The sequence below is a fragment of the Capra hircus genome, chromosome 11 (genome assembly GCF_001704415.2).
Source record: "Capra hircus breed San Clemente chromosome 11, ASM170441v1, whole genome shotgun sequence".
In the NCBI taxonomy this organism is placed as follows: domain Eukaryota; kingdom Metazoa; phylum Chordata; class Mammalia; order Artiodactyla; family Bovidae; genus Capra; species Capra hircus.
In genome coordinates, this window is record NC_030818.1 from 56,346,683 (window position 1) to 56,490,861 (window position 144,179).

Genomic DNA, 144,179 nt, shown 5'->3' on the forward strand with positions numbered 1-144,179 from the left:
AGTGAACTGATATCCATCAAGAGGGCTACACATTCTTTTCAAGTGCAAACATATATGTGCCAATGTCAAGTTCTCTGAAAGACACAACTAAAAACTGCCTGAAAATTCCCATGAAGAAAACACTGTGACCAATTTACTTCACTAGTGAGAGCTACCAAATATTTAAGGAAGAATCAATGTCAAAACCATGCAAATATTTTTGTAAACTGGAAGATAAAAGAAGATTTCTCAGTCATTTAATAAGGCTAACATTATCCTGTTATGAAAACCAGAAAAATATACTTAAACAACTAAGCAAAAATAATCCTTGTAAACAAAGATAGCAAACTTCATATCAAAATTTAATAAATTGAATAAAGCAATATATTAAATAATAAAATGTCATGACCAAGGAATATTTACTCAAAATTATCACTATAGTTCCCCATATTACTAGAATATAAAGGAAAAATTGTGATGATATAGCATGTGTATATGACTATTATTTTAAATTATTTTATATATTACATTTATATATATTAGTAATTTTATATATTAAATTACTATTTTAAATATATATGTGTGTATTGGGCTTCCCATGTGGCACTAGCTGTAAAGAACCTCCTGCCAATGTAGGAGACGTAAGAGACATGGGTTCAATTCCTGGGTAGGGAAGATCCCCTGGAGGAGGTCATGGCAACCCACTCCAATATTCTTGGCTGGAGAATCCCCATGGACAGAGAAGCCTGGAAGATTGCAGTCCATAGGGTTGCGCAGAGTTGGACATGACTGAAGCGACCTAGCATGCGTTCATATGTGTATTGTTACTACAGTCAAGATCTACAAGTTTCTCTCAGGGAATAAGCTGTTAAAAAAATACAATATTTTTGAAAACCACCAAGAAATGATGCACATGAAAAATCCAATGTTGAAAAGGTACATATTATGAAATAACCCTGTTATAGGGATAGAGAACAGATTAGTGATACCAACGGTTTAGGGATGGGGGGAAAGGTAGGTGAGTCTCTTCAGAGACAGTGTTGTAATACAGTTAAGTATTTCATTGTAGTGTAGGTTAGAAAAATGGCATGCTTCTGTCTAATTCATTTATGCTTCTCCCAGTGAGAAGCTGCAGACTAAGCTAATCTTAGTCTAAATTTTTCAGAAGATAAAAATCTAGAAAACTTTTACTCATAGCTCTGAATCCAGAGTAAAGCTTTAAACTGAATGGAAAATTCCTGAAGATCTGGGTGATCCCTCCTGGGGAACATGCAGTAATTTTCTTGGGAATCCCCAGAATAAGCCAAGTAGGGAAAATTATAAAGACTTGCCTCTTTGAAGAGTTATGTGAGATGACAGCTCATCTTGGTGAACTGATTTTTACATACTACTGGGAACCTGACAGTCTAGAAGTACAGACAAGGAACTTCTACCTCAGAAACTTAATTCAGCATCAGGTACTGTTTTTGCTGGTGACATCCTTGGTCTGTTCACTGTCTCTATCGGTATTTGGATCCCATACTTCTCTAAGTCTTTGTTACCCATTCCATTGTTATCCTCTGGCTTTCATTGCCTTTCTTAACCAGAATTTAATAGGATGCATTTCTGATTTTAGATCCCTGTTATTCACTCTTGGCCTTTAGCTTTCTCTAACCCATTATCTACTCCATTCCCGTGAGAAGCTCAAAGTAGAATCCATACATACTTGTCCTTTGTGTATTCTCAGGATGCATATTTGAAGGATGCAAGAGGTGAGGTGTTGGAGAGAGAGGTCCTGGGGCATATGCAGGAAAGTCTGGGCATGACAGGTGGTGATGAGCTGCTGATGATAAGCAAATCTCACTTAGAGAAGACTTAAGATTTCACAAAAGAACATAGTAGCTTACCATTAGAACATCAAGAAGTGACAAAGCATATGCTTGTGACTTACAAAACTGCTAATTAAACACAATATGCACATGCTGGCAGCTTACAAAATGTGGCTTGCCACCACTCAGATTTCTGGCACCCTGGACCCCCTTCCACCCCACCCACCAACATTATCTGAGTTCTGCACAGCACACAGTTCATCTGTTTTTCCATCTCAGCAGTGCCAGCTGTCCTCTGAGGACAAACTCAGGAATGTACTCAGGAATGTTCACCAAGAAAGAGAAGTGGGAGATCTTTTTAGTAGATTCTAGACACTCTCTGGATCTTGGTATGAAGTGCAAACAGCTGGTAGCCAAGTCTTGCCAGCTTCAGGTTGACTTCTCCCCACACCCTTGGTCTTCAAATAAGCCGTCCTCCAACAGGGAAGAAGCAACCATTGGAAATATTTCAAATTCAACACAGGCTGATTTTTCTCTCCCAGATCTAAATACATCCACATCCAACTGCCAAGTTTCTAGATCTGTGGAAACCTGTAGATTCTCTTGGACTATAAAACTGGTTCCCCTACTGAACAAAAGTCATTGACTGCTTTGTCCCTTCATGATTCTATAAAGGTTCCATGGTTTTCATGATCTTGTTCTCCTCTCCTTTGCTTGCTATGTTCCTCCCCCAACACAGCCTTCAGCTTAAACTTCCTCTCTTGGAGGAAACTGTAGAAGGCAATGGCAACCCACTCCAGTACCCTTGTCTAGAGAACCCCATGGATGGAGGAGCCTGGTGGGCTACAGCCCATGGGGTCGTGGAAGAGTCGGACATGACTGAGTGACTCCACTTTCACTTTTCACTTTCATGCACTGGAGAAGGAAATGGCAACCCACTCCAGTATTCTTGCGTGGAGAATCCCAGGGATGGAGGAACCTGGTGGGCTGCCCTCTCTGGGGTCGCACAGAGTCGGAAACGACTGAGGTGACTTAGCAGCAGCAGCAGCTTGGAGGAAACGTGTAAAAATCTTATCTCTGGCAACAGGAGTCTAAGCAATAATGAATTCCTGGAAGGAATCAGGGCGTGGGCTGAATTTGGAAAAGCATCCCCCCAAATTTCACTGAATCCAGAGGATTTAAAAGATGAGATCCAAAGATATTACTACAACCCATCTTTTAGGAAAACAGCAACCTTGCTCTGGTTATCGTGAACCAGATAACCCTCCAGTAGAGCCTGCCCTTCAGATGGTGTTTCCCAAACTGCTTTTGATTCACTCTCAGGGGAGAAGTTTTTGGGTTCTTGAGACTCTCTCCTCCAGAAGGTCACCAAATCCTAAGTCAACACTGGCTCAATTTCTCCCCTCAATTCTGTCTTTCAGGACAAGAATTGTTAAATATAGGAGTTTTAAGGACTTGTAATACTGTTATTTTATATTCTCCTCTCCTTTTTATTTTTCCTTCCTTCCTTCCTCAGTGTGTGACTACATTCCCTGAATCAACATGACTAAAGAAAGCCACTCGAGTAATTTATTCACAAAGAGTATGAGGCCTCTCCTATGGACAGAGCACAAACAGTGTAATTTTTAAGTTCTGCCTCAATAGTTGTGTTTTTGCTATGAAGCACTTATCCTCGGGGGCTGGTGGCTCAGATGGTAAAGAATCTGCCTGCAGTGCAAGAGACTGGGGTTTGATCCCTGAGTTGGGAAGATCCCCTGGAGAAGGGAATGGCTACCCGTGTTCCAGTATTCTTGCCTGGAGAACTCCATGGACAGAGGAGCCTGGTAGGCTCCAGTCCTTGGGGTCCCAAAGATTTGGACACAATTGAGTGACTAACACTTTCACCTTTGTTTTCAGTTATCCTCAGAACTGAGTGTCCCTCACATTGCTTTTGACTTTGGACACACTTGACAATAATTTATGAGAAGTGTATTCATTTGAATAATGTTTAAAAATGGATATTCTTATGCAAATAATAATAATCAACATTTATTAGGAGTTTCTCACGTGCCAGACATTTTATATAGCTTCTACTTGTATTAACTTATCATCATTTCCAACTCTGTCAATGAATTGCTGTTGACTATACCAATGTGCACAAAATATGCAAAAGGGGGTTTCTTTAGATAATCTACTGGAACTTGGCCCTGCCAACAGCTTGATTTTGTCCCAGTGATACTAATGTTAGATTTCTGGCTTCCAGAAATGTATGAAAGTAAATTTGTCATACATTAAGGTGCCTGGACTGTGGAAATTTATTACAGCTGTCATAGGACACTATACCATTTTAAAATTCTTTACTAGTGACAGCATTCCTCAGTGTAAACCACACCCAACTTGAGTTGTTTATGCAAAAAGAAAGTGGTTGAATCATAGTAAGGTGAGTCTATCAAGGATTGGTTGCTTATGATTCAGTACATTGATTGTAGCATAAACCCAGATGATACAAACATTTCATTCAAAGATGTCATCCTCCTAAAATCGAGCTAATTTCTTCCAATAGTATAATAGATTGATAGGTTCATTCTACTGTCTGTAAATATGAAGTCCTGTCTGGTGCCAGGCATGGTTAAGGGTGATGAGGAGATGGCCAAAGCCAAATGACTGAGCACCACTTCTGGTGGCTTTAGATGATTCCTGCATTTTGTTTCAGGCTCAGTCACCTCTCAAGACCCACTTCAGGAGCCAAAGGCTAGACTTCCATTCATTTCAACATGCTAAATAAGTAGCTGCATGTATGCTCAGGTGTGTATGACTTTTTGTGACTCCATGAACTGTAGCCCAACAGGCTCCTCTGTCCATGGAATTTTCCAAACAAGAATACTGGAGCAGGTTGCCATTTCCTGACCCCAGGATCAAACCCACGTCTCTTGAGTCTCCTGCATAGGCAGGAAGTTTCTTTACCATTATGCCACTTGGGCTGGCATCACAAAAAACTTCCAAACAGATGGGAACTGTAGGGAGCTTATTTGTTGTTGTTGTCCAGTCTCTCAGTCATGTCCGACTCTTTGCAACCCCATGAACTGGAGCATGCCAGGCTTCCCTGTCCTTCACCCTCTCCTGGAGCTTATTAACTCATATCCATTGAGTCAGTGATGCCATCCCACTATCTCGTCTTCTGTCATCCCCTTCTCCTCCTGCCTTCAATTTTTCTGAGCATCATGGTCTTTTCTAATCAGTCAGCTCTTTGCGTCAGGTGGCCAAATATTGGAGGCTATGCTATGTTAAAATAGTTAGATATGACTCTGGGTTTTTAGGTTCATGGAAGCTGTTGGTTTGATGTCAAATGCCTCTGAGATGGTGCAGTGACATAGAATACTTATAAGAATCACTGAGAAATATCCATTTGGAGTCTAAGAAACACAAGTCATTACTGAATGAAGATTTAGAGAGAAAATAATTCAACTAAATGTGTACAGAAAGAGGTATTTGGATGCTGAGATAAATGGATAAATGAAACAATGGATTACTAAACAAAAAGAAGTTCAATCAAATAAATTAAACCTTAATAATAAAATGCCAGCTGCAGAAAGAGTATAAACTACTTGATAAAATGTATATATGCTTTTATAAAACATAGATTAATACAATGTATTACGTATTGATTGATTCCCATGTAGCTTAAAAAATAATAGAAGAATACACAAAATGTAAGAGTATAAAGGGAAACAATGTTATTTTTGCTTGGAGAATTTATGATGAGTTTTTTTTTTCTTTTTATAGAGACTGAAGACTTAAAACAAGGAATAAAATGAAACTTTTCCCCCTGAATAGTAGATTTATATGTGTTCATTTAGTTAATATATTTATTTCCACATTTAGTAAAAGTAGTTATATTAATACTCTCTAAAGAGCTTATAATCAGAAAAAGAAAACCTTTTCTATTTTCAACAAATAAGAATTCAGTCATATTCTTCAGAGTTATCAGAGGGTGATGTCCAGTACTTGGTACTGTTGGGGTTCAGAATAGGCTATCTCAAAATGTGTGTCAGTGAATACTGATTATTTTCAACTAATGCTGCACAAGGGACACTCTGACCCTCCTTTCTGTTTTGCTGGAAGCAGGAAATAAATCTCATATGAAATGTGCCCTCCCAGTATCTGAAAGCAGAGGGACACACTGATGGCAAAGACAGGGAATTCAGAATGAGAAGCCTGTGTAAATGAATCTTGTTTCTTCTTTAATGTACTCTGTTTTGGTTCTTCACTAATTGGACACTGCTAATATTTTAACTTATATGCAGAGTACATCATGAGAAATGCTGGGCTGGATGAAGCACAAGCTGGAATCAAGATTGCTGAGAGAAATCTCAATAACCTCAGATGCAGATGACACCACACATATGGCAGAGAATGAAGAAGAACTAGAGAGCCTATTGATGAAAGTGAAAGAGGAGAGTGAAAAAGTTGGCTTAAAGCTCAACATTCAGAAAACGAAGATCATGGCATCTGGTCCCATCACTTCATGGGAGATAGATGGGGAAACAGTGGAAACAGTGTCCGACTTTATTTTTTGGGACTCCAAAATCACTGCAGATGATGATAGCAGCCATGAAATTAAAAGTCGCTTACTCCTTGGAAAGAAAGTTATGACCAACCTAGATAGTATATTCAAAAGCAGAGACATTACTTTGCCAACAAAGGTCCGTCTAGTCAAAGCTATGGTTTTTCCAGTAGTCATGTATGGATGTGAGAGTTGGACTGCGAAGAAAGCTGAGCACTGAAGAATTGATACTTTTGTACTGTGGTGTTGGAGAAGACTCTTGGACTGCAAGGAGATCCATCCAGTCCATTCTAAAAGAGATCAGTCCTGTGTGTTCTTTGGAAGGAATGATGCTAAAGCTGAAACTACAGCACTTTGGCCATCTCATGAAAAGAGTTGACTCATTGGGAAAGACTCTGATGCTGGGAGGGATTGGAGGCAGGAGGAGAAGGGGATAACAGAGGATGAGATGGCTGGATGGCATCACCAACTCGATGGACTTGACTTTGAGTGAACTCTGGGAGATGGTGATGGACTTGGAGGCCCGGGGTGCTGCGATTCATGGGGTCACAAAGAGTCGGACACGACTGAGGGACTGAACTGAACTGAACTGAACTGAAGTTTCTTTATTCTGTCAACTCTTCAAAGTTTATTTATTTGTCAAAATGTATAAAAGCTGCCTGCTTCAGCCTCTTTTTATGTCTTTTATCAGATTTCTATATACTTGAATTAAAATTTGTTTCATTTTCTCCTGTTAATCTGTTTTATGTCAATTTTATTACTAGTCCAGGTGCAAGAATTCCAAAGTGGTAAAAGGAAAAATGTGCTCCTCCCAGGTACCTGAACCAGGCAGCAGGCTGGCTGGGCCCTGCTTCCCACCCTCATTCTGCTACAAATGAGAAATCCTGGCACACTTGACAAAGCCCTGCTGCTGCTGCTGCTAAGTCGCTTCAGTCATGCCCTACTCTGTGCAACCCCATAGACAGCAGCCCACCAGGCTCTGCCGTCCCAGGGATTCTCCATGCAAGAGTGCTGGAGTGGGTCGCCATTGTCTTCTCCTGATAAAGCCCTACAGAAGTTGTGATTTCTTATTGTGTCAGCCTCCCAGATCTCTGCCTGCAGGATCTGATGGGAGGGAAGAGGTGAGAATCCATTTTCTCTTGCTCTCAATTTAGACAGACATGAGAAAATTTAAGTGGAGCCAGATCCTTTTATGAGTGACTCTTTTGAATCATCTATCAGAGATGGTCACTGTTTTTCTTTGTCTCTCTCTCTTGAGATGTTTTTCATAAGGAGCAAGAATCATAGGGCAGAACACAGGCAGAGGCCCTCTAAGTCTGCCTTTGGAGCTGATCACACCAACTTTTGAATCAATGGTCTCAACAAACTGGCATCAATTAAACACACTTAACTGTGGGTCCTTTATGAAAAGCCAGATAAAGTTTTTTTCTTCAGTGTTATTTTATGCTCTGAGGGCTTGGCTTTATGTCTAGTGAAAATATTCTCTCTCATCTCTGCATTACAGAAGGTATATTTACTGGGGTGTATGTGTTGGCCAAAGAAATTGACTGGAGTTCCAACACATGAAGTCATAAGCAGCACTCTTTTTGTCTGGCTCTGTCAATTATTAGAGGAGTTTGTCATAAGGGGTTCCAGTTCTTAAGGGGCCTTTGTTATCTCAACATTTGTTGCTTGTTAGTGCTAGAATAGTCCAATTCCTCTTGCACTTCCACGATGCCATTAACTAGCAACTTTATCCCTGGAGGCACCCCATGTTTTTGTTTGACACCAGAGACACTGTGTTCACTGCACCATTCTCACCATCTACATCAATAAATGACTCTTACTTTCTTAGACTAACATTGAAAGTAAACTTTCTAAATCTTGTAAGAGTACTAGCTTGTGAGACTTGTCTTGCTTCTTTGGCTAGGCCATACTAAAATGTTTATTGGTTTGAGTTCCAAGTTGACATTAACATATTAGCCTCCTTATCAATGTCCTAATGATGGACCTTTTAAATTGACAATATTTAAAAGGAAACATGTTTTTTGAAAGCTCTCATCATAAACAGCTGTCCCATTGGTACTTATGAGAGATCAAATCACAAGGGGAAAATATATTATGACTGGTCTTAAAGAACTTTTTATTAAAAGAACAGAAATCTCACTTAAACAAAAGCTAATATATAAGCTCCTCTTCTTAAAAGTTGCCCCAATACCTCAATAATTTACCTGACCCTCCTACAAAAAAGCCAGAAGTAATTCAGCTGGAGGACAATAATCAATGGCTAACAGAAACCCACTCCAGTGTTCTTGCCTGGAGAATCCCAGGGACAGGAAAGCCTGGTGGGCTGCCGTCTATGGGGTCGCACAGAGTTGGACACAACTGAAGCGACTTAGCAGCAGCAGCAGCAGCAACAGAAAAAACTGTCTGTTTTTTACAGATTTCTATAAAACCAGAAGTACACCTCTGGAAACAAATCAAGGCCCATCTATCTTAATAGTCCCAAGGTCTCATCTATTTTCTCAAAGTGCTTTCAGATGTTATAAAAGACCAGGGTATTAGATGAAAACTGTCCTGTATTTAAGAAAAAAATCTTTTAACAATAATTACCCTAAGATTTATAATAGACATATATATTCCAAAACTCTTGAGAAAACTTACATTCTCTATCTCTGTCTCTTAAAGTTATAAATCTTATGTCTTTGAAATGCAAAGTTACCTCACATAGCTTGAGATGAGCCCTTATTAACTCAAAAGGTAGATTATGAAACCAAAAAAAAAAATAAAACAAAAAAAAAACCAGAGAGATAAAGAGGACTTTTTCAACACAAACTTCTAAAAAGACTTGTTACCAAACTCTTTTAAATCACACCCTACTTAAAATTGCATGTCTAGGACACATACAGATATTAAACTGCTTCTCTGAAATAATTAAGGACTTTAGCCATCTAAATGAACAATTAATTTTTATAAATTAGTGAGATTTTTATTGGATCTGTGTAAGGAATAAAATTTTAATTGAAAACTGTTGCTTCTCTTGCTGTGACTATTTATATGTCTATAGTGTATGTTAACTCTAACATAGAGTTAACATAGGGAAAGGATTAGGGATAGGATTGCCAAATTTAATTTGGCAAAGAAATTTACTTAGTTGGCTTTAACAAACAAGTGCCTTTATAAAAATTATCAAAAAGATATTAAAGACTAACTTGAATGTTTTTCACATTCACATCATCTGAGAAAATCTTAGCAAATAAAAGCTAATTTTAAATTTGTTGGTTCAATAAATACAGACATGTCTTCAGAGTTAGCATTAAATATAATGCAAATAACTTTTATTCCATGTAAGTTTATTTATCAAATGGGCCAATGCTGTCTGTGCTGTAAACTTTGTTATAAAAACAAATAAACAAATGAAAAAATAATATCTAACTGCATTAATGTCTCAGGAATTTTTTATAAGTAATCTACATATGATTATTAAGAACAAATAGATTAAATAGATGCAAATAAGAGTTTTTAGATGAACTTAGCAATCGTTTTAAAAACATCTACTTAAATAGTTTCTTAGTCTCTTTGGTAATTTACATCCTTAGATTTTGCTAAGTTAAATTATGGAAATTCATTGAATGTCTAGATTATTTCTATATAAGATAAATACTGAAATTTAACTCTTAAACAAGTATAAAAAACTTTCATAACCTCGTATTATCAAAAGCAGACCAATAGAAAAAAGAAACATTGTATTTTGAACCAAAAAGAAAATCCTATTTTTCTACTAGTTTAATGTTTATATTAAAAATCACCTACCTCATTTAATTCATTCTAGTCTTGTCCAGTCCTGACAAGACATAAAATTTCTTTGCTAAGATTCCTTCATTTATAAACATTTTATAGTTTTCTATGTCCATTTTAGCTTGTCCCTGATTTTCCTTCCTATTTAGAAATAGCCAACTTTGGGACATTTCTTAAACAAAAAACATCTCCATTTCTTATATTTATTCTTACCCCCAAACACATCCATTTTCTATCATTATATCTGGTAGTTTCAACCACTTATCTTAAACCTTTGAAATCTTAATTTCATTAGTGAATATAAAAAAGTAAAAGAAATTGTGAACTATATTAATATTTTGTGTCTTAGAAACACAAATACATTTTATAACTTTCAGAAATATATTCTATTTCATAGTACAATCTTTCAGTAAAGCACAAGATATAATTACTAATGGATTGAAACATATTTATTGTTTCTCTGTACTAAGAGATAAAAAGAGGTATTTAGTTCAGTTCAGTCTCTCAGTTGTGTCCGACTCTTTGTGACCCTGTGAACTGCAGTATGCCAGGCCTCCCTGTCCATCCCCCAATCCTGGAGTCCACCCAAACTCGTGTCCATCAAGTTGGTAATGCCATCCAACTATCTCATCCTCTGTTGTCCCCTTCTTCTCCTGCCTTCAATCTTTCCCAGCAGCAGGGTCTGTTCCAATGTGTCAGTTTTTCTCATTAGGTGGCCAAAGTATTGGAGCTTCAGCTTCAGCATCAGTCCTTCCAATGAACATTTAGGACTGATTTCCTTAAGAATTGACTGGTTGGATCTCCCTGCAGTCCAAGGGACTCTCAAGAGTCTTCTCCAACACCACAGTTCGAAAGCATCAATTCTTTGGTGCTGAGCTTTCTTTATATTTAGACTCTCACATCCATACATGACCACTGGAAAAACCATAGTTTTGACTAGATGAACCTTTGTTGGCAAAGTAATGTCTCTGCTTTTTAATATGCTGTCTAGGTTGGTCATAGCATTTCTTCCAAGGAGTAAGTGTCTTTTAATTTCATGGTTGAAGCCACCATCTGCAGTGATTTTGGAGCCCCCCAAAATAAAGTCTCTCACTGTTTCCATTGTTTCCCCATCTGTTTTCCATGAAGTGGTGGGACCAGATGCCATGATCTTAGTTTTCTGAATGTTAAGTTTTAAGCCAAATTTTTCACTCTCCTCTTTTTCTTTCATCAAGAGGCTCTTTTGTTCTTCGCTTTCTGCCATAAGTGTGGTGCCATCTGCATATCTGAGGTTATTGATATTTCTCCTGGCAATCTTGATTCCAGCTCATGCTTCATCTGTACTGGCATTTTGCATGATGTACTCTGCATATAAGTTAAATAAGTATGGTGAGAATATACAGCCTTGACATATTCCTTTCCCAATTTGGAACCAGTCTGTTGTTCCATGTCCAGTTCTAACTGTTGATTCTTGAACTGCATACAGATTTTTCAAGAGGCAGATCAGGTGGTCTAGTATTCCCATCTCTTTCAGAATTTTCCACAGTTGTTGTGATCCATACAGCCAAAGGCTTTGGCATAGTCAATAAAGCAGAATGTTTTTCTGGAACTCTCTCACTTTTTTGATGATCCAATGGATGTTGGCAATTTTATCTCTGGTTTCTTTACCTTTTCTTAATCCAGCTTGAGCATTTAGAAGTTAACGATTCATATACTGTTGAAGCCTGGCTTGGAGGATTTTGAGCATTACTTTGCTAGCATGTGAGATGAGTGCAATTGTGTGGTAGTTTGAACAATCTTTGGCATCGTCTTTCTTTGGGATTGGAGGAAAACTGACCTTTTCCAGTCCTGTAACCACTGCTGAGTTTTCCAAATTTGCAGGCATACTGACTGCATAATCTTTTATCATTCATAGTATCGTCTTTTCGGATTTGAAATAGCTCAGCTGGAATTTCATCACCTCCTCTAGCTTTGTTCATAGTGATGCTTCTTAAAGTTCACTTGACTTCACATTCCAGGATGTCTGGCTTTTGGTAAGTGATCACACCATCATGGTTATCTGGGTCATGAAGATCTTATAGTTCTTCTGTGTATTCTTGCCACCTCTTCTCCATATCTTCTGCTTCTGTTAGGTCCATACCATTTCTGTCCTTTATCGAGCCCATCTTTGCATGAAATGTTCCCTTGGTATCTCTAATTTTCTTGAAGAGATCTCTAGTCTTTCCCATTCTATTGTTTTCCTCTATTTCATTGCATTGATCACTGAGGGAGTCTTTCTTATCTCTCCTTGCTATTCTTTGGAACTCTGCATTCAAATGGGTATATCTTTCTTTTTTTCTGTTGTCTTTATCTTCTCTTCTTTTCTCAGCTATTTGTAAGACCTCCTCAGACAACCATTTTGCCTTTTTGCATTTCTTTTTCCTGGGGACAATCTTGATCACTGCCTAATGTACAATGTCATAAACCTCCTTCCATAGGTTCTTTGGGCAATCTGTCTATCAGATCTAAGCCCTTGAATCTATTTGTCACTTCCACTTTATAATTACAAGGGATTTTATTTAGGTCATATTTGAATGATCTAGAGGTTTCCCCTGCTTTCTTCAATTTAAGTCTGAGTTTCGTAATAAGAATTTCAAGTCAAATTCAACACAAAGTCTTTTTGAGTTGGAATTAACTTTGAGACATGAAATACTTTAGAAGGTGCCTGAAGTATCTCAAAAATGTGTTTTCTCTTTATGAAAAGAAATATTAAACTAAGTATATTTGACATGTTAAATTACAAAGGCCACATTGTCAAATAAGTAACATCAAATCATGCTGTGTCTGTATAGATATGTATTATGTGTTCCCAGAAATTATGTACAATTCCTGAAAGGCATATATGTCCTGACATAAGGTGTTATCTGTCATTAAAACTGGGCTTAGACAGTAGAGAGTCTGCCTGCAATGCAGGAGACCTGGGTTTGATCTCTGGGTCAGGAAGATCCCCTGTAGAAGGAAATGGCAACCAACTGCAATATTCTTGTCTGGAGAATCCCAGGGACAGAGGAGCCTAGCAGGCTATAGTCTGTATGGGTGCAAAGAGTTGGACATGACTGAGCTAGTAACACTTTCTTTACACTAAAGGGCTTGACCTTGAGTACCAGGAAGATTCAGCAACAATAGAATCTGTAAACTTTGTGGTACATGTGGTTGAAGTCCATTCTGCTCCTGAAAAAAACCAAAACCAAGCCAAACAAACAAACAAAGAATGTTTCTTGGCAGACTTTTGCCTTCCTAAGGTGCTTGTGAAAAGGCAATAGACTGTGCCTGAATGAAAGAAATTAAGATGAATAAACAGTAGCTGTAGATTAAGCAAACAGCCAGGGCAATGGGAAAACAAATGGCCTGGCTTTTCCTGGCTCTCTGGAAATTATTATTATTATTTTTTTTTTGCATTTCTCACCCTCCACAGTGCAGTTAAGATAATGCAAATTGTAAATAGACATTGGCAGGAAGATTTCTATACAATGAAAAAAGCTGTCTACTTGCAATGTCTGACCTGTTGGGTTTATACTCTGGGGGGAAAAAATGTTCTCAGGGCCCTAGACTTTATTTCTCTGGACCTTTGAATTCTTGCAGCTGGACTTCATTCAGCTATCACTTAATGTATGTTATCAAAATGTTCTTATCTTTGTATTTTTTTGCAATAGGTTGAATCCCTCCCCTGATGCAAAGGTGATGCCCCCTTAATTGTAATGAAACTTTTAAAAATGTGTTTTCCATGTGGGGTCTACCTTCCACAAACTCCAGTGGCCAAGACACTTCACTGGGCAAATACTTTACAGAAAACTTGCAAACTTGGGATTATCACTGTCCTTGTCACCTTCAATTATTAGGCAGGATCAACAGAACTAATGGAAAACTGGACTAAAAAGAACAAGAATTAATTACATGGGAACCAATGAACTGATGAATGATTATAATTTCTATAACTTTTGTCTAAAATACTACTGATTTTTTAATGTTTTGTTTTAAAATACGAGGAAAATTTTTAAAAGATTTATAACAATTGAGTAAAACAGACTTTTATAAGCGGAGTTGAAACACTGATCTTTCCTTCCTTAATTTATCCCTCCAGAATTCAGAAATTCTCAGTGAGCATACTTATTTTCTGGGCAATATAGTTATTTGCATAAATTCAATAAGAATTTGTTCTCCTTGTAATAGGATACAATTAGAAACATTGATTATATCACCAAGGCTTTCACTGAAATGTTATATTTGAAAGAGAGATTTATAGGCAAATATGACCAGGGAGTTTGAAGAAACTAAGGTCGACTTCTTGGGCCCAATATATAAAGCCCCTTGGAAAAAACATCCTTGTTCCGTGTAAACAGAATTCTCAGCAGCCTTACCTGGTAAAAAAGGAAAGTTCCTTCCTAGATGGCCCAGGAATTTTAGGATACTTTGGGTACTATAAGAGAAGAGAAATTCACCAAAATCTATAAGTATTACGGGCAACCCTTGTGACAGGTCTCAGATGTGGCTTACTGGCCCTGAGAGGCTATTACAAATTTAATCTTATAACAAGTTTTAGCAAAACATACTTAAAAGAGCCAATATAATCAATTGTCATTCTTTCTGGATTTATGAAAATAACCAGGCCAAGTTTATTAAATTAAAACTTGTTTTGCAAACAGATTGGTGTTAATTTGGCTGTCTTTGATAAAAATGAGGGTGATTTTAGAGTGGAAAAAATATGCTTCAGTTAAATTTTAATATCCACTTATAGATATTAAATTCTAATGCTATTATTTTTCCTTGAGTCTTTTTGTTATTTAGCTGAAAATTAGACTGGATGCTGAATTTTCCTGGTTTTTTCCAGTATCAAACCACAATTCTCTAAACTAATGTTTCCAATTTTTATCCCATCCTTTTGTCTTGGAATCACTGAGAATTAAAAGTGCTATTTTTTAAAGCCCTGAAGATTGAAGTTTGTTGACTTGATATAAACTTCAGAGAAATCACCCCAACAGTTCAACCTTAAATAATCCTTGTGGCTGTCTATGTATGAACCATTCAGAAAGTTTACCTAAACACCCAATTGCTTCACCAGAGATATTTCAAACTGAAAAATGTGCCTTGTCCCAATATCTAAAAATTGGCCAGACTGACTGAACCCTAGGATCAGAAACTGGAATATAATCTCCTGTATCATTAATCTTTGCTTTCATTTTGTTCCCACAGAACTGTCTCTTATTAAATACTTGACTGGAGCCCATCGGCATCAGTCTTCTAAATTAAATACATCTGTTTAACTGATCTGTTCTTAGAAACAAAAAGTTGCTTCAGTGAAATAGAGGATTCTGCTAACCTGTTATCGCTCTCTATAGTCAACAGCTCATCTTTTAATATGAGAAACTTCTATGTTTCAGAGAAAGGAACAGTTGAGTCCAGAGTAGGTTGCCCCTAAATGTGCCTCAGTGGTATACTGATTGCATTGAATTAAAGTTACTTAAGTTGCCAACAGGAGGGAGACAATGACCCTCCTTTCTGTCTCCTTGAAAGCAGGACGTATATCTTTCATGCGAAGGTGCATTCTCTGCTTCTGGAGATAGAAAGCCACTCTTATCACCTAAAGTAGGGAATTTGGGCTGAAAAACCCATGTAAACAAACCTTGTTCCTTCTTATATTTCCTACTCTAAGACCAAACTTTATTTAGATACTTCACTAAGTAAGCACCCAAAGCCTACATTTTTTTTTGTTCTGTCAATTCCTCATAAATTTATTCTTTATTTGTCTAAAAGTATAAAAGCTGCCTGCTTTGACCACTTCTTAGGTTCCATTTCTATGAAAACTTCATGTACATGAATTAAAATTTATCTATTTTCCTCCAGTTAATCAGTTTTGTTTCAGCTTTGTTTCAGCCACAAGAATCAAGAATTGTAGAGGGGGAAATTTCCCCATCCCCAACAGTACCAGGTTGGTATCTCTTGATGAAAGTAAGTTAGAAATTAATTTTTGAACATTAATACTTACAGGATATTTTTTAATGGGATACTATACTTTAAAAGAAGACTTTAAACACACAATGACTTTCAGGTATAGAGGACATAATAATTTAAAACACATGATAAATATATTGTAGCTAATGCGATACTGAGAGGGAGAAGCTGTGAGAAACAAGGAGATTTAAAACAACAGTTAACACAGTTGCCTCATAAAGCCTTTAAAGCCTCAAATAGCTGCATACTTATTGAGATAGTTATCATTGTTGCTTACATATATGGTTGAGGAATTCCACATGCAAGGTAATAAAATAGAAGACTTTTGCTGTGTTCAAAGTGATGGCTTTTTCAGCGAAGCCTTAATCCCATCCCTTCAATATGTCCTTGCCCTCAGGAGCCTCAGTGTTCCACCCTTGGACTAGATATTGAAGACTTTCTATTGGAAGATTGCCTCCAAATTTCCTTAATTCTTGGCAGTCCTGTGAGTAAGAATGTATCTTCAAAAATTAGGCTGAAGAGAAAAGAGGCTAAAAAAGCATACAATGGACTGACCCATTCTTTGTCTGCTTATAATGCAGCTTTTTTTTTACTTCAAAGGTAAAGGCTAGTGTATTTAACACACACTTTAAAGGCATGTTCTATTGGCACTTGCTCTCTTAAGTGCTTTACAAATAGTGGCCTAGCTAATCCCCATCACATCTGATAAATGGGTGCTATGATAAGCATATATAACAGAGGAAGATCACAGAGGCTAATAAACTTAAGTTCAAATAGCTACTAAGTGTTAGAGTTGGATGACATGAATCCAAGATGTTTTTCTTCAGGGTCACTTTTTTATATTAATAAAAATCTTCCCTTTCCCTTCTCTCTAGTAACTTTATAGTCAATATCACCAACTGTCTGAGGGCCAGCTGACTTTAAGAAATATCCACTCACCAATCATGGCTATAGTTACAGACCCCATAAGAAGAGCTTAAAAATTGAATAATTGTGAGGCATCAAATACTCAGTCCTTTGGCGCAGACTTTAATTTGTCTTTTACATATTTCCATATCTGACTCTTTAACACTTTCACACTTGATAGATTTACATATAGCAGATTCACAAGCAAGTGGGGAAAAGGGGGGTATTGTATATTCCTATCCAACATAGGTGTAATGAAGCCCCACCCATGGTCACAAACACATGGGGCCAGATAAATTAAAATCAAGGACAGAGCCCCCAGATTCTCTCATGTCTCTGTGTGTGTCCATGGAAATAAAGGACATGAAAGCATTAGGAAAAGAACCAGGTATTACAGAAAAGCATCCATGGTTTCTCTCTCCTATAAATCATATTACCTTTGAATGATCAGAAACATACTCTCCATCAAACCTCCAATTCTTTATTTTATTAAATTTGAGGATGAAGTATCTAAAAATGTTATAAATTCCTCACATTCAGAAACAGTTCTTTCTTCTAGATTCCTCCTCTATAAAACCTTGAATCTGAGGTACAAGGAGGAGGGAAAAGGTAGAAGATAAGGCCCTACAGAGGCTCTGATAAAAGGGAATCCCAGCATTAAAGTGAAGTTGCTCGGTCGTGTCTGACTCTTTGTGACCCTGTGGACTGTAGCCCACCAAGATCCTCCGTCCATGGGATTCTCCAGGCAAGAATATTGGAGTGGGTTGCCATTTCCATCTCCAGGGGATCTTCCCGACCGAGGGATCAAACCCAGGTCTCCCTGGGTTGCAGACAGGGAGGGTTGCATTGCAGGTAGAAGCTTTAACCTCTGAGCCACCAGGGAAGCCCAGCATTGGGGATAGCCTGTTCCTGGAACACCCTAGGAATTGTCACAGACAAGGTTCCCTTCCTGCCAGGCAGGTCGGCAAACTGTTGAAGTCAAAGGTCGGGTTTGCCATTTCCCAGCAGCGACCAGATGCTCTGTTCCCATGATCCTGAGCACAAGGAGAAGAAAGTGAATTTTTCCAAGAATATTGATGGCTGGTTTGAGAGGAGGGCAGCAGGAGTCAGACAGACAGTGTGAGCTGTAATGGGATAGTCTGAAGGCACAGAGACAGGGAAGCAGTGGGCAACATGTGGAGCAACTCGACTTGGGGCATGTGGGAAAACATATTGAAATCCCAAAACTTAACTGATACGTCCAGTATTGTACTATCAAAGAAAGAGAGGCTAAAATTCACCTCTTCTATCTTCCAGTATTTTTTCCTTCTTTTGCTTTCTTTCAAAATTCATGCTTTTTTTTTTTCTCTTTTGTCTCTGAACACCTCCCATACACACCTCCCATATGTCCTCTGCCTACCTTGCCCTGATATGATTTCAGTGGGTTGACCAAACCACTCCTTTATTTGATGGTAACTGTCTCACCAGTGGACTAAAAGTCCACACTGCACTTCCACCATTCAGCACACTTTAATGTCAATCAGGGTCATACAATATTCCTTAAACAGACTTCCCAGAACCTTTAAACATCTTCCTGATGGGACCCTGATACTGTGGGTTCTCAGACCGTGCTGTCTAGTGAATGTTTTCAGCTCTGGTGTTTTTCATATTTTTTAACTATAAAGTACAACAGGTCCAGACAGAGAATTCAATTTCATAATGTTTTCCTTAAGCATGATCTGATACAGATTTTATTGTTGTTCAATCACTCAGTTGTGTGCAATGCTTTGTGACCCAATGGGCTGCAGCACACCAGGCTTCCCTATCCTTCACCATCTCCTGGAGTTTGCTCAAACTCATTTCCATCGAATTAATGATGCCATCCAACCATCTCATCCTGTGTTGTCCTCTTCTCCTCCTGCCCTCATTCTAGCTCAGCATTAGGGTCTTTTCCAATGAGTCAGCTCCTTGCATCAGGTGGCCAAAGACTGGAGCTTCAGCATCAGTCCTTCCAATGAATATTCAGGGTTGATTTACATTAGGATTGACTGGTTTGATCTCCTTGCTGTCTGAGGGACTCTAAAGTAACTCTCCAGCACCACAGTTTGAAAGCATCAATTTTTCGACTCTCAGGTTTCTTTCTGGTCCAACTCTCACATCCATACATGACTGCTGCTGTTTTCCAAATTTGCTGGCATATTGAGTGTGGCACTTTAATAGCATCATGTTTTAGGATTTAAATAGCTCAACTGGAATCCCATTACCTCCACTAACTTTGTTCATCACTTGGCTCCATACTCCAGGGTGTCTGGCTTTAGGTGAGTCGGTCACATCATTGCGGTTAACTGGGTCATAAAGAGCTCTTTTGCACAGTTCTTCTGTATATTCTTGCCACTTCTTCTTAATATCTTCTGCTTCTGTTAGGGCCATACCATTTCTGTTCTTTATTGTGACCATCTTTGCATATTCCTTTGGTATCTCTAATTTTCTTGAATATATCCCTAATCTTTCCCATTCTATTGTTTTTCTCTATTTCTTTGCATTGTCCACTTAAGAAGGGTTTCTTATCTCTCCTTGCTCTTTTTTGGAACTCTGCATTCAGATGGGTATATCTTTCCTTTCATCCTTTGCCTTTCACTTCTCTTAGCTATTTGTAAGGCCTCCTGAGACAACCATTTTGCCTTCTTTTTCTTGGGAATGGTTTTGGTCACTGCCTCCTGTACCATATTACAAACCTTTGTCCATAATTCTTCAGGCACTCTGTCTATCAGATCTAATCCCTTCAATCTATTTGTCACTTCCACTGTATAATCATAAGGGATTTTATTTAGGTAATATCTGAATGGATTAGTGGTTTTCCCTATGTTCTTCAATTTAAGTCTGAATTTTGCAATAAGAAATTCATGATTTGAGCCACAGTCAGCTTCCAGTCTTGTTTTTGCTGACTGTGTAGAGCTTCTCCATCTTTGGCTGCAAAGAATATAATCTATCTGATTATGTTACTGACCATCTGGTGATGTCCATATGTAGAGTCATCTCTTGTGTTGTTGGAAGAGAGTGTTTGCTATGACTAGTGTGTCCTCTTGGTAAAATTTTGTTAGCTTTTGCTTGCTTCATTTTGTACTTGAAGGTCAAACTTGCCTGTTACTCCAGGTATCTCTTGACTTCCTACTTCTGCATTAGAATCTCCTATGATGAAAAGGATACCTTTTTTTTGGTGATAGTTCTAAAATGTTTTGTAGGTCAGGCTTCTCTAATGGCTCAGCATGTAAGGAATCTGCCTGAGATGCAAGAGTCACAGGAGACTCGGGTTCTATACTTGGGTTGGGAATATCCCCTGGGGGAGGGCATGACAACCTGCTCTAGTATTCCTGCCTGGAGAATCTCATGGACAGAGGAGCCTGATGGGCTGCAGTCTTGTTGTTGTTCAGTTGCCCAGTCATGTCTGACTCTTTGTGACCCATGGACTGCAGCCTGTCAGGCTTCCCCATCACTCATCATCTCCCCAAGTTTGCCCAAATTCATTTCCATTGTTTTGGTGATGTCATCCAGCCATCTCATCCTCTGATGCCCTCTTCTCCTTCTGCCCTTAATCTCTTCCAGCATCACGGACTTTTCCAATGAGTCAGCTCTCTGCATCAATGACCAAAATACTGGAGTTTCAGCTTCAGCATCAGTCCTTGCAATGAGTATTCAGGGTTGATCTCCATTAAGACTGACTGGTTTGATCTACTTGCTCTCTAAGGAACTTTCAGCACCATAGTTCAAATGCATCAATTCTACCATGCTCCACCTTCTTTATGGTCCAGCTCTCACAACTGTAGATGACCACTGGGAAGACCATAACCTTGATTATATGTACCTTTGTTGGCAAAGTAATATCTCTGCTTTTTAATATGCTATGTTGGTCATAACTTTCCCTCCAACAATCATACATCTTTTAATTTTATGGCTTCAGTCACCATCTGGAGTAATTTTGGAGCCCCCCAAAATAAAGTCTGCCACTGTTTCCACTGTTTTCCCATCTATTTGCAGTGAAGTGATGAACTGGATGCCATGATCTTAGTATCCATTCTATTTCAGATTCTTTTCCCATATGATTATTACAGATTATTGAGTAGAGTTCCTCATACTATAAAATAGGCCTTTGTTGATTATCTATTTTATATACAGTAATTTGTATACTTTAAACCCTAACTCCTAATTTATACCTCCTCTCCACCTTTGGTAATCATAAGAGTGTTTTGTCTGTCTGTGAGTCTGTTTCTGTTTTGTAAATAAGTTTATTTGTATCTTTTTTTAAGAGTCCACATGTAAATGATTTCATATGATATTTATCTTTCTCTGACTAATTTCATTTAGTGTGATAATCTCTAGTTCCATGCATGTTGCTTCAAATGGCATTCTTTCTTTCTTTTTCTATGGCTTAGTATGGTGGTACAGTAGTAAAGACTGCCTGGGTCAATGCAGGAAACACAAAAGACATGGATTTGATCCCTGGGTCAGGAAGATCCCCCAGAGGAGGAAATGGCAAACTTCTCCAGTATTCTTGCCTAGAAAGTTCCATGGACAGTGGAGCTTGGCAGGCAATAGTCAGTCCATGGGGTCACAAAGAGTCAGCAGTGACTGAGCAAATAAGTATACAATATACATACAATAAATGTCATTGTCTATATGTACCAAACCCACATAGTTTAAGTGTTCTGGTTGATTTTTTTCCAGATGTGTTTTCTTACAGGATTTCCTAATCTATGACCTCTTGAAGTCCACAGTATTTCATGTTAACAGATATTGCAGTAGAGTCTTTGGCTAAAATTTATTTTTCTGTTAGAGCCTCTTGGAATGCTCAATTTTCCCTAAGGTAAGAATGATGGGACTCTCCCTGGTACAATGTAGATAAACAACATGTCAGGCTGCAGTCTGTGGACCTTTAAGGGCAGGGACAAGGAAAGAGAGACACTGTATGAGATGACGAGAAGGATGGGAGGGCAGGACTTCTAGAGGAAAAGGGCAGGATAGCAAGTCTGACAGGTGTAATTTTGAAAAGACAAAGGAATCTATTTCTTGTAAAGGAAAATAGAATGGAAACAACAATATAAAGAAATCAGCAAATAAGTCTTAAGACCCTTCAGTTAAAGTTATTTTCTTCCAATATGCTACAAAAATTACTTTATTTCATGTCAAAGACCATGAGCTGTGTCAAATTTTCCCTAGTAGCCTTGTTGCCCCCTGTGATTGTATAGAAAGAAGACAAAGAACTTTAGTATAATATTTGAGGCATTATGAGTCTCACAATATTCAGCTCAATTCCCCTTAAACCGTATCCCATGATGTGGATATAGATGGACCCAAACAGGTGTTTTCACACATAATGGGTTATTTTACAGGAGAGGAATATCCTCTATAACTATGCTACAGGAGCACGAACAACCTGAATCTTTCTGATGGGCCGTAAGCTAGCCTACTCCTCACTTCAGAAAGAGACATCTTTTTGTATTGGAGAGTGACCAGGCCTGACTTACTTTGCTCTAGATGGAAGCACTGTCTCCGTTTTTCAAAACTGTAAGCAAACCTGTCATTGCTTTGGAGAGAGATGGGCTTTCTGTTTTTATTTATTTTATTTTATTTTTTTTTTAGAATCATACATTGCATTTATTTATTTATTTATTTTTAGTTCTGAAGACTTTTATTTATTTATTTATTTATTTTAGATACAATTAATGTTCATTTGCTGTTGTATCTTTTTTTTTTTTAATTTTTAAAATCTTTAATTCTTACATGCAGTTCCCAAACATGAACCCCCCTCCCACCTCCCTCCCCACAACATCTCTCTGGGTCATCCCCATGCACCAGCCCCAAGCAAGCTGCACCCTACGTCAGACATGGACTGGCGATTTAATTCTTACATGACAGTATACATGTTAGAATTCCCATTCTCCCAAATCATCCCACCCTCTCCTTCTCCCTCTGAGTCCAAAAGTCCGTTATACACATCTGTGTCTTTTTTCCTGTCTTGCTTACAGGGTCGTCATTGCCATCTTCCTAAATTCCATATATATGTGTTAGTATACTGTATTGGTGTTTTTCTTTCTGGCTTACTTCACTCTGTATAATTGGCTCCAGTTTCATCCATCTCATCAGAACTGATTCAAATGAATTCTTTTTAACGGCTGAGTAATACTCCATTGTGTATATGTACCACAGCTTTCTTATCCATTCGTCTGCTGATGGACATCTAGGTTGTTTCCATGTCCTGGCTATTATAAACAGTGCTGCAGGCTCTTCACTACACAGACTTCCTTGCAATGGTCGTCCAGAAGAAAGGGAAGTGAGTGTTTCTGATTACATGAAGTTCAGAAATGCCAGAGCTCCACATAGAACTGTTTCCCACGTCTGCTCTGAAAAACTCTTTGCTTTCTCAATTAAAAAATAGTGTTCTTTCTACTTGTGGTAGTCAATGACTTTCAGAAAAAGATCATGTGTATGGGTTTAAAAGTCTGGGGAAAGTTCCTTGGGAAATTGGATACAGAGAGATGCTGAGCTTTTCAAAGTCTTTGAAAGGATGGGATTGAGCAATGAATGTGCATAAAGCACTGTATTATACAACGAGCAACATTTTATTATCTTTATAATTTTTTTCTAAATAGTACCTAAGGTATTGCAGGTAAATCCTAAATATTTTGTCTCTGGTTAACATTTTCTTAACAGAATAATTCTTGGGTTTTAATGATCCAATCTCCAGAAGATATGTACATCAATTGGTGCAACATTTTTCAGCCAAATTTTGTATAAGAAATATTGATATATGCATTCCCAAATCTCAATATGAATCCATTAATAAAACTACACATGGGCTAAGTCTAGTGACATACTAAACACGATTGGTAAAAGACGAGAATCGTATATTTTTTCAAAGAGAGCACAGGTCACAGATGTTGCAGGGGTAAAAAGAGGCAGCACTGGGTCGTGTATGTCATACAATAAGAGAAAAAAGTTTTAAACAACACATTCATTGTGCGCTAATCAGAAAATCAAGTTTTAAAGAATTTTCTATTTTAACATTACAGTTTCCTACTTAAACCTGGGTGTTCATGGGTTTTAGAGCATTGTTTGGGGGACTGAGGTAGTACTGTACTATGGGTTTTTTTTTTCTTTTTTTTCATTTAAAATGGTGAGATATAATCTCACAAATTCAACTTTTTTGACTAAAGAACTAAAAAGCCTCTTGATGAAACGGAAAGAGGAGAGTGAAAAAGTTGGCTTAAAGCTCAACATTCAGAAAACTAAGACCATGGTATCTGGTCTCATCACTTCATGGGAAATAGATGGGGAAACAGTGGAAACAGTGTCAGACTTTATTTTTGGGGGTTCCAAAATCACTGCAGATGGTGATTGCAGCCATGAAATTAAAAGACGCTTACTCCTTGGAAGGAAAGTTTTGACCAACCTAGATAGCATATTCAAAAGCAGAGGTATTACTTTGCCAACAAAAGTCCATCTAGTCAAAGTTATGGTTTTTCCTGTGGTCATGTATGGATGTGAGAGTCGGCCTGTGAAGAAAGCTGAGTGCCGAAGAATTGATGCTTTTGAACTGTGGTGTTGGAGAAGACTCTTGAGAGTCCCTTGGACTGCAAGGAGATCCAACCAGTTAGATCCAACCATTAAAGGAGATCAGTCCTGTGTGTTCTTTGGAAGGAATGATTCTAAAGCTGAAACTCCAGTCCTTTGGCCACCTCATGTGAAGAGTTGACTCATTGGAAAAGACCCTGATGCTGGGAGAGATTGAGGGCAGGAGGAGAAGGGGACTACAGGGGATGAGATGTATGGATGGCATCACTGACTCAATGCACGTGAGTCTGGGTGAACTCCGGGAGTTGGTGATGGACAGGGAGGCCTGGTGTGCTGAGATTCATGGGGTCACAAAGAGTCGGACACGACTGAGCAACTGAACTTAGCTCCACATAGAACTGTTTCCCACGTCTGCTCTGAAAAATTCTTTGCTTTCTCAATTAAAAAATAGTGTTCTTTCTACTTGTGGTAGTCAATGACTTTCAGAAAAAGATCGTGAGTATGGTTTTAAAAGTCTGGGGAAAGTTCCCTGGGAAATTGGATACAGAGAGATGAACTGAACTGAACTGAATTTTCAGGGATATTTGCAATTGGATTCAGTTGGAAGGATTAATCAGTTCAGGTGCTACCATCAGACTCTACATATCAAGAGTTGATCATTTTCCTATATTTGAGTCAAAGGACAAAATCAAGAGATAAGGTGGGCTAACAGATCGGGGAACAGTCTCTTCACACTTCCCTGCTTCTCTCTTCCATGAATATTTTTTCAAACATCTTCCCAAATATTCCCAAGAGGCCTGATCTCCTGCATCCCTTCTGGGCTTTCTTTGCTTCCTTTTTGCAGCCTTCCCTGGAACATCTTTTCTTGCTCCCCCTGCCTTTCAGGGACGTGGGAAATGGGCACCTGGGAGCTCTCAGATAATGAAAAAAATTCCATCTTTGCCTGAAGGAAAGTGGGACTGATTGTGGCGAGGATTTCTTACATTGGACAGTTCCAGCCCATGCCAGAAAGGGCCTCTACCCATTCTGGGAATCTCTCTGAGCCTACATCACCTGTGTCCCTTCTCAGGTCCTGGTTTTGTTCTGCTCATTTGGGAGGCTTTGATTTTGCCTCTGTTTTTTCCTCATGTCCTGTTGTAACAAATCTTCCTCATTTACTCTGGTGAGCTTGCCTGGTGGCTTAGATGGTAAAGAATATGCCTGAAATGCAGGAGATGGGAGTTCAATCCCTGGGTAGGGAAGATCCCCTGGAGAAGGAAATGATTACCCACTCCAGTATTCTTGCCTGGGGAATTTCATGGACAGAGGAGTCACTCAAGCTGGATAGTAATTGGGGGAATTAAAAAAGGAGATCCTTCATTGCCTCTACCTTCTTCCACATACACATTTGATAATCTTGTAAAATTAAGCATTTCATTGCAATTTACAATAGTTCATATTCAATTCAATAGTGGTACCACAATTTATTAAACTAATTTCATTTATTGACTGTATTTTTTATTTTCATTTTAGACAAGATAAGAATAAATAATCTCTTAAATCAAGGATTAAAAATGCTCATGTTTATTTTAAATGACTTTTTCCCCTCATTTTAAGAAAAATCAGAAAGTACTTCTTTCTGTAACAGTGGCTGACTACAAAGAACTGGTTATGAATTTCTGGTATATGTAAGGAATCGCTAAGCAGTCACTTGGTTTATAAACCAAGAATATGGATACGCAAGAGGACTTGCTCGAGTTTCAAGTAATCTAGATATCATAATGTTTAACACATCCTAGGGAGAACAGCAATATCCAGTCTAAACTTGGTTTAGAGAGAAACATTTCAAAAGACTGAATAAGCACAACATCACAATTTTTTCCAAGTGTCCTAATTCTCTATTCTTTCATTGCTCTGTGGGGATGGCAATGTTTTGATTTTATCTCAACCAGATGACTTGTTGTCTTTTGAAAATATATGTGATGAAAATAGATTTTAAAAAGTCATGCCATCTAAATTTTAAGGTGTCACTGGACCTGTTTACATTCAAAGGAAAACTGAGAATAACCATGAACTGTTTATGTAATACAGCTTCCCTGGTGGCTCAGAAGGTAAAGAATCTGCCTGCAGTGCAGGAGATTGAGGTTTGATCACCGGGTCAGGAAGATGTCCTGGAGAAGGGAATGGCTATCCTCTCCAGTATTCTTGCCTGAAGAATTCCATGGAAAAGGAGCCTGGCAAGCTACAGTCCATGGGTCACAAACAGTAGGACAACTGAGCGATTATCACGTTCACTTTTACATTTACATAATAATCTGTGCTGAAGTAAACTACAAAGGAACATTTACTACATGAGTTTGCAGAAGAACTAAAAAAATTGGAAGAGTGATATTTCATGATTTGGGCATCAACAGCAAACTGACCATGAGAAAGTGAGTATTCTGTGGCTTGGCATCTGTAAAGTTAGGATGCCCCTCTTTACTGGAGAGACCTGTATTTTTATTCTTTTGATGGTAGCAATATGGCAATTGTTCATTGGTAAGGGAAAAAAAAGAAAATTTAATAATTTTTCACATCCCTAAATCCCAATTGCTTATAACCTTAAGTTTAACCTACTTCCAATACTCTGAATGTGTGTGTAGTGACAATTTCTGGAGACCTGTAAAGTGAAAGTGTTAATCGATCAGTCGCGTCTGACTCTCTCAGTTCTCACAGATGGTAGACAGCCAGACTTTTCTGTCCATGGCATTCTCCCAGGCAAGAATACTGGGGTGAGTTGCCATGGCTTCTTCCAGGGGATCTTCCTGACCCAGGGATCAAGCTTGTGTCTCTTATATCTGGCTGTATTGGCAGACAGGTTCTTTACTACTAGCACCACCTGGGAAGCCCCCTTTTGATACTGAGGAGGAATCAGTAGCCCAAGTTGCTGATGGCAAATTTCCTGTGCTGTAACTAAGGAAGGCAGTTAAAGATAAAGGATAAAGATAAAAGGTGATTCAGACAATAGAATCCCAGAGAAATGACACTTGAGTCCTGGACAAACAGACCTCAAGGTCTTCCTCACTGTTACATTTCAGTTATATGTCCGGAAAATACCTTTATTTTTATGAGCTAAATTGTGTTGAGACTTTTCTTACTTTCCATGACAAATGTCCTATCTAACATAATGAGTCCTCCAACAAGAGGAAGAGGATCTGGCCCCCACAGCTGTGGTGGCTCACCTGCCATTGAAAGGGGAACTCAACTAAAATGAAAACTGGCACAAGACCAATCACTGTGAACTTTTCAAACCCACGTTGTTACTTTAATTAGGGCAGAAAATCAACAGCCCTAACATTGTGCAATCCTCAGTTCATTTAAGCTGATGGAGAAGATTTCGACCAAAATTTCTAAAGGAATATTTAGTTAAGGTAATCTATTTTAGGGCTTCCCAGGTGGTGCTAGTGGTAAAGAACCTGTCTGTGCAGGTGACATAGAGACGTGGGTTCCATCCCTGGGTTGGGAAGATCCCCTGGAGGAGGGCATGGCAATCCCCTCCAGTATTCTTGCCTGGAGAATCCCATGAATAGGGGAGTCTGGTGAGCTACATTACATAGGGTCTCAAAGAATTGGACATGACTGAAGTGGCTTAGCATAAATGCACAGTTTATCATAGAAATAGGAAATGAAATTTAAGAAACATAAAAAAAGACATTGATCATTCATTTTTATCTCTTTATTTGAGAAGCAATACCCTTTCATGACCCTTTCATAGTGTTATTGGTCCATATGGAAAATTTTGTCAGTGGTCACATATGATAAGTGTTTTTTTCCAAATTAGGGAACTGGTCCGAATATTTTTTCCCACAATGGAAGCTTGTGGCAAGGGTGAGGTGATGATAAGGTGAATGTAAGATTAGTGGTTTTAAAATATGCAGATACACAAAGAATCTAGTTCTTGCCTTCAGTTAGGAGCGACATTATTTTCGATTCAAAAGAACATTAAGAAAAATCCTGCTAGACATTAAAGTCATATGAACTCCAGTCATGACTGAGGTCATAGTGTTTTAAGATGGATGGAGGACATGCTGGGTCCTTTCTAATAAAGTGCCCTATAGAAATAAGCCAACATATAGTTAGATGGACCAGAGCTGGCTGAACATGGTGAGGTATAAGTACAGAATTTGATAGGTATTACATCTGCCAAATCCACCAACAATCAAAATAAGTTTTCATTCTGATTATATGTTTTATCTATTTAATTAGATTATTAATTTATTTGCTTACATTTTATGAATATTAATAAAGTCTATTTATTAATGCAGAGTTCCAAAGAATAGCAAGGAGAGATAAGAAAGCCTTCCTCCATGATCAATGCAAAGAAATAAAGGAAAACAACAGAATGGGAAAGACTAGCAATCTCTTCAAGAAAATTAGAGATCTCTTCAAGAAAATTAGAGACAACAAGGGAACATTTCATGCAAAGATGGGCTAGATAAAGGACATAAATGGTATGGACCTAGCAGAAGCAAAAGATATTAAGAAGAGGTGGCAGGAATACACAGAAGAACTGTACAAAACAGATCTTCACGACCAAAATAATCACGATAGTGTGATCACTCACCTAGAGCCAGACATCCTGGAATGTAAAGTCAAGTGGGCCTTAGGAAGCATCACTAAAACAAAGCTAATGGAGGTGGTGGAATTCCAATGGAACTATTTCAAATCCTAAAAGATGATGCTGTGAAAGTGCTGCACTCAATACATCAGCAAATTTGGAGATCTCAGCAGTGGCCACAGGACTGGAAAAGATCAGTATTCATTCCAATCCCAAAGAAAGGCAATGCCAAAGAATGCTCGAACTACTGCACAACTGCGCTCATCTCACACGCTAGCAAAGAAATGCTCAAAATTCTCCAAGCCAGGCTTGAGCAATATGTGAACTGTGAACTTTCAGATGTTCAAGCTGATTTTAGAAAAGGCAGAGGAATCAGAGATCAAATTGCCAACATCCACTGGATCATGGCAAAAGCAAGAGAGTTCCAAATAAACATCTATTTCTGCTTTATTGACTATGCCAAAGCCTTTGACTGTGTGGATCACAATAAACTGTGGAAAATTCTGAAAGAGATGGGAATAGCAGACCATCTGACCTGCCTCTTGAGAAACCTATATGCATGTCAGGAAGCAACAGTTAAAATTGGACATGGAACAGACTGGTTCCAAATAGGAAAAGGAGTACATCAAGGTATTGTCACCCTGCTTATTTAACTTGTATGCAGAGTACATCATGAGAAACACTGGGCTGGAAAAACAAGCTGGACTCAAGATTGTCAGGAGAAATATCAATAACCTCAAATATGCAGATGACACCACTCTTATGGCATAAAGTGAAGAAGAACTAAAGAGTCTCTTGATGAAAGTGAAAGAGGAGAGTGAAAATGTTGGCTTAAAGCTCAACATTAAGAAAACTAAGATCTTGGCATCTGGTCCCATCACTTCATGGGAAATAGATGGGGAAACAGTGGAAACAGTGTCAGACTTTATTTTTTTGTGCTCCAAAATCACTGCAGATGGTGATTGCAGCCATCAAGTTAAAAGACATTTACTTTTTGGAAGGAAAGTTATGACCAACCTAGATAGTATATTCAAAAGCAGAGACATTACTTTGCCAACAAATGTCCATCTAGTCAAAGCTATGGTTTTTTCCAGTGGTCATGTATGGATGTGAGAATTGGACTGTGAAGAAAGCTGAGTGCTGAAGAATCAGTGTTTTTGTTGGAGAAGACTCTTGAGAGTCCCTTGGACTGCAAGAAAATCCAACCAGTCCATTCTGAAGGAGATCAACCCTGGGTGTTCATTGGAAGGACTGATGCTGAAGCTGAAGCTCCAATACTTTGGCCACCTCATTCAAAGAATTGACTCATTGTTAAAGACCCTGAAAAAGATTGAGGGCAAGAGGAGAGGGGGATGACGGAGGATGAGATGGCTGGATAGCATCACCGACTAAATGGACATGAGTTGGGTAAACTTTGGGAGTTGGTGATGGATAGGGAGGCCTGGCTTGCTGTGATTCATGGGGTTGCAGAGTTGGACATGATTGAACGACTGAACTGAACTGATTATGTTTCACACTAACACTTGAGAAAGTACGGTTCTAAACATCATAACATACCTTAAGACTCCTTTCCTTATGCCATCAGAAACCTGTCTTGGGGGAATGTGTGAGCAGTACTCTGAATGGAAGAGCGATGTCTTTATGTGTCTACAGCCCACATACTACAGAAGTAATGGTGATGTACTTAACCACAAATACACAAATATGTATATGTGGTTATTTCCCCAGGAACATGGGTGAAATGAGGCAGAGACTGACCAAAAGTTCTTGAACATCCACTTCATCTTTGTCAATTTGTCTATGAGAATGAGGAAGAGAAGACAGGCAATTGAAGACTAATATTTTTATTGTGAATTTTGCAAAATCAGGTTAGGGAACACACAAAAGAGCCTGAATTGAGTCTAGGGAGGAGGGAAGGTCAGAATGAGGTGGTTGGGTTGGGGGTGTGAGGAGAATATCCCCTTCCATAGTGGATCTGAATCCCTAGTTCCAAGTTCATGATGAGTTGCACGCCAGTTGCACACCAGTCAGGCTGCTGACTTCTCATCTGATCTAGTCCGTGAACTTGCAGACATAGGGTAAGTTCAAATAGCAGTTATGATCTCTCCACTTGAGATATCCTGGAGAGACAGAAGTGCTCAAGTCAATAGGGCTGGTGGAACTTGAGAACCCAATGGAGAGGAATCCAAGATTCTCTCTTTGAAGCCTGGTTTAGGCTTCAAAGGCCCTCCCTCATCTTCACCAGTGTCCCACTCCATGGGAAGAAGATAGAAAGTAAGAAGAGATGAGAGGGAATGGGAGAAGACAAGCCAATATTATAGTTCCAGCCCAGGAGGATTCCCTGAAGATCAGACCCAGAAATGGCAGGTGAGGGGATGGAAAATGCTGGACAAAAATGACCTTCTACGTCTCTTACCTGAGCTTCTTGAGAGACTCCCACAGTAGCCAGGGCTTGAGATGGCAGCAGGATCTGTCTCCCAGGCAACATAATTGAGCACGTCATTGCTACTCCATTCCCATCCACCAGCATTGGGCTCAGAGCCCTGTGGAGCAGAGGATGGAGTTGGGTGAGACAGAAAGGCCTTTAGAATTCTCCTGGTCTGATGCTGTCTGTTGAAATGATTGATTGATTCCCCTCCCCAGCATCACGGAATTAACTCTGCTGTTCAAGATAAGCCCCACAGGTCTCCTCTGGGAAACTCTCCCTAACTCTATTGGCTAATTTCAAAGCCAATAATGTGATAAGCACAGCATGTGCGGACTCAGGGAGGCACAACGAACTGAATTACAAGGTATGCTGTGTGAACTGTATAAAAGCTTGACAAAAGGCAGATTAATTTTAGTTGGGGACTAGTACCTGCCCAGGACTAAAGGCTCTCACTTTCCCCAGTTATCCTGTGAACCCCAGGGATCTCTCAGGTCTTTTTTGGGCTGGCCAAAGGGGACAAAGAGGGACCTGGGTGGCCATAGCACCTTTGGAAGTAACAGATTAGAGAGATGTAAGTGTACCTCTGTGGGGTCATGGAGCCCAATCCAGATGTCTGATTGGGTATTCAAGTTGTTCTTAATCAACGAGGCCACGAAGGATTCCTCAGCCCCACTGAGCACGGACACAAGATGTCCCGAGTGCCTCTTCTGGCAGGCAATCTGTGTGGGGAAGGGAAATACGCAGGAGGAGCTTGAGACACCACTAGGGGAAGGGAAGGGCCAATGCAGGTGAGAAGGGGTATGTTTGTAAAACATGAGTTTCTCATACTCATCCTCAGGAAACTCTTGAGAATGAAGAACCCCTGGTCCCCAAACCCAGTCTCTGATTTGCTTCTGCTTATCTCCCTTAACTGCAGATCCCAACACTTACATCTGCATCCATCCAGGTTTTGGGTGTTGTATACAAGGCATAGCAGTTAGACCTATAGGCCATGGAACCTGAGGGACAGCTGATCCGTGGAGAGGGCAGTTCCTTTTGGGAATTTTCCCCTGGAGAGGAAGAAATAAGGGAGAGGGATGGGGTGAAACGGAGAGAGGGGTTTGGAGGGGGAAGGTGACCTTGGGGAATATTCATGAGGCGAGGGCTTGGGGCAGTGATACCAAACTTCTGACTGCCTCTCACCATTGCCAACACTCCAGGATTTTTTATAAATCATGAACTAGACCTACTAACTGGATGACAATCTCTCTTTTCTTTATTCATTGTTTTTATTCAAAAGTCCAGTCCTTCTCCTCTGAGTTGATATATCCTCCAATCATTTTCCTTCTACTCATTTCATTAATGACACTCTATACTTTTCTACTTCATCTATGCACATAAATTACTGAGAAAATAGAAATCACCTCATCCCACTGTCACTGAAACACTAGGGTGCTTCCCACCACTGGTTACCTGAAGGAAAGAGTGATGACTCAGGAATTCCAGGCCTTTATGTTGTGTGGGGATATTCCATTACCAGGGGAGGCACAGGAGCTTTCCTCCTTGTCTTGGCCCTGAGCAGACACTGGGAACCCAGTGCTAGAGGCAGAGAAATCTCACCTTGGACCTGAGACAGGAGCATCAGGCAGGAGAGCAGCATCCAGGACAGTCTGGGGAGGCCCAGGGAAGGCAGCATTGTGTCCGTGAGGAGTGGAGGAAGCTAGAGAACTAAAGGGAGGGTGGTCAGAGAGAGGGTGTGAGAGACCCCCTGTTGTACCTCTTGTCTTTTCCTTCATCTAGTCCCCTAGGAAAAAATCCTTCTTGGTAGCATCCCTCCCCTTCCATGGTGCTGGAAAAAATTAGAAAATCTATGCATCCTAGCGCTCCTGAGATCTCCCAAGTCTGGCTTCCCCTGGTCTCAGAGCTCCCACATTCTGTGAGGACAAGGATCCTTGTACACCGTCCCTGAAATGTGCAAGGTGAAACCCCTGTCACGGGTCTCATCTAGTCTCGACTCCCACTTACCTCTCTTGCAGGGATCTACACTGGCTTGTCAGGGCAGAAAAGATTGGGCTTTTATAAGAAGATTTGAGGGAGGGGCACTGAAATGAATAACGGGAAAAAGGAGCCAGGACAGGGGTCAGGGGGACGTGTCTGGCTTTGATTTGTGGAGATTTCCACCACAGGCAGGAGATCCTTCCAAGGCTGGGAATTGTCACAGCTGTTGCTTCTTTTTCTTTATCAGACCAGTAATTTCCCAGGAACAGGTGATGTTTGTGCTTTTTTCATCCTTGCACAGTTATCATGGTCAGAAAAACTTACAGGAATGAAGGGAACCTGGTGGCATGAATTCTGATGTTTAATAGTTTAGAAAGTATGTGACATTGGAGAGTTCAATCTGCCAAGAACTGACTCTTGTTGGCATATATATGAGTTTCATTAATCCTTGTTTTTTAAGATTAAAAAAAGAAACTATTAAGTAAAATTTGGGGGAGTATAAGTTTGAAAAAATTATTTGAACTAATGAGTTTTCGTGTGGATCACAACAAACTGGAAAATTCTTAAAGAGATGGGAGTACCAGACCACCTTATCTGTCTCCCAAGAAACTTACATGCAGATCAAGAAGCAATGGTTAGAACCCAACATGGAGCAATGAACTGGTTCAAAACTGGGAAAGGAGTATGTTAAGACTGTATGTTGTCACCCTGCTTATTTAACATCTATGTAGAGTAAGTCCATCATGTGAAATGCCAGACTGGATGAATCACAAGCTGGAATCAAGATTGCCAGGAGAAATACCTATAACCTCAGATATGCAGATAATACCATTCTAATGGCAGAAGTGAAGAACTAAACAGCTTCTTGATGAACGTAAAAGAGGATAGTGAAAAAGCTGACTTAGAGACAATGTTCAGAAAACAAATATGATGGCATCTGGTCCCATTGCTACATGGCAAATAGATGGGGAAAGAATGGAAACAGTAGCAGATTTTATTTTCTTGGGCTCCAAAGTCACTGAGGACAATGATTACAGCTATAAAATTAAAATATGCTTTCTCCTCGAAATGAAAGTTATGACAAATGTAGACAGTATGTTAAAAAGAATAGATACAACTTTGCCAACAAAAGGCTGTCCATCTAGTCAAAGCTATGGTTTTTCCAGTAGTCATGTATGGAGTGTGAGTTGGCCCATAAAGAAGGCTGAGTGCTGAAGAAATGATGCTTCAGGCTGTGGTGCTGGAGAGGACTCTTGAGAGTCCCTTGAACAGTAAGGAGATCAAACAAATCAATCCTAAAGGAAATCAACCCCGAATATTCACTGGAAGGACTGATACTGAAGCTGAAGCTCCAGTCCTTTGGCCAGCTGATGCAAAGAGCCAACTCACTGAAAAGACTGATGCTGGAAAAGATGGAGGGCAGCTGGAGAGGGGGCGGCAGAGGATGAGATGGTTGTATGGCATCACCAACTCAATGGACATGAGTCTGAGGAATCTCAGGGAGATAGTGAAAGACAGGGAAGCTTGGCATGCTGTAGACCATGGGTTTGCAAGGAGTTGGACATGACTTAGTGACTTATAAACAACAACAACGGGGGAATTTAGTAAGCATGAAGAATGTGAGCTCAATACAGAAATTCTTGTAGAATTGTTATATTCAACAAAGGTAATTTTAAGCAAGTTACTATTTTAAATAGGAAGAAAAGTATAAAATATATAAGAATATATCTGATAATGGTAGTCAAGATCTTGTAACAAGTTTTTCAAGCTATAAAGAAGAACTAAATACATGCTGAAATTAATCATGTTTAGAAAGTTTTGATACCCTCAGGATGTACTTTGTTCCTGTATAGATTAATGGAGTGCAATTGGAATACTAACAGAATTTTTCTGATAATCTGATAAACTAAAAATTCATAGGAAAAATAAGAATAGTTAACACATTTCTGAAGAGAAACAATGAAGAATTTTATTTGGCCATGATTCAAAACTTCTTACTATAAAGGAGTACGACTGCAGGGAGAGCAAACTTGAGTAGTGTAATGAAAGAGAGAGCCCAGAAATATACTTATTATATGCGGAAATGGGAAATCTGAAGGGTCATTGCCGATTAGAAAGTATAAACTGAAGGATTTGGTTTTAGTGGTTAGTCATATGGACAAAAATAAATCAGATTCATACCCCTTAAAATATAAAAAATAACAACAACAACCAAAATAAAACAAAATCATTCCAGAAGAACTGATGTGAAATATAAAAACCAGCATTTTAAAATTAGAAGAGAATATTTTAAAAATGTGTTTTTGACTTTGATTTAAGAAAGCATGTATTTAACAAAAAGCACAAATTATAAAATAAAATATTGCTAAGTATGAATAAATAGCAAAGTTAATAAAATAGCAAAGTTAATATGTCAAAAGCTTTATATTATATATAGATATCTGACAAAGAATTTATTTCTAGAATATGTTTATGACAGTAAAAATCAACAAGAAAAAGAACAATATATTCATCAGAAGAGTGAAAAAGCATAAGTATGTATTTCACTAAAGAAGAAGCAAAGTGATCAATACATATATGAAAGTATGGCAACCTCATTAGGAATCAAGTAAATTAAAATCAAAATGAAATATAATTTCACCCCTACCAGATTGCTGCTGGTGGTAGTGTAAAATGATAGAACCCTTTGGGAAAACTGGGATTTTCTTACATGCTTAATTGCTCAGTCATTTTCAACTCTTTGTGATCCCATGGACTGCATCTCACCTGGCTTCTGTCCATGGAGTTTTCCAGGCCAGAATAGTGGCGTTGGTTGCCATTTCCTATTCCAGGGGATTGTCTGGACCCGGGGATGGAGCCAGCTCTCTTGAGTCTCCTGCACTGGCATTTTCTTACACCCAGATTATCCACTTTTAGGAATATACAGCTTGCATATAAATGCCAGGTAGAATGCATGCACAGGATGCTAATAGCATCATTATTTACAACGGCAAAAAAAAAAAAAAAGGCCAAATGTCCATTAACAGGAAGCTGGATGAATACTTTGTGGTTTAAATAAGCACTACATCTGAGTGAGAGTGAACCACAGTTACAGGCATCAGCATGGTTTAATCTCAAAGCTTTATAATAGGTTGAGAAAAGGATATCAAAATATAGACGATTACAAACTGTGTAATTTTGTTGTTTTAAACATCAAAAACAAAAATTAAAAACGGATTATGTATGATTTAGGCATACTTACACATGTACTTCCCTGGTGGCTCAGGTGGTAAAGCATCTGTCTACAATGCGGGAGACCTGGGTTCGATCCCTGGGTTGGGAAAATTCCCCTGGAGAAGGAAATGGCAATCCACTCCAGTACTATTCCCTCGAAAATCCCATGGACAGAGGAGCCTGGTAGGCTACAGTTCATGGGGTCACAGAGTCGGACACGACTGAGTGACTTCACTTTCACTTTCTTTCTTTCACACATGTTAAAATATTTTAAGAGGAGGGAAATGATAAACTCAAAATTCTGAATTGTTACCTCTGAATGTAGGGAGAAGAAAATTGTTGGAACTGGACACAGGAAGCTTTAAGTATATTAGCAGTTTTGTACTTTTAAAATATAGTAGTAGTTTATATGTAACTTTGTTCTGTATTTTTCAAGTCTCCTGTAAATGTGTTACCATACTTTCATAATTCAAAAAAATGAAAAAATAAAGAGAAAAATATAGTAGTTTAAAAACTTTTTAAATTGTTCTTTTAATCACATATATGATATATGATATTTTTATTGTCTTACAATATGTGATATTGGAAATGAAAGAAAAAGGAATTAAGTAATGTAAGAAGATCAGAAATGACTTTAAATGGTTTTTTTTAATTATTGGAGTTAGTCCATAGAAATCAGTCTAAAATGATTGTTGAACTTCAGATATACATTTCATCAACATGTACAAGATGCCAAGTTGTAGTCATCTGCAGGCTTGAGTGGGGATGGACTATCCACTTCCAAGATGGCTCGTTAACTTGCTAAATTTGTGCTGGCTCTTGGCAGAAGGCTTCAGTTCCTCGGCACTTGGATCTTTACATAGAGTTCCTGGAGGGTCCTTGCAATGTGGTGATTAGCTTCCTCCAGCACAAGTGATCCAAGGGAGAGAAATGAAAAAGCTGTAATGTTATTTAAAACATAGCTTCTGATGTTGCATGTGGTCATTTCTGCAGTATCTTGTTGGCTTCATGGGTTAGTCTAGTCCCATATGGTATGGGATTATATAAGGGTATAGATACTAGGAGATCATTAGGTCTTACCATAGTAGGTTGCTAACCGAGTTGGGACCTGGTACTTTATCAGTCAGAAGTCCTATAAAAGAGGTCTGGTCCATTTCTTTTTTTTTTCCTTTAGAAGATACTTCTGAATCTATGTAATAGAGACCATTTTTATCTGGGAGGAGGAACTTCACTCAATTCCATCCAGTATTCCTCAAGCTTCAAATAAACTTGGGTGAGTGTGAGAGTAGGAGTCACGGTATTTATCTGTGCCAGCTACAGAATCTGATGCCCAAGGACCTACCTATTCAAAATATTCAGTTATGAACTGAATTTATCATTCCTCTCCTGCTTAAAACCTTTCAATAATTTCTCCATTATCTCTTTTTGTGATTAGCTATTATGACACAGCAAACTATCCCAGTTTAGTGACTTAAAGCACTATCTAATTAAACAATTTATTATTATTTCTTGTGGTTTTGAAAGTTAGCTAGGCTTAGTTATACAGTTCTTCCTGGGGGTTTCTCATACAGATAGCAACTGGAGCTGGAGTCATATGAAGGATCAGTGTCAGTCACATGGAGGACTGGACCTCAAAGATGACCACATACATGAATAAACTTGGAGCTATTATTGGCTGAGACCTTAGTTGGTTCTATTAACTAGCATGTCAACACAGGGCCTTTCTACGTGGCTTGGACCTCTTATAGCCTGAAAGTACCAGGTTAGAAGGACTTTCATTGATGATCAGAATTCTTTAAGGGCAAAACAGAAGTGGCTAGTTTCTTAGAACAGGTTGAGGAATGACATTATGCCATTTATACCATATTCTATTGGTCAAGCATGGGTTTTCATTCCCAGCATCTGGAACATTAAGCACTCAATAATGCTTGTTGAATAAGTTAACATATTTATTCATAAAGATTTTGATAAATATAGCAGCTTCATTTAATTTCTTTTTTTAATAGAAATTTATTTATTTTAATTGGAGGTTAATTACTTTACAATATTGTATTGGTTTTGCCATACATCAACACGAATCTGCAACAGGTATACATGTGTTCCCCATCCTGAATCCCCCTCCCTCCTCCCTCCCTGTACCATTGCTCTGGGTCGTCTCAGTGCACCAGCCCCAAACATCCAGTATCATGCATCAAACCTGGACTGGTGATTCGTTTCATATATGATATTATACATGTTTCAGTGCCATTCTCCCAAATCATTCCACCCTCTCCCTCTTCATAATAATACCTTACAGGTGCAAAAGACCTGGATTTTAATTTTACATCTTTAATATTTTATTTTAAGGAAGTAGTTTTATTCTCCTCTCCTTGGATCTGTATTTCTGTTTTCTAGTGAAGATTTTGTATGAAGTGGACTCTAATATATGTTATATAATTCTTTTTTTGGTTGGTATACTGTAATAGCATGAAAATGGGTCAAAAGACCCACTGAAAAATGCTTACTATTCTCATATTAAAACCTTAGGGACTCTTTAGGGTGGCCATCTTCTTGCCTTATTGCACCAGAGGAATCATTTTTGAGCAAGCTTTGGGAAAAATATACTATCATGAAACCAGTCTGGAAATGGAGACATTGCAGATTATTTTCACTCTGATATTTAGTATTGGCTGCTAGAAACAACTTATTTCCAAAATGCAGGTGGACACCTGCTGGGCTCGTCTTGCAACTTTGCATAAGTGGAATGTATTTATAGAAGCATTACATAATATTTTCAACTAAATAATTTTATTCAAAGTGTAGTAATTTGTTAAATTTTGTGAGCTTAACCTCCATGGAGTTTTAGAAGAAAGAGCATTCTGCCTGAAGTATTTTACATGGGAACTGACATGTATATGAAAAATTAGCAGGGAAAAATCTGAGTATCAAAGGACACATTCTTTCAGGATATATTTCAAAAATTAGTAGAGCCTGATAACTGCTGTATGTTTCAATTCCTTTTTGTTCTAAGGGTTAATTTGAGTCCAATGAGGAGGGTGATATTATATATATATATACATACATACATACATATGTGTATACATATCAAGACACTAGAATTTGAGCTAAATCAAGAACAGAAGAGGCACTATAGGTCAATGCATAAATATGTTCTATGGAAGAGACTGCTCTAATTTTTAGAGACTATTTTATTAAAAGAAAAAAAAGAAAATAACAAAGAAGGATTAAGAACAGAAAGAACACAGTTCAGATAACCTGAAACCCCTCGAGATATCTGATTTTGTGGATCAGTTGGAGTTAAAAACTCGGACTAGAGGAAAGATTTGTTCCTTAGCTTCATATTTCATGGTGTGAAGTGGGAAGAATAGAGAAAATCTCATTTCATAGAAAATTCCACTCAAAACACAGTGTGTAACATCCAAAGCCCTCTCTCTCTCTCTCTCTCTCTCTCTCTCTCTCTCTCTCTCTCTCTTTTTCTTTCCTCACTTCCTGCTTCATAGATACACCTTAGTTGCTCAGGGGAGAATGGAGGCATAAGCTTCTACTGTACTTGAAGGAGGATCCAGAGTTAGATCAGAAGCAAAATGGAGACACCAACCTGAGGTCTAGGTTAAGATGAAGTAAATAAGGTAAGGGGCTTCCACGGTAGCTCTAATGGTAAATAACCCACCTGCCAGTACAGGAGTCACAAAAGACATGGGTTCTATCCCTGGGTTGAGAAGATCCCCTGAAGGAGGGCATGGCAACCCACTCTAGTATTTTTGCCTGGAGAATCCCATGGACAGAGGCGCCTGGTGGGCTACAGTTCATAGGGTTGCAAGTCAGACAGGACTGAAGTAATTTAGCATACACACAGGTAGCCTAAACTAAGTTGTAGACAGAAAAGGAATGCTGCTGCTAAGTCGCTTCAGTCGTGTCCAACTCTGTGCGACCTCATAGACGGCAGCCCACCAGGCTCCCCCATCCCTGGGATTCTCCAGGCAAGAATGCTGGAGTGGGTTGCCATTTCCTTCTCCAATGCGTGAAAGTGAAAAGTGAAAGTGAAGTTGCTCAGTCGTGTCCAACTCTTAGCGACCCCATGAACTGCAGCCCACCAGGCTCCTACATCCATGGGATTTTCCAGGCAAGAGTACTGGAGTGGGTTGATATCACCAGGAATAGCATGTCTCAAATCTGGGATCAATCCAAGACAACTGAGGGGTGTCAGGGGAAAGCGGTTCTTTCATTCTGAGCCAGAAAACTCCTAAGACAAATTAAGTGGACAATACTTTCATGCTGTGGTGAAAAAAGCCAGCCCCTGCCCGCAGGCAGTACTTGCAATTACATGACTCTACCAGAGTAGGGAACCTGGGTGTGTGGAGTGGCCAGGGAGGGAATATGGGGTTAAGATTCCCAATAAGACTCCCAGGCTGGAAGCTATCTGAGACAGGATGAATGCTTTAAGTTAGCGGAGCTATTTTTCTTACCTCGTAAAGTTGGCTGGGTATCCAGATGCCCATCCCCATGTATGTTTGCTGCCAGGCCAGCCCAGACAGTGGACTAATCAGTTAGACAGTTAGTTGGTTTCTTAAATCAGACAGACCCATCTCATGGAGTTGAGATGGGAATTAAATAAAATAATGTACAGCAATCCTTAAGCTTAGTGCCTGGCACATACAATCACATAATGAATGGCAGCTAATTATAATGTTATCTTCAGTGCCTGATAGTGTCATAATAGATGCTCAATAATTTTCAGTGGAGTGCTATAAATGCATATATATGATCTACAGATACAGGTTATGAAGTGACTCCACTGAATCATTTCTGTAGCTTCCCAGTTAGTTGATTTATTCTTTAACTTTCAACAACGTTCTCTAGAGGACATCAACCTACCAATGCTTTTCCAGCCTTTGTAGTTTCTTTATATCCTTAAATGCAATGAAACAATGCTTGTTTTGTAGAAGTATTCAGAAGTTACTAGCTCAGGAATGCACTTTACTCATAAATTCAGTGTTATCAGAGAATTATCAAACTATTTAATGCAGAAGCTCATCTGATTCTGGTAGGTGGTGGTTTATTCTCTAAGTCATGTCCAACTTTTTATGACCCCATGGACTGTAGCCTGTCAGTCTCCTCTGTCCATGGAATTTCCCAGGCAAGAATACTGGAGAAGATGGCCATTGCCTTCTCTAGGGGATCTTTCTGACCCAGGGATTGAACTTGGGTTTCTGCTTGGCAGGTGGATTCTTTACCACTGAGTCACCTGAGAAGCCCTCATCTAACTACCATTTATTCAGCAGTAATTTTGTGCCTGAGACTGGACTTAAGAGCTCTATGCAGATGGTCAATTTAATATCAGATCATCATTATGAAACAGCTATGCTTATCCTCATTTTCACAGAAGAAAATGAAACTTTGGAAAGGTTGAATAACTTGTTCATGGTTTTTCTAAAGTAACTATATGAGGATTAAAATCCAGAAAGCCAAAGTTCTGCTCTTCATCACTGTTACCCACTTCCATGGAGAGATTTTTTTCTTAGTGTATTGGTCTTTGCTGCAAAGCCACTAACTTCTGTACCATGGGAGAGGAGATATTTTTTCTAAGATATTTAATTTACCATTGGAATGAACTTGACAGTTAGAAGACCTAAGCCCAGAAAGTCTTATTTCTTATAAACATAAAGAGGGTTGAAAACACAAGGGAAAATCTGTGACTAAGGGCTGTGTGGGTTCCTTGCTAAGCTACATTAACTTAATGGACACTAAGAGGAAGAATGCTTTCAGGAGAGTTACCACAGTCTCTTTACTTATTCAAATACAATACCATCAGTTCCTTAATCTAGAAAAAGACTGCTACTGTTCCTTTTCTCCCTATAAAAAGGCATCTAAAGGCTGCAGTCCCAACTTCTCCCTAATTTAGACAATTGTCAAAATTGCCAAAGCATCCATTATTTTCTTTTATCCTAAAATGTACCATGTACTTAGGTAGGGCAGCTCTTAATTAACTCCACATAACAATGAGGAAATTCCAGGACAGGGAGGGAGCCCAACTTAGTCTATGTCACATTGCACATTAGTGACCAAGTCAGGTTGAGAATTGAATTCTGCTCCTGGATTCTTCCTTCTCAGTACTAAACCCCACACTATCTCACTTGAATTGAAATATCTAAGCATTCAGCAGCAATGACTGAAATGCTGAAAAGATCCAATTAGTTGCTCTCTGATACATGATACATTTTTGAAAGGTTTCACCTTGGTTGATGGATTCATTAATTTTAGAACATCTTATTTACTTTCTGCTAATGGAATTTTCAGCAGATTAGTTATCTTTTCTAAGCTTCATGCATAGTTTAAGTGTCATTTTATGTAAAGATATTTACTGCATGGAATATTGGTCTAATTAATTCTTGAGAGCAACTAAGAATTGTTCTGTTATTTTTGTCTGCAGTTACAGTATAAACCTTAACAATGTCCTTCAGATTTTTTGTAATTATAGGTGTCCACATATGTGAATTTAGGTGTATATGTATCCAGACATAGGTTCAGAATACTGGATTTGCTTTGTTGAAATTAAGGCATGTGTTTCAATTTTTTTCAAGTGATACATTTCTCTATAATTGTTCCAGCTTTAGGTACTACTGGGATTCCCTAGTAGTGCACTTGATAAAGAATCTGCCTGCAATGCACGAGAGCTGGGTTCAATCCTTGGGTTGGGAAGATCCCTTGGAAAAAGAAATGACAACCTACTCCAGTATTCTTGCTGGGAGAATTCCAGGGACAGAGGAGCTTGGCAGGCTACAGTCCATGGGATCCCAAAGTCAGACTAACTAACTTTCACTTTCTAGGTATCATTGTACAAGAGCTCGATTACAATGTATCTAGAGAATCTTTCTGTAGTGGGGAAATATGAGAAATAGCATGCCTACAGAACACATAGAAAAACTCACAGAGGCCAGGCTTTCTCCAGGACAGTACATCCAAGGGATAGGTGCAAACAGAGATCCATCAGATGCAGCTTTCTTCATCCAGGGCTTCCCTGATAGCTCAGTTGGTAAAGAATCCCCTTGCAGCGCAGGAGACCCCAGTTTGATTCCTGAGGTGGGAAGATCCTCTGGAGAAGGGAAAGTCTACCCACTGCAGTATTCTGGCCTGGAGAACTCCACGGACTATATAGCTTATGGGTCACAAAGAATTGGACACGACTGAGTGACTTTCACTTTCTTCATCCAAGAGGATAGATTGAGTATAAATGTCAATTCAGGCTTCTTTGGTGGCTCAGATGGCAAAGAATCTGCCTGTGATGCGGGAGACCTGGATTCGATCCCTGGGTTGGGAAGATAACCTGAAGAAGGGAATGGCTAACCACTACAGTATTCTTGCTTGGAGAATTCCATGGACAGAGGAGCCTGGCAGGCTACAGTCCATGGGGTCACAAATGGTCAAACAAAAATGAATGATCAACACAATACGTTGGGATCTGCAGTGCTTTTAGACCCAAGGAATTTGTACTGAATTCAGAGGATCTGAAATAATGTAAGAAAATGCCACCTGCCTTGGGGAAAAGAGTTATCAGTCATAAGGGATAGACTATAAAAACTGAAATAAGAATCTCTGCTAAATTCAGATGCAAATCATGAAGCAAAAGTTGAAATTCAGGTGATCCTAATAATAGTCCAGTGGTCAAAGCAAGGGTAATTTGTCTTAAGCACAATCTGAAGATTTATTACAAGTTCTTTTAGGCTCAAAGCTGGAAACGTACATTTGGATTGCCTAAAAATGTCTGTCTGGGAGGCCTTATGAATAGCTGTGAAAAGAAGAGAAGCGAAAAGCAAAGGAGAAAAGGAAAGATATAAGTATCTGAATGCAGAGTTCCAAAGAATAGCAAGAAGAGATAAGAAAGCCTTCCTCAGTGATCAATGCAAAGAAATAGAGGAAAACAACAGAATGGGAAAGACTAGAGATCTCTTCAAGAAAATTAGAGATACCAAGGGAACATTTCATGCAAAGAGGGCTTGATAAAGGACAGAAATGGCATAGACCAAACAGAAGCAGAAGATATTAAGAAGATGTGGCAAGAATACATAGAAAAACTGTACAAAAAAGATCTTCACCACCAAGATAATCACGATGGTGAGATCATTCACCTAAAGCCAGACTTCCTGGAATGTGAAGTCAAGTGGGCCTTAGAAAGCATCACTACGGGCAAAGCTAGTGGAGGTGATGGAATTCCAGTTGAGCTATTTCAAATCCTGGAAGATGATACTGTGAAAGTGCTGCACTCAATATGCCAGCAAACTGGGAAAACTCAGCAGTATCCACAGGACTGGAAAAGGTCAGTTTTCATTCCAATCCCATAAAAAGGCAATGCTAAAGAATGCTCAAACTTCCGCACAATTGCACTCATCTCACACGCTAGTAAAGTAATGTTCAAAATCCTCCAAGCCAGGCTTCAGCAATACATGGACTGTGAACTTCCTGATGTTCAAGCTGGTTTTAGAAAAGGCAGAGGAACCACAGATCAAATTGCCAACAACTGCTGGATCATGGAAAAAGCAAGAGAGTTCCAGAAAAACATCTATTTCTGCTTTATTGACTATGCCAAAGCCTTTGACTGTGTGGATCACAATAAACTGTGGAAAATTCTGAAAGAGATGGGCATAGCAGACCACCCGACCTGCCTCTTGAGAAACCTGTATGCAGGTCAGGAAGCAACAATTAGAACTGGACATGGAACAACAGACTGGTTCCAAATAGGAAATGGAGTACGTCAAGGCTGTATATTGTCACCCTGCTTATTTAACTTCTATGCAGAGTACATCATGAGAAATGCTGGACTGGAAGAATCACAAGCTGGAATCAAAATTGCCGGGAGAAATATCAATAACCTCAGATATGCAGATGACACCACCCTTATGGCAAGTGAGTGCAGAGGAACTAAAAAGCCTCTTGATGAAAGTGAAAGAAGAGAGTGAAAAAGTTGGCTTAAAGCTCAACATTCACAAAACGAAGATCATGGCATCTGGTCCCATCACTTCATGGCAAATCAATGGGGAAACAGTGTCAGACTTTATTTTTGGGAGCTCCAAAATCACTGCAGATGGTGACTGCAGCAATGAAATTAAAAGATGCTTACTCCTTGGAAGGAAAGTTATGACCAACCTAGATAGCATATTCAAAAGCAGAGACATTACTTTGCCAACAAAGGTCCATATAGTCAAGGCTATGGTTTTTCCATTGGTCACGTATGGATGTGAGAGTTGAACTGTGAAGAAAGCTGAGTGCCGAAGAATTGACGCTTTTTTAAATTATTATTATTGTACTTTACAATACTGTATTGGTTTTGCCATACATTGACATCAATCCGCCACGGGTTTACACGTGTTCCCAATCCTGAACCCCGCTCCCCGCTCTCTCCCCATACCATCTCTCTGGGTCATCCCAGTGCACCAGCCCCAAGCATCCTGTATCCTGCATCGAACCTATACTGGTGATTCGTTTCTTATATGATATTATACATGTTTCAATGCCATTCTCCCAAATCATCCCACCCTCTCCCATTCCCACGGAGTCCAAAAGACTGTTCTATACATCTGTGCCTCTTTTGCTGTCTCACATACAAGGTTATTGTTACCATCTTTCTAAATTCCATATATATGTGTTAGTATACTGTATTGGTGTTTTTCTTTCTGGCTTACTTCACTCTGTATAATCAGCTCCAGTTTCATCCACCTCATTAGAACTGATTCAAATGTATTCTTTTTGGTCCATCAGCAGACGAATGGATAAGAATTGATGCTTTTGAACTGTGGTGTTGAAGAAGACTGTTGAAAGTCCCTTGGACTGCAAGGAGACCCAACCAGTCCATTCTAAAGGAGATCATTCCTGGGTGTTCATTGGAAGGACTGATGCTAAAGCTGAAACTCAGTACTTTGGCCACCTCATGCGAAGAGCCGACTCATTGGAAAAGACTCTGATGCTGGGGGGGGATTGGGGGCAGGAGGAGAAGGGGACAACTGAGGATGAGATGGCTGGATGACATCACTGATTCGATGGACGTTGAGTCTGAGTGAACTCCGGGAGTTGGTGATGGACAGGGAGGCCTGGCGTGCTGCAATTCATGGGGCCGCAAAGAGTCAGACACGACTGAGCTACTGAACTGAACTAAACTGAACTGAAGATAGTGTATAGAACTACTAAAACACTGGACACCTTTGTTAGATTGGTCTTGAGTCTGAGATGGAAAGAATCAGAATGGAGAAAGTGCTCTTTTGAAACTGCCACGTTCTCTCCCATTTCAGGCACTTGACAGGTCTTTCATTCACTCATTTGCTTCTTCCTTCATTCTTTTCTCCAGCTTGTTTCCAGTTATCATTAAAGTCAACCTTAAACATCACTTTCTAGGAAGATCTTTCATGAAGTCCTGTCTAAATGATGTTCTTCTGCCGTGCATTCCCATAGCATATAGACTCTTTGTGCTTTATTGCAATCATTTACTCTATCATTTCAGTTCAGTCTCTCAGTCATGTCCCAGTCTTTGTGACCCCATGAACTGCAGTGTACCAGCCTTTCCTGTCTATCACCAACTCCTGGAACTTACTCAAACTCGTTTCCAGTCTATGATGCCATCCAATCTTCTCATCCTTGGTTGTCCTGTTGTCCTCCTGCCCGCAATGTTTCCTAGCATCAGGGTTTTTTTCAGTAATTCAGTTCTTTGCATCAGGTGGCCAGAGTATTGGAGTATTTACTCTATACCTATTAATATTTTTCCCTCTGGGCTGTGGGATCAGTGAAGGAAGAGACTACAGTTTTCTTGCTTACTGCTATGCCTCAGTCCTTAGCATTGGGTCTGGCCTGAGTCTGAGACACCTAAAAGCCATAAGTTAAGAGGTTTTTCTAATGCTATGTGGCTATAATTATCAGAGCTGAGGCTAAAACCGGGTTTTCTGATTTCTTATCTACTTGAGTTTCAGTCTGGATAGCAAAAAGAATTCTCCAGTAGAAGACTGGTGTTCTAAATCCAGAATACCATTTGGCTTGCGTAGATAAGCAATGAATTCAAACTTAACTTCTTTGGTAACTGAGAAGTTATCTTCTTGAGATATAGTGTTCTCATGACCCTTTCTAGTTCAGAGGACTGATATGAAAATCTAGTGGGATCAATGCTGCAAAAATGCTTTTAGGAGCATATGGATGTCATTAACATTATCCTTCACAAAGTTCTCTACATCTGGTTTCAGCTGCATTTTATGAGATCAGGTGTGTGTGTGTGTATGTGTATGTATGTATGTGTATACATATATACATATACTCCTTGGTGGCTCAGTGGTAAAGAATCTGCCTGCAATACAAGACACCCAAGTTCAATCCCTGGGTCAGGGAGATCCCCTGGAGGAGGGCATGGAAACCCACTCTAGTACTCTTGCCTAGAGAATTCCATATCCCATGGACAGAGAGGCCTGGCAGGCTGCAGTCCTTAGGGTCCTACAGAGTTGGACACAACTGAAGTGACCAAGCAGCAGCATATAAATATGAATGTGTGTGTGTGTGCGTGTGTGTGTGTGTGTGTGTATATATATATATATATATGTACACACAAAAGTTGCAGTCGAAACAACTCATGACTCACTCAAGTTCCGTGGCAGAACTGAAATTGGGTTCCAATTTCTTCAAAACAATATAAAAATTATAATTTGGTTATTTTTAATGGAAGGATAATTTCTTTACAAACGTGTGTTGGTTTCTGCCATACATCAACATGAACTAACCACACGTATATGTATGTCCTCTCCCTCTTGAACCTTCCTCCCACCCCATGCCACTGCTCTAGGTTGCCGCAGAGCACCGAGTTTGAGTTCCCTGCATCATACAACAAATTTCCACTGGCTGTCTATTTTACATAAGGTAATGTATAAAATTTTAGTCTAACTCATTGTGGTGAATGTTTACATTTTTCTACTAAGTGAAAGAGGTGGATAGCTCCACTTTATTTTATTAAGAGGAAAGACCAGTAAGGGCTTGAGTTCTTGAATATTTATTCTCTAGCCTCCTGTGTCTTAATATCTGGTTTGGGGAAAGTCAAGAATTTGACATTGAATTTCACTAGCAGCTCATAAATGCAGGTCCTCAAGCTGCATGAATGGGCATCAGTGAAACTTTCTCCTCTGCCAAGGAGATGACTCACAGTTCAGCACTATTAATGGGTACTAACGAGTGGTCAGGGACATTGCTTTCAAATGGAGAAGGCAGCAGGAAAAGCTCCAAGTGTTTGAATTATGTAGCAGAACATGCTTACCTTGGTGTTCTTGGCTTAAGCTCAAGGCAAAAGCAGAGATTCTCCAACCAGTGATTATAACCATTAATCACCATTTATCTCACATATAAGCTATGTCTCAATGATACTCTAAAAGTTATTTTAACCTTCTCACAGGGGGACAGTTGAAGATAAACTGAGAAGCTTTGTACCTCTAGGTATATACTTTATATATGCTTTAAATAAAGTATTAAGGTTCTTTTATTCACCTCATAAAATCAGGAATGCAGCAAAAAGCAGCCATGGAGGAAGTTATTGGCTGGAGTTTATTTTAGTGAAAAGTTTATTTACTAAACTTTTCCCACCAGCTAGTGATAGGCATGCATGTGGTGTTAGGGGAGCAGTCTATTGCACGCTGTTTTTTTTACCTAGAACAAAGGTTTGAGGAAGAATAAAGAACTGAGATTTTCAGGTCAAGGATGAGTTTAAATGTAAGCTTTTCCAGTTTCTGGTTATGTGAGATAAAGCAAGTAACTTGATGTCTCTACATCTGTTTCATTAGCGATAAAATAGAGTCAATATCGCAAGATTCCTCTGAGAATTAAAGAGAAACATTGACTTCCTTGGCACAGCATGAGGGCAATGAGGTGGCACAGTCCTTTGGATCAAATTATTCTGAAGTTCACAAGCTAGTTCACTGCCAACTGCATGTCTGAGTGCCGCTCATGTCATCTCAATTTTAGTTTTTAATTTTTTTTCTCTCCATAAAATGGTGATGATAACATCTACCATGCAGGCTTCTTTTTAGGACGAACAAACATTTGCTGCCACCTAACAGCTTTGGAATCATAACTCATCTTCCAGTATGCTCTGCCCACTCTTCCCTCCCGTACCCCTTTGGACCATCAGCCTGAGGTGCTTGTGCTGCCTCATTGAGGCCCATGGCCATCTGTCACATCCCACCATCTCGTCTAAACTTCTCCAGCTGAAATCTATCTCTGGGACCAGAATTTGTTCATTCTTGGTCCCAATTATAGACCCCTTTTTGTTTCTTTGAGGTAAAAATTAAGTATTCTTTCAGATTAAATGCTAAAAAGATATTATAAGACTAAAAAAAAGCATCAAAAGCTCTTTATGGAGACATCATTCTTTATGCAAGAAGAACAGTCTCAAAGTGTGCTCATTTTATCCTCCATGGCAAACTATCTGGGAATTTTTTTTTCTTCCTTTCTCTCTGTGTATACATATTTAGACTTTAGGTATCTATGAAGGGGATGGTTTTCCATGGATCTTTAAAATGGGCCGCACAGAATGTTGATATGACATCAGAAATCCGGAGTTCATTCAACATTTATTTGGCTAGTATATGTGTAGCTCATCATATTTAAACTGTGTTTTTGTACATGGGGATTTCTGGATGTGACTGGAGGACCTGTAACTGCAACCTGGATATCTTTAATCATGCATTTGAATTATAATTGTGGATTCCCTTTAGAAATAAAAATTTAAATCTCACTAATTTCTGACCACCTCTGCTGATGTAGGGCTTCCTGCAAACTCCCTATCCTTCATGCCACCTCAAGAGCTTCTGCAAGTTTAAGGGGTACCTCATGAGGGCCGGTGGGTAGGCCCATGCTGCAATTCCAATTTCTAGTAAGGAGTCCACTGAAGTCTCCAACAGGGCATTACCGTTGATATGTAGCTTGCAAATGGGCAAAGTCGCCAGTGCTCACATGACAGCCCTCTAGACCTGGATGTGGCCTATGTAGAAGCATGTGCAGGGAAGATGAGCGAAAGATGGATCTCCCTACTCCAACTTACATCCTACGAGAGGATTTCCAAAGGAGTGCCAAGGCGCCTACTTCATTGAGATGGCCCCTGCTTGAGACGTACTATTCCAATGCTTTTCTACTGAACAAGAAGTTTGTGTGACTAGACAGTTTTCTCTTTCTCTGAATCTGAGTGACAGGGTTGGGGCAGGGTTTGTGAGATGATCATGGTGCTGTATTCAGCGTCTCTCCTTTGCCCTCATGGTGAAGGCATTGTGAGAGTCAGATGTGTCTGCCTGATCCTCTCTTCTTGGTAAGTCTTTCCCAAAACACTCCTTCAGTTCAGTTCAGTCCAGTTCAGTTCAGTTCAGTTCAGTCGCTCAGTCGTGTCCAACTCTTTGCGACACCATGAATCACAGCACTCCAGGCCTCCCTGTCCATCACTAACTCCCGGAGTTCACTCAGACTCACGTCCATCGAATCAGTGATGCCATCCAGCCATCTCATCCTGTTGCCCCCTTCTCTTCCTGCCCCCAATCCCCTCCAGCATCAGAGTCTTTTCCAATGAGTCAACTCTTCCCATAAGGTGGTCAAAGTACTGGAGTTTCAGCTTTAGCATCATTCCTTCCAAAGAAATCCCAGGGCTGATCTCCTTCAGAATGGACTGGTTGGATCTCCTTGCAGTCCAAGGGACTCTCAAGAGTCTTCTCCAACACCGCAGTTCAAAAGCATCAATTCTTCTTACCCTACTATAAATAAATAAGATTGTTTGGCCTGAGCATTTCCATATAGATGCTGAGACACATCTGAAGCCAAGCTCTAGGTACAATTTAGGCTCAGTCTGATACTTGGGAGATAAAGCTGAAATCCAGGATAAATTCTGTGTAGTTACCTTGGTAGAGGAGTGATATGAATAGGAGTTAAAATGTGTCATACCTTCTAGAGATGGGAGATCAGTTAGGAGCTGAAAAATGCTCTGTAGACAAATGTGTACCTACCGTCACAATAATAGTAATGATGCTTGCATCTGATTTCACTGTCTTATTATTTTCCATTGGTTTCCTAGAAAATGGATTAAAGGAGGGATAGAGTCAGATGGATGCTAGTAATCCAAATTCCCTGTGACAAATCTGAACTTTAGAGAGGAAACATGACTTGTCCAAATGTACATATCTGGTGAGATAAAAAGCACACTCAGAAGCTAGGTAACAGTGATATATGCACCTAGCACTTCACCGACAAAAGTCTGAATAGTCATAGCTATGATTTTTCCAGTAGTCATGTACAGATGTGAGAGTTGGACCACAAAGAAGACTGAGAGCTAAAGAATTGATGCTTTTGCACTGTGGTGCTGAAGAAGACACTGGAGAGTCCTTGGACAGCAAGGAGATCAAACCAGTCAATCCTAAAGGAAATCATCCCTGAATATTCATTGGAAGGACTGATGCTGAGGCTGAAGCTCCAATACTTTGGCCACGTTATGTAAAGAGCTGACTCATTGAAAGAGACCTTGATGCTGGGAAAGATTGAAGGCAAAGGAGACAGGGACGACAGAAGATGAGATGGTTAGATAGCATCACAAACTTACTGGACATGAATTTGAGCAGTCCATGGGGTTGCAAAGAGTTGGACTTGACTTAGTGACTGAACAACAACAGAAGACAATTAAGATTAAAAGTGGAAAGAACTTTGATTATGGATATGCTAGTTTAAGGTATGTTGGTAGGAATTCCAGGAGGATGTGATACTGAAGGTCAGAAACAAGGTTAGGTTTTGATTTCACAGTGAAGCATCTACTTGACAAGATTCCTGAATCCATTGGTGTGGGTGACTGAAGGAAAGAGCTAATCTATAGTGCTGAAATGGTCAAAGCCTGAGTGTCTGTGAGATGGCAAGGAAGATAGCAAAGCAAGCAAAGGCAGGGCAAATAATGCCTTTTGCCATGTGGGCAAAATGCTGAGCTATTCGTGAATCCACATGTCTCTTCAGCCATATCAAGGCTCTTCAAGGGCAGAAACTGTGTCTTTGCCTTACTTTTCATATACCATAGTACTTAGCACTGGGCTGGGCACAGAGGACTTCAAAATGAGAGGAAAATAGGCCTCCAGATAACAACTTGAATTCTCTAGCCCCAAATGTCTATGACAAGTAAAATAATGTAAATAAATATCAAGACTGTGTGATTTATTGTTCCTTGTCATGCTTCAGAGAAAATCTTCAATTATTAAAAAAAAAAGAAGCAAAAGTTTAAAGAATGTTAACTTGCTGCAAAAATGTCCAAATACAAGGATAACTCAAAGGGACACTTAAACTCTTTTAGCACAGAGGCAGGAAAACAATCTGGTTCCTCATCCTGCTATCACTGTGGGTTCAGTGTCAGGATGTATCCACGTGGCATATTTATTGACCTTTGAAATCACATTCAACACCTAAATATTTCCTGGCACAGCTATCTCCATTGAGCCCCATTATCAAGGCTGCTTTTTTATAGCCTGAGCTTGCTGTTTTATCTTCAGCCTTTGAGACTCTATTATCTCAGAACCAGGAAAGGACACCTCATCAGCAGTGGAATAGTCATCTCAGAAGCGATGGCCAGAGGCAGAAGGAGTGGGGGAAGGATAGGCCCACCATCTGGAAGTTTGAAAGGTTGTTTTTCCTCTGCTGAATTCCCTTGCCATAAATTTATTGAGTCTTAGCATTAGGGCTTCCCAGGTGGTTCAGTGGGTAAAGAATCAGCCTGCAATGCAGGAGATGCTGGTTTGATTACTGGACTGGGGAGATTCCTTGGAGGAGGGCATGGTAGCACACTCCAGTATTCTTGCCTGGAGAATGCTATGGACAGAAGATTCTGGTGGGCTACAGTTCATGGGGTAGCAAAGAGTTAGACACGACTGAGTAACTAACACACACACACACACACACACACACACACACACACACACACACACGATTGGAAGATACACTAAATTTGATCCAAAGCAACTCTGTGTAAAATCTAAGTACCATCTGTGGGGAAACTTAGTCTCCTGAGACAAACATTTTGATCCCAGCCCCAGCTTTTTGTCTGCCCCACATTCTGGGTTCACCCAGGACAATGAGACAGGACATCAAGGGTTCTGGCCAGGAATGAAGGACACAGGAGGATGACTTTGGGATAGGATGACTTTGGGATAGGATGACAACAGCCTAATCTTACTTTATCACTGCTGATGCAAGAAGGATGTGGCAGGTGTTCTGGGGAAGAAAAGCAAAGCTTGTCTCCCCTCAGTTTGTCATAGCAAAATGCAAGATGTGAGTAATTAGTCTCTGCCAAGCTCGGGAAGGGAAGGAGGGTTTGAAGCAAATTACCAGGCAGTCAGCTCAAGTACTTTATTTTCTTTGAAGAAAAGGACTTAATTTTTTTTTCTTTTTTTTCCTCTTTGGTTTGTTACAATAGGGCTTTCTCTCGCAGTGCTTTTTGTTTCACTCTCCTGCAGCGCCGTTTATTTCCTAGGCATGGGCCCCACTGAGCCTTCTGAGCAGTGAGATTTCCTTATCTTTCCATCTGTCTTTGCTGTTCTGACTCAAAAATTGAAAAATTGCTTTAAGAGGAGTATAAAGTTTTAGAAAAAAAAAGGGGGGGGCTTTGTGTTAAAGTTTGCCTGCTTGAGACCAAAGTCCATTGTTTATCAAAAGGGACTGATGTTATCCTTGAATTTTTACATAGAGAATACTTGTAGGTAGCAAACTCTGGATCTGTTTTTGCTGCTAGTGTGATCAAGAGCCAACTGTTAACCTCAGTTTCAATATTTTGGGGTGAATGATCAGTCTCTTACAGATCAAATGAGGATAAAAGTACTTAATGAGGCATACATCTTTATATAAGCAATATCCAATAGAAATTAAACATAAATCACATACATAATTTAAAATTTTCCAGTGACTACATAAAAAGCAGAAAGAAACAGGTGAAAATAATTTTTATTATATATTTTACTCTAATATATCCAAAATATCCTTCCAACATGTAATCAACATAAAATTATTAATGAGTTATTTTATAGCTTTTCACACTAAATCTTCAAGACCTCGGTTGCACTTTATAGTGACAGCATGTCTCAGTTCAGACTAGTCACCTTCAGTTACTCACTAGGGGCTAGAGGCTACAATGTGGATGAGAACAGCTATTTATATACATAATTATTAATAGTGCTTTAAAAGAAAACAAGGCAGAGGCTTACAAATGGAGGAAACATTGACAATATCATGTAGATTTAAAAAAAAAATTCAGCTGGAGGATGATTGATTTACAATGTCGTGTTGGTTTCTGCAGTACAACAACGTGAACCAGCCGTAAGTATATATCTTCTCCCACGTGAGCCTTCCTCCCACCCCCTGGGTTATCACAGAGCACCTTGGCTGGGCTCCCTGCATTCTATAGCAGCTTCCCACTAGCTATCTATTTTATACCTGGCAGTGTAGATATGTCAGCGCCACTCTCTCAATTTGTCCCCTTCCCCTCCTTCCCCTGCTGTGTCCACAATTCCATTCTTTATGTCTGTGTCTCTACTCCTGCCCTGCAAATAGGTTCATCAGTAGTGTTTTTCTAGGTTTTTCTCATCCTGACTCACTTAACTCACAAGCTCTAGGTTCATCCACTTCAGTTATACTGACTCAAATTTGTTCCTTTTTATAACTGAGTAATATTCTATTATGTATATGTACCATAATTTCTTTATTCATCCATCGATGGACATTTAGGTTGTTAAAAAAAAACACAAAAAAATGAAAAGGAACTTGTTTCTCTTCTCCCCAGCCTACACTATGGAAGATTAATTTGTGAGTTCATTTGAGGGGCACAGTATATTATGCCAGCAGCAGGGCTTAATTCTTTAAGGAATGAGTATCTCAGAACTCTTCCTGCAATTGGGTTGTAGTAAATTGAGGCAAGCTCTAATTACTTGAAATTGACATCATTTGGGAATAGCAGAGGGATTGAAAGTTGGGAAACACATGTTGTAGTAAAGTATTTTTAGGATTTGGATTGGGCTGTATTTACAGTCAAGGAGTACAAAGAGTGAGGAGTCTGACCAGATTTCAAGCAGTAAGTTCTTGGGCTTGAAGATGTAGAGAGATTCTTGGTAGATGTCCATGGATCAGGAAATAATGCTTGATCTTCTGTAAATTAGGTATTTAACAGAGATCAGTCTCATGTTCTGTTCTTCTGAGGGCAGATACATGACGTTCTACCATTTCATATTCTCAAGTTCAATTCTAGGCTGGAATCATTCTACATTTTCCCCATCAGATCAAGAGCTTTCACAGAAGACATTGCTGATCAAATGTATAGTGTAGACATTGTTTTCCTTCCTTCTTTGTTAATTTGTTTTCATCAAAGACATTCTTATATTGAGTACATATCTCTTGAGAATGAGGAGAACCAGTTTCAATTGCCCTGTCCCACCATCGAGGAAAATGACAACTGAATTTTATTGACTTCCCTTAAACAGCAGACTTGTTCCAAGTAGGAAAAGGAGTACATCTAGGCTGTGTATTGTCACCTTGCTTATTTAACTCATATGCAGAGTACATCATGAGAAACACCGGGCTGGAAGAAGCACAAGCTGGAATCAAGATTGCTGGGAGAAATATCAATAACCTCAGATATGCAGATGGCACCACCCTTATGGCAGAAAGTGAAGAGGAACTAAAAAGCCTCTTGATGAAAGTGAAGAGGAGAGTGAAAAAGTTGGCTTGAAGCTCAACATTCAGAAAACGAAGATCATGGCATCTGGTCCCATCACTTCATGGGAAATAGATGGGGAAACAGTGGAAACAGTGCCAGACTTTATTTTGGGGGGCTCCAAAATCACTGCAGATGGTGATTGCAGCCATGAAATTAAAAGATGCTTACTCCTTGGAAGGAAAGTTATGACCAACCTAGATAGTATATTCAAAAGCAGAGACATTACTTTGCCAACAGAGGTCTATCTAATCAAGGCTATGTTTTTCCAGTGGTCATCAATGGATATGCGAGTTGGACTATGAAGAAAGCTGAATGCTGAAGAATGGATGCTTTTGAACTGTGGTGTTGGAGAAGACTCTTGAGAGTCCCTTGAATTGCAAGGAGATCCAACCTGTCCATTCTGAAGGAGATCAGTCCTGAGTGTTCTTTGGAAGGACTGATGCTAAAACTGAAACTCCAGTACTTTGGCCACCTCATGGGAAGAGTTGACTCATTTGAAAAGACCCTGATGCTGGGAGGGATTGAGGGCAGGAGGATAAGGGGGCAACAGAGGATGAGATGGCTGGATGGCATCACTGACTCGATGGATGTGAGTTTGAGTGAACTCCAAGAGTTGGTGATGGACAGGGAGGCCTGGCATGCTGCGATTCATGGGGTTGCAAAGAGTCAGACATGACTGAGCAACTGAACTGAACTGAACTGAAACAACAAATTTAAACATCAACTTGAATCAGGATAGCTGAATCAGAGAAACAAGGAAGTTCAGAGGTGGCAGGAACAGACTTGGCAGTTGGGAGTTGGTTGGTATCCTTTGCTGTTTACTGAGAAGAGCTGCAAATTCCTGTGAGGCTAGATTAAGTTTCCTTTATGAGCTTGCCTTGACCAACTTCATTTTTTTTTCCTGCCATACATAACTCCACTTCAGTTTGGTTTCTTTTTCCCCTTTTTGAGCAAGTATCCATTAGGGGGTTTGATAACCCAACGTATTGCTAAGTGTTTCTTCTGCACAGACTTCATTATTTGACTGATCATCTTGTTTGTTTATTTTTCTACTTCTTGACGCAATTGGACATTTTTCTTCAGAGTGAGAGAAGCTTTGAAGTTAGAAGCAACCAAAAGGCCACATTTGAACAACTTCTTATATTGAGTCAAAGTGGAGGGTCAAAGCAGGAAGACCATGTCAAAGATACAGGTTTTAGATATCATTTCAAAAGCATGGGTGCAGGCATCAGTGTGTCAGACTTATTATTTTTACAAACTCTGAATAAACAAAAACTGAATACGTTAAAAATCACAACACAAAATAAACTGAAAATAGAATAGAGAGACCAAATTGAAGTATAGATCTAAACCCTGAGCCCAATCCTGTAGATAACCAGCTAAATAAATCAAAATTCCAAGATGAAGCTGATTGCATTTGCTAAAGCCAACGGGCTTCTTCTTAGAAGTTATATATTTGAAACATGACATGGCAGAAATGTTAATGCAAATAGAAGTGGTGTTGACCATGGCACAGACACATCCTTGTTTAGTCAAGAGATAATCTTCATATCAGTTACTTCTCTTCCTAGCCCATTTGATTTTGAGACTTCAGTGTTTGCCTGGGATTAGATGTCAGGTGAAGTCTTGTTCACTGGCGAAATATGCACTGGAGGTTTTTCACCCTGTGCTTTGGCAGTCGGGGCAGAGATCAAGAGTACTTGGTAGGGTCCTTTTTATGGATTTCACTTTTGCAGAAGCAACAGAGTAGAACAATAAATCTGTCCCGAACTCCTGAAAAAGCAGATGGGCACAAGGGGCCTCTGCTGAAACCCCCATCCAGTTTCTTGTGAAGTTCAGGTGAAGGAGAGAATTCTGCTCTGTGTCCCTTTGTGTTGGTCACCAAAACTGTCTACTGAAAAATATAGTCATAATCTGAAAGTAGAATTATTTTATTTGGTGGGAATGTTTAGGACTCTGAGCCCAAGAGACAGCATCTCAGTAGCTCTGGGTAAACTGCTCCCTTTTTCTCTGATTTTTTTAATTTATTTTTTTTCTTTTAATCGGTGGTATCTTTTGTGCTCTGGAAATGTTGCAGGCTGTGGGTGGGCTTAACCCAGAACTGCTTTGTAATAACAAAACTTGATGTGGGGCGGCTGCTTGTGTCCCAGCACCTTGCTTCTTCCTGCTTTACTTCTCTCCCTAAGGAGAGAAGCAGGAATATGAGGGAAGAAGGAAGAATGGAGTGGAGACTCACCCCGCAAACCCTCATTGCAAACTTTTGGCCATGTTTGGAGACATTTTTGGTTGTCACAACTGAAGAAGCAGTGATGCTGACACTTTCTGGAGGAGGTGACATTGAGAGAAGCTTTAAAGAGTGAAGACGAGCTAGCCACCCACGAGGAGTGAGGAGGGAAATATTTGAAACAGGGGTTTGAGAGCAAAGTGGGTGTGTGCAGGGGGTGACAAGCTGCCTGGTGAAGCTTCAGGATAACTGTGATGTCAGGAGAAACAACCAGTATAATTTGCTATTAGACCCTAAGTCGGTCCTCTACAATCCCATTTGACCTGCTTCATTTTCCCCCAAACTGTGTCTTTTACCTCCTCTAAGTGTAACCCCATGCTCAGTTCTATGGGGAAAAGAGCTAATACGTGAGATGTGATTTCTGCTTTAGGGCATCCTGAGCACATGCAGAGTCCAGGGTGATGCCTCACCAGGGCTGTGACCAGACCTCAGCAGGCTGCAGACCACCGTCATTCTGATTGTAACCTCTTCTGACGGGTTTTGCCCTTGCTGATCTATGACTTGGAATGTACTTTGCCTAGAATTGTGCAGGCTAATTCATTCTTAATTCAGAGTTCACCTCCTCAGCAACCCTTCCTCATCCTCCCCATATGACCCTCACCTGCTCTAACCTTCTGTCTACTTCACATTTTGCTGCCTTACTTTCCTGGAAACTCTTATCACTATCTGAGATTACCTTTATTTGCTGGTTTGATTGCTTGGTTCATTTCTCTATGGCCTGACCCCTGGAAGAGTGAGAACCCCAAGAGATTAGGGCCTGGCCTTGCGAGTTCATTGCTGTGTCCTTAGCCTGAAATGTTTGCTTTGAACCTGCTGACACTCAGTAAATATATTTAAATAAAGGAAAGCATTCACCTGGAATATAATCAAAGAGTAATTAACAACACATTTCCTGACACAGGTGAGTGGCCCCATTGGGTCACTGAGATCATAAGGGGTCACCTAAGGGGAGGTGAGAACCTTCTGTGGGAATTCCTGGCAGAAGGAAGCTGATAAATACAGTGTGTGTGGTAATCAATTTCTTTATCAATTTCCATCACAGAATCATTCACTCCCTTTCCCGGATCCTGGAAAGAAACTGGGAAAACAGGCTTAGGTTTAAAATATATCCTCAGTCCTCTGCTGGGAACTTGTTCTTGGCAAGGCCAGGCAAGATAGGGCAGGTGACCAGCTTGCAGATGAAGAGGAATTAATTACAATTCAGATTGCTGCTGTTCGCCTTTGCTTTTAGTTGAAGGCCTGAAGACAAGGGGCCTCCCCACTCCCAGGCTGGCAGATGGGTCCTGGACCACTCTTACGGAGATGAAGGAAAAAATGTGTAAGGTAATGAAGAAGTGGTGGGCAAGTTCAGGAGAAGCCACAGGAGGAGAGGCTGTGCAAACTGCTGGCTGACTTGCCCTCAGAGGAAGGAGAGAACAGTATGTCCAAACAACTCCTGGAGGGCCGGGGCCATTGCTTATGTGCAGGGGCCTATGGAGTTCCATGTGAGAAAGTCTCCTCACACAGTGTCTCCCCAGGACATGATGGGTACAAAGATCATCTTTAAGATGTCATTCGGAAACACCTTGATCCCCCACCACTGTAGTACTCTCAGATGAGTCTTCCTCATCTCTGTAAGTGACATCACCGTCTACCTAGTTGCCAAACCAAGACCTGAGAGGGCTCCTGAGGCCCTTATTTCCTTCACTTAAGGTCAACTACACCCCCATCTCCAAATAGATCTAGAATCAGACTACTGTTCCCATCTCTAATGCTACCATCCTGGTCCAGGCCAGTATCACTGGAACCTGGACTGTAACCCCCTATCAGGTCTTTCAGTTCTACTCATAATTTCTCTGTTCTTTATACAGAAGCTAAAATGACCTCTGAAAGATTTAAACTAGATCAGCCCCACTGGGTACCTCATTTCTTTGGCTTCCCAGGTGGGAAGAACAGATCCAAAGGCATTTTTGAACCAGCAGCCCTTACTTATAGCCATGATGCTGCTTAATCTTTGCTTCCACCTGAGGAGGATAAAAAGTGACTTCTTCAGACAGTATTGAAAAAAAAATGCCATTTAAACTTTGACTTGTACCATGTGGACAGTCAACTTGATGCTGCATTAACTTCAGTACCAGGCTATCCTCAAACCCATGGAACATAGGAACTCAGAGCAAATTGAAATGCTTGCATCACAGTCTTCATTAAGTCAGTGGAAACTGCCAGTGAGAATGAAGCAAAGGGAAAATATGCAGCAAATTAATACAGTTTAGAGATGCTGTAGGCAGGATGGAAGGACCAACCACACTACCTGAATCCTGGGATCCAGGATGTCTGCATCTCCTGTCTCTGTCTATGGCCTTCAACCTCCCCCACTGATGATATCATTACAAGGATCAGAGTTGACATTCAAGTAAGAGGCCATGGACAGAAGTGGCCCTAGGCCAACAACACAGACTAGCTCTAATAAAAGACTCAGGGACAATATACCTGGCTGACCACTGTGGCTTGGCAATGAGCCAGATGAACAGTTTCGTGTTTGTTTCTTGTGAACAGGACACGTAGAACCAGAATGGAGATCTCTAGTAGGCAACTGAATTGAAGCTTCATATATACTTAGTGTCTCAATACATTCATCTTATAAATCTACTCAGTACCTTGTAAATCTGATGCATACTTAGTGTGCAGCAGTCATTATTACCCAGGTGCTTCATGACTGCTAGGTATCTTTTGCTTTTCCCATCTCTTCCTATCCATTTTTAACACACACATGCTCTATTTATCAAGCATTATCTATTAATATTTTATTCAGTTCAGTTGCTCAGTGGTGTCCAACTCTTTATGACCCCATGGACTGCAGCATGCCAGGCTTCCCTGTCCATCACCAACTCCTGGAGCTTGCTCAAACTCATGTCCATTAATATTAGTATATTTAACAAAACTGTTTCTATTATCAAATATGAATATCTTACAGAAATTCATCTTCAATGATAGAAATGAATATAATCTACAAAAAACCTGAATCACTTTGCTGTACACCTGAAACTTACACAATATTGTAAATGAACTATACTTCAATTAAAAAAAAGAAATGTTCTTGTACATCATTACAAGTTGGTTATCTATTTACCTCAAACATAAACTTTACACTAGGAATAAATGTAATATCTTTGTGACATTTAAGTTTTCCTTTTTTCTTTTCTCCCCTCATTAGGAATGAGAGTTCAAGAGCAAGATGAGAAGATTTACAAAGAAAGCTACCTGATTTTCTACTTCTGAGCTCTAGTTCATAGAATGTCACCAGAACGGTAGAATGCAAGCAGAACGGTATCTAGGAAATTGATCTCTCTGCTCCATGACCCAATTTTCTGGACCTCTCCTTCTCTGAGGTCCCTTGCCTCTTAGAGTTTGGGACTCGGTTTGTGTTCAGCCTCCTGCATCATCCTTTCTCCCTTGCTGTGCTGGTGACAGATGATAGTACCTGCTCAAGGACCTCAGCAGTCTGGCTTCACTTCTGACTCTTCCTTGGAGATGGAGGGCAGACTATGTCCCTCTGATTTCACACAACAGCTCCCCATGCTGTTGACTTACACCCATTTCATTTCCAAAGTGAAAAGTTAGTTAAAGTCACTCAGTTGTGTCCAGCTCTTTGCAGCCCCATGGACTATAACCTGCCAGGCTCCTCTGTCCATGGAATTCTTCAGGCAAGAATACTGGAGGGGGTAGCCACTCCCTTCTCCAGGATATCTTCCCAACCCAGAGATTGAACCCAAGTCTCCTGCATTGCAGGCAGATTCTTTGATTCTTCACCATCTGAGCCACAAGGTAAGTCCAAAATGAAAGCATTCTGCAAATGGAGAAGGTTAAGAGCCCTTGAGCTGTGTTCTATTGCTGTTATGTGATAAGCCAGGGTCTGCTGAGAACCTGCATGTTCTGAAATGGGCCCCAGCCGGACTCCCACAAGGAGGCAAGTGTGCCAGGTCTGAGAACTGGGAGGAGAAGATGTGAACAAGAGCCTTGAGGCTTCAGTGACAAGCATCACCTACACAAATGACCACAGGGCAGTCTGAAGCATCTGTGAATGGGAGTGTGATTTCTTTCTTTTTTTTTTTTGATAACCTTCATTATTAATATATCAGTTCATCTTTAATAAGTGGAAATATTCTATCATTGCTTTTTGTCCTTGAACATTCTACTTGCCCACAGAATTTTTGTGTTTATTTATTTATTTTTAAATTTAAATTTATTTATTTTAATTGGAAGCTAATTACTTTACAATATTGTATTGGTTTTGCCATGCTAAGTCGCTTCAGTCGTGTCTAACTCTGTGCGACCCCATAGACGGCAGCCCACCAGGCTCCCCTGTCCCTGGGTTTTGCCATACATCAACATAAATCTGCCACTGAAGTGTGATTTCATCAAATTTCAGGTAAGATTAATTCTTATCTCCAGAATCAATGACTCCCTCTCTAACGGATGAACTCCAGACCCATTAGGAAAACACCTCTGGTCTTCTCTACCTGGATCTTACTCTGACTTTGCTGGGACCCTCCCTGGCATAGCCCTATATTCAACCTCACAGGGATACAGACTGTCCCTGACTTGGGATGGTTCAACTTATGATTTTTCAACTTTATGATGGTGTGAAAATGATATAATTCAAGAAACTATACTTTGAATTTTGATCACTTCTCAAATTGGTGACATGTGGTATGATATTTTCTTATGATATTGGGCAGCAGCAATGACCACCACTCCCAGTCTGCCATGCAATCAGGAGAGTGAATGACCAATAGACTTTCAACCGTTCTTTATTCAGATAACCATTGTATTTTTCATTTTCTGCACAATAGTCAAAATATTACATGAGACATTCAACACTTTATCGTACAACATTCTTTCTCCTAGGTGACTTTGCCCAACTGTAGGATGACATAAGTGTTCTGAGCATGTTGAAGGTGGGTTAGGCTAAGCTATGGTGTTTGGTGCATCAACTGCATTTTCAATTTATCATATTTTCAGTTTATGATGAGCCAGTTTATCAAGATGTAACCCCATTATAAGCTAGTATAGATCTACCCTGAACCAGTTGACATTTCCAAGATTCTGGACATCCCTCTGCCTCGAACAGCCTCTCCTTCTCCTTCTGATTAGTTACTGCCTGAAGAATTCTCTGCTCTCCACCAATGGTTGCTTGAGCCAGCATCACAACTGTTGACAAAGTTTGCCTTGGTAAGTTGGAATAAGGGTCTCTCTTTCTAGTATGAATTGTCTCTGATGTCAGGAACTATGTGTGTTGTGTTCAGTGGCTAAGTCGTGTCCAACTCTTTGCAACCCCATGGACTGCAGCATGCTAGGTTTCCCTGTCATTTGCTATCTCTTGGAGTTTGTTCAAATGCATGACCATTGAGTCAGTGATGCTATCTAACAATCTCATTCTATGCTGCCCCCTTCTCCTTTTGCCTTCAGTCTTTCCCAGCATCAGGATCTTTTCCAGTGAAGAATTGGAGCTTCAGCCTCAGCCTCAGCATCAGTCCTTCCAATGAGTATTCAGGACTGATTTCCTTTAGGGTTGACTAGTTTGATATCCCAGCTGTTCAAGGGACATTCAAGAGTCTTCTCCAACACCACAGTTCAAAAGCATCAATTCTTCAGTGCTTAGCTTTCTTTATGGTCCAACTCTCACATCCATACACGACTACTGGAAAAACCTATAGCTTTGACTATATGGATGTTTTTCAGCAAAGTGATGTCTTTGTTTTCTAATAAGCTGTCTAGGTTTGACATAGCTTTTCCAAGGAGCAGTCATCTTAATTTCATGGCTTCAGTCAACATTTACAGTGACTTGGAAGCCCAAAAGAATAAAATCTGTCACTCTTTCCACTTTCCCCCCTTCTATTTGCCATGAAGTAATGGGAACAGATGCCATGATCTTAGTTTTTTGAATGTCAAATTGTAAGCCACTTTTTTCAAGCTACCTGACAATTGCACTCATTTTGCATGCTGGTAAGGTAATGTTCAGACTTCTTCAAGCTAGGCTTCAGCAGTACGGGAATCAAGAACTTCCAGATGTACATACTGGAAAGGCAAAGGAACTGGAGAACACGTTGCTAACTTTTGTTGGATCATAGAGAAAGCAAGGGAATTCCAGAAAAAAAACATCTGCTTCGTTGACTGCACAAAAGCCTTTGACTGTGTAGATTGCAACAAAGTGTGGAAAATTCTTAAAGAGGTGAGAATACCAGATCACTTTACCTGTCTCCTGAGAAACTAGTATGCAGGTCAAGAAGCAAGAGTTAGAACTTTACATGGAAAAATTGACTGGTTCAAAATTGGGAAAAGAGTATGACAAAGCTGTATATTGTCACCCTGATTATTTAACTTGCATGTAGATTCCATCACGTGAAATGTCAGGCTGGATGTATCACAAGCTGAAATCAAGATTGCTGTGAGAATAAGCAACAGCCTCAGATATGCACCAGTTTAATGGCAGAAGGTGAAGAGGAGCTAAAGAGCCTCTTGGTAAAAGGTAAAAAAGGAGAGTGAAAAAACTGACTTAAAACTCAGGAACTTTATCTTAACTCGTCTCTGAGTCTCCAAAACTACATGCAGCTCTTTGTAGTTGGTAGCTGAATTAATTAATTCCATGGATTTATTAATTAATATTGAGCTACAGCTGCAGGGGTCCTATCTTATGCTCTGGCAAAGGCTCCAACATCCAAACACACGTTCCTCACTGATGAATGCTGATTAATAAGGCTTAAACAGCTGACCAATTTTGCTTTCTCAAGTAGAAAGTAAAAAGGCTTAATTCCTGCCGGCTCCTTGGCAGGCTGGGTAGTAATAGAGCATTATGTCAAAGCCCAAGAAATGGATGTGCACTCAACCATGGTGGGTGACATGTACAGTTAGAGGTGTGTATAATTAGCAGTTGTGAAAGCAACTTAAAATTAAATGGTTATTAAGAGGATACTCATGAGGCATGAGGTTTCCTTTTCCTAACTTATCCTTTTTTTAAAAAATTCATGCTGAAAATCAATTAAGCATGATGAACAAAGTGGATAAATTATACATTTTCATAATTTGTTTCCTACAATGAAGAACAAAGCAAGAAGGGAGACAAAAAAAAAGCAAAGCTCATTTGATTCATGTATGCTAAATTGCTTTAGTCCTGTTTGATTCTTTGAAACCCAATGGAGTGTAGCTGGCCAGGCTCCTCTGTCCATGGGATTCTTCAGGCAATAATATTGGAGTGGGTTGCCATGCCCTCCTCGAGAGGATCTTCCCAATCCAGGGATCGAACCTGGATCTCTTATGTCTCCTGAATTAACAGGCAGTTCTTTACCACTAGCACTACCTGCAGATTCTTCCTCCTGATTAATATGATCCCTCCATAGTGAAATTTGAACTCATTTATCATCAAAGGTTTCCAGTAGAGAAAAAGCCTCTTTCTAAAGTCAAGTTTCAGAGGAAAAGTCACCACTGAATTTTCTTCTTCTTTTTTTTTTTTTTTCATTTTGAAATGACTTTTGAGGCAGTACTTTTCCAGTCCTCATATTAAAAAAAAAAAAAAAAAAGAAAAAAGCTGTCCATTTGATTACAAGTATTTCTGTCTCTGCAAATAACATCCCAGCCCATTTGATTCACGGCATCAGGGTCTTTTCCAATGAGTCAGCTCTTCGCATAAGGTGACCAAAGTATTGGAGCTTCAGCTTTAGCATTAGTCCTTTTAATGAACTCTGTAACTCTATGGACCATAGCTCACCAGGCTCCTCTGTACATGGAATTCTGCAGGCAAGAATACTGGAGTGGGTTTCCATGCTCTCTTCCAGGCGATCTTCACAACCCAAGGATCAAACCTATGTCTCCTAAATTGACAGGTAGATTCTTTACCACTAGCACCACCTGGGAAGCCCTCATGGTCCTATACTGGGTGTATATATGTTTATGAACACTGTATCCTCTTACTAATTCCTTTATGATTGTATAATGTCTGTCTTTGTCCTTCATTATAGACTTTGTTTAAATCTACCTGGTCTGAAATGAGTAAGGCTACTCCAGCTTTCTTTTGTTTGCATTTGCATGGAATATCTTTTTCTATCCCCTCACTTTTAGTTCATGAGTGTTTTTAGCTCTGAAGGGAGTCTTCTGTAGGCAGCCTATCTATGGGTCTTGTTTTTTAAATACAGTCACCCACCCTATATCTTTTGATTGCAGCATTCAATTCATTGACATTTAAAGTGATTATTGATAGAAAACATACTTATTTTCATTTTCTTATTTGTTTTCCACTGTTTTGTATGTCTTTGCTTTTCTTCCTATTTTAATCTCTTTTCTTGTGACCTGGTGATTTTATTTAGTCTTGTATTTGTGTTGCTTTTCTCTTAAGCTTTTGTATATCTATGATAGGTTGTTTTTTTATTAGGTTGGAAGGTCATTCAGGTTTTTTGGTAAGAACTTACAGAAAACATGAACAAATTTTTTTGGCCAATGCAATATTTACCATTACCATAAAGTTCATATATGCTGAGCTATAAGTATATCTACCTGATTTAAACTGATAGTCATTTAAGTTTAAACTCATTCTAAAAGGTCTTTCCAACCCAACTTTTTGTGTTTTCTATGTCATATTTTAGGTCTTCATGTATGTCACTTAACTCTTTATTTTATTTATAATTGACTTTACAATTTAATTATCTTTTAGAATCAGTGGTAAAGAATCTACCTGACAATGTTGGAGATGGAGAAGACACAGGTTCAATCACTCGGTCAGGAAGATTTTTTGAAGGAGGAAATGGCAACTCACTAAAGCACTTGACCTGCCTCTTGAGAAATCTGTATATAGGTCAGGAAGCAACAGTTAGAACTGGACGTGGAACAACAGAATGCTTCCAAATAGGAAAAAGGAGTACATCAGGGCTCTATATTGTCACCCTGCTTATTTAACTTCTATGCAGAGTACATCATGAGAAACGCTGGGCTGGAAGAAACACAGACTGGAATTAAGATTGCTGAGAGAAATATCAGTAACCTCAGATATGTAGATGACACCATCCTTATGGCAGAAAGTGAAGAAGAACTAAAAAGTCTCTTGATGAAAGTGAAAGAGGAGAGTGAAAAAGTTGGCTTAAAGCTCAGCATTCAGAAAACTAAGATCATGGCATCTGGTCCCATCACTTCATGGGAAATAGATGAGGAAACAGTGGAAACAGTGGCTGACTTTATTTTGCTGGGCTCCAAAACCACTGCAGATGGTGATAGCAGCCATGAAATTAAAAGTCGCTTACTCCTTGGAAAGAAAGTTATGACCAACCTAGACAGCATATTGAAAAACAGAGACATTACTTTGTTAACAAGCATCCTTCTAGTCAAGGCTATGGTTTTTCCAGTGGTCATGTATGGATGTGAGAGTTGGACTATAAAGAAAGCTGAGTGCTGAAGAATTGATGCTTTTGAACTGTGGTGTTGGAGAAGACTCTTGAGAGTCCCTTGGACGGCAAGGAGACTCCAACTAGTCCATCCTGAAGAAGATCAGTCCTGGGTGTTCATTGGAAGGACTGATGCTGAAGCTGAAATCCAATACTTTGGCCACCTGATGCGAAGAGCTGACTTATTTGAAAAGACCTTGATGCTGGGAAAGATTGGGGGCAGGAGGAGAAGGGGATGACAGAGGATGAGATGATTGGATGGCATCAAGGATTCAATGGACATGGGTTTGGGTGAACTCTGGGAGATGGTGTTGGACAGGGAGGCCTGGCGTTTTGCAGTTCATGGGGGTCACAAAGAGTTGGATACGACTGAGTGACTGAACTGACTGACTGAACGCATTCTTGATGGGAAAAATATCATGGTGGGCTACAGTCCGTGGGGTCGCAAAGGGTAAGACACGACTGAGTGACCCACCAGGCACATGCATGCATGCATTAGCCTTTGTGGTTGTTGCACAGTGTAGTATTTATTTTCTTTTACCAGTAAGATTACCCTTTTCCTCTGATTTCATAATGTTTAATGTAGCCTTTTCTTTTTCATCTAAGGAAAACCCTTTGGAGCTATGACCGTATCCAAGTGTCCTGCCTTCTTCATCTCATAAAGTGAGATGAATGGAGCTGTCAGGCCTCAGAGGACTGGGCTGACTCTCAAGGGGCTGAAGATTGGAGGTGCTGAGAAAAGCTAGCCATGGAAAAAGTTTGGCTCTGCAGCCACAGCCATGTCACTGACCCCAAACTGAAGGAAGAATAGAGGTGACCCAGCCATGGACAGGAGGTGACTCACTGTGTAGAGTGATTTACTATGCAAACCCTGCAGATGAAACACGGGAGTGGCTGGTCAACCACAATGCTGCAGTATTTCTCAGAATCCAGAACTTTCTCTGGGTGACATGGCAGCCTTTTCTTCCTTCTTGTTGTGCTCTGATGAGTGTAGCAGAGAGCCCAAATGTGGGGTGAGCATCCTTGGTCCATCTTATAGCTAAAACTGTGCAAAAGCCAATATGCTTATTGTCAGTTGATATGTTTATGGATACCTGTGCACTCACCATGTGCAGCCTGCAGGCAAGCCTGGACCATTTGGGGCAGGTGAGAGTTGGACATTTTTCCTGAGGATTTCTGGATGGCCCTTCATGACTGAGCATTCTCTGTTTAGTGAAATTTCAGCCTGGAGATGAGCTGAGTAGAGGTGGAGCAAAGAGATATTTGTGTTCCATCTTTGGAGGAGCAGAAGGATATTATGAAAGCTCATGAGGAGAGCCATGTGGAACTTGGACGGCCTCCAGCTCTGATCCAAGATGGAGGGCAGAGTTGCCATCTGTCCTCTTCCAATGTGGGGTAGAATAAGGGGGCTATGCCCTTCTGTTGGTCCAGTAAACACACTGAGTGTGATATTCCTAGAGCCTGCCAGGATGAGGCTGTGGCTTTGCAGGAAGCAGATGTCTCTCTCTGTTTGGACAGGTGCATGCCTATAGGACCAGCTTCCTCCACGAATTATGAAGCCTCTGTTCCATTTGACCTTTATGGTACTTTAGCTCTGACTTCTCTCTTGATGCTCTGCTAGACCTTTCTCTTGAGAAGGCAGGGGGGGAAATGAAAATGTTAGAAGAAAGAGAGAGTTTATGAAGTCCTTGCTATGAGTCAAGAGTTGGTGGCTTATCTGGACTTGTCCACCCAGTCACCCTAGCACATGGGCCATCTGGAGGGATATAATGGCTCTGGCTGTGGATCACAGCCATTATCATGGTTAAAGAGAGTCAATATTTAACTTGGAGTTTTGTGGGTTAACAGATAGGAGATAAGGACCCGGTTACAAATAGCTTCTTCCCTTCTCTTTGTTCTTAATGCAATCCTATGTGGGTATGTCTGATTCCTTCTTGTTTGGTTTTGTGTCTCTAATGGCTGTTAAAGTGTTATAGTGTCTGAAAAGATTTACCTTGTGGGTTTAAAAAATTAAACAACATGACACACTAAAAATAAAGAAGATTCTTTAATACTTCTTGTAAGCAGCGGTGGCTGCTCTGGCGCAGGAGAGCCCACGTTGAAGGTCAGGAAGGGTGGCAGTGAGGAGATACCCTTCGTCCAAGGTAAGGAGTGGCAGCTGCTCTTTGCTGGAGCAGCCGTGAAGAGATACCCCCGACACCCAAGGTAAGAGAAACCCAAGTAAGATGGTAGGTGTTGCAAGAGGGCATCAGAGGGCAGACACACTGAAACCATACAGAAAACTAGTCAGTCTGATCACACTAGGAACACAGCCTTGTCTGACTCAATGAAACAAAGCCATGACCGCAGGGCAAACCAGGATGGGCGGGTCATGGTGGAGAGGTCTGACAGAATGTGGTCCACTGGAGAAGGGAATGTCAAACCACTTCAGTATTTTTTCCTTGAGAACCCCATGAACAGTATGAAAAGGCAAAATAATAGGATACTGAACGAGGAACTCCCCAGGTCAGTAGGTGCCCAATATGCTACTGGAGATCAGTGGAGAAATAACTCCAGAAAGAATGAAAGGATGGAGCCAAAGCAAAAACAGTACCAAATTGTGGATGTGACTGGTGATAGAAACAAGGTCTGATGCTGTAAAGAGCAATATTGTATAGGAACCTGGAATGTCAGGTCCATGAATCAAGGCAAATTGGAAGTGGTCAAACAAGAGATGGCAAGAGTGAACATCGACATTCTAGGAATCAGAGAACTAAAAATGGACTGGAACGGGTGAATTTAACTCAGATGACCATTATATCTACTACTGAGGGCAGGAATCCCTCAGAAGAAATGGAGTAGCCATCATGGTCAACAAAAAAGTCCAAAAAGCAGTACTTGGATGCAATCTAAAAAACGACAGAATGATCTCTGTTCGTTTCCAAGGCAAACCATTCAATATCATCATAATCCAAGTCTATGCCCCAAGGAGTAATGCTGAAGAAGCTGAAGTTGGACGGTTCTATGAAGACCTACAAGACCTTTTAGAACTAACACCCAAAAAAGATGTTCTTTTCATTATAGGGGACTGGAATGCAAAAGTAGGAAGTCAAGAAACACTTGGAGTAACAGGCAAATTTGGCCTTTGAATGCAGAATGAAGCAGGGCAAAGACTAATAGAGTTTTGCCAAGAGAATGCACTGGTCATAGCAAACACCCTCTTCCAACAGCACAAGAGAAGACTCTACACAAGGACATCACCAGATGGTCAACACTGAAATCAGATTGATTATATTCTTTGCAGCCAAAACTGGAGAAGCTCTATACGGTCAACAAAAACATGACTGGGAGCTGAATGTGGCTCAGATCATGAACTCTTTATTGCCAAATTCAGACTTAAATTGAAGGAAGTAGGGAAAACCGCTAGACCATTCAGGTATGACCTAATGACATTGTGCAGGAGACAGGGATTAAGGCCATCCCCATGGAAAAGAAATGCAAAAAAGCAAAATGGCTGTCTGGGGAGGCCTTACAAACAGCTGTGAAAAGAAGAGAAGTGATAAGCCAAGGAGAAAAGGAAAGATATAAGCATCTGAATGCAGAGTTCCAAAGAATAGCAAGAGATAAGAAAGCCTTCTTCAGCGATCAATGGAAAGAAATAGAGGAAAAGAACAGAATGGGAAAGACTAGCGATCTCTTCAAGAAAATTAGAGATACCAAGGGAACATTTCATGCAAAGATGGGCTCGATAAAGGACAGAAATGATCTGGAAGTATCAGAAGCAGAAGATATTAAGAAGAGGTGGCAAGGATACAAAGAAGAACTGTACAAAAAAGATATTCATGACCCGGATAATCACAATGGTGTGATCACTCATTTAGAGCCAGACATCCTGGAATGTGAAGTCAAGTGGGCCTTAGAAAGCATCACTACCAACAAAGCTAGTGGCGGTGATGGAATTCCAGTTGAGCTGTTTCAAATCTTGAAAGATGATGCTGTGAAAGTGCTGCATTCAATATGCCAGCAACTTTGGAAAACTCAGCAGTGGCCACAGGACTGGAAAAGGTCAGTTTTCATTCCAATCCCAAAGAAAGGCAATGCAAAAGAATGCTCAAACTACTGCACAATTGCACTCATCTCACACGCTAGTAAAGTCATGCTCAAAATTCTCCAAGCCAGGCTTCAACAATATGTGAACCGTGAACTTCCTGATGTTCCAGGTGGTTTTAGAAAAGGCAGAGGAACCAGAGATCAAATTGCCAACATCTGCTGGATCATGGAAAAAGCAAGAGAGTTCCAGAAAAACATCTATTTCTGCTTTATTGACTATGCCAAACCTTTAACTGTGTGGATCACAATAAACTGTGGAAAATTCTGAAAGAGATGGGAATAACAGACCACCTGACCTGAATCTTAATAAATCTATATGCAGGTCAAGAAGCAACAGTTAGAACTGGACATGGAACAACAGACTGGTTCCAAAAAGGAAAAGGAGTATGTCAAGGCTGTATATTGTCACCCTGCTTATTTAACATATGCAGAGTACATCATGAGTAATGCTGCACTGGAAGAAGCACAAGCTGGAACCAAGATTGCCGGGAGAAATATCAATAACCTCAGATATGCAGATGACACCACCCTTATGGCAGAAAGTGAAGAGGAACTAAAAAGCCTCTTGATGAAAGTGAAAGAGGAGAGTGAAAAAGTTGGCTTAAAGCTCAACATTCAGAAAACAAAGATCATTGCATCTGGTCCCATCACTTCATGGGAAATCGATGGGGAAACAGTGTCAGACTTTATTTTTTTGTGCTCCAAAATCACTGCAGATGGTGATTGCAGCCATGAAATTAAAAGACGCTTACTCCTTGGAAGAAAAGTTATGACTAACCTAGACAGCATACTCAAAAGCAGAGACATTACTTTGCCCACTAAGATCCATCTAGTCAAGGCTATGATTTTTCCAGTGGTCATGTATGGATGTGAGAGTTGGACTGTGAAGAAGGCTGAGCGCCAAAGAATTGATGCTTTTGAACTGTGGTGTTGGAGAAGACTCTTGAGAGTCCCTCGGACTGCAAGGAGATCCAACCAGTCCATTCTGAAGGAGATTAGCCCTGGGTCTCTTCGGAGGGAATGATGCTAAAGCTGAAACTACAGTACTTTGGCCACGTCATGCGAAGAGTTGACTCATTGGAAAAGACTCTGATGCTGGGAGGGATTGGGGACAGGCGAGAAGGGGACGACAGAGGATGAGATGGCTTGATGGCATCACTGACTCGATGGACGTGAGTGTGTGAACTCCGGGAGTTGGTGATGGACAGGGAGGCCTGGCGTGTTGCGATTCATGGGGTTGCAAAGAGTCAGACACGACTGAGCCACTGAACTGAACTGAAGGTTGGTATAGTGCTGATGAACTATTCTAGTTTTGCTTGTGTGAAAAACTCACTAACACCCCTTAATTTCTCAGTGATAACCTTTCTGGGTAAAACATCCTAGGGTGTAGAATTTTTCCTTTTATCTCTTTAAATATAATATACCACTCCCTTCTGATCTGCAAATATTCTGCAGAAAGACAAGCTGATAGTATAATGGGAGTTCAAGTCTACATGCTTCTTTATTTTTCTCTTGTTATTTTATAATTCTTTTTATCTTTAACTAATAATTATGATATGCCTTGCTGTGTGTCTCTTTGGGTTCATCTTGTTTGAGTCTCTCTACATTCCTATAACTTGATACCTGTTTCTTTCATCTGATTCCGCAAGTTTTCAGCCATAATTTTATCAAATGTGTTTTGTATATCATTGTCTCTCTTTTCTCTTTCTGGGATCCCTATAATGTGGATGTTAGTATGGAATGTCTGTTTTTATTTTTGCTTTTCTGACTGGGTGATTTCTGTTAATCTGTCTTCCAGATTGCTTTCACATTCTTTGGTATCACCTAATCTCAATATGTTGATTCCCTCCAGTGTATTTTTTTTTTTAATTTCAATTATTATATTCTTCAGGTCTGACTGGTTCTTTTTCAAGTTTTCTAGTTCTTTGCTAAAATTCTCACTGTATTTGTCTATTTTCCCCAGTTCAGTTAGCACTCTTATTATTATTGCAATGACCTCTTTATGAGGTGAATTATTTACCTGAGTTTCATTAGGATATTTTCAATACTTTTTTTCTTCTTTCATTTAAAACATTTTCCTCTCCCTTCTTATTTTGTTTAACTTCCTCTGTATCTGAATTTAGGTGACACATTTACCTATCTCAGTCCTGAATGTATGTCCTTGGGTGGGATTATCCCTATGCTACACTACACTATGATTACCCCTACACTCGGCCTGTGCCCAGTGGCTTTGGAGGGACAGCTGGATCTGCTGTGAGTAGGGTCTGTATTTGCCCCCAGGGTCTGCTGGCAGCTGTCACCTTGGTGTGTGATGAGGCTGGAGGTGAAGGGGTTAGAGCCAGGGCCAGGCATGAGCTGAGCCTCTCTATACTCAGTGACCATCGTCACCCTGTTGGCAGTGGGGTCAGGGTCTGAGGGGCTGGAGCAGGAAGCCTGTGAATGTTGGGTTTCTCCCATATCTGATGGTAGTTTCCACCTCATTCTGGGATGCAACCAGGGCCTAAGGGCTTGAGGCTGTCCTGCTGTGCTGGTTTCACTTTCTCTCCAGTGTGCATGCCTTGGTTAGAGGCTGCTTGGCATCACACCACTGAGCTGGTCCCACCCCCTCCCTCATGTGCACAGGGAATAAGCACTCCTGCATTGTGGTCTCCACCCTGGAGCAATTTCACCCTAGCGTGTTTGCAGGGTTGCTTGAGCTGGCAGTGGCTGCTTCTGCCCTGGTCAGAGGCAAGGCCAGGGTCCGAGCTGCCTCTGTTCCCTCCAAGCTTGTGCACTCCCATTGTCAACAGCAACCTTTGTCTTAATGGGGATCAAGAGGTTCTGGAGCAGGAACGTGGTACAGACTTAAGGTGCACTTGGAAAGCCAATCAGAGCCCCAAATTGTTGTTGTCAGTGTGTTGACTCTGTACTATGACTGGGAGTAAGCAAAGCAAGCCTGTGCCTGCACTTTTTGAGAGTGGAGTTTTGATTTCTTATAGGCATTAGGTAAGCCCTGCTGGTCTTCAAACCAGGTAAGGAATCCCATCATCCTGGTGTTAGATCCCAGCACTGGGTTGCCTATATGTGGATTGAACTCCATGCTCTCCTGGGAGGATCCAGTAGCCTGTGATAACCTCCTGCTTGTCTGTGTCCCCTGCAAAGGCTGCAGTCTTGACTAAACAGCTTCTCCTCCCTTCCTATTGGTCTCCATATGGATTAATCTTTACAATCTTGACTGGAGAGGAGCTGTCCTTCTAGCCCCCAGGTAGATTTCAGAGAGAGTCACTCTATATGTAGTTGTAGTTTTGATGTGTTTGTGAGGGGAGGTAAGCTCAGGTTCTTCCTATCCTGCCATGCTTATCTCTCCTCTGACTGTGTGTGTTCTAAGTCACTTCAGTGGTGTCTGACTCTTTGTGACCCCATGGACTGTTGCAACCCCATGTCTGTTCCAACCCCAGCCAGGCTCCTCTTTCCATGGAATTCTCCAGGCAAGAATACTGGACTGGGTGGCTAAAACCTTCTCCAGGGGATCTTTCCAACACAGGGATTGATGTCTCTTGCATCTCCTACACTGAGAGGTGGATTCTTTAACACTGGTGCCACCTGGGAAGCCTGATCTCTTCTCTAGGACCTCACTTTTTATTTAGGTCACAGAGATGGTCATCTCAGAGGCCAGAAGAGAACAGGCCTAGAAAGATTGATAACAGCAAACTAGGCTCACGTGGCAATGAGGGACTCTCACGGGTCTGGACCCTGGGTTTCTGGGTGTTCTGGTGAGACCCTGCCACACATACTTATAGGAGATATGCATGGAGCTTCTGCAGCAGGGAGGTGGTACCCAGCTGTGGAATTTGCTCCTGGTCACCACCTAAATGCCAGCCTCGGGGAACGGAAGATAACAGTGGGAAGTCTTGGAAACCACAGGACACAGGAATTTGCTTTAGGGATGCAGAGGCTCATGCTCTGAAACTGGCCCTTGGATGGAATCCTGGCTGCAGGGTCAGGCCTGGGCTTAGGGCCAACCTAGACTGCTTGTACTGGATTGTGCTCAGTGTCAAGAGAGGTGACTGAATGGCAATCTTCTTTGGGAACATTCCTATCTCCTAAGACAAATACTGATAAGAGTGGTTGGAAAGAGTGTTCAGCTGCACTGCCAGCAAGGTATAGCCCCACAGCCCTGACTCAGAAAGGAACAGAAGTGATAAGGAGCTGAGGCTGGACCTGGGGTAATTTTTGCTCTAACGACCAAAGGAGAGTGGAATTCTTTTTGTTTGGAACCCATGTCTGAAGACAGGGTAGTACTTGGAGTCTTTTGGCAATGTTTAGGACAGAGACCCTTCTGAGCAATTTTTAAGCCTGTCCACTAATCTGTCAACTGCTAGGTCACTTCAGTTGTGTCCGACTCTGTGCGACCCCATAGACAGCAGCCCACTAGGCTCCTCTGTCCCTGGGATTCTCCAGGCAAGAATACTGGAGTGGGTTGCCATTTCCTTCTCCAGTGCATGAAAGTGAAAAGTGAAAGTGAAGTCGCTCAGTCATGTCCGACTCCTAGTGACCCCATGGACTGCAGCCTACCAGGCTTCTCCATCCATGGGATTTGCCAGGCAGGAGTACTGGAGTGGGGTGCCATTGCCTTCTCCAATCTGTCAACTGGACAGTACCAAACACAAAGAAGGGGCTGTGTCTCCTTAGATCACATCTCCTTGGATATGGTCAAGCAGGAGATGGTGTGAACACACATCAACATCTTAGGAATCAATGAGCTAAAATGGATGGGAATGGATGACTTTAATTCAGATGACCATTATGTCTACCATTGTGGGCAAGAATTCCATGGATGAAATGGAGTAACCCTCATGATCAACAAAAGAGTCTGAAATGTAGTACTTGGGTGCAACCTCAAAAAATGACAGAATGATCTTGGTTCATTTCCAAGGCAAACCATTCACTATCACAGTAATCCAAGTCTATACCCCTACCACCGATGCCTAAGAAGCTGAAAGTGATCAGTTCTATGATGACTTAGAAGACCTCCTAGAACTAAAACCAAAAAGTGATGTTCTATTCATCACTGGGGATTGGAATGCAAAAGCAGGAAGATTAAGAGATACCTGGAGTAACAGGCAAGTCTTGCCTTGAAGTACAAAATGAAGTAAGGCAAAGGCTAACTCAGTTCTGCCAAGAGAATGCACTCATCATAGCATACACCCTTTTTCAATAACACAAGAGATGACTTTAGACATGGACATCACCAAAAGGTCAATGATGAAATCAAATTGATTACATTCTTTGTAGCCAAGATGGAGAAGTCATATACAGTCAGCAAAAACAATACCTGGAGCTGACTGTGGCTCAAATCATCAGCGTCTCATAGCTAAATTCAGGCTTAAACTAAAGAAAGCAGAGAAAACCACTAGGGAGATCAAGTAAGACGTCAATCAAATCCCCTATGAATATGCAGTGGAGGTGACAAATATTTTCAAGGGATTAGGTCTAGTAAAGGTCTAGTAAACAGTGTCCCTGAAGAACTATTGATGGAGGTCTGTAATATTGTACAGGAGGCAGTGAGTGAAACCATCCCAAAGAAAAAGAAAAGCAAGAAGGCAAAGAGATTATTTGAGGAGCTTTACAAATAGCTGAAGAAAGAAGAGAAGTGAAAACCAAGGGAGAAATGGAAAAGCACACCCAACTAAACACAGAGTTCCAAAGAATAGCTCCCAAAAAGAACAAGAAGGCCTTCTTCCATGAGCAATGCATAAAAACAGAGGAAAACAACAGAAGGGAAAAGACTAGAGATCTCGTCAGGAAAACTGGAAATATCAAGGGAACATTTCACCCAAAGATGGGCACAGTAAAGGACAGAAATGGTAGAGACCTAGTAAAAGCAGAATAGATCAAGAAGACATGGAAAGGATGCACAGAACTGTATGCAAAAGATCTTACGAACTGGATAACCATGGTGGTATGGTCCGTCACCCAGAGGAGGCACTCTGCAGTGTGAAGTCAAGCGGGCTGAGGAAGCACTGCTGTCAGTGAAGCTAGTGGATGTGACAGAATTCCAGATTTATTTGAAACACTAAAAGATGATGCCATCAAAGCTCTGCACTCAGTATGTCAGCAAATCTGAAAGACCCAACACTGGCCACAGGACTGGAAAAGGTTAATCCTCATGCTGATTCCCAAAAAGGGAAGTACTAAAGAATGTTCATACGATCAGACAGTTGCACTCATCTCCCATGATAATAAGGTCAGGCTTAAAATCTTGCATGCTAGGCTTCAACATTATACAAACCAAAAACTTCCAGATGTCCAAGCTGGGTTTAGAAAAGGCAGAGAAACCAGAGATCAAATTGCTAACATTCATTGGATCATAGAGAAAGCAAGGGCATTCCAGAAAAACATTTATCTCTGTTTCATGGACCTCCCTAAAGCTTTTGACTGTGTGGATCATAATAAACTGCAGAAAACTCTTAAAGAGATGGGAATACAAGATTGAGAAACCTGTATGTGGGTTTACCTGCCTCCTGAGAAACCTGTATGTGGGTCAAGATGCAACAGTTAGAACCCTGTATGGAACCTGGATTGGTTCAGAATTAAGAAAGGAGTATGACAGGGCTGTCTGCTGTCACTCTGTATTTTTAAATTATCCATGGAGCACATCATGAGAAATGCCAAGCTGAATGAGTTACAAGCTAGAATCAGTAGGTGGGAGAAACATCAACAACCTCAGATATGGGGATGATAACACTCTAATGGCAGAAAGCGAAGAGGCACTAAAGAACCTCTTGATGAGGGTAAAGGAGGAGAGTGAAAAAACCAGCTTAGAGCTAAAAACAAACAAACTAACTTACTAAGATCATGGCATCCAGCCACATTACTTCATGGCAAATAGAAGGGGAAAAGTTGGAAGTAGTGACAGATTTCCTCTTCTTGGGCTCTAAAATGAATGTGGATGGTGACTGCAGCCATGAAATCAAGACGACTGCTTCTTGGCAGGAAAGCTATGACAAACCTAGACAGTGTGTTAAAAAGCAAAGAAATCACTTTGCCAGCAAAGGTCCATATAGTCAAGGGTTTCCCACGTGGTGCTAGTGGTAAAGAATCCACCTGCCAATGTAAGAGACTCAAGCAATGTAGGTTCAATGCCTGGGTCAGGAAGATCCCCCAGAGAAGGAAATGGCAGCTCACTCCAGTATTCTTGCTGGGAAATCCCACGGACAGAGGAACCCGGCGGGCTACAGTTGAGGGGGTCACAAAGATTTGGACATGACCTGAGCACAGCATAGGGATAGTCAAGGCCATGGTCTTTCCAGTAGTCATGTATAATTGTGAGAGCTGGACTATAAAGAAGGCAAAGCATTGAGGAATTGATGCTTTCAAATGGTGGTGTTGGAGAAGACTGTTGAGAGTACCCTGGACAGCAAGGAGATCAAACCAGTTAATTTTAAAGGAAATCATCCCTGAATACTCATTGAAAGGACTGAAGCTGAAGCTTCAATTCTTTGATCACCTGATATGAAGAGCCAACTCATTGGAAAAGACACTGATGCTGGGAAAGATTGAGTGCAGGAGGAGAAGAGTGTGACAGAGTGTGACAGAGGCTGCACTGCATCACCGATGCAATGGACACGAACTTGGGTAAACTCCGGGAGATAGTGAGGGATGGGCGGCCTGGTGGGCTATAGTCCATGGGGTTACAAAGAGTCAGACTGGGTGACTGAAAAACAACTCCCTAGACTCAGTTGTGCCATTTGCCTTCCACTTGCTTTCTTCTCTATCTGTGTCACCTTGGTGTCTAACCTAACCTAACCAAATAGCTCTTCTTTCTAATCATGAGTTAATAGCCCAGACCTGGCCTTAGGAAACGGTCCAACCCTTGGCCACTTAGAATAAAGCCTCTTGTACGTCCTGTCCTGCCCTATCCGAGGCATCCTCCCCAAGCTTCTCTGCTGCCACGTTGCCACCCCCAGGGGACCAGACTGGTGCATGTGAGAAGTGAGAGGCGTGAGCTCAGATTGTGGCTACAAGAATGAGGAGGAGAGGAAAGGATTTGAAGGCTAGAACAGGATATACGTCCAGACAGCATAAACAGTGTGAGAAAGGGTGTAGAGTATGGACATATATGGGCTTCCTTGGTGGCCCAGATGGTAAAGAATCTGCCTGGTAATGCAGGACACCTGGGTTCAATCCCTGGGTTGGAAAGTTCTGGAGAAGGGAATGGCTGACCAGTCGAGTATTCTTGCCTGGAGAATTCCATGGATAGAGGAGCTTGGTGGGCTACAGTCGATGGGATCACAGAGTCAGACATCACTGAACGATAATACACACATAGATGGACAGACACATGCAGCTGAGGTGAGAAGCAAAGGGTGTCTGGAACACAGGGAGCATGGTTAGGATGCCTGGGAATGAGGTCCCAAGGGTTGCAACCTCCTCCAGTTTCAGTGGTGAGATCTCTGCTCCAGACTCCTGGCCCCTCACAGAGCACAAACACCAGCCCCACTCTGCTCCTGCCCTTGTAGAACACAGCTACCCAGGTACCCAGCACAGGTGGGAGAGACAGGTGGGCAGGGATACGGATGTCCTGTTTGGCAGTGGCTCTTGCTTGGCTTTGTATTTAATACTGGTTTCCTACTTGCAACTCAACACTCCTTGGAACCACTGACTCCTGGTTGCATTGGTGATGTCTTGACCCTAGGACAGATGGGAACTGTGGATGTTTGTGCTCCACCTGAAAAGTCTTGAGGAATAACCAGTGAAGGATCCCCAGGGGATGTCTTGGCTCCTCTGTCAGAGACTAGCTTTGTGACCTCAGACCCTTTGCCTCCACTGTTTCCAAAGGAGTCAGTACTGCATGGCCTCCTTCTTCAGATGGATGATTTGAATATAAAATACGGTAAGATACAGATTTCAGACTAAACTGAAACTTAGGTGTGGTGCTACACATTTTTGTCTTCTTCAGAGTTTCAGTGGGGAATGAAGCAGACAGTTTAAATTAAAAAATCAGAGGAGGGAATGTAAGCGATTTGAAAGAACACGTAGTTCAGACAGAGGCCTGCACATCTCAGAAGTAAACACAAGAGGGCGCCATACGCTCATCCTAAGGAATAAAATTCAAAATAGATTCCTTAGCATTTAATGTCTGATTTTTAAATGACTGTTTTTAATGATTTCTGTGTCACTCGACCTCACTGACATTCTTCATGTAGGGGTTAAAATGTTACAGCTTACCAGGAATCTGTCAGCTTCACTCTTAGTCCGATTCTGATCTTGTGCAAAATAATTATAAAAAGTGATATTTTGCCTGGTCTAAAGAACTATTCTTTCTCTCCAGAACCAAAATCTCTCTCTTACTTCATGTATCTGAATCTGTCCTGAGAGTTGATGCATCTTAAGACTTCATTTAGCAAGCTCTAGTGACCTATATCCGGAGAAGGCAATGGCACCCCACTCCAGTACTCTTGCCTGGAAAATCCCATGGACGGAGGAGCCTGGAAGCCTGCAGTCCATGGGGTCGCTGAGGGTCGGACACGACTGAGCGACTTCGCTTTTACTTTTCACTTTCATGCATTGGAGAAGGAAATGGCAACCGATTCCAGTGTTCTTGCCTGGAGAATCCCAGGGAAGGCGGAGCCTAGTGGGCTGCCGTCTATGGGGTCACACAGAGTCGGACACAACTGAAGAGGCGCAGCAGCAGCAGCAGCAGCAGCAGCGACCTATACCGGACAGAAGAAGAAGGATCAAGATCTGGACTAGTGCTCGCTGGGGCAGCTCAGGGGAGGGAGATAGAACAACCGCGGTATTGAGAGATGGTCCATTTTGGCCGTCAGAGCTGAGGCTGTGGAGTATGAGACAGCCTTCGTTCCAAGAGGAGAGACCCAGACAGAAAATCAAGTGGTCCCAGCAGCCCTGAGTGGGCATAGTAGCCAGGTGGAGCTGGGTTAAAGAGGAAGGTGATTTCAGGGTGAACAGAATGTGTTGCTACCAGTTTTTTTTTTTTTTTTTTTTTTTACCAGTTTTATTTCTTGGCGGGATCAGGCATAGGTGGAGGGTGGGTGGTCACTGGGTTAGCAGCAGTGTTCCTTCGTCTGGCTGGGCAGGAGGCACGGCAGGAGAGTGGTAAACTGAGAATTTCTGTGTAACTCTGGGTCCAGACAGGCTGTCAGAGCAGGAAGTGCAGGACCCAACCTGGGCTCTTAGAACTGGATATCACCAAGGTCTGCTGGGCTCTGTTAATTTGAACCTTGGGATATAAATGCTAAGATTGTCAGGTCCAGGACTGGGCAAACCCATGGGCTGCAAACATAGCCTCCCTGGTTTGTTATTGTTGTGGCTGTTGTGTTATCAAAGTTGCAGCAGGGACTGGATGCATTTTAGACTCTCACAAAGTCTAAAATATTAATAGCTGGCCCTTTACAGAAAAAGTGAGTGAGTTCCTGGTCTAGTCTGACCTGTCCATTTTAGAATGAGGAAAGTGGTTCTTGGAGACACGAAGGGGTCAAGCTGGAAGTAAACAGAGATGAGAGCAGCCAAGGGGTTCCAGTGACTTGGACTAACTGCGATGCCAGTCTGAGTGCATGCAAATTTCTTCTTTTTCTTTAATTACCCCACAAAGGAACAGCAGACCATGGACTTGCAATTCAGATTGATTTCAGTGACATTGTTCACTGTTTGGATTGGATTCTGGCCATGCCTGGGACACAGAGCTGGAGATGATAACATCCTTATTATCCAAAGGAAGGACCTGGCCAGGGATGAAGGGGATGGTTTTATTGACTCGTCTCCTCAGGTCTTTAATTCCCTTTTGCACATCTATTTTTTTTTTTTAAATCTAACGATAAATCTCTGTTGTACATTGACTAGAGGTTTTATTGATTTACAAGAAGTGGTTTTATAAGAATTTATAGTCCACGCTTGGCTCAGGGACTGACATGGATATAAGCTTAGCTATGTATTCTTTATATCTGAGACTGCTGGTGTCTGGAGAGAGACAACAGGGTCTCTGACCCTGGATTTCAGAGTTTGGATGACTAGAGGACCGCTAGAAGAGACACTGAAATGAGATGTCACCCAGGATTGCAGATGAACTCACTACACTTAGCCTCCCAAATTTAAGATGTTATGATTCTTTTGTTTCATACCCAAAATAATGCAACCTCAGCCCCCAAATCTGTGAAGCATGTAGATGTAAAAACTCAAAAGGAGAGCTCTGAACATTTTCAAAGTTCAGAGAACTTTGAACCTCCACAGGTTCAAAGAGCACCAAACTTTGTACTTCCACAGCCCATGGAATACACAGCACTTCCTTCCATTCAACTGAGTCAACATTTGGTGCTTCCTGTGGTCAGCGAAGGCAATTCACACAATTTGCTAAAATGTAATAGGTCAAGTGTTCAAGTGTACTTGTTTCTTTTAACTGTTTATTCCATTGGCTTTTTCTGCTCTACATTAAAGTATTTAAAGGGGAGTTGGCTTTGTATTCATACTCCTTCCTACTTGCAGCCGAAGATTAAGGATGGGGAGAATCCATTTTATGGAAAAAAAAATTCCAAATTTTTGAATAAGAGAAACTCCTGAATAAATTCTTTGTGTTTTCAAAAATACTTTATTCACCATTTCTTTAAATATTGAGGAGAAATGCCCACCTCCACCCACTTGTGTGAGATACACACAGAATTGTTGGACAAGTCATAAAGTTGGGATTGTCTGCTTGCCCTTACACCCTTCAGGACAGGGATGAATCTCTGCTCTTCTATGACTATTATCATTATCATCTACTATCTCCAAACCCAGGAGTTCCCAGCTGTTAGACATCAGAGAGTAGAAAAGAGCATAGGATCAGGAGTCAGACATGCTTTCAAATCTGGTGGCTCCGAGAGTGTGATGGAGTTTCAGGAAACAACACTGAGATGCATTGTTGTGGGAGGGGTACTGGGCTGGAACAGACGACACGGTGAGCAGGAGGTGGAGTGGGTGTCATGGCTGCTGAAAAGGAAGACGGGAACTGCTAAGCGGGTGCCTTGTGCCCAGAGTAGCTCCCTGAGGGGACTTGCTGCGTCTAACAGTAGTGGTCTCGGGCGCCCTCTTCTGGGGACCCAGAGTTGTATAAGAGATGGGTGGTTTGGGACTGAAGCCAAATGAAAGCAGGCATCTTCTTCAGTTCAGTTCGAATAGTCACTCAGTCGTGTCCCACTCTTTGCGACCCCATGGACTGCAGCATGCCAGGCTTCCCTATCCATCACCAATGCCCGGAGCTTACTCAAACTCATGTCCATCGGCGGTAACGCCATCCAACCATCTCATCCTCTGTTGTCCCCTTCTCCTCCTGCTTTCAATCTTTCCCAGCATCAATCAGGGTCTTTTCCAATGAGTCAGTTCTTCATATCAGGTGGCCAAAGTATTGGAATTTCAGCATTAGCATAAGTCCTTCCAAAGTACACCCAGGGTTGATCTCCTTTAGAATGGACTGATTGTATCTTCTTGCAGTCCAGGGGACTCTCAAGAGTCTTCTCCAACACCACGGTTCAAAAGCATCAATTCTTTGGCGCTCAGCCTTCTTTATAGTCCAACTCTCACATCCATACATGACCACTGGAAAAACCATAGTTTTGACTAGATGGACCTTTGTTGGCAAAGTAATGTCTCTGCTTTTTAATATGCTGTCTAGGTTGGTCATAGCTTTTCTTCCAAGGAGAAAGCGTCTTTTAATTTCATGGCTGCAGTCACCATCTGCAATGATTTTGGAGCCCCACCCCCCCCGAAAAGTCAGTCACTGTTTCTCTATTTGCCATGAAGTGGTGAGACTGGATGCCATGATCTCGTTTTTTGAATGTTGAGTTTTCTTTTAAAAAATAATTTATTTACTTTAATTGGGGGCTAATTACTTTACAATATTGTAGTGGCTTTCACCATACATTGACACGAATCAGCCGCAGGTGTACACTTATCCCCCATCCTGAACCCCCTTCACACCTCTCTCCCCATCCCATCTCTCAGGGTCGTCCCAGTGCACCGGCAATGAGCACCCTGTCTCATGCATTGAACCTGGACTGGCAATCTATTTCACATATGGTACTATACATGTTTCAGTGTTATTCTCTCAAATCATCCCCTCCTTGCCTTCTCTCACAGAGTCCAAAAGTCTGTTCTTTATCTCTGTTTCTCTTTTGCTGTCTTGCATATAGGATCATCATTACCATCTTTCTAAATTTGATATATATATAATTAATATATTGTGTTAGTGTTTTTCTTTCTGACTTACTTCACTCTGTATAATAGGCTCCAGTTTCATCCACCTCATTAGAAATGATTCAAATGCATTAATTTTAATAGTTGAGTAATATTCCATTGTGTATATGTACCACAGCTTTCTTATCTGTTCATCTGCTGATGGACATCTAGGTGGCTTCCATGTCCTAGCTACAGTGCTAGGTAACAGTGCTGTGATAAATATTGGGGTACACGTGTCTCTTTTCGATTCTGGTTTCCTCCGTGTGTATGCCCAGCAGTGGGATTGCTGGGTCGTATGGCAGTTCTATTTCCAGTTTTTAAAGGAATCCCCACACTGTTCTCCATAGTGGCTGTACTATTCCCACCAACAGTGTTAGATGGTTCCCTTTTCTCTACACCCTCTCCAGCATTTATTGCTTGTAGATTTTTGGATAGCAGCCACTCTGACTGGCATGAGATGGTACCTCATTGTGGTTTTGATTTGCATTTCTCTGATACTGAGTAATGTTTAGCATCTTGTCATGTGTTTGCTAGCCATCTGTATGTCTTCTTTGGAGAAATGTCTACTCAGTTCTTTGGCCCATTTTTTGATTGGGTCATTTATTTTTCTGGAATTGAGCTGCATGAGCTGCTTGTATATTTTTGAGATTAATTCTGTGTCAGTTGCTTCATTTTCTATTTTTGCTTTTTATTTTTGTTCCATTTGTTTATTTTTGCTTTTATTTCCATTACTCTGGGAGGTGGGTCATAGAGGATCCTGCTGTGATTTATGTCAGAAAGTGTTTTGCCTATATTTTCCTCTAGGAGTTTTACAGTTTCTGGTCTTATATTTATTAAGTTGTAAGCCAATTTTTTCACTCTCCTCTTTCACTTTCATCAAGAGGCTCTTTCGTTCTTCTTTTCTTTCTGTCATAAGGGTGGTGTCATCTGCATATCTGAGGTTATTGATATTTTTCTTGGCAATCTTGAGTCCAGCTTGTGCTTCATCTAGCCCAGCATTTCTCATGATGTAATCTGCGTATAAGTTAAATAAGCAGGGTGACAATATACAGCCTTGATGTACTTCTTTCCTGATTTGGAACTAGTCTGTTGTTCCATGTCCGATTCTAACTGTTGCTTCTTGACCTGCATACAGATTTCTCAGGAGGCAGGTTAGGTGTTCGGATATTGCCATCTCTAGAAGAATTTTCCACAATTTGTTGTGATCCACACAAAGGCTTTGGTGTAGTCAGTAAAGGAGAGGTAGATGTTTTTCTGGAACTCTCTTGCTTTTTTGATGATCCAACAGATGGAAATTTGATCTCTGGTTCCTCTGTCTTTTCTAAATCCAGCTTGAACATCTGTAAACTCACAGTTCATGTACTATTGAAGCCTGACTTGGATAATTTTGAGCATTACTTTGCTAGCGTGTGAGATGAGTGCAATTGTGCGGTAGTTTGAGCATTCTTTTGCACTGCCTTTATTTGGGATTGGAATGAAAACTGACCTTTTCCAGTCCTGTGGCCACTGCTGAGTTTTCCAAATTTGCTGGCATATTGAGTACAGCACTTTCACAGCATCATCTTTTAGGATTTGAAATAGTTCCGTTGGAATTCCACCACTTCCATTAGCTTTGTTTTTTATTTTTTATTTATTTATTTTTTTTAAGCTTTGTTTTAATGATGCTTCCTAAGGCCCACTTGACTTCACATTCCAGGATGAAGATACTAAGAAGAGGTGGCAAGAGTACATAGAACTATACAAAAATATCTTCATGACCTAGATAACCACAATGGTGTGATCACTCACCTAGAGCCAGATATCCTGGAATGTGAAGGCTTCTTCTAGGTATCTATGAAGTAAGGCAGCCTCAGGGCAGGTTAGGCTGGTGTTCAGGTAATGCAGAAGCCTCTGTGAGGTTTTGTGCGGCACAAAATACCTGTGCAGGCCCTTGCCTTCAATCACTGCCAGGGCAGCAACTTGCCAGGAATCACTGGGAGTCCTTTATAGGACACTCTGCTAAGAAGGGCTTCCCAGGTGTCTCAGTGGTAAAGAATCCGACTGCAATGCAGGAGACACGAGTTCGACCCCTGGTTGGGAATATCCCCTGCAGGAGAAAATGGCAACCCACTCCAGTTTTCTTGCCTGGAGAATCCCCATGGACAGAGGAGCCTGGCAGGCTACAGCCCCTGGGGTCACAAAAAGTCCGGTGAATCTGAGAAGGCTTGATTTGGGCAGAAGCACTTGGGGAAGAGTCTCCATTAGGGTCAGCCAAGTAAGGTTTCCACTCAGATTGAATTATAATTTCCGTTTTATCTTCCATTAAAGGGAAATTTTAATAATAATGACCTCATAGCTCTTGTTAAAAGAGTGTATTTAAAACAGATGAAATCATGATTACAGGCATAAAGTGAAAGTGTCCAATATTTTATTTGACTCATTATTTAGTGACAGAACAATTACAATAATTCAAAAACTTTTGATGAGTCAAAAAGGAGAGGTGTTTATAGATTAAGAATACTGAAATGAATTGGTGTGTCTCTTGAACATCCTGCATTGGCAGGGAGATTCTTTACCACTGCACTGCCTGGGAAGCCCGTGAAATGAATTGGCAAATGGTTGCAAAACTGGTGTATCTACAAATGATTTAGGGGAGAGGTTTTGTCCTAACAAAATTTGGGGCATATTCTACAGACAAGGTTATTTACATTATGATCGGGTATCTAAAACTTCTGTTGTCAATAGCTGTCTGACAATAACTGTTGTCGAATAGCTTCAAAGACAATGAAAGAGCAGGTTCCTCTTAGAATTAGAATTGTATTCAGAATGAGAACCAGAACGGTGTGGTCCTGTTTTCCATTAAACACATTTTTCCTGCAGTGGGCTCTGGGGATGAAGAGTTCCTTTTCCTTGGGCACATAGGACTTTGTAAGCTAAGAGAAGTGAAGTTAAAGTTGTTGAGTTGTGTCTGACTCTTTGTGACTCCATGGATGATACAGTCCATGGAATTTTCCAGGCCAGAATACTGGAGTGGGTAGCCTTTCCCTTCTCCAGGGGATCTTACCAACCCTGAGATCGAACCCAGGTCTCCCACATTGCAGGTGGATTCTTTACCAGCTGAGTCACCAGGGAAGCCCAAGCTAAGAGAAGCATTGACCAAAAAAAGCTGGTATTCTTGGAGAGAAGGGGAGACTGGTGGAGGTGTATTGTGCAGGTGCTGGAGACAGAAGTCAAAGAAGCATGTTACTAGGGGTTTTAGGTCAGTAAGAACGGTGATTACTAACATGCTGAACACTTGGCAAAAGTCTGACTACGTCGTAAACTATTCAAATTAATTCCATTTAATCTTCCTAGTCACCATTATGAGGAAGGAATCATACCATTTTACTCATAAGAAAACTGACCTCCCGAGATGGGGCATGGGTGGAGGCGCGACACAGTACACTGGCATCTCAGGGGTCCTGAAAGTAGTTCGGAATGGCTCCTCGCCGATGGAGTCAGTGAGTGAAGCCTGGGGACAGATAGTGCTGTCCAAGGCCTGTACAGGAGGGATCAATAAGAGCGCGGCAGAAGGGCCAGGCTTATGGCATGGAGGTTCTGTAGTTGTCAAGAGCATCTGAGAAGTGCTGGGAAAGGAGAGCCCTGCAGGTCACCAGAAACTCCTGTCTTGGCAAGAGGGCAAGCTTAGAGCAGCCCACTTGGTGTAACCAGAAAGGATGCAAGTCACAATGTAGGGGAAGAGGCAACGACCCTCAGGCGTAGACCTCAGGACCTGGGGATCCAGGGAGGAGCAGGTTAGAGCGTCCTGGGAAAGTTTGGAGCTGAGAGACAGAGAGCGAGGAGCAGGGAAAAGCTGGATTCTTGCAGCATCACCGACGAGCAGGGAGTTGGGGGAGCGTTAAAGGGCGCGAGAGATGGGACCGACTGCAGAGTCAGGGCGGTGGTTCCAGGGAGAGGAGAGCAGGGCCCAGGATCCTGCTCTCTTCCCTCCCGGGCCGGCAGGGAAGTCGGGCTGGGGTCGCGGGAGGTGTTGGGGGTGGGGGTAGGAGGGAGATCCGACACAGAGTGGAGGGCTGACTGCAGCTCACTTGATGGGGGTCCCCCGAGGCCCCGGGGCTCAGAGGGAAGCGTGCCGAGGTCTCGGCCGGACTGGGTGCTGAGGTCGGAGCCGCGCGTGGGCCGCGACCCCTGGTAGTAGGGTTTCTGCGCCGAGAAAGAGAGTCGATCACAGCGGAGAGGAGAGGCCCAGGCTTTTAGGTCGAGCGACCCAAAGGACAGCGATGTGCGGCGGGCGATCAGCGTCACGTCAGTCCCCCGACGTGTGACAGCCGTGGAGCCGTGGCGATTTAGGGCAGATAGTGGCAAGGACGGGGACGCGGGAATCCAAGGCTGAATAGAGAAACCTCTCCTCACCGCCCCCCACTACCCTCCACCCCCCGCCCAGACCCGCCCTCCAGCCTGCTGGGAAATGGGTCCTGCGGTGCGGGTGCTCTACGAAGCCGAAAAAAAAAAAAAAAAAAGTCCTTGGTAGGGGGCTGGGGCAAAATCCCGGCGAGGCTTAGAGAAGCGACAGGGTTGGCTCTTGGAGCGGAGGGAGATGGAGATTCAGGGAACTGCTAATCAGAGAAGTCCCGCAGTGCGGGACGTGGCGCGCCCTCTGCTGGCCATGTGGATGAGCGCAGAAACATTTCCAATATCTCCACATTAAAGGCAAACACAGTGGAAGTGACAAATAGATTCAAGGGATTAGATACGATAGTCAGAGGTCAGAGTGCTGAAGAACTATGGATGGAGATTCGTGACATTGTACAGGAGGCAGTGATCGAGACCATGCCCAAGAAAGAGAAAGGCAAAATGGTTGTCTGAGGAGGCCTTACAAATAGCTGAGAAAAGAAGTGAAGCTAAAGGCAAAGGAGAAAAGGAAGGATATACCCACTTGAATACAGACTTCCAAAGAATAGCAAGGAGAGATAAGAAAGCCATCGTCAGTGAACAATGTAAAACAATAGAATGGGAAAGACTAGAGATCTCGTCAAGAAAATTAGAGATAACAAGGGAACATTTCAAGCAAAGATGGGCACAATAAAGGACAGAAATGGTATGGACTTAACAGAAGCAGAAGACATGAAGAAGAGGTGGCAAGAATACACAGAAGAACTATAGAAAAAAGATCTTCACGACCCAGATAATCACGATGGTGTAATCACCCACCTAGAGCCAGACATCCTGGAATGTGAAGTCAAGTGGGCATTAGGAAACATCATTACGAACAAAGCTAGTGGAGGTGATGGAATTCCAGTTGAGCTATTTCAAATCCTAAAAGATGATGCTGTGAAAGTGCTGTACTCAATACATCAGCAAATTTGGAAAACTCGGCAGTGGCCACAGGACTGGAAAAGGTCAGTTTTCATTCCAATCCCAAAGAAAGGCAATGCCAAAGAATGCTCAAACTACCACAGAATTGCACTCATCTCACACTCTAGTAAAGTCATGCTCAAAATTCTCCAAGCCAAGCTTCAGCAATACATGAACCGTGAACTTCCAGATGTTCAAGCTGGTTTTAGAAAAGGCAGAGGAACCAGAGATCAAATTTCCAACATCTGTTGGATCATCAAAAAAGCAAGAGAGTTCCAGAAAAACATCTACTTCTACTTTATTGACTATGCCAAAGCCTTTGACTGTGTATCACAATGAACTGTGGAAAATTCTGAAAGAGATGGGAGTACCAGACCACCTGACCTGCCTCCTGAGAAATCTGTATGCAGGTCAAGAAGCAACAGTTAGAACTGGACATGGAACAACAGACTGGTTCCAAATTGGTAAAGGAGTACGTCAAGGCTGTATATTATCACCCTGCTTATTTAACTTATATGCAGAGTACATCAAGTGAAATTCTGGGCTGGATGAAGTATAAGCTGGAATCAAGATTTCCAGGAGAAATAGCAATAAGCTCAGATACATTGATGACAGCACCCTTATGGCAGAAAGCAAAGAAGAATGAAAGAGCATCTTGATGAAAGTGAAACAGGAAGAGTTAAAAAGTTGGCTTACAACTAAGCATTCAGAAAACTAAGATCATGGCATCTGGTCCCATCACTTCATAGTAAATAGATGGGGAAACAATGGAAATCATGAGAGACTTTAATTTTGGGGGCTCCAAAATCATTGCAGATGATGACTGCAGCCATGAAATCAAAGGATGGTTGTTCCTTGGAAGAAAAGTTATGACTCACCTAGACAGCATACTAAAAAGCAGAGACATTACTTTGCCAACAAATGTCCATCTAGTTAAAACTACGGTTTTTCCAGTAATCATGTACGGATGTGAGAGTTGGACTATAAAGAAAGCAGAGTGCCAAAGAATTGATGCTTTTGAACTGTGGTGTTGGAAAAGACTCTTGAGAGTCCCCTGGACTGCAAGGAGATCCAACAAGTCTATCCTAAAGGAAATCAGTCCTGAATTTTCACTGGAAGGACTGATGCTGAAGCTGAAATTCCAATACTTTGGCCACCTGATATGAAGAACTGACTCACTGGAAAAGATCCTGATGCCTGGAAAGATTCAAGGTGAGAGGAGAAGGGGACAACAGAGGATGAGATGGTTGGATGGCATCACTGCCTTGATGGACATGAGTTTGAGCAAGCTCTGGGAGTTGGTGATGGACAGGGGAGTTTGGCATGCTTCAGTCCATGGGGATTGCAAAGAGTCAGACATGACTGAGTGACTGAACTGAACTGAAAGGCAAAAGCAGTTTTAAAAAGAGTAAGATGAAGGAGGGATAGAGAAAAGTGTAAGTAGGATGGGGAGTAAGGAAGGAGAAGTGATAAAAGAAGTCTGGGAGATAAGTAAAAAATTAAATAGTAGGAGGGAGCAATTCTCAAGCGGTGTCCGGAGGCAATCAGCCTGCCTTCCTCCAAGTCTGACAGACTAGGGGCCTGGCTGGAAGTATCGGAGGTTGGGGATCAGCAGTTCCCATGTAGCACACCCCTACCCCAACCCCAGGACTGAAAGGACACGATCCAATGTGTTGTTCACAGTTGTAACTATTATGCAGAATAGACTATTGAATAAAAAATGAGTTAGAAATTTAAGAAAGAAAACAAAGTATTTATTCTAAAAAACAGCCAAATGCTTAGAAAGAGTTGTAAAGCCCACTCCATTTCCAAGACCTCTATGGACACCCAACATGTAGTATCAGTAAAACAAATCAGTGGGGATTTAAATTTCTGTCTCAAGTGTCATTTTAACTAAATTATCGATATTAACCAACAGGTTTTCTTTCACTCAAATAACTTTTGGCTGAATACAGTCCAGGGCTCAAGCCATGGGTAACTTGCAGCCTCTCTCTAGCATAGTTTGAGAAAGGAGTTTCTCTCTGGGCCATGGTTTGCAAAGAGACCAGCGTCCTGAGATGAGGAGGCAACCTTGTGTGTGGAACTCAGCCCCTGGGGAGGAGGGCCCAGGCCTGGCGAGTGACTTCCTGCTTTGTAGTGCTGATCCAATAGTCATTTCTCTTTGTGTCTCAGTGGTGAGGAGCAGTAGGCTGTTCCTCCTGGTAGTTATCTGAGAGCCATGTGGACATGACTTGAGGCCCTAGCATCACTGCCCGCCCCTACTCTTTGCCCCTGGGCCTTTCAGATACATGGGGTAGGTTCTAAAACTCTGTATCACAAAAGAAAAAAACTGAGAATGGTGGGCTAATAATTTCTTAAGGAGACAAAAATGATCAGTGATGTTCTATGGACTAGACCCCTAATCGTTTTGAAGTTTAGTCCATGGCCTTTTCTATTCTCCCTACAGAACCTGAAAACACAGAAGCAGAGGTTCCCTCTGCAGAGGTGAGGCAGTGTTGTGCTGGGCCATCCAAGCATCTCAGTTTCTCTCTCTCTCACTGTTTCTGTAAATTGTTTCTGTAAATTTAGGATAAATGGCAACTATTTACAGATTTAGTGTCAGCTTAACATCCTAGCCCTTGACATTTTAATTCCTTCAACTGAGATCACTTTATTAACTTTTAAAATATTGAGGCTCTGTGAATTGGGAGCTAGGGTCAGAAAACTAGTGAGGGAGATGGATGTGTAAACTAATTGCAGTGAGTAAGGTGTGACACATGAATCAGCACAGAAATGTACAAATAAAGTCAGGTGTCGAGGAGGGGCACCTAATTTGTTTTGGAGGCATGACTTGAACCTGAAGACACAGTGACACTTTTAATTAGATTTTGAAGAATGAATAAAAACAAATAAAATGAGGGTAAAGGTTTGATGCTGGGTATTTCCCAGGGATGTATTTCATTAAAGCTAGAACCTGGAATGTGAGATAAGGGTTGGAAGAAGGGGAGATGATATGGAAAAGATACAGTGGCTGGGTTTTGATTTGTTCTGTAAGGCAGGGGGAACCAGTAGTTTTTTGGAGGACATAATAAGCTACGCTTTATTATTTCTTTTATGAAATCTTAGGGCACTGTGAAGAATGGATTTAGGGGTGAAGTGGAGAAGGGGCTGGCAGTTGGGAGATCACTTGGAGTGCTGTTTCAATAGTTTAGGTAGAGACTGAAAACTTTAGCAAATGGAAGACTGTATCATCCAGTAACTAAGAGAGTGGTTTTGGTGTCAGATAAGCCCTGGTTGAAATTTGAGTTCTGTGTGATTTGGAGCAATTTGTTTAATTTCTTTATCCTTGATTTTCTGTTTTATAATGACAATTTGTAGGATTCAACTGAATTAAGTGTATAAAGTGGCCAGTGTGTTGCTTCAGTCCAGTTCAGTCACTCAGTCATGTCCAACTCTTTGCAACCCCATGGACTGCAGCATGCCAGGCTTCCCTGTCCATCACCAACTCCTGGAGCTTGCTCAAACTCATGTCCACCAAATCAGTGATGCCAACCAACCATCTCATCCTCTGTCGTCCCCTTCTCCTCCCACCTCCAATCTTTCCCAGCATCAGGGTCTTTTCCAATGAGTCAGTTCTTTGCATCAGGTGGCCAAAGTATTGGAGCTTCAGCTTCAGCATCACTTCTTCCAATTGAATATTCAGAACTGATTTTCTTTAGGACTGACTGGTTTGATCTCCTTTCAGTCCGAGGAACTCTCAAGAGTCTTCTCCAACAGCACAGTTCAAAAGCGTAAATTCTTTGGCATTCAGCATTTTTTATGATTCAACTCTCACATCCACACAGGGCTACTGGAAAAACCATAGATAGTGTGGTGCTTAGCACATGGTGAAAGCCTTCACTGCTAGAATGTAGAGTTGTGTAAAGGGCTTTAAGAGTAGGAGTAGGAAACTTAGTGTCTGTTCCCAGTTCTGTCACTTATTTCACTTGTTGGTTTCTTGGAGATTAGGAGGCTGATTCAAGAGACAGATTAGATAAAGTGTGTCTAGAAAAGGGGAGGGCTTCCCTCATAGCTCAGTTGGTAAAGAATCTGCGTGCAGTGCTGGAGACCTGGATTCGATCCCTGCGTTGGGAAGATCCCCTGGAGAAGGAAATGACAACCACTCCAGTATTCTTGCCTGGAAAATCCCATGGACAGAGGGGCCTGGTAAGTTGCAGTCCATGGAGTTGCAAAAAATTGGGTATGACTAAGGAGCAGAGAGTAAGGGAGAAGAGAACCAGAGAGAGGTTACTGGCTTAAAACTGATGGTGGTTGATGATGGCTTCATTAGTTAAATGGAAAATTCTGGAGAAAGAGACATTGAGGGGAGAAGGAAGTGTTTGCTTTGAGGGGAGCATTTGCTTTTAGCTTTGAGACTCAGTTTCCTAACAAATATCCACATATGTTTGCTTCAGAGGTAGATGATGAGGGCTGGAAATGCATATTTTTGGAGTTAGCAGCTTGAAAATGATCATTGAGACCATGGGTCAGTATTTCTATGGAAAAGAAAGGAGGCTGAGGATAGATCACTGAGGCCACATGTATAGTTAAAGAATGAGTTCAGTACAAAGGGTAAGAGGAGTCCATTTATTAACTGTTTATGATCTCTTTGATAAATAGAAAGGGAAAAACCAGAGAGATCATGGAAGTGAAAGGAGTTACTCATAGGATTCTGCTTACTGTACCAAAAGTCATGACAGGACAATGTACACTGGGTTCTTTAGGCTCTTTTAAGATTGCATTCAGTAAATTTAGGAGTAAATTTGAGACAATTAAAAGTAAGCAGGTGGAATAGGTTGCTTTACCAAGAAGCTCAGTTTTGAAGAGAAGAAGGATGCATCTCTAAGTTCAAATTAGGTTGGCCTGAAGGTCAGTTTGTTTGTTTGTTTGCTTGTTTTTAAGCTTTACCTTTCCCTGATAGCTTAGTTAGTAAAGAATCCACCTGCAACACAGGAGACCCTGGTTTGATCCCTGGGTCAGGAATCCCATTGGAGAAGGTATTAGTCCTTGGAAGGAAAGTTATGACCAACCTAGATAGCATATTCAAAAGCAGAGACATTACTTTGTCAACAAAGATCCGTCTAGCAAGGCTATGGTTTTTCCAGTAGTCATGTATGGATGTGAGAGTTGGACTGTGAAGAAAGTTAAGTGCAGAAGAATTGATGCTTTTGAACTGTGGTGTTGGAGAAGACTCTTGAGAGTCCCTTGGACTGCAAGGAGATCCAACCAGTCCATCCTAAAGGAAATCAGCTCTGGATGTTCACTGGAAGGACTGATGTTAAAGCTGAAACTCCAATATTTTGGCTACCTGATGCGAAGAGCTGACTCATTTGAAGACCCTGATGTTGGGAAAGACTGAAGGCAAGAGGAGAAAGGGATGACAGAGGATGAGATGGTTAGATGGCATCACCGACTCAATGGACATGGGTTTGGGTGGACTCCGGCAGTTGGTGATGGACATGGAGGCCTGGCATGCTGCGGTTCATGGGGTTGCAAAGTCAGACAAGACTGAGTGACTGAACTGAACTGAACTGAACTGACCTTCTCCAATATTCTTGAGCTTCCTTTGTGACTCAGTGGGTAAAAAAACTACCTGCAGTGCGGGAGACCTGGGTTCAATCCCTGTGTTGGAAAGATACCCTGGAGAAGGGAAAGGCTACTCACTCCAGTATTCTGACCTGGAAAATTCCATGGACTGTGGACACAACTGAGTGATTTTCACTTTCCAAACTTTTTGAGGTGCATGTTACAGATAAAAAGTGAATGTTTTTCAGATGTACAATGTCATGTTTTGATGTATGTATACACTGTGAAATGATTACTACAGTCAACCTTATTAATATATCCATCACCTTATACAGCTATGATTTTTATCTGTGTGGTGAAAACACTTAATATCAACTCCATTATCAAAGTTCCTGTTGTTGTTGTTTAGTTTCTAAGTTGTATCCAACTCTTTTGTGACCCCATGGAATGGAGTCTACCAGGCTCCTCTGTCCATAGAGTTCCCAGGCAAGAATACTGGAGTGGGTTGCCATTTCCATCTCTGATATAATACAGTGAGGGCTTCCCTGGTGGCTCAGATGGTAAAGAATCCACCTGCAATATGGGAAACTGGGTATGATACAGTACTATTAGCTATAGTCTCCATCCCATATATTAGATCTCCATAACATATTCCTCCTGCATGACTAAGACTTTGTACCGTTTGACCAACACCTCCTCCTTCCCCATCCCTCAGCCTCTGGCTGAGTAAGCAGTCACTGGCTTACTCTCTGTTTTTATGAGTTTGACTTCTTTAGATCCACATATAAATGAGATCATGCAATATTTGTCTTTCCATGTCTCTTATTTTACTTAGTATAATACCATCAAGATCCATACATGCTTTTGCAAATGGCAAGAGTTCCTTCTTTCAGGAACTGAAATACTAATATTCCAGTGTGTGTGCATGTGTGTGTCTCAAACCCTGGAGTGGGAGTGATGAATTAGATGGTAGCTTCCTTTTTTAATCTTTGAGGACCCTCCATATTCTTTTCCATAATGGTTATACTAATTTATAGTCCCACCAATAGTTCAAAAAGGTTCCCTTTTCTCCAAATCTTGGTCAATCCTTGTTATTACTTGTCTTTTGGATAATAGTGATTCTGACATATATGAAATAGTATTTCATTGTGGTTTTGATTTGCATTTCCCTGATGATTAGTGATGTTGCATATAGCTGTTGGCTGTTTTCCTGTCTTCTTTTGAGAAATATCTATTCAAACCCTTTTCCATTCTAAATTGAATATTTTATTTATTATTAGTTGTTTGAGTCTCATATATTTTAACCTCTTTTCAGGTATGTGGTTTGCAGATATTAATATTTCTTTCCATCCTGTGTGTTGCCTTTTCACTCTGTTGCTTGTTTTGTTTGATGTACAGAAGCTTTTCAGTTTGATTCCATCCATTTGTCTGTTTTTGCTTTTATTGCTTATATTTTGGGGGTCATATCATAAAAATCATTGCACAGACCAATGTCAAGAAAAATTTTCACTGTGCTTTTGTCTAGTTGTTTTATGCTTTCTGCTTTTATACTTGTCTTTGATTCATTTTGAGTTGTATTTCATATATAGGGTGAGATAAAGGTCCAGTTTCATTCTTCTGCATTTGAATATCTAGTTTTCCTAACATCATTTATTGAAGAAACTATCCTTTCCCCATCATATGTTCTTGGCACCCTGGTCAAATATCATTTTGTCATAGATGTCGGGATTTATTTCTGGGCTCTATTCTGTTTTATTGGTATATATGTCTGATTTTACACCAGTATCATACTATTTTGATGACTATTGCCTTGAAATTTAAAAATATGATGCCTCCAGCTCTATTCTTTTTCAGCATTGCTTTGGTTATTTGGTGTCTTTATGAATTTTATAAGAATTTTAGGATGACTTTTTGCTTATATAAAGAATACCATTAGGGTTTGGCAAAGAATGCATTGAATCTATGGATAACTTTGTAGTACTGAGATTTTAACGATATTAAGTCTTCCTATCTAAGAAGTCTTCTGTTTATTTGTCTGTTTTAGTTCCTTTTCAGTGTTTCATAATTTCAGAGTGTAAATCTTTCATCTCTTTGGTTAACTTTATTCCTTTGTTATCTTATTCTTTTGTTGTCATTGTGAAAAGGATTATTTTCTGTTTCCTTTTCAGATAGGTTGTTGTCTGTGAATAAAAGCACAATTGTTTTTGGTATGCTGATTTGCATCCTGTAACGTTTCTGAATTTTGTTATTAGTTCTGTGTGCAGGCTCAGTTGCTTCAGTCTTGTCCAACTCTTTGTGACCCCGGAGACTATAACCCACAAGGCTTCTCTGTCTGTGGCATTATCCCAGCCAGAATACTAGAGTAGGTTGCCATCTTCTCTTCCAGGGAATCTTCCCAACCCAGGGATCGATCCTGAGACTCCTGCAGGCTCCTGCATTGGCAGAGGGATTCTTTACCTCTGAGTCACCTGGAAAGCCCAATTATTAGTTCTAATAGGTTTTTCTTGCTGTTGTTGAGTTTTTAGAGTTTTGTAAATATATGAGTATGTCATTTGCAAATAGACCTGATTTTACATTTTTCTTTTTGCTTTGGATTCCTTTTATTTCTTTTTCTTGTCTAACTACTCTGGCTAGGATTTCTAGTATTGTGTTGAATAGAAGTGGTGACAGTGGGCATCTTTCCCTTGTACTGTATCTTAGAGTAAAACCTTTCAGCTTTTCCCCATTGATAGCTGTAGGGTTTGTAGGGTTTTTATACATGTCCTTTACTGTATTGAGGTGTGTGTGTGTGTGTGTGTGGTAATCTGTTTCAGTCATGTCTGACTTTTTGTGACCCTATGAACTGTAGTCCAATAGGCTCCTTTGTCCATGGGGTTCTCCAGGCAAGAATACTTGTGAGGGTTGCTGTGCCCTCCTCCAGATGTTGAGGTAGCTTCCTTCAGTTCTTATTTTGTAGCAAGCTTTAATCACAAATGAATATTGAACTTTGTCAAATGCTTTTTCCATGTCTATTGAGATGATTGTGTCTTATGTTTTCTTTCTAATTTGGTCTCACTGATACTAAAACCAGTGAAAGAAACGCAAGAAAAGAAAACTATAGGCCAATATCCTTGATGAACATAGATGCAAATATATTTAGTAAAAAACTAGCAAACCAATTTTACAATGCATTAAAAAGATCATACACTATAACAAAGTGGGGTTTATCCCTGGGATGCTAGAATGGTTCAACATATCCAAATCAATCAATGTGATACACCATTTAACAAAATTATGACTTTAACTTTTATATTTAAGGACTTGCCTCCTCTAGGGACCAAGATCTTGGGCTCTATTTAACTGTAAGTGATTACAAGAGTGTTTGAATCATTGCTTAGCAAATTAGCCACAAAGTCAGCTTGACTATTGTTTACTCTGCAGGACTAGAAGCCAAAAATTACTTTGACAGCTTTCTATTTATTTTAAATTTAATTTAGAGATAGATTGGTATATTTCTTTGGATAGAATATTAGAATTTTCATGAAGATTAGAATGTTAAAGAAGTTAGAGTTCTTGGACCATATGGCTGGAAACCAAAGTTTGGCATACTCCATGGGTTTCTAATGCATATTTCATTTTATATGCTTTGTCAGATTTATGCACTGTATATGCATCTAGCTAGATGAGATTAAAAAGAAAAGGGCAGCCACTTTGTGAATTGGATTATTTCTGGAATGTTTGGAAGTTATGTTTATGACAGCAATATTTTGCAAGTGCAACCAGTGATTATTAAAATGAAAATCATCCTCTAGGTTCCTTGTCCATGTCACTAATGACATGTGGGCATTGGGGGAAAGCATGCAGAAAATTCATGATGTAAAATGATTAGATATCAAGGGACAGTGAATTCTTTTCTTTGGCAACTGGGAGTAACGTGTAACTGGAAATCAGTAGAAACATTGTAGAAAATTATTAGAATGAACTAATTATATACATATATGTATATATATATATATGTATATATATATATATATAGAGAGAGAGAGAGAGAGAGAGAGAGAGTATATCCAAATATTTTATGATAGGGAGGATTCAGTACTACAACACCATCTTTTTATTTGATAGATATTTTAGATATTACTTGAGAAATTCCCTATCTACCACCTTGTTGATAATAGAAGGAATTAGAGACAAGTAATGAGTAAGTTAAAATTGAAAACCAAAATCTCAGAAGAGATATCTACAGCATGTAGTTCATTAGATTTTTTAAAGCTGTGTTATCAAAGCTTCATGGGTAGAAGAATCAGTCTCTTTTTTTTAATGAGAATTTAAAAGCATTGAATAAGACAGTAAACATCAGAAGTAGTAAGGGAAAATGTTATATGACACTGTGTTATATGACACACACGTTGTGTGTATGTTTATATGGGGTTGTGATGTAAAATTAATATCCTACGGTAGCTTTAAAATGTTTGAAAAATGATTTAGAGTATATTAGAGAAAGGCCACTTAGAAAGAATAGGAAAATATAAAGTACATGTAGAATTGAATTATTAGAAAATCTTAACCAACAACTAAATTGATCAACCTCTGCAAAACAGATTATTGTGATGATTGAGAAGTCTCAAGAACAGAGAAATACACACCGAGGAATTGGGATAGACATTAAGTTTGGCCTTTCTTCTCAGAAGATGAGGTGGAGTTGAGTATTAGTTCCAGATTGAATGAAGATGTAAGAACTACATTTCCTCTGACCTCAGGGGTTTGGAAGCCAAAACCAAGACTCTGAAGCTATAGCAAGATTTAGGGCAAAGCATAAAAAGTTTGGTCCAAATGGTGAAGAGGCTATTGATACCAGAGAAAACTTGAGAAGGGAGGTCAAATTTTTACATAGTTGCCCCTCCTTTTTCCTGAGTTCCTTTAAGGTAAAGGTTTATTTTTCCTGATTGCGCATGTGCTACGTTGCTTCAGTCCTATCCAGCTCTTTGTGATCCCCATGGACTGTAGCTCACCAGGATCCTGTGCCTATGTTCTCCAAGCAGAAATACTGGAGTGAACTGCCATTTCCTACTCCATTTTTGCCTGATTAGATAGTGCATAATATGAGTAGTGGGTTTCCCTGGTGGCTCAGTGGTAAAGAATCCACCTTCCTATGCAGGAGACCCAGGTTTGATCCCTGTCAGGAAGAGCCCCTGGAGAAGGGAACAGCAACCCCTCCAGTATTCTTGCCTGGGAAATCCCATGAACAGAGGAGCCTGGAGGGCTACAGTCCATGGGGTTGCAAAAGAGTCGGACATAATTGAGCAACTAAACAATAACAACAATATGAGTAGTGTGGGCCACTCTCACCCAGTTGAAAAAGTGATATTACATTGTATCATAATTTTATTTTAATCCTTTTTGTTGGGATCACCTGATGGTCCAATTGGTGGGAAGACGGTGAACAAATTATGAGACTTGAGTGATGCACCCTTGTCAGGATCCCTACCTCCTCTCCTCTGTTTGTGACTCTTTCATGAAAGTTAGGATACAGTTTGAGGAATTTTTTGATATGCTGTCTGCATTCTCTTTTAGAACATGTGTTCTTTTAGGGAAAAGATTAGCTATGTTTGTATTTGAGCAGACACACTTTGACTGTTGCTGACTTCCTCGCAGTGGGAAAGCCATTCATGTTTAATACCTTAGACAGTTTAATCTGAAAACAGTGATAAAAACTACCAGCAAAATCGAATATAGTCAATTAACATAATCATGAGTCCCAAAGACTTAAAAGTTATCAAGTATGTGCATTAATTAAAAACACATAAAACAATGACTCTACTGTCTGATAACTTGGCTATATTTTTCATGCCTTTGAGTACCTGGTATTTTCTTCCTCCTAAAAGTGAGGGCATGAGTTAGTTAGGAAAATTAGTATCTGATAAATAGCATGTTTGATCTGTTCCTTGGTGAGGTGATATTGCCTAGCTCTTTTGAGAACAGCCTTTATGCTTTCAGAGACTACCCACACTTAGATCCCTGTAGCCAGATTTCTGCAATGTATAGGACCTCTCTTGTCAAACCTGCTTGTGAAATAAAGGGAAAGTATTAGATAGCATATCTGAAAAGAGGTGTGTTGAAGAGTTTTGATGTAGTTTATTCAAGGTTCCAGCTCCCTTCCTCTGTGATGCTCTCATCTTTGTCGTGTCTATACTTATTCCTTGGCTCTGCCTCCACTATGGTTCAAAATTTTGCAGCAGTTTCAAATCTTACATGTTCATAATGAAATATCCAAGTGAACAGAGTATGCCACTGACATATTTCCCAGCAGAAGTACCCAAGTTCTTTGGCTCTTTTGTTTAGAATCCTTAGATTGCATGATCATAGGAACTACCCACAAGAACTAGAGGAAATGACTTGGCGTAGGGTGGAGGTGGTGGAATTGTCTCAGCCAAAGTGGAGGGATTTATCCTGGCAGTTGAGAATGGAATCAAATTCCCTGAAACGACATGAATCAGGCAGGGAAGTCAGGCAGTAGCCTTTCTCTTTTTTTTTCACTTTCCATGAATACATTGGAGAAATAATGCCATTTGTCCTGTGCAACATTTTAGACACGGCTGATTGCATCCCCAGGTGTCATTTAACTTCCTCTTCAGTTCCCTGACTCAATCATGCTGAGTTGGGGGCGAGGGGGATGAAGAGAGAGTGTATCATGGCTCAAGCGCCACAAACTCTGTCTTCACTGAGGTTTAGTAATTTATCAAATAAGTATTTATTATTTGCTGTAGGTTCTTAAAATACTTCTCAGAGACTTTAGATGTCTTCTTTTTATTTTAAATAAACTTCACTTTTTATGGCTGCTTTACGGCAGAAAATAGCTCCTCACGCCACTTTTGTGGAAGGAGAACTCTGTATTATAAGGGGCATATTTGGACTTGTTTTCTATCATTCTTTTAAGATGTATGTTTGTCTAATTTTTTAACATATTTTTTAAAATTTTGAATTTAAAAACTGTTTCTTGCTTGATTTTTTTCTCTCAGTTTTTTAAGAATTTATATAGTATATTCGGGTAGTGATCCTTGAAAGTTTTCCATACATGTTTAACTTTAAAAAGTATAAAATTAAATGAGTAATTCTCAACTGCAGGTAATTCCTCTCCCTCCCCTCAAAGGATATTTTGCAATGTCTGGAAACATTTTCTGTGCTAAAAAGGGGTGGCCATGTGCTGCTTTCATTTGTAGACAGAGAACAGAGGTGGTGCTAAAAATCAGCACAAGGATAGCCTTTCGCAACAAAGGATTATCCACTTTGCCCCTCATCATTTTTATCACTCTGGCCTTTGTTTACTCTTACTAGGTTTGAGACTTCACCTGTGAAACCAGGGGTGCCACAAATACTGTAGTCTCTCTATGCTTTAGTTATGCTGTAGTGAAAGGGTTTACTTGGAATCCCTAGTCAGCCCTAGCACCAGGGTGGAAGTCTCCCTGCATCTCTGTCAGAAGGCCATGTGAAAGAATACTTAATAACTGACAGTCTGTTGCTTCCATCAGACCAGAAGTTCACATAACAAGTTAAGGAAGGGGTGGATATACTGTGTTGTCATTTTGCAAATTGAACGTTTGCAGCAAAGCCTTTATTGGCTAATGATCAGTGCTGTGACATTCTGGAGGGTTTCATGGTATAATAGATGCTGGTGTTTAAAAGTCAGGTTGGCGAGACGGACTTATTTTACTAGGTTGCCTACATGGTATGTGTGCCTTTGCAGCCAAGTTTGAGTTCAGATTCTTGGAGGTAAAACTGCCTCCAATTTTTCTAGACACAGATGGATCAACTTTATAAAATGCCAGTGTATAATAGTGAGAACAGGTGCTTGATCTTTTCCTACTAGGGGCTCCTCTTGCCGAGGAATGGGTAGTCAGCACTGTCACTAGGTGCTGTGCAGAGCTGTCAGGTATAATAGCTCATCTTTGACTTCCTTTGTTTTGGGAAGCCATTGCTGTCAGAGTTGGAATAAGTAATTTGAACACTTTAGTTACAGCCAGCAGAAATGGAATCAATACATGCCAAGATTAACTTCAGTGATTAATCCCAGAATCAATGAACCAAATGATTATCATTTCTGTCAGCTGAAGATTCTGGGATGCAGAATTGTGATTAAAGAGGTGGTTTAATGTTCACCGGCTGGCTTCTGCAGCAGGCGTAGCTGAAGCCACTCTTTTCTGCTTCCCTTGCCTCACAGTTGCTCTAGTGATGCCTTGATGCTGTAGCCAGTTCCTGTGTCACACAGCAGGATGCTCAGAAGCCAGATTTGACAATGATGAGATGCAAAGTCGACTTAGTCTGGGCTGCTAAATCTCCAAGGATAATGCCAAGCTAGTGAAACTTCTAACTTTTAAATCAGAGTGATTATTCTGACTCTGTGTTATGCGTGGGCAGGTGTCATTTGCTGCTTTTCAAAAGAGCAGAGGAGACTGGAGGAAGGGCTGAGAATATGATTGCCTAACTGAAGGTTGTGTGTATCATCTGCACAGGGGATTGAGATCATTACAGTTGCGGTGCTTCCTGGTGGAAACCCAAGGCAGAGTACCCTACCCCTACTAGTGGGATTAAAGACTTACCATGTGCCAGGGGCACTGCTCAAGGATCTCAGTATTGTAGTTAAAGATCACTGCTCTTTGTGATCTTTGTGGCAGATGGTTTTAATACCCTCACTTTACAGATAAAGAAACCTACATAACTTTCCCCGGGACACACACCTAATTTGAATCCAGGTCTATCTGATTGTGGATACTCAGGGCTCGGTTGCTCAGTTATTCTCATCTAGTTGTAGTTAAAGAGAGATGATTCTTTTGTAAAACTTTTAAAAATTTTATCTTAATTGGGGGATAATTACAATCTGTGGTTGTTTTTATCATACATCAATATGAATTGGCCATAGGTTATACTTGTGTTGCCCCCATCCTGAACCCCCTCCATGTCCTTCCCCACCCTATCCCTGCAGGTTGTCACAGAGCAATGACTTTGGGAGCCCTGCTTCATACATCAAACTCGCACTGGTTATCTATTTTACATATGGTAATGTATAACTTTCAGTGCTATTCTCTCAAATCATCCCACTCTTATTTTGGGTTGAATTGTATCTATCTCCCCAAATAGATATGTCGGGCTTCCCAGGTAGCACTAGGGTAAAGAACCTGCCTGCCAATGCAGAAGACCTTAAGAGACATGGGCTCAATCCCTGGCTCAGGAAGAGCCCCTGGAGAAGGGCATGGCAACCCACTCCAGTACTCTTTCCTGGAGAATCCCTTGGACAGAGAGGCCTGAAGGGCTACAATCCATAGGTGCACAAAGAGTCGAATACGACTGAAGCGACTTAGCAGGCACACATGCAAATGTAACAGTCCTAACCTCCTGTATCTCAGAATATAAACTTTTTTGGAAATAAGGTCATTGCAGGGGTAATTAGCTAGTTAATATGAGGTCATACTGAAGTGGGGGCTTCCCAGGTGGCTCAGTGATAAAGAATCCACCTGCCAATGCAGGAGATGTGGGTTCAATCCCTGGGGCTGGAGGATGCCCTGGAGAAGGAAATGGCAACCCACTCTGGTATTCTGGCCAGGAGAATCCCATGGACAGAAGAGCCTGGTACATTACAGTCCATGGGGCCACAAAGAGTCACACATGATTGAGCAACTGAGCATACACATACTGGAGTAGACTGGATTGTGAATCCAATAGAGGTGATGTCCTTACAGGAAGGTGGCCATATAAGACAGACACAAGGAGAACATCAAGATGGACTATTGGAGTGATGCACCATAGAGCCTAGGAAAGCCATAGATTGCCCACAAATCGTTAAGCTTCAGAGAGCACATGGCTCTTTCAGCACCATGGTCTTAGACTTTGAACCTTCAGGGCTGTGAAACAATAAACTCCTGTTGTTGTCAGCCACCCAGTTTGTGGCACTTTGTAATAGTCAACCTAGGAAACTCTTGGGTTAAGTGCTTATGTATGTGTGTGTATTTTGGAATATCAAAGCAAGGCACACATAGTCCCTAAAGGCTACTCTGTACAGAACACACATCAAGAGCGATGGGAAGAGATCTCTGACATGCAGTCTCTGTGCCTGGCTAGCATTATGCTCATAATTTCCTTCTCATTTCCTATTTGCCAGGCACTCCCTGGGTGAGGCCTTCATGTTACGAAATGAGCTCTACCACTGGGGTCAGATCTGCTTCCTTGTGAAGGCTTTTCCTGTATCTGTGCTTCTTGATCTTGGAGAAATGATTTAGCCTGTCCTCTGTCTTCATTTCTTATCTCTAATGGTGATGATGATGATAATAAAGTGGTTGTTGTGAGCACTGGTTAAACTAGTTTGTGCAAGGTTTTTAGCACAGTGCTTAGCGCACACGTTTCCCATAGATGGGATGTGTTCTTATGTTATCTTTGTGCCTCAGATAACTGTACAAGGTGGGTACCATTATTGTGCTTTTACACAAGGGCTAAGTGACTTCTCCAGGACTGTGGAGACTGTAGTTGGCAGAAAGGAGTACCTACAAGTGAAAGTGAAAGTCATTCAGTCGTGTCTGACTCTTTGCAACCCCATGGACTATACAGTCCATGAAATTCTCCAGGCCAGAATACTGGAGTGGGTAGCCTTCCTTTCTCCAGTGGATCTTCCCGACGCACGAACTGAACCAGAGTCTCCTGTATTGTAGGCTGATTCTTTACCAATTGAGCTATCAGGGAAGCTGAAAGGAGTGCCTACCCTACCTGTGTGCAGTTCTTCAAAATCTGGGGTTTTGTTTTGTCCACTGCACGGCCTCCCACACTACAGAGCATGTAGCCTGGTCTGATAGCTAAGAGGAGAAGGGTACAAGGCAGTGCAAAGGAAGTGAGCCCAGTGAATGGGCTGACTTCCTCTGAGCATATTCTCCTCTCATTGGGCCACTCAGAGGAGGCTCTGCTATGGAGGAAGTGGGGTCTCAGCACCACTGGTCTCCTTTTCACATGTCTCAAGAGCATTTATCAATCTACCATTTTTGTGTTTCAGTTACTTTGGAGAATACTGTATTTTGAGAGGGGTAGAAGGGCACTCCAAGGGCAGGGTGAGTTACAGGTGGGAACATTCACTTCTTGCACCATTAGGCTTATGAAGTGGGAAGATCTGAGACTGGACATCAATATTTTTAAAAGGCTTGTTGGCTGGAAATGTCAAGAAGTCCTTTTTATCTTCTTGTTACACAAAAGATAGAGAGAAAAAAAAAAAAAAGAGCCAAACATAATACTTTAATGGATTTTGGTTATGAAAATGAAAAGCCAAAATCTAGCTTCAAAATGGAGAAATTAAAGGGAATATGTAACTAAATAATTTGCCTATATAAAATCTAAATATTTATATTAATGTCATGGGCCAAATTTTAAAGTGAAAAGGGAAGATGATCACTATGAAATATTATTCACTAGGGTAGACACACATGCTGAGTAACTGGGCAGAGGGCATAGAACCAATTAAAGGTCCCAGGCTCAAACAACATTGTCTGTGATACAGAAACACAAAAGCCATTTCAAATAAAATGCTCCTGAACTCTTAGCCTCAAACCACTTTCCTGATAAAATTACAGAGCTTGTTCCATTTATATGTGTATTAACTTTTAACCTCTGCACTATTCCAATAGTAGAAGATTAATCACAGTGCCTAATGGTGTAAATTAATGAGGGCGAATCTGAATTACTGACAGTTCCAAATGCCAGGAGTGTTTAACAAGAACACTGTTTGACTGTCTCTTGTTGTGTATTAAGTATAAATAAATTCCAAATAAAAGAAAGCTCTTTCACCAGTATCACATGGCATAAAGTGCTGAAAATACTCCTCCATGTTAAGAGATGCCTAGTACTCATAAATGAATTGAAATTGTTGTTAAAGGAATTCTCAAATATCCTTGGCTACTGATTTTAGTCACAAGTGTGTAACCTTGAATAGCCACAGAGGAATAATGTTGAATTTTTCACTCGATAAAGCTCTCAAGATTTGATCATACATTCAGGGTTAATAGGTTAGAGTCTATTGAATTGATCCTTTCAGATTCATCTGAATAGGCTGTCTGGGAGTCTCCATCATGTTCCTTGATGTAAAAGAAGCAAAGAGCCAGCAGGTGGCAGTGTGGCCCAACGGTGAGGCGAGCTTCCCTTTTCAGGAAAAGCCCCCACTCAGGCTGCAAACAAGTAGCAGGAAAAGGTTTCTTTGCTCTGTGAAGGTTGGAAATCTGTCGACCATGTTCTTTTCTCTCAGCTGCAGAGGGCTGGTGAAGCACCTACAAGCAGAGTCCTTGGCTCTGAGGCAGGATGGAGCCTGCTGGCTCCTGTGTTCTCTGGGAACGCTGGTGCCCTTGGCCTCTCCCAGGGTCAATTTTAGGAATTCTTGTCTGAGAGCACAGTCTGACGCCTGAGTCAGACCCCTCCCAGTCAGAAATGTGTAAGCTCCAAACTCTCTCTAGGTAATGAACGCTGATCCGGGAGCACAAGGCTTCTGGCAGTGCTGCCCATCTTTCTTCTTGTTTTTAATAAGACCTCCCCTGGGTTTTGAAAGCAACTGAGGCAAACTTGATTATTCACCATGGACCACACTGTAGGTTATGTGATCTTCCTCCCAGTTAGCTACTCTTTTCCCCTTAACATTTGCAATGCTTTGGAAGTAGGTGAAAAGGCAAAAGGAAAGGACATATTTTTGGCGGGTTTGTTTTGTTTTTTTGGATTGGCTTCTATGTTCCACATGCTTTACTTGTTTCTTTTGTACACATCCAGTCCTTTAATCCCCATAACAAGCTGCTAGCCGATGTTATCCTCAATTTATAAATTCATCACCCAAAGCTGAGGGGTTAAATGATTTGTCCAAGGTCACTCACTAGTAGGTGGTGGTGGATTTGTGTCTGGTACCTACAAAGAGAAGGAAGAGTTGGTTTTTAGAAGTTGTTAAATCCTGAGCAGGGAAGAAAGCATAAGGAAGATTAGTAGAGAATCCATGGCCAAATTGACTCATCCTTTGTCTTTGCAAATATCCCTCTGCCTTTCATGGAATGTTTGCACCTGTCTTCTTTTTGTACTCAAATCCTCCCACTGTCTGAACACTCCAATTCAAAGTGCTTAATTGCCCGAACAAATGTTATATTTATGGTTGGTATCCATCACCAGGAACATATCATTTATTGCTTTTAAGAACCAGGTATCTCTTTATCCATTAAAAATATTTTCTTCCAGTTTGACAATAAATATTTACTAAACATCTTGATGGACTAATGAAATATTAAATATTTAGTAGCCAGTTGAAGTTTAAAAAAATAGAACACATTCCTCAAGGGAACATGAATACTACTCTCTTAGATTCAATTTTAGTTCTGTAAGTTCCGAATCTCTTAGAACAGGGATCCTTGCTGCCAGGTCTCTGGAGGCAATGAGCTAACCACTAGTGGACTGGTCTGACCAGCCTTGACTGTTGAGGCCATGTGAGTCCTTAGGAAAAATGAAGCAACTATCAGTTCTCCCAAGGCTCTAGTTGCTGTAATTTAAGCGATGTGTTTTGTGCATAAGGTGAATGCTGGGATATCAAGGCCAGGGTAACTTAGATTGTAGAGGCAGCCATATGCGGTCTAGAGATTAGAGAGTCCAGCCACTTATGGCTTAGAGCTAACACCTTCTAAAAGGAACTGTATGTTGAATAGTAGTTATCACCATGCCTACTGAAACAATTTTGAGGAAATGTATTTGCTTGGCAAACAAAGAAAATGGGCCATCTGGCCTCAGTTTAGTATGCTGAGTGAGCCTGAAAGGTTTTTCAGTTCCCAACCTGGGTTGATAGTGGACAAAGGTGACCTGCTGGTGAGATGACATTTGTATGCCATACCACATTTCCAGGTATCCTATCATAATTTTGCATCACTAATAGTTATCTCTTTCTTCCTCTCTCCCTTGAAATTCTGAGACTGAGTCACATAACTAGACATTTTATTTCCTGAACCAACAAAGTCAGAAAAGGTAGAATGGAAATGAGAAGACAAAAGTACATTTAATTCTGTCATACATTAATTTTTGAGCTTGTGTATTTTCTCAAATAAATTTTTTTTTTTTTTTGGCCTGTGAGCAAAGTAAGAATAACATTTTCTTCAAAGTGGGCTGAAAAAGTAATGTTCATAAAGCGTCTAGAAAAATAGATGCCATTTAACAGCTGTATAATATAAAACAATGACAGTTATATCAACCAGTGGGGCAAGGGACACTTGAAAATGCTTTGGCCATTGAGAACAGAAGGACAAAGTCTGTTACTAAACACAAGCCACTTGTTCACTTACTCAGAATAAATATTGTACTGGACCTGAGTTGGGATACGGTGATTTTTTTCTACTTTAAAGTAAACTTTACTGAGATATAATTTAATACAGTAAAATAAACATATTTTAGAAATAATAAAGACTAGAGCCAAGATAATTAAAGAATAAAAAAGTAATAGTGAAAATCAAAGAAACCGAGTGGTTCTTTGAAAAAATCAATAATATCAAATAGTTTAGCTAGAATGACTAGAAAACAGAGGAAAGTCTCAAACAATTAAAATAAAATTTAAAAGAAGACAGACATTACTATCAATTTTCTAGAAAAAAAAAACATTATAAGAGAGTACTTATAAACAATTGTATACCGACAAATTGGACAGCCTAGAAGAAATGGACAGATTTCTAGAAAAATACAACCTACTGAAACTGAATATGAAGAAATAGAAAATCTGATTATAAGTAGCAAGGAGATGGAATCAGTAATCAAAAAAAGCCTCCTAACAAAGAAATGGCTTCACTGGTGAATTCTACTGAATATTTAAAGAAGAATTGTATCAATCTTTCTCTTTTTCCCAGGAACAGAAGATGAGGAAACACTTCCTAACTTATTCTATTAGACTCAGTACTGTGACACCAATATGAGACTGAGACACTCTAAGAAAAGGAAACTGCAGACCAATTTGTCTCATGAATACTGATGCCAAGATCTTCAACAAAATACTAGCAAGCTGAGTTCAATAGCATATTAAGAGGATTACATAGCATGGCCAAGTGGGATGTATTCTGAAGGGCAAATATGGTGCAATATACAAAAATCAGTATAATATGAATACTAAATTAATGGAAAAAAAAATGAAGGACAAAACTTAAGATCATCTCAAATGATGTAAAAATAAATGTGGCAAAATTCACCCTACTTTCATGATAAAAATTCTCAAAAAACTAGAAATAGAATGAAAGAATGCCAACATAATAAAACCATGTAAAGAAAACTAGGAGCTTATGTCATACTCAATTGTGAAAAGCTGAAAGCTTTTCCTCTAATATTAGATACAACACAAAGATGCTAGATTTTGGTACCTCTATTCCATATAGTAATAGAAGTCTTAGAACAATTAGAAAAGAAAAAGAAATAAAAGGCATAAAAATGGGAAAGGAGGAAGTGAAATTATCTCTTTTCACAGATGACATGATCTTATGTGTAAAAAGTCTAATTACTTTACATAAAACTGTTATTAAATAGAAATCATGAAAAATAAATGGATTTAATATCTTTGTTGTTGTTCAATTGATCAGTCATGTCTGGCTCTTTGCGACCCCATGGACTGCAGCGTGCCAGGCTCCTGTCTTCCACTATACCCAGAGCTTACTCTAATTCATGTGCATTGAGTTGATGATGCTATCCAACTATCTCCTTTCGCTTTCAATCTTTCTCAGTATCAGGGTCTTTTCTAGTGAGTCAGCTTTTCTCACAAGGTGGTCAAAGTATTCGAGTTTCAACTTCAGTAACAGTCATTCTAATATTCAAAGTTGATTTTCTTTAAGATTGACTGGTTTGCTCTCCTTGCAGTCCAAAAGACTCAAAAGTAATTTGAAAGCATTAGTCCTTCTGTGCTCAGCCTTCTTTATGGATCATCTCTCACATCCATATGTGACTACTGGAAAAACCATAGCTTTGACTATATGGACCTTTGTAAGCACAGTGATGTCTCTGCTTTTTAATATGCTGTCTAGTTTTGCCATAGCTTTCCTTCCAAGGAACAAGCATCTCAATTTCATGGCTTTAGTCACCATCTGCAGTGATTTTGGAGCCCAAGAAAATAAAATCTGTCACTGCTTCCACTTTTCCCCCTTCTGTTTGCCATGAAGGTATGGGACCAAATGCGTGATCTTAGTTGTTTGACTGTTGAACTTTTCCCTTTCTGCTTTCACTCTCATCAAGAGGCTCTTTAGTTGCTCTTCACTTTCTGCCATTAGAATGGTGTCATCTGCATTTCTGAGGCTGTTGATATTTCTCATGGCAATCTTGATTGCAGCTTGTGATTCATCCAGCCTAGCATTTCACATGATGTACTCTGTATATAAGATAAATAAGCAGGGTGACAATATACAGCCTTGATGAACTCCTTTCCCTATTTGGAATCAGTCCACTGTTTCATGTCCAGTTCCAACTGTTGCTTCATGACATGCATTCAGGTTTCTCAGGAAACAGATAAGGTGATCTGACATTCCCATCTCTTTAAGAATTTTCCATTATTTTTTGTGATCCACACAAAGACTTTAGTGTAATCAATGAAGCAGAAGTAGCAGTTTTTCTGGAAATCCATGATCCAACCAGTTTTGGCAATTTGATCTGTTTCCTCTGCCTCTTCAAAGCCTAGCTTGTACATCTGGAAATTCTCAGTTCATGTACTGCTGAAGCCTAACTTGAATGACTTTGCTAGCATGTGAAATGAGTGCAATTGAATGGCAGCTTGAACATTCTTTGACATTGTCTTTCTTTGGGATTGGAATGAAAACTGATCTTTCTAGTCCTATGACCACTCCTGAGTCTTCTAAATTTGCTGATGTATTGACTGCAGCACTTTAACAGTGTCATCTTTTAGGATTTTAAATAGCTCAGCTGGAATTCAGTCTCCTCCACTAGCTTTGTTCATAGTAATGCTTCTATAAGGCTCACTTGACTTCACACTCTAGGACATCCAGCTCTAGGTGAGTGACTACATCGTGGTTGTTACCGGATGAAAAATCAACATTAAAGAAAAAAAAAGTCAGTCATCCTCGCAAAAAATATCAGTTGTTCCTGTACGTTAATAATGAACAATCCAAAATAACAAGGAAATAAAACAGTTCCAATTACAATAGCACCAACTAAATACATTAAAAAAAAGAAATAAAATACTCAGGAATAAACCTAACTAAAAAGGAAAATGACTTGCACACTACAAAGTACAAAACCTTGCTGGAAGCAACTAAAGAAGATACCCATAAATGAAAAGACATTGTGTGTTCGTGAATTGGAAAAATTAATAAAACAGTTGCTAGTGGGGAATTTTAGACAAAGTAGTCATTAACAGCTTATGTAACCTCTGGCTTGCTTTGGACTCAGGCATCACTTTTCTTTCCTTCAATTTTGTGGCCTCCACTCTTTAAAAATTTTACTTTGATAGTGTTCGTTCTATATATACCTTATGAAAACACTCTCTAGTATCATTCTTCTCTGTTCTATATTTTTAAACTTACTCTTCCACCATTTATGTGAGCATCTGAGACTACCTACTTGTGTCTCATTAATATATATATATATATATATATATATATATATATATTTAGGATAAGTATTTTTCTCTGCCCAGTGCTGAATAAAAAGTACCAGAAATCCCATGTTATTATGTGGATGAGACCAAGGAAGTTTAGTGAGCCAAGAGGTAACAGAACAAACAGTGAAGTGAAATAGTAAAAGATATACAGTAGTCATTGGGCAGCAGGAGAATTGATGATGGGGAGATGGCCATTCAGCAGTGGTGTGGTGGCCCTGAGAAAGAACAATACTAGCAAAGGCAAATGGAATACTTGAGAATTCAAGAAGTGAGTTCATTCACAGGCCAGGTGGATCAGAGCAGTAAGTTACAGCAGAACACCTTAGAAGTTCATAGTGCCCTCTCTTGCCTCCTCTTTTCAACATTAGTACTAGAAGTATTAGCTAATTTAATAAAAGAAGAGGAGAAAAAATGGAATACTGATTGAGAAGAAAGAAACGAAACTCTTTGTTCTCAGATGATGTGATGATCTCTGTCAAAAAATCCAAAAGAATCAACCAAAAAGCCTTTGGAACTAATGAGTAATTATAGCAAAGTACAAGACATTAGGTAAATATACAAAACAAACATTACTTTCCAAATAACAGTAATGATCAAATGGAATTTGAAATTGAACACACAATACCATTTACATTCATTTCAGTTCAGTCGCTCAGTTGTGTCAACTCTTTGCAATCCCATGATTCACAGCACACCAGGCCTCCCTGTCCATCACCAACTCCCAGAGTTCACTCAGACTCATGCTCATCGAGTTGATGATGCCATCCAGCCATCTCATCCTCAGTCGTCCCCTTCTCCTCCTTCCCCCAATCCCTCCCACCATCAGAGTCTTTTCCAATGAGTCAACACTTCGCATGAGGTGGCCAAAGTACTGGAGTTTCAGCTTTAGCATCATTCCTTCCAAAGAACACCCAGGACTGATCTCCTTTAGAATGGACTGGTTGGATCTCCATGCAGTTCAAGGGACTCTCAAGAGTCTTCTCCAACACCACAGTTCAAAAGCATCAGTTCTTCGGCACTCTCCATACGTGACCACTGGAAAAACCATAGCCCTGACTAGACGGACCTTTGTTGGCAAAGTAATGTCTCTGCTTTTGAATATGCTATCTAGGTTGGTCATAACTTTCCTTCCAAGGAGTAAGCATCTTTTAATTTCATGGCTAAAATCACCATTTGCAGTGATTTTGGAGCCCCCCAAAATAAAGTCTGACACTGTTTCCCCATCTATTTCCCATGAAGTTATGGGACCAGATGCCGTGATCTTAGTTTTCTGAATGTTGAGCTTTAAGACAACATTTTCACTCTCCTCTTTCACTTTCCTCAAGAGGCTTTTTAGTTCCTCTTCACTTTCTGCCATAAGGGTAGTGTCATCTGCATATCTGAGGTTGTTGATATTTCTCCCGGCAATCTTGACTCCAGCTTGTGCTTCTTCCAGTCCAGTGTTTCTCTTGACGCACTCTGCATATAAGTTAAATAAGTAGGGTGACAGTATACAGCCTTGATGTACTCCTTTTCCTATTTGGAACCAGTCTGCTGTACAAAAAAGACCTTCATGACCAAGATAATCACGATGGTATGATCACTCACCTAGAGGCAGATATCCTGGAATGTGAAGTCAAGTGGGCCTTAGAAAGCATTACTACGAACAAAGCTAGTGGAGGTGATGGAATTCTAGTTGAGCTATTTCAAATCCTGAAAGATGATGCTGTGAAAATGCTGCACTCAATATGCCAGCAAATTTGGAGATCTCAGCAGTGGCCACAGGGCTGGAAAAGGTCAGTTTTCATTCCAATCCCAAAGAAAGGCAATGCCAAAGAATGCTCAAACTACCACACACTTGAACTCATCTCACATGCTAGTGAAGTAATGCTCAAAATTCTCCAAGCCAGGTTTCAGTAACACGTGAACCGTGAACTTCCAGATGTTCAAGCTGGTTTTAGAAAAGGCAGAGGAACCAGAGATCAAATTGCCAACATGTGCTGGATCATGGAAAAAGCAAGAGAGTTCCAGAAAAACATCAATTTCTGCTTTATTGACTATGCCAAAGCCTTTGACTGTGTGGATCACAATAAACTGTGGAAAATTCTGAAAGAGATGGGAATACCAGACTACCTGACCTGCCTCTTGAGAAACCTATATGCAGGTCAGGAAGCAACAGTTAGAACTGGACATAGAACAACCATTTACATTAGCATACAAAAAATGAAATGTTTAGCTATAAACCTAACGAAATATATATACCATTTGAGCAAAATTATGAAACTCTGATGAATGAACTCAAATAAGAACTAAATAAATGGAGAGCTATTCTATATTTATGGGTAGGAATACTCATTGTTTGTGAGATATCAGTTTTTCAAAACTTGATCTATACATTGATTGTAATCCCAGTCAAAATCCCAGCACTTTATTTTATGGCATTGACAAACTGATTATAAAGTTTAGATGGAGTGGCAAAAGACCCAGAATAGCACACACAATACTGAAGAAGAATGAAGTTGGAGGACTGACCTATTCAACTTTAAGATTCATGATGAAACTACAGTATTCAAGAAAGTCTGGCATTAGCCAAAGAATAAACAAAGTAACCAAAGGAACAAACAGAGAACCCCAGAAATAAACCTGGTAAGTTGCTGCTGCTAAGTCGCTTCAGTCTTGTCTGACTCTCTGCGACCCCATGGACAGCAGCCCATCAGGCTCCTCCGTCCCTGGGATTCTCCAGGCAAGAGTACTGGAGTGGGTTGCCATTTCCTTCTCCAAGCATGCAGGAAAGTGAAAGGGAAGTCACTCAGTCTGTCCGACTCTTAGGGACCCCACGGACTGCAGCCTACCAGGCTCCTCTGTCCACGGGATTCTCTAGGCAAGAATACTGGAGTCTGTTGCCATTCTGTTCTCCAGAGGATCTTCTCAACCCAGGGACTGAGCACAGATTGCTTGTATTGCAGGCGAATTCCTTACTATTTGAGCCACGAGCTGCGTGTTAAGTCCCTTCAGTCATGTCTGACTTCTTGTGACCCTATATGCTGTAGCCCACCAGGCTCCTCTGTCCATGGGATTCTCCAGGCAAGAGTACTGGAGCGGGTTGCTGTTTCCTCCTCCAGGGGATCTTCCCAACCCAGGGATTGAACCCATGATTCTTATGTCTCCTGTATCAGGGAAGCCCTAAAAAACTCTCTGTGAGAACTTTATGACAGATTTTTCTCACATAGTTTCCATACCCATAGAATACACAATACCAAGAGTAAACCATAATGTAAACTAGGGACTTAGGGTTTTTCTGATATAGCAGTGTAGGTTCATCAGTTGTGACAATATACTTCTCTGGTGGAAGATGTCGATAATGATGGAGGCTGTGCATGTGCAGAGGCAGAGAGTATATGGAAAGCTCTATACTTTCCCCTTGATTTTGCTATAACTGTGAAAATGCTCTAAAATTTTAATAAAAAAAAAAAGAACTTTGTGTTTGGTGAAAGGGACTAATTCAGAATTGGAAGGGATGTGATGAACTTTGCATGGTAGTATTGAAGTCATAGATTATGCATAGAAATAGCAAACTGGAGATGCAAAGGATGGAGCATTCTCAGTGTTCTATATCCAGTAATGGGGACATAGGGATGTGGATCTCAACTTAACCCAGCTCAGGACAAGGGAATGCATCAAGACAGGGAGTTTGATATTATTTACAATTCAAATAGAGTACCAAATAGCATATTGTAAGAGAAGACTAGTGAAAAGGATGGCAGAAGATTCCCTTAAAAACCACAGACTCCTTAGTAGCTTCGTTTAATATCTTCACTTCTGTTACTGCATGCTATTTTATCCAGATATAACCTCTAAATGTTTCATCAAGAGGCATTTCTCACTCTAGATAGAAATACTAACCTTTTTAGTCCCCAAAATATCATTCTTTCAGAGTTATTTTACCTCTAAGCAAACGTAAGTATCCAATCAGTGGCTTTGAATGCCGGTGCAGTGTTGGAAGGCTTTGTAACAGTGTATGAATTCACGGACAGAATCAGTAAATTCCAAATGACCATCTCTAATTACCTCAATTACATCACTAGCCTTGGTGTCATTCTGGGACTCAGTGCCAACACTTCTCTTTGCAAAAGAGAATCCCTGGCAGTCGGGCTAGAAATAAGTTCAAGGTCTGAAACAGAGTTCACTCTTTTAAACTGAAAACTGAAGAAAGAAAATTCCGTGACTTGGCCAAAGACCCAGTGCACATCAATGTTTGATCTGTGTGAGAACCAAAGCCTTCAGATTTTCCAAGACTTTAATTATATGGATCCATTTCTGCAAGAGGTGGCTCGTAAGCCAAATTCCTGATTTAACATCTAATTTTATTTGAGAAAGATTTAAATACATTTGGCCAGATGCATGGATAAAAGCTCAATAGTCAGTTTATTAAGGTAAACCAGGGACATTTCAGAGGCATATAAATCTTTCAAGGTCAAGAGTGATCTTGGTTTGGAATATCGAAGTCGTTTTGGCTGTCTTGCTATTGAATTAATTGTGAATCCCAAGCTTGCATTTTGTGGCTCTTATTCAGGAGGCACAGTTGTGTTGTAGAGTCCAGCTCTCGGGCAGGCTCAGCTGCAGAGGGGCCTGGAGCAATGCTCTCTTGGGAGACCTTGGCCCAGCTTTCCCCACAGTGGCTGTGGCTCACCTTCTCTTTGCCACGGTGTCAGTTTTCATTACCTTGACATTTCTCATGCTTTGATGTGTGATATGAAATGGTAGCCTTTGGCAATAGATGGGGAAATGAGGCTTCACAGGGACATGGAACACTTGCCAAAGGAAAAGTGTGGAGAATGGATGTGACAAGGTTATTCAGTTTGCTTTCTTAAGGAGTTCTGGCTCCACTGTGTGGGATACTGCTACCAGTTTCTATTTCAGCTTGTTTATTACAGAGGGAGCTGTGTATCCCTTTGTGAATTTGTTATGGACGCTTTTGTCATCATGTCTAGCATGGGCAAGCACTGCCTGGTAAGGAAAGCAAAATCACCAGTCACCTAGAAAAGCTTCAGGAACAACATTCATTTCCATTTCAATTGCTCAGACCTCAGAAATATAATGGTGACCTTTTGTTTCCATATTGCTATTGCTGCCTCTCTTTCCACAGGTTTTATTTTGCTATTGTTTAGTGAGAGTCTTTATACCATAATTGAATTTAAAAACTCCCTTAGCCTTTCTTTTGTTTATAGTAAAATAACAGCACAACAGAAATAAAGATATTCAGAAAACATTGCCTTTTTTTTTTTTTCTCTCTCTCTCTTAAGATACTGTAATAAGAACCTGGGACTGGTACTCAGAGAGTTGAGCCAGAAATTCAACTCAAACTTCCGAAAGGGCATGTGAATCCAGGCATGATCTGCGGTAAGACTGCTATCTAATGGGATCCTGTCGGCTGGCTGGGTTTTAGTGGTAGGCTGTTTTAGGCAGGTGGGCATTGACAGCACAATTGCAAATGATGGATCTGTTTGGTATCAGGATTCTGTTCTGCCAGTGACTGGAAGAACAGTGTGGGTGTGTGGGTGTTTGCCTGAAGTCTGGCTTCTGTTCCTGTGTTAGTGTTCTATCACTGCATAACGAATTCCCACAGACTCTGGGATTTAAAACCACATGCATTTATTATCTCTTAGTTTCCACAGGTCAGGAATTTGGGGCAAGAGTTAGCTGGGTCTTTTGCTCAAGGTTTCATCACACTGAAATCAAGGTATTGTCCAGAGCTGATGTTTCATCTGAGTTTTTTATTTTTTTTAAGATTTATTTATTTAATTTATTTTTTGGCTGTACTGGGCCTTCGTTGCTGCATGAGGGCTTTCTATAGTTGTGGCAAGCAGGGCCTACTTTTTGTTGCAGTGCCCTGGCTTTTCACTGTGGTGGCTTCTTGTTGCAGAGTGCAGTTCCGTAGTTATCTCGAATGGGCTCAGTGGTTGTGGCTCGTGGGCTCTAGAGCGCTGACTTAGAGTTGTGACACTCAGGTTTAGTTGTTCCATAGCACGTGGGATCTTTCCCAACCGGAGATTAAACCAGTGTCCCTTGCATTGCAAGGTGAATTCTTAACCACTGTGGACCACCAGGCAAGCCCTCATCTGAGGTTTTCAAGCTCATATGTTTGTTGGCAAAATTTCATTTCTTCAGGTTGTAGGACTGAGACCCTCAGTTTCTAGAGGTCATCCCTCTTCACAAGCAGTTCACACTGTGGCAGTTTTGCTTCTTTGTCCAGGCCAGCCAGCATCAGTCTCTCTGATGCTTTTTTTTTTTTTTTTTTTTTCTTTTAAAGGCCTCACCTAAATAGGTCAGGCCCATTCAGAATAACTTCCTTGATTAACTCAGATCCTACTGATTAAGGCCTTAATTATATCTGCAAAGTCTCTTCACCTTTGCCACCTTCTACTGGCGAGAAACAAATTACAGGTTCTAACTAGCAACCAAGATTATAAACCACAGAAAGAAGATTCTGGGTCACTGTCACCCTTCTAGTTGCCAAGTCCACCAGCCTCAGTTTTCACCTTCTCAGTTCTTACCCTCTCTGTGGCACGAAGCACTGCTAGACACTTTTTTGATCCTTCTTAGGGTTTTCCGATGTCACTCTCTCCCAATTTTCCTACCAGAGAGACAAAGTAGGATCAAAGACAGCATATAATGTTTGCAGTCAAGCAGAACCAAGTCTCAGTCCTAGCTCTGTCTCTTATCAGGCCTAATCCACAAGTAGCTTGTGTCTCCTGCTTCCATGATGTGGCCTGAAACTGAAATGCAAAGGAATTCTTCCTCCTCTACTTCCTCTTTTCAATCTCCATTCAGAAGCTTCTGGTCAGCAGCTCATTGGAAAAGACCCTGACGTTGGGAAAGACTGAGGGCCAGAGGAGAAGGGGTTGACAGAGGATGAGATGGTTGAATGGCATCACTGACTCAATGGACTTAAGTTTGAGTAAACTCAGGCAGATAGTGAAGGACAGCGAAGCCTGGTATGCTGCAGTTCATGGGGTCGAAAAGAGTTGCAAAGAGTCAGAAGCTACTGAACGAAAACAACAGTAGCTTTTATTAACAGACCCTAACCGGAGTCAGTAGTTTATAGCAAGGAAATTTGAGAAATATAGATTGTAGACTCCAGCCTCAGCATCCCAGAGCAGCATAGAAGGTGGTCTCAAAGCTGAGTCAATAGATAAATAATGGGCAGAGTTACCTACCCAATGTAAATAGCCATTGTAAACAACAGGAACACAGCTGAGCAGATATACACAAGTCCCTTGTTAACTCTAATCCATAATAAATATCCCCTTTGGGTACAACTCAGCTTCATGTCTCAGTGAATGGTCTTTTCCCCTGAAGCACCTCTCTCTGCTTCTCAGACCTGTTTGGCTGGTTAAGTGGCTTTCCATCTGCCAGGAAACAGACTGGGGTTTCCTGGACTCCCCATTAGAGAGTTTCATCCCTTCAACTTTTTCAGAATCATTTCAATCCTTAATGAACTCTGCTTCTGAACGTTCTACCTTCCACGACTCCGGGTGCTGTTGCTTTCTCTCCAACTTCTGCTTGTCTGAATAACAGCAGGCTTCACAGTAGGGATTTCCACAGAAGCAAAATCAGTTCTGACACAACTGCCATAGGTGAGACTGCTCATGATACTGCTCCCTCTACGCAGAGCCAAATAAGAGTCTGACCCACTTCAAACCTTCATCTGACAAGACTGGAAAAGACCAGTCTCCTAGGGGTTAATCTACTCAGACATTAATCTGCTCCTTTTCACTGTGCCCTTTATTGCTCTGGGTTATTGTAAAGGTGCAGAGATTAATTAGCAGATTTAAAACCTTGAAAGCTTCATTACATAATTTTAGTCATCAGCAAACCTTGGGAAAACTTAAAAAATGAAGGCACTAAATCATTTTAATTGGAAATTTAACTGAGTATCTTTATAGAATATTTTATTGCATGTCTTCTGAACAGACAGCTGCCTTAATATGTCCTCAGACACTGGAGTTCAGAGCTGGAAATCTCCTTGGGAGAGCTTGTTTTTGTCTTGGTTTTAGAAAGTGAGATTTGCCTCTAGCAACTGCATTGCTAACTACAGGCAGGCCCTGCTTTAAGAAATTCTATCATATGAAAGGTAGAATGTGCAAATTAACCATTGTGTTATAACAAGAATCTCCTTTTTAATAAACTGATGAGATTCTAAAATAGTGCACCTCTTTCTGTTTCCATAGACTAATCTAATTTGTAAGAATTTGTTTTTCTCTCAGTTATTCTAAGGACATGCTCACTGGACCCTGATAAATTCTGCCACACCTGGGTAATGCCATCCTCACAGGACTGTGGATTATGAGCAGAAAAACAAATTCTGTTCTCCTGGAGACTGAATTTTCTCATCACTGTGTGGGCACACTGCCCTTGGTCAGTACTAGGATGACCTTCTCCCCCTGCCGACCACCCCATTCTGCTCTGCACTTTATCAAAAGTTCAGTAGGGAAAGGATAACCTCTGAGCTGCTACTACTTGCTCAAAAGGAGATAATGCAGGTTCCTTGACAAGAAAGAAGTGAAAACAGAAAGAGAAGTAAAAGACTTTATAAGAAAAAATTTAAAAAGTAAATACCTATCCAAAAAAGTAACACAGACTCAAGGATTTTTGTTTCCTTTGATGTTCACGCTTTCCCAAAAGTGCATTGAATTGAAACAACCAAATATTCCTGAATCCCTTGAGGAGATACAGGCCTCTGGGAGGTGAGTTTGGCCACTGAAAGGTAGCCTGAGACACCTCCTCCCTCCTCCAATGGCCTTCAACCTGGATTCATGATGTTTCATTCAAATTCCTAACAATTAGAGGGGAGGGGCTCTTCAAGTCTCTACAGTGTCCTGTTCCTATTGTTCTGAACTGCTCTGTCTGAAAACTTTTTTTTTTTTCCTGCTGTCTGTCCCTGAGGTTGCCTGTTTGGACTCTGTGAAGAGGCCATGGGAGCAAGGGCACACACGACAGGACAAAAGCCCAAGTGCTATCTTTAGCCGTGTCTCTGCCGCTCCCCATTTCTTAGCAGTTCTGGGCTTGGTTTTCTTTCCATTTCAGTCTTTGAGTCTGTGTGTGGGTGCATGTGCTTTTGAGCTTCTGTTTCTCTCTATTAATACATGGTTTAATCATATGGGATGATTCACTTTACAGTTTTTTTTTTTTTTAATAATACACACTCAGTCAAATATAGACCTGGGAGCTGCACATTGTTTGTTTTATTTTATGTATGAACTGTTTTATTCCCAAGAAAATCATTTGAATTATATCCTTTGAGGAAAAGTCACATTATATTTTTAAAAAGACCTATAATTGTAATAACACTGATAGGAATTTCAGAGTTTGGAGAGTTCCCTCTCTGTACAAGATTTTCGATCATGTCCTTGACATTAATTATTTTCAGTGCCAATCATCCAAAAATATTTCTTATTCCTTTTGAAAGTTTGAAAGACACATAAAATTATTTAAGACACAAGTGCTTAGAGAAAACCATTAACCACTATGAATTCCTATATTATTAGCCATGCTTGCCTAGTCCCTCTCCCAATATCACTCCCAACTCTTTTCTCCTTGGGATTGTACTTGGATCTGGGAGTGAGCTTGGGTTTGCATATACCAGTATCCACTGATGTGTCCCTATTCCCATTTGGTGTTCAGATGTGTTTTCAATGACATAGGCCATTGCTATCTTCCCTGGTATCTCAATCCTAAGGCAGCTTCCATTTTACCACTCTCTTTGTCAGCTACAGACACAGCAAGTAACTTGTTGTCCATTATATCTTGGGGGTAAATGGGGTGTTCACTTTGAGGCTATCTCAGGCATGTCTGCTGGCCACCCAATGCAAACATTTCTTCTATCCATTCTCTTAGAACAATATCTAGGTCTTATTTCAACCATCACCCTTCAATATCTTTGCCTTCAAATTTGACTTATCTCTTAGAGATTACTGTTTTTATTTAAAGGAGGTCATGTTATTGACTGTGTGGATAATAACAAACTGTAAAGTTCTTAAAGAGATGGGAATATCAGAACATCTGACCTGCCTCCTGAGAAATCTTATGCAGGTCAAGAAGCAACAGTTAGAACTGGACATGGAACAACAGACTGGTTCCAAATCAATAAAGGAGTATGTCAAGGCTGTATATTTTCACCCTGTTTATTTAACTTATATGCAGAGTACATCATGAGAAATGCCAGGCTGGGTGAAGCACAAGCTGGAATCAAGATTGCCAGGAGAAATATCAATAACCTCAGACATGCAGATGACACCACACTTATGGCAGAAAGCAAAGAAGGACTAAAGAGGCTCTTGATGAAAGTGAATGAAGAGAGGGGAAAGCTGGCTTAAAAATTAAAACTCATTCAGAAAACGAAGATCATGGCATCTGGTCCCAACACTTCATGGCAAATAGATGGGGAAAAAATGGAAACAGTGACAGACTTTATATTTTTTGGCTCCAAAATCACTGCAGATGGTGACTGCAGCCATGAAATTAAAAGATACTTGCTCCTTGGAAGAAAAGCTATGACCGACCTAGACAGCATGTTAAAAAGTAAAGACATTACTTTGCCAGCAAAAGTCCATCTCTTCAAAACTATCTTTTTCCAGTAGTCATGTATGGATGTGAGAGTTGGACTATAAAAAAAGCTGAGCACCGAAAAATTGATGCATTTGAACGGTAGTGTTGGAGAAGACTCTTGAGAGTCCCTTGGACTGCAAGGACATCCAACGAGTCCATCTTGAAGGAAATCTGTTCTGAATATTCATTGGAAGGACTTATGCTAAAGCTGAAACTCCAATACTTTGGCCACCTGAACCAAAGAACTGACTCCTTGGAAAAGACCCTGATGCTGGGAAAGACTGAAGGCGGGAGGAGAAGGAGATGACAGAGGATGAGACGGTTGGATGGCATCACTGACTCATTGGACATGAGTTTGAGCAACCTGGCATGCTGCAGTCCACGGGGTCGCAAAAAGTAAGATATGACTGAGCGACTGAACTGATGACTTCTCTTATCTCCTTAGGATTAAGTGATTTTCCCCAAATTTTACTTAATTTTAAAAAACTAAAACATATGGATAGTTCAAAGTGTTGTACAGAAAATACACATATACCTACTGTATAGATCCCATAATTGGTAATATTTCCCTACATAAGTTTTATTCCTTGTCTATCAATATATTTATTCATCGATCCATCTATCAGTTTGTCTTTTTCTAAATGCATTTAACATGGATTGTAGACATCACTAGCCTGTGGTAGCCAGTCTCTGAGATGATTCTTACATCTTGATATTTTCACCCTTGTGTAGTCCCACCTATCAGAGTTAGTCTATGTGATTGGTAGACTAGAATATATCAAAGGTAGTGGTATATAACTTCTAAGTTCAGTTCAACTACTCAGTCATGTCTAACTCTTTGCGACCCATGGACTGCATCACGTCAGGCTTTCCTGTCCATCACCAATTCCTGGAGCTTGCTCAAACCCATGTCCATTGAGTCAGTAATGCCATCCAACCATCTCATCCTCTGTTGTCCCCTTCTCCCACTTTCAGTCTTTCTCAACATCAGGGTCTGTTCCAGTGAATCAGTTCTTTGCATCAGGTGGCCAAAATATTCGAGTTTCAGCTTCAGCATCAGTCCTTCCAATGAATATTCAGGACTCATTTCCTTTAGGGTGGACTGATTGGATGTCCTTGCAGTCCAAGAGACTCTGAAGAGTCTTCTGCAACACCACAGTTCAAAAGCATCAATTCTTCAGTGCTCAGCTTTCTTTATAGTCCAACTCTTACATCCATTCATGACTACTGGAAAAACCATAACTTTGACTAGATGGACCTTTATTGGGAAAGAGATGTATCTGCTTTTTAATAAACTATCTAGGTTGGTCATAACTTTTCTTCTAAGGAGCAAGCATCTTTTAATTTCATGGCTGCAGTCACCATCTGTAGTGATTTTGGAGCCCAAGAAAATAGAGTCTCTCACAGTTTCCATTGTTTTCCCATCTATTTGCCATGAAGTTATGGGAACAGAGGCTATGATCTTTGCTTTTTGTATGTTGAATTTTAAGTCAGCTTTTTTCCTCTTTTCTTTCCCTTTCATCAAGAGGCTCTTTAGTGCCTCCTCACTTTCTGCCATAAGGGTGGTGTCATTTGCATATCTGAGGTTATTGATATTTCTATTGGCAATCTTGATTCCGGCTTGTGCTTCATCTAGCCCGGCATTTCGCATGATATACTATGCATATAAATTAAATAAGCAGGGTGACAATATGCAGCCTTGAAGTACTCCTTTCCCACTGTGGAACCCGTCTGTTGTTTCATGTCCAGTTCTAACTGTTGTTTCTTGACCTGCATACAGATTTCTCAGAAGGTAGGTAAAGTGGTCTGATATGCCTGTCTCTTGAAGAATTTTCCATAGTTTGTTGTGATCTACACAGTGAAAGGCTTTGGCACAATCAATAAAGCTGAAGTAGATGATTTTCTGGAATTCTCTTGCTTTTTCTATGATCTGACAGATGTTGGCAATTTGATCTCTGGTTCCTCTGCCTTTTTAATCTGCTTTCTTCCGTCTTGAACATCTGGAAACTCACAGTTCATGTACTGTTGAAGCCTGGCTTGGAGAATTTTGAACATTACTTTGCTAGCATGTGAGGTGAGTGCAGTTGTACAGTGGTTTGAATATTGTGGGGCATTGCCTTTCTTTGGGATTGGAATGAAAACTGACCTTTTCCAGTCCTGTGACCACTGCTGAGTTTTCCAAATTTTCTGGCATATTGATTGTAGCACTTTCACAGCATCATCTTTTAGGATTTAAAATAGCTCAACTGGAATTCCATCACCTCCACTAGCTTTATTCAAAGTGATGCTTCTTAAGGTCCACTTGCCTTCTCATTCCAGGATGTCTGGCTCTAGGTGGTGATCACACCATCATGTTTATCTGGGTCATGAAGATCTTTTTTGTACAGTTCTTCTGTGTATTCTTGCCACCTCATCTTCATATCTTCTGCTTCTTTTAGGTCCACACCATTTCTGTCTTTTATTGTGCCCATCTCTCCATGAAATTTTCCCTTGGTATCTCTGATTTTCTTGAAGAGATTTCTAGTCTTCACCATTCTATTGTTTTCCTCTATTTCTTTGCATTGATCACTGAGGAAGACTTTCTAATCTCTTTGTGCTATTCGTTGGAATTCTGCATTCAAATGGGTATATCTTTCCTTTTCTCCTTTGCCTTTAGCTTCTCTTCTCTTCTCAGCTATTTGTAAGGCCTCCTCAGACAACCATTTTGCCTTTTTCATTTCTTTTTCTTGGGCATGGTCTTGATCACTGCCTCCTGTACAGTGTCACGAACCTCTGTCTACAGTTCTTCAGGGGCTCTGTCTATCAAATCTAATCCCTTGAATCTGTTTGTCTGCAGAACAGTTTTACCAAAGAAAGCCTCATACTGTTAAGGACGTTCTAGAACCCACAACAGATCTCCTAACCTGTGGATTTGGCAAGGGGACTGAGAATTCCCAGAGAATTTGACTTTGGAGGCCAGTGTGATTTGATTACAGAACTTACACTGGACTGGGGAAACAGACTCTTACATGCACCAGGACCCAGGAGAAAGAAGCAATGACCCCACAAAAGACTGACCCAGACTTGCCGTTTGAGTGTTCAGGAGTTTCAGGCAGAGGCATGGGTCTGCAGTGGCCTGCTACAGGGTCAGGGGCACTGAGTGCGGCTGAATGTGCATGGACCTTTTGAAGGAGGCCATCATTACCTTCACTACCTCCACCATAGTTTGGTCTCAGGTTAAAAAACAGGGAGGGAACACAGCCTTGTCCATCAACAGAAAATTGGCTTAAAGATTTACTGAACACGCCCCTGCCCATCAGAACAAGACCCAGTCCGTCTTTCCCATCATAAAGCTTCCATAAGCCTTTTATCCTTATCCCTCAGAGGGATAACCAGAATGAAAACCATAATCACAGAAAACTAATCCAAGTGATCACATTGGACCACAGTCTTGCTTAACTCAGTGAAACTATCAGCCACCCAGGTAGGGCCACCCAAGACGGATGGGTCATGGGGGAGAATTCTGAAAAAACATGGTTCACTGGAGAACCGCTTCAATATTCTTGACTTGAGAATTCCATGAACAGTATGAAAGGGCAAAAAGATATGACTTTTAAGGCTAGATCACAAAAGGCACCAAGTCTTCCTCTTTACAATCTTTCTTGGGCTGTTCACTGTAGGTGAAGTCAACTATCTTATCATGAGAAGCCCTATAGAGCAACTGGCATGATGAGCAGCTGAGCCTCCTGCCAATAGCCATGAGTGTTAGCTCATAGAACTCCCCAATATCTATCAAGCTTTCAGGTAACTACAGCTTCTTATATTATCTTGATTGTAGCTTCCTGAGAGATCTTGAGTCAGAACAACCTAACTAAGCGGCTCTCAAATTGTTCACCCATTAAAAAAGCAAACAAACAAACTATAATATAATAAAATATTTGTTGTTTTAAGGCACTACATTTCGGGATAATATTTTACAGAGTAATAGATCGCTAATATAGTACTTTACCCTTAAACATTTCAAGATGAATAGAACTGATTAGAAAAGGATTTGACATTTGTTTCTTTTTTGTGAAGTTAACCATACATTTAATGAAATAAGAAAATCTTAAGTAAACCATTCATTGAGTTTTGACTAATACATGCAACCCAAATTCCTATCTATCACTATCCTAAAAAATTTCCTCTTAACACTTTTTGTCAGCTTATGATCCATCCCAGTGTGCCCAATCACTTCAATCATGTCTGACTCTTTGCAACCCTATGGACTGTAGCCCACCAGGCTCCTCAGTCTATGAGATTCTCCAGGCAAGAATATTGGAGTGGGTTGCCATCGCCTTCTCCAGGAGATCTTCCCAACCCATGGTTCAAACCTGTATCTCCCACATCTCCTGCATTGCAGGCAGATTCTTTACCAACTGAGTCACTGTCCCATCCCAGAAACAAATTTTATCCCAATTTTTAAAATCACCAATTAGTTTTGTCTGTTAGAAAAATTAATACAAATTGAACCATACCATATGTACTATTTTTGTAAGTCTTCTTTCATTCAGTGCAGTTTGTGACATTCATCCACTAATTATGTTCATTATCAGTTTATTCCTTTCTGTTGTTGAGTAGTTTCCCACACTTTGGCTGTGATTAGTCTATTAATATTAACCTATTCAGATGTTTAGGTTGCTTCCAGTTTTTTGGCATTATGTTCAAAACTGCACAATCTAGGGCCAGTCTTTTTGCAGAAACATGTCCTTATTTCTCTGGATTAAAGATGTAGGAGTGGAATTGCTGAGTCACAAGGTACTTATATGTTTAAAATGACAAGATGGTACCAGACCTTTGTCAAAATGGCTATACCATTTTCCACTCCGTTAATAATGGATGAGAGTTCTAATGGTGTTACATCCTGGTATTGCCAGTCTTTGTAATTTCAGTAGGTAATGTATCTCACTGCAGTGTTTTTCTTCTCTTTCTTGTATGAAACTTATTCAGAAGTAATATTTTCTTTTTTTTGAGATAATGTTTCATTCCTCTGATTCACATTTTTTAAATTATTCACTTGTAGGTTTATTGTCTTTTTTTATTTTTAGACTTCTCATATGGTCATCTTGAATGCAGAAATAATATTTTCAGTTCTTACTTTTGCTCATTTTTAGCATGGGAGGTTTTTCACAAGGTTTCAAACAAAATCCCAGAAAGTTACTATGTTTTTAAAACAAACCCCTGTATATTACCTCCTTTTCCTTGGACAGAAAGTCAAATTGCCACATTATACAGGTAAACACCAGGTATCTCCAAGCTTATGCATGGATGTGTGTAGAACCGCCTTTAGAGGTCTAGCCTGGAGGTCCGTGGGCACAGCCTTTAGCTCAAGTTCCACCGTTTCGAAGAAACACATTTGGCATGCTCATGATAGATGTAAGAATATTTTCTTTGCCTATTCTCTTTCCCTCACTTTTATTAAGATGAGCTTTGGAAATCTCCAGAGCTCAGTGTGTACATCCACCACAATACTTCGTGTCTCTCTTCTTTCCTCCATTGACATTACTCAGATGACAATTTTCTGTATTATCTTTTCCCCTTCCATCTGGATGTATTCTGTGAGGATTTGCTCTTCCTTCTATCTTATATTTGGTGTATATTCATATTTGTCCAAGCTTTTGATATTGCCTTTTTTTTTTCTATAGGTTATGTGGATCTTGGTGGTGAGGGCTATGTCTTATCCCTATTATTACAACCTAGATTTCCTAATACATGGAAGACCAATAATAGGCTATATTTGGTTGTACTGAAATGAATTGCATTATCTAAATTTTATGGATGATGAAATATCTTTTGAAAGTCATGTGTAGCTGATTCTTCACCCATTACCTTTCCTGGACTCACTGGCATTCCCAGTTGTTACAAGTGTATGTCTAGAGTGACACCACACCCTCCAAAGCTCAGCTATGTGTCTCCTGTAGTGGATTGTCCAGTGTCCTGCAAGCTGTGGCATATGATATGTTATCAAAAACTCTGAACTTGATTGCTGTATAGAAGCTGAGGTTCATAGAAATGAGGGCAGAGGGTGGGGATGGGATGTATGTGAGATTGGGGATGAGAGTGAAAGTGCAGGGTAAGCTTGGATGTGACAGGGAAAAAATAGGAGCAAAATTCTAAAGGGACAAATCTGATTTCATTAGCTCCTTTCTGGCAACAGTTGATATTTTTCTGTAGCTATCAATCATAATGGTTTGTTTGTTAAAGCTGGAGGAAATTTAAATGAAATTCTGATGGAGCTATACTACCTATAGCTTCTGGACTTGGAGCTATAGGTAGTATCCTGAATCTTTGTATGAATAGAAAAAGGTATGACCTCTGATAAGATGCACCCCTGGGTACTGATGATTTGGTCATCAGACACTCCTCTGCATGATAAGAAAAAACAAATTCTTCTGGGCAAACTTAGCCTGTTCCAAAGCCTAGGCTGAACTTCAGACTTCATTTTTCTCCATGCCTGAGTACTTTTTTCCAGTGAACAGCCTATGCAACTCTCTGTGGAGGACCTGGCAGATTTCTGTCCAAACCAGATGCAGTTATATCTCTGGAGGTGGCATCAGGGAAACTGCAGCTAAAAAAAAAAAAAAAAAAAAATCCCCTCAAATGTTACTGAAGGAATTGAGGATTAAAAGCTCTGACATAGACATCGGGCAAAGGAAACTGCAGCACCTCATTCATTTTCCATTTATTCACTTACCAGACATTTATTGAGTAACCTATGTACTTTTGAGAAACACTTGAAGTTGATACACTTTTCTGCAGTGGTGAAACTTCTTTTGAAGGTTTATGTACAGACGGCCATCTTTACTCATTGCATAGACAGATGGTGCTGCACCTTCTTTGAGAAATAAAGTAACTTCTCCTTATACACTGAGCCATGCAGTACTATTTTGTAGTGAACACTACCCAATGCCTGTCTCTGTAGGGCATTTCCTTTCAAGGTCACCCTGAAGCAGTAGCTATAAAGAGACTGACATAATGAAGAACATAGGTCTAAAGAAAAGCATTCTATCCCTTGCCTCTGTCCAGCTTTAAGAAGTTAGTACTGAAATTGCCTGACTATCAGCAAAAGGATTAAACTTCACAGTGACCGACTTACAGAGAGGGAGAGGAAGAGAAATTCTTTGGGCTTCAGGGTTTCTTGGAGAATTTCTGCTATTTTAAAATGGGTACCAGTATTCTGGAGAGTGGATACTTTAATTTATTCTCTTACAGAAAAGATCCCCCATTACCACTTCAGTAAAGTGCCTGTATTATAGTGACAATAAATAATAGATTGAAGAGTCACAAGGGTTGAATCATTTTATGGTGATTAAAGTAATATCATTTTAAAAATATCAGCTAAACTTCCAAAATCTTATTAAATTGGTATATTAGACAACATATGCATTTTTAAATTATCTATTTAGACTATATCATGAATGGTCCAACTCCTAAGTGGACTTTGAGAACATAATTTTAATTTTTTTAATTATGCAATGTTGTTAAAGCTTTTAATATACATATTGCCAAATTACTACCCTCAAATTTTAAATTCCCATAAGCAGCATAGGAATGTCTTTTCCACTACCATTAGCACTCTGGGAACTCTTTTTAACTTTTACAACTTTTGAGGTGGTAAAGTACTTTTAATTTATAACTTGATCTTTTTATTACTAGTACAATAAATATTCTTGATATGTTTATTAATTATTTTTACCTTTATTGTATTTTGGATGACATATATTTTCTGCTTTTATTTATTAGATTTTGGATAATTTTATTACTGATCTATAAGAGTTTTTAATTATAAAAAGTATTTGTTTCTTTCAATATTGTAATTATTCCAGTTTGTTTTTTAGTTGCATTTATCTCTTTTTAAGTAGAAGAAATATTTAATGTTTTCAAATCTATTGACCTTTTCCTCCATTATTTGCATACTTTGAGTTTATAGAGATTTATTCACCACTATAAGTGATTCATCTGAATTTTTTACTAATTTCCTTATATTTTATTTTTTTTCCTTTTTAATATTTTAATTTTCATTGGAGTATAGTTGATTTTTTTGTTTGTGTGTACAGTTCTGTGTATTCTTGCCACCTTTTCTTAACATCTTCTGCTTCTGTTAGGTCCATACAATTTCTGTCCTTTACTGAGCCCATCTTTGCATGAAATGTTCCCTTGGTGTCTCTAATTTCCTTGAAGAGATCTCAAGTCTTTCCCATTCTGTTGTTTTCCTCTATTTCTTTGCAATGATCACTGAAGAAGGCTTTCTTATCTCTTCTTGCTATTCTTTGGAACTCTGCATTCAGATACTTATGTCTTTCCTTTTCTCCTTTGCTTTTCACTTCTCTTCTTTTCACAGCTATTTGTAAGGCCTCCTCCGACAGCCATTTTATTTTTTTACATTTCTTTTCCATGGGGATGGTCTTGATTCCTGTCTCCTGTACAATGTCATGAACCTCCATCTATAGTTCATCAGGCACTCTGTCAGTCAGATCTAGTCCCTTAAATCTATTTCTCACTTCCACTGTATAATCATAAGGGATTTGATTTAAGTTATACCTGAATGGTTTAGTGGTTTTCCTTACTCTCTTCAATTTAAGTCTGAATTTGGCAATCAGGAGTTCATGATCAGAGCCACAGTCAGCTCCTGGTCTTGTTTTTGTTGACTGTATAGAGCTTCTCCATCTTTGACTGCAAAGAATATAATCAATCTGATTTCAGTGTTGACCATCAGGTGATGTCCACGTGTAGAGTCTTCTCTTGTGTTGTTGGAAGAGGATGTTTGCTATGATTAGTGCATTTTCTTGGCAAAACTCTATTAGTCTTTGCCCTGCTTCATTCTGTATTCCAAGGCCAAATTTGCCTGTTACTCCAGGTGTTTCTTTACTTCCTACTTTTGCATTCCAGTCCCCTATAATGAAAAATATATCTTTTTTGGGTGTTATGAATGTGAAGTCAAGTGAGCCTTAGAAAGCATCACTACAAAGCTAATGGAGGTGATGGAATTCCAGTTGAGCTATTTCAAATCCTGAAAGATGATGCTGTGAAAGTGCTGTGCTCAATATGCCAGCAAATTTGGAAAACTCAGCAGTGGCCACAGGACTGGAAAAGGTCAGTTTTCATTCCAATCCCAAAGAAAGGCAATGCCAAAGAGTGCTCAAACTACCACACAGTTGCACTCATCTCACATGCTAGTAAAGTAATGCTCAAAATTCTCCAAGCCAGGCTTCAGCAATAGGTGAACCGTGAACTTCCAGATGTTCAAGCTGGTTTTAGAAAAGGCAGAGGAACCAGAGATCAAATTGCCAACATCTGCTGGATCATGGAAAAAGCAAGAGAGTTCCAGAAAAACATCTAGTTCTGCTTTATTGACTATACCAAAGCCTTTGACTGTGTGGATCACAATAAACTCTGGGAAATTCTGAAAGAGATGGGAATGCCAGACCAACTGATCTGCCTCTTGAAAAGGTCAGGAAGCAACAGTTAGAACTGGACCTGGAACAACAGACTGGTTCCAAATAGGAAAAGGAGTACGTCAAGGCTTTACATTTTCACCCTGCTTACTTAACTTATATGCAGAGTACATCATGAGAAACACTGGGCTGGAGAAAGCACAGGCTGGAATTAAGACTGCTGGGAGAAATATCAATAACCTCAGATATGCAGATAACACCATCCTTATGTCAGAAAGTGAAGAGGATCTATAAAGCCTGTTGATGAAAGTGAAAGTGGAGAGTGAAAAAGTTGGGTTAAAGATCAATATTCAGAAAACAAATGGTTGACCAGTTTTCCCAGCACCACTTGTTAAAGAGATTGTCTTTACTCCATTGTATATTCTTGCCTCCTTTGTCAAAGATAAGGTGTCCATATGTGTGTGGATTTATCCCTGGGCTTTCTATTTTGTTCCATTGATCTATATTTCTGTATTTGTGCCAGTACCACACTTGTCTTGATGACTGTGGCTTTGTAGTAGAGCCTGAAGTCAGGCAAGTTGATTCCTCCAGTTCCATTCTTCTTTCTCAAGATCGCTTTGGCTATTCGAGGTGTTTTGTATTTCCATACTAATCTTGAAATTATTTGTTCTAGTTCTGTGAAAAATACCGCTGGTAGCTTGATATGGATTGCATTGAATCTGTAGATTGCTTTGGGTAGTATACTCATTTTCACTATATTGATTCTTCCAATCCATGAACATGGTATACTTCTCCATCTATTAGTGTCCTCTTTGATCCAGAGAGATGATATGGAGTGGGAGGTGGGAGGGGGGTTCATGTTTGGGAACTCATGTACACCCGTGGCAGATTCATGTCAATGTATGGCAAAACCAATACAGTATTGTAAAGTAAAATAAAGTAAAAATAAAAATTAAAAAAAAAAAAAAAGAAAACAAGGATCATGGCATCTGGTCCCATCACTTTACTGGCAAATAGATGGGGAAACAGTGGAAGCAGTGTCAGACTTTATTTTGTGGGGCTCCAAATCACTGCAGATGGTGATTGTAGCCATGAAATTAAAAGACACTTACTCCTGGGAAGAAAAGTTATGACCAACCTAGATAGCATGTTGAAAAGCAGAGACATTACTTTGCCAACAAAGGTCCGTCTAATCAAGGCTATGGTTTTTCCAGTGGTTATGTATGGATGTAAGAGTTGGACTGTGAAGAAAGCTGAGTGCTGAAGAATTGATGCTTTTGAACTGTGGTGTTGCAGAAGACTCTTGCGAGTCCCTTGGAGTGCAAGGAGATCCAACCAGTCCATCATAAATGAGATCAGCCCTGGGATTTCTTTGGAAGGAATGATGCTAAAGCTGAAACTCCAGTACTTTGGCCACCTCATGAGAAGAGTTGACTCATTGGAAAAGACTCTGATGTTGGGAGGGATTGGGGGCAGGATTAGAAGGGGACGACCGAGGATGAGATAGCTGGATGGCATCACTGAGTCGATGGATGTGAGTCTGAGTGAACTCCAGGAGATGGTGATGGATAGAAAGGCCTGGGGTGCTGCGATTCATGGCGTCACAAAGAGTCGGACACAGCTGAGCGACTGAATTGAACTGAACTGAACTGAAAGTTGATTTGCAGTGTTGTGTTAGTTTTAAGTACATAGCAAAGGGATTCGGTTATACATATACATGTATTTATTGTTTTTAGATTCTTTTTTCACATTGGTTATCACAAACTATTGGGTAGAGTTCCCTATGCTATACAAGAAGTCCTTGATGGTAATTTATCTTTTATATAGTAGTAAGTGTGTGTTCATTTCAATAAAATTTTAACTACATAATTCATTCTGGTAGGTATTTTGGTTAGTGGTATGAGGTAGGGCATGGGATTCCCTGGTGGTGGTAAAGAACCTGCCTGCCAATACAGGAGACGTGGGTTCATCCTTGGGTTGGGAAATGCCCTGGAGAAGGAAATGGCAACTCACTCCAGTATTCTTGCTTAGAAAATACCATGGACAGAGAAGTCTGGTGGGCTATAGTCCATAGGATCACAAAAGAATAGGATACGACTTAGCGACTAAACAACAACGAGGTAGGGCAACAGCGGTTTTATTATTGTTAACTATTCTTTCAGAGCCACTTAAGTCCATTTATATATGCCATATTTTCTTTGTCCTATATTAAATTATTCCTAACTAAGAACTATTTCTATGCTTTCTGCCCTATTTCATTGATCTTTATATTCTTACACCAGATTTTAATATTTTAGGGGTAAACTCTCTTATTTCCCTTTCCTTTTCAATATTTCTTTATATATCATTTTTTAAAATATATTTTCAGATAGTTTTGATAAATCTTCCTCCAGCATCACCCAGTAACTTAACAGCATTTTGACTTATGGAGAACTTGTGTTCCTCTAATATTGATTCTCACTGTTTTAGAACATTAAAAATGTAAGATTTTAAAGTTTATTTCATGATATTAACATGAACGTAAGTAGCAAGAAGTTAATAATCCAATTACACTTCTAAATGGAGATCTAAGATTCTTTACAAAAAAGATAAAAATTGATTATACAGAACTTCTGCTTCAGGATTAAAATGACAGGGGCTATATTTTCCTTCTTGGTTGAGACAAGTAAAAAGGTGGACAAAATGTGTGAAAAATATCCAGAAAGGTAGAGGATAGATTGAGCATATTTAATAGAGACATAGAAGATATAAAAGAAACTCACACTAAACTTTTATAGATGAAAATTATAATGTCTGTGCTTAGCAGCAGATTGTATACCTCAGAAATATTGATAAGTGAACTTGAAGATGTTCAATAGGAAGCTGTCCAGAACAAAATGCATTGAGAGAAATATTGAAGAAAATGAACAGAACATCAGCTGGCTGCTAGACAACTTAAGATAACCTGATATATAGGTAATTGAAGTCCCTGAAGGAAAGAAGAGGGGGCAGAAGACATACTTGAAAAGCTAATAGCTGAAAAGTTTCAAATTTGTTAGAAAATAGCTGGAAATCTACAAACCCAAGAAGCTTAATTAACTCAAAGAGTCATAAACAAAGCTACAATGTCACATCATAGTCAAATTGTTTAAAACAAGGGATAAAGAAAAAAGTCTTAAAAGCAGAGGAAAAAATTGAGTGCACACTGTTAAGTTTCTTTCATCCCAAGGAAATTAATAAATTATATTTAGAAAATTTGTTAGCAAGTTTATCATGACAAATGAAAATAGTCATATCATTTCATCCTCACCAGAATGTATATTATTAAAAAATCAGCATCTGTTTTTCATAAAATGCTTAGTAAAAATAATTCCTGAGGGTGATAAAAATCAACAAGTCCATGATAACTTATGTAGCAAAGTAATATAGAATGTGGATTTGAAGATGTCAGTTCTCTACTTAATATACATGTTTAATAAGAATGATATTATAACTTTAAAATAGGAGGGAAGGGGGCAGGGCACAACCATTTAAAGAATGACACAACCCAAGGACATAACATAAGCTAATTAGAACCAAATAGGTCCAAGATGACTGAAGAGTTGACTTCCACTAGAACTTGAGCTTCAGTATGTGCTTATTTAACACATTAATAAGCTAAATGACACACCCACAGGTACAGTGGATGTTCTAAGTGTGTGTGTGTGTGCTAAGTCACTTCAGTCATGTCCAATTCTTTGTGACCATATGGACTGTAGCCTGCCAAGCTCCTCTGTCCATGGCATTCTCCAGGCAAGAACACTGGAGTAGGTTGCCATGTCCTCCTCCAGGGGTTCTTCCTGACCCAGGGACCTGAACCTGTGTCTCTTACATCTCCTGCATTGGCAGGTGGGTGCCACTGTAGTTCTAAAGCCTATTATCAAAGACCAAAACCTGCATGGCAGCCCAATTCCTAGAAATCCCTGCCCCTTCCCCCAAATAGTTGAAATAATCCTCCCACTCATTAGCTTGTGAAATTACCCAGCCCATAAACGCTGACCACACCACAATTTGAGGCTCTCCTCACCTTTTGAGATAACCCATGCTCTGCCTGTTGGACTATAAAGAAAGCTGAGCACCGAAGAATTAATACTTTTGAACTGTGGTGTTAGAGAAGACTCTTGCGAGTCACTTGGACTGCAAGCAGATCAAACCAGTCTATCATAGTGGAAATCAGTCCTAAATATTCATTTGAAGGACTGATGTTGAAGCTGAAACTCCAATACTGGGCCACATGATGCGAAAAACTGACTCACTGGAAAAGACCCTGATCCTGGGGAAGATTGAAGGCAGGAAAAGAAGGGGGTGACAGGGGATGAAATGGTTGGATGGCTTCATCTACTCAAAGGACATGAGTTTGAGCAAGCTCTGGGAGTTGGTTTTGGACAGGGAATCCTGGCGTGCTGCAGTCTATGGGGTTGCAAAGAGTCAGACACGACTGTGTGACTGAAATGGACTGATACTCTGTCTGTAGACTGTTTCACTTTAATTAAATCTACTTCTTACCTATCACTTTATCTCTCACTGAATTCTTTCTGCAAGGCAACATCAAGAACCTGAGCTTCATTAGGTCCTGAAACCAGGCATGTGATCTCAGTTGGAAGACTATGGGTTTTGGCCAGGTTCAAGTCCCATTCACGTGGATTAGAATCCCAAGATGGGTTTTGGCTGGATTTGAATTCTAGCACATGGGTTCAGGTCCCAATCTGGGATGAATGGTTTCAGCCCCTAAGGAGTTCTTCTTTGTTTGCTTTGAATCAATGAATTGAAGTGAAAGTCACTCAATTGTGTCTAACTCTTTGCGACCCCATGGACTATACAGTCCATTGACTTCTCTAGGCAATAATACTGGAGTAGGTAGCCTATCCCTTCTCCAGAGGACCTTCTTGACCCAGGAATTGAACCAGGGTCTCCTGCATTGCCCATGGATTCCTTACCAACCGAGCTCTCAAGGAAGACTTGAGCTATCAGGGAAGCCATATTTGAATCAATAGCCTTATTAAAATCTATTCTCAGATCTGAATCTGAAAAGTAGATTCAGTTTTACAATTGAAATTGCTAGAGTTTTGAGGCAGAAAATGATGTCATATGTGAATAATAAACATCTCTTTTCTTCTAATAAAGCATATTTTAGATTATACCTTGGTAATTGTACTGATTGAAATATTCAGAACAAAATTAGTAGCAAAAACAAATGTTTAATAAAGAATGAGGCTTTTCCTAAAGATAAGTCTGACTTATATCTGTTACTCCTGGGAGGTAACTTACACATTTTCGAAATTTCCTGAGTGATGAGTCTCTACTGTTCATGATGAGCACCTTAGATACAACTGATGGCTTATGCTAATGCAGCGACTCATGGTTGGCCCCTTGATCCATTCAATAAGTGCTTGATCTTTGGAGTATGGGGGGGAGTAAATATTGAGCTTAATAATATGGTCAGTCAATCATGCTTAGATAATGAGACTCTAATAAAATCTCTGGATACAAAGCTTAGATGAATTTAAGAGGTTGGCAATAATCTATGTATATTAGCACACATCAATAAAGATAAGGTAACATATCCCAAGGATAACAGAAGATTTCCATTTAGAACCCACCCAGATTTTGGTCTGTGAATATCTTCCTTTGTCTGATTTTAATTTTCTTACTTCCTCTGTAATTAACCAAAACTATATGTTTAGTAGTTTTTGGTGAGTTCTGTAAATTTGTTTAGCAAATTATAGAAACTGAGGGTGGTTTTAGGTACCTGCTGAACTTGGGGTAGTCAAAAGTAAGGGGGATTATGTGTGAGCTCTTTCCAAAATCTTTGGTTTTGGGCCCAAATTATTTGCAGTTGGTGTTCGAAGTCTTGGACAAACTTAGCAGTCCAAAGGACTATGCCTAAACCTTGCAATTTGGCTAGCTCTCAATTAAAAGTGTTACTTTGTTTTATTATTGAGTGTATCAGGAATTTCTTTTTTGTTTTGCTTTAATTCTAGTGGTTTGAGGTAAACATAGTTTTAATCATGTTCTGATACTATTCTTTTATTCCTAGTTTCTTTAAAAAATCAGGAGTGGATGTTAAATTTTATCAAATGCCTTTAAAAATTTTCTACTTATAGTCAAAGCTATGTTTTTTTCAGTACTTATGTACAGATGTGAGGGTTGGACTAAAAAAGAAGGCTGAGTGCTAAACAAGTGATGCTTTTGAATTGTGGTGCTGGAGGACTCTTGAGAGTCCCTTGGACTGGAAGGGGATTAAACCAATCAGTCCTTAAGGAAATCAACCCTGAACATTCATTGGAAGGACTGATGCTGAAGCTGAAGCTCCAATACTTTGGCCACCTGATACAAAGAGCTGACTTATTGGAAAAGACCCTGATGCTGGGAAAGATTGAAGGCAGGAGAAGGGGATGACAGAGAATGAGATGGTTGGATGGCATCACTGATTCAATGGACATGAGTTTAAGTAAACTCCAAGAGATAATGAAGGACAGGATACTAATAGTTAATTACTGAAGACTTTCCAGGTATTGTGCTAGGCACATTATACATATTACCACACTTAATCCTCACAACAGACAGGCCTATGAGGCTGATGATATTTTATCTCCATTTTGTCTGTGAGAAAACAGAAGTGCAGAATGATTATGTAATTTTCTCACAATCAGAAAGTTATGAGGTGGAGCTAGTAATGGAAGTCCATCTTTTAAGATCTGAAATCACACTGACTGTAAATTATATAAACATTTTTATGCTAAAATATTATTTAAAAATATGTTGCACATCATAATGTTAATTTTTCTGTTACTATTTTTCTAGATTTGACTTCTTGGTTTATTAAATAAAACTTCTTCATTGAGATATAGGCTTGGTATACAGTTTTCTTTTATTGTGATTTGTAACGTTTATCACACTTACTTGAGTAAATGAATTGAAAAACTTAACTTCTTCTTGTGCTTTAGTTAAATTTAGTATATGTGTTGCTGAAGTGAGCACTGTGCTTTGGTTAAATTTATACATAATGGGAATTATTTTGTCCATGACTATTTAAAAGCAAGTACTCATTAAATTATGTGTACCTTCAGCCCTTCCAAGAGTAGATTTCTTACATATTTTAAAAATGATAACTTTTTCAATATAATTCTAGATAACTGGTTAATTCAAAATATTTACCTCTTTTGAGTCTATTTTAATACTTTTTCTATGTAAAATACCATCTAAATTGCTATTGCATTGTAGTATGCTTTGAAATCAGGAAGCATGAATGATCCGACTTTTGTTTTTTAAGGTCATCTTGTCTAATTTGGCTCCTTTAAGAGTACATGCAAGTTTGGGGAATTTTTTTCCATTTGTGCAAAAAATGCCACTAAGATTTTGATAGATATCACATTGAATCTGTAGATCACTTTGGATAGCAAGGATATTTAAACAATATTAGGTCTTCTTATCCATAATGGGATTTCTTTCCACTTGTTTGTGTCTTTGATTTCTTTTAGCAATGTTTTATAATTTTCAGTGTGCAAGTCTTTCTCCTTCTTCAATAAATTTATTTCTAAGTGTTTTCCATGCTATAAGAAATGGTATTGCTTCAATTCCCTTTTCAATTTAGTCATTTTAGTGTATAGTAGCAGAACTGATTTTTGTGCATTAATTTTACTTCAGCAATTTTGCTTATCTGTGTTTGTGTGTAATCTTTAGGGTTTTCTACTTGTATGATCATATCATCTATGAATAGAAACTATTTATTCAGTTTGGACACCTACTGACCTGGGGACTCATCTTCCAGTTTCATATCTTTTAATCTTTTCATACTGTCATGGGGTTCTCAAGGCAAGAATACTGAAGTGGTTTGCCATTCCCTTCTCCAGTGGGGAACATTTTATCAGAACTCTCCACCATAACCCATCTGTCTTGAATGACCCTGCATGGTATGGCTGATAGTTTCATTGAATTACACAAGGCTGTGATCCATGTGATCATTTTGATTAGTTTCCTGTGAGGCCATGGGATTGCAGTTCTTGCTTCTACTGTTAGCTCTCTGATGGATGAAGATAGGAGGCTTGTGCAAGCTTCCTGATGGGAGGGACTGGCTGTAGGGAAAACAACAACAACAACAACAAAAAGGTTTTGCTCTGGTTTTCAGGGCCATGCTCAGTAAATCTCTAATCCAGCTTTCCGCTAATAGGTAGTCCTGTGATCTCTCCCTATAGTTGGGCCTGAGGTGGCCCAGTGCTGGAGTCTGCAGCCTCTATGGTAGGGCTATAGGCCCTATGGTAGGGCCAACTGGTAAACTCCTACAAGAGGACTTATGCCAACACACTGCACCTCTCAGGACTGATGCTTCCAGTACCCCTGACCCTGAGGCAGGCCACTGTCCACTCATTCCTCTGCAGGAGATCCCCAAATACAGGCATGTCTGGCTCAGTCTCTTGTGGGGTTACTTCAAGGTTTTGTTTGTGGCTTCCAAGAGTCTCTGTTTCCCCAGTCTTATGGAAGTTCTGTAATAAAATCCCACTAACCTTCAAACCTGGGAATTTCCAGTCCCTTTTCCAAATGCCCAGATTGGAAGTCTGACGTGGAGTCTAGAACCTTCAGGATAGTGTGAGAACTTCTTTAGCATATTCGTTCTCTTGTTTGTGGGTCTCCTACCAGGTGGCTCTATCGTAGGGCTAATTGTGACCTCCTCCGAGATGACTTATGGCAACATAATACACCTCCTAAGACTGATGCTGTTGGAGCCCCTGTACCCAGAGAAGGCTACTGCTGACTCACACTTCCACAGGAGACCCTCAGACACTCACAGGTAGGTCTTTTCATACAAAGATGGGCAAAATAAAGGACAGAAAAGATAAGGACCTAACAGAAGCAGAAGAGACTAAGAAGAAGTGGCAAGAATACACAGAATAATTGTACAAAGAAGGTCTTAATGACCCAGATAACCACGATCATGTGATCACTCACCTAGAGCCAGACATCCGGGAATGCAAAGTCAAGTGGGTCTTAGGAAGCAACACTACGAACAAAGCTAGTGGAAGTGATGAAATTCTAGCTGAGCTATTTCAAATCCTAAAGTACTAAAGTGCTGTTAAAGTGTTAAAGTGCTGCACTCAATATGCCAGCAAACTGGGAAAACTCAGCAGTGACCATAGGATTGGAAAGGACAGTTTTCATTCCAATCCCAGAGAAGGGCAATGCCAAAGAATGTTCAAACTACCATACAACTGCATTCATTTGAAGGGCTAGCAAGGTAATGCTCAAAATCCTTCAAGCTAGGCTTTAACAATACTTAAACCAAAAAATTCCAGATGTACAAGCTGGACTTAGAAAAAGATAGAGGAAACCAGAGATGAAATTGCTGACATCCGTCGGATCATAGAAAAAGCAAGAGAATTCCAAAAAGAAAACCTACTTCTGTTTCATTGACTATGCTGAAGCCTTTGACTGTGTGGATCACAACAAACTATGGAAAATTCTTAAAGAGATGGGAACACCAGACAATCTTACATGCCTCCTAAGAAACCTGTATGCAGGTCAAGAAGCAACAGTTAGAACAGGACATGGAACAATGGACTGGTTCAAAATTGGGAAATTAGTATGTCAAGGCTCTATATTGTCACCCGACTTATTAAACTTCTATGCAGAGTACATCATGCAAAATTCTGGTTGGATGACTCAGAAGCAGGAATCAAAATTGCCAAGATAAATACTGACAACCTCAGATAGTAGATGATACCACCCTTAATGGCAGAAAGTGACCTAATGGCAGAAAGTGAAGAGGAACTAAAGATCCTCTTGATAAAGGTGAAAGAAGAAAATGGTTTTAAAGTGGTTTAAAACTCAATATTGAAAAAACTAATATCATGGCATTCAGTCCCATCATTTCATGGCAAATATGTGGGGAAACAATGGAAACAGTGACAGACTTCATTTTATTGGGTGTCAAAATCACTGTGGCCATGATATTAAAAGATACTTGTTCTTGGAAGAAAATCTATGACAAAACTAGACAATGTATTAAAAAGCAGAGACTTCACTTTTCTGACAAAGGTCCATATAGTCAAAATTATGTTTTGTTTTGTTTTCCAGTATTCATGCACAGATGTAAGAATTAGACCATAAAGAATGCTGCTGCTGCTGCTAAGTCGCTTCAGTGGTGTCCAACTCAGTGAGACTCCGTGGACGGCAGCTCACCAGGCTCCCCCATCCTTGGGATTCTCCAGGCAAGAACACTGGAGTGGGTTGCCAGTTCCTTCTCCAAT

At 40.3% G+C, this 144,179-nt stretch overlaps 1 protein-coding gene across 1 annotated transcript; it reads right to left on the minus strand.

The window, feature by feature from the left end:
• LOC102168735 (lithostathine) lies at positions 30,933 to 33,570 on the minus strand. Its single transcript, XM_005686773.2, has 6 exons — positions 33,537 to 33,570; positions 33,132 to 33,239; positions 32,463 to 32,581; positions 32,114 to 32,251; positions 31,521 to 31,647; positions 30,933 to 31,224 (listed from the first exon to the last, which is right to left on the minus strand). The coding sequence occupies exons 2-6, from the start codon at positions 33,205 to 33,207 to the stop codon at positions 31,157 to 31,159; spliced, it is 528 nt and encodes a 175-aa protein (XP_005686830.1). The 5' UTR covers positions 33,208 to 33,239; positions 33,537 to 33,570; the 3' UTR covers positions 30,933 to 31,156.

What these genes read in the sequence shown, in the direction of transcription:
- LOC102168735 (XM_005686773.2), bottom strand. Translation starts at nt 33,207, where the DNA reads ATGCTGCCTTCCCTGGGCCTCCCCAGACTGTCCTGGATGCTGCTCTCC. An exon ending in GCTCCTGTCTCAGGTCCAAG is followed by an intron (nt 32,582 to 33,131) that starts GTGAGATTTCTC and finishes CTTCCTCTCCAG; the next exon opens with GGGAAAATTCCCAAAAGGAA. An exon ending in AAACCTGGATGGATGCAGAT is followed by an intron (nt 32,252 to 32,462) that starts GTAAGTGTTGGG and finishes TTCCCCACACAG; the next exon opens with ATTGCCTGCCAGAAGAGGCA.